The 144,179-nt window shown below is 42.5% G+C and overlaps 1 protein-coding gene across 1 annotated transcript; it reads right to left on the bottom strand.

Annotated features, from left to right (window-relative positions):
• Window positions 1–14,398: 14,398 nt before the first annotated feature.
• RBM20 (RNA binding motif protein 20) lies at window positions 14,399–116,532 on the bottom strand. The gene is made up of 14 exons (XM_086466945.1): window positions 116,375–116,532; window positions 37,410–38,601; window positions 35,704–35,765; window positions 35,455–35,546; window positions 35,009–35,100; window positions 30,514–30,657; window positions 29,010–29,141; window positions 27,068–27,147; window positions 25,563–26,250; window positions 23,581–23,679; window positions 21,449–22,118; window positions 19,021–19,140; window positions 18,127–18,248; window positions 14,399–14,509 (listed from the first exon to the last, which is right to left on the bottom strand). The coding sequence occupies exons 1-14, from the start codon at window positions 116,515–116,517 to the stop codon at window positions 14,399–14,401; spliced, it is 3,747 nt and encodes a 1,248-aa protein (XP_086323071.1). The 5' UTR covers window positions 116,518–116,532.
• Between the last annotated feature and the right edge of the window lie 27,647 nt (window positions 116,533–144,179).

Consider the following 144,179-nt stretch of genomic DNA (forward strand, 5'->3'; position numbering starts at 1 on the left):
AGCCGGGGGGACTCCCGTCGGCCGAGCCGGCCGACCTCCAGCACCCGAGCGAGCGGTGGAGGGCAGAGAGAAGCGGCGTTGGGCTAGAAACCTCGCAGAGCGCTCTCGTTGCGCTCCCCGCTGCGGGTTTTTCAAAGTTTTTACTTTCTGTTTTAAATATTTTCGATAGGCAGCATCTGTGCTCCTGACACCTCGGCAGTGTTGTTTGATTACAACCAAGTCTGTGACTGCGTCACTTGGAATCTAAATTTCCACACATAATGCAGACAGCAAAAATGTATCGTGTCTGTTAAATCAATCTGCTCTGTTCAGTTGCCTGTCTCTTGGCCTTCTGCTTTCTGTTCCTTCAGCCTACTTTTATTTTTGCATCTTCTGCAAAGGTGCCTTCATAAAATGAACTGCAAGCACAGCAATCCCGTTCTTCATCGGGCAGCGTCAGCTCCAGGTTGAAAGGATACTAAAACACACCTTTGCTTTTTTTTTTAATGCTCAGTAATTAAACTTGCTTTTGAACATCCTCCCTCTGTGAGCTGGGAACGGGGCTGCGCTGCAGACCTGGGTGTGCAGCGCCTGCTGAGGCTGGGCACCCGTGGGAGGTGGAGGGGGATCGGCTCACGCTTGCCCCAGCGTGGACACTGAAGTGTCACCCGCTGCGGTGGCTTTGGACAAACGCCTTCCCAAACCGCAGCTTGCCCATCTCTATCGTGGCTTTCTGGGACTGGCCCCTCACGCTGCACAGAAAGCCTTCCCTCTTCACCTTTCTCAGTACACCCTCCTGGCAGAAGCCTTAGAATTGGGTCTGCTGTGTAAAACTGTTCCAGGCATGTCTCCTCTGTGCTGCGTTTGTCATCTGTTCACTCTTGCCTTAACAAAGGGCAATCACGCACCTGAAAAGACGTGCTACTGGAAAGGGTTGAACTTGTGTAATGTGCAGAAAAAATGGGAGTGCTTGATTTTAAGAGTTACAGACAGTGAGTTTATTTGAAAGCTAACGACCAGAAACATGAAATACCTCCTTTACCTCGGAATAATTGTCCTTTTTTACTGGTTTACTGTGGGAGAAAATCTTAGGGAGCCATTTATTAAAACGAGGTGTGTAATTATTATTTGACAAGCTGAGGTCTTGTGATTAATAAATCATGTGCCTGCTTTTTGTGCGTGTATAATCACATGCTCCATATTTATATTGACAGAGGGTTACAGAATATTTACCTTTGTGCATAGGACTGGCAGGAACTTCTGTGCTACCAGGTCTCCTGTCACGGGCACCATGTGATATGATTCTTTTCATAAACTTATCAAACTCCGTCCTCAAAGCATTTTAATATTTTGCAGAACCACATTGTCAAATGGTTAGTAACGATCTTCTAACCAACATGTCCGATGCCTCTTTTTGATCATTTATTCTGTACCAGCACTGGCCCTTAGCACCATCAGCTCTTCCCTTTCCCTTTCTGGGAGTATTTATGCAGAGAAATCCTCCAGCTCTCGGCATTTGCTTTGCAAAATGAAGTGAGAGAAGCTCTCCTCAAGCACACTCCAGCCTTTGCTGCAGCCCGGGCTGCACCTTTCTTGCTGCCTTCCAGGACTGCATTTCTCCCTTCGTGTTTCCACTGCGTTGGCAAGTCAGTTATTCAGTGATCAAAGTGTGAGCTGCCAGCTAGCTTGTAGGAAAGGGTTTGGTCATTGGTGCCTATGACCGCCACTTTCTGCTGCTGACTGCTTTTTTTCTGTGTAATAGCTCAAGCCTTCTTTGTCATGAAGTTGCTTCCTATTTTCTGTCATCAGCAATTCCACCGGTTCTCCACTAACATTAGTGCCAAGCTCATCTACAAAAGCACTTTGCCAGATCTCCAGGAGTGATGTTTAACACTCCCCTGGTAACTGCCCTCCAGCTTGACAGCCATGCGCAGCTCTCACAGCAGGTCTTCAAGGGGTTTTTACCTTGTGCTGAATCAGTTCTCCTTTTTCTTAAGAACTTTCCACATGTCACCGTATGAAATGTGCAATTTAAGTCCAGATAGGCGAGATTCACCCCATTTCCTTCACTAAGCAAATGGCTTGCAGCTTGCCTTACCCAAGAAAGATGAATGGGTTTGATAAACCCATTTAATCTCATGCCATTTACCTCCCTCTTTTGCTAGCCTTTCCTTCACCATTTTTCCTGAAGCTTTCCATATACTATTAAGCCAAAACCTTCATGCCTGTTCTTGTCAAGATCAGTTCACCTCTTCCGTACAGGCTCACTGCGCTCCTGTCCCTGACTGAAGGACCTGTTAAAGACATCGGGCCAGTTCTTCCAGAGTTCTGGCATGCGGATTAGCCCGTTCCTCTGCCTTCAGTGCAGGAAGAAGCCCTGAGATTTGCTTCTGTCCTGGCCATGAACATTTCCATACCCCCATCCCATTATTCTTCTCATCTGCAGCTACATGATTAACATCGTCAGTGAAAGTTAAGGCAAAGGATGATTTTGGGTTTTGCACATACCTAATACACATTAACCTCTATCCCATGTAATCTCTCTTTTTCCTTCCCTGTTTTCTTCAGCCATATGCAACCAGGGAATACATTTTCCTGTTTTTGTTAATATCCTTTAAAAGACAAAACTCCGACTCACTTTTGAGACTTCGGTTTTATACTTGATCGGTTATTTTGCTTTTTAAAATGATTCCTTGTAATGACTGCTCATTCTTAGTATCATTTCTGAGGTTGAAATTCATTCAGCTGCAGTCTCTGTCTTCAAGTTTTTCCCTTTGCCTGGCTTTTATCCCCAGTGCAGTTATGCTTAATTAACTAGAGTTTTATCCCCAGTCCCGGAGTCTCCTCCCAGTAAAGTTTAGACATGTAAATCCCCAAGCTCCTAAGGAAAGCTGACTACATGGATTAGTTCCTGTTACTTATTTACATACGCCCCTTGGAAGTCTGAAGCTGTATCAGTCACGCCTGCCTTGATCACAGGAATATAATATTTTAAGCGAGGTACTGTTTATCATTAGAAAACCTGAAGCATCTCAAGTCTCCCAGAAAAAAACTTGACCAAAGTGGATTTTCCTGATATTTCTAGGGTAAAATAAGCAATACAGTGGAAAAGCAGAAGTAGATTAGTTGCTCTTTTTAGAAATAACTTTTTTACCTTAAAAATATAACTGCAAGTCACCTTTTGTGGTAAACACCAAAAAGGTGTTTTACCTCAGCTGGACCAGGAGACTCAGCCAAGGCCTTCTCCTGCCCAGTGAGGTCTAGAGGTCTGCCTGCCTTTCTTCAGCCTGTTTCACATCTGCTTTTTTCTCTGTTTCTGTCCTCTCACTCTTCAGTCCCTCCTTCTGGCTTTCCTCCCTGCTGACACACTGTCCCAAAGTCCCAGCGCTGGACGGCAGTCAGAGAAGTGTCGGTGTACAAGGGCTTGACGTTTTCAGCTCTCCTGCTGCGAGGCACGCAGGTTTGGCACCCAGTGCATCCCGCAGCACAGCTGTCTGAGCCAGCCAAAGAGCGTTAACATCTTAGAAATGTGTTTCAGATCTCCTGGCAGGTGTCTGCACATATATCGAGGCTCCTTGGCAGGCTTGGACCACCTCGTCTGGAGGGAGTCGGTCAGTGCTGCCGCACCTTCACTGTAGCCAGGGCTTGGCGAGTAGGAGAGTAGCAGCCTGGCTGCAGTGCTGATATAAGCAAAACCGCCTCTGGCCCTCACCAGTTCCTGCACAGCGTGTTCTGGGGTATCAAGGTTGAACTGTCTTTAGAGATGTCCCCTGTCAAGGAAGGTCCCTGTAGTCTTCCCCCGTGCATACAGCCAGCAGGCTGGAGGGAGAGGGCCGGAGATGGGGGCTGCAGTGGCGATGCTCGGCCCAGGGGCACCCCACGCCACACCTTGCTCTCCAGGCCCTCCAGGTCACTGTGGACTTGGCCACACTGTGCCGTGGCAAGCTAGACTGCAGCCTCAGGCACAGCAGATCCCACAACAGCCCCTCGGCGGTGTGCACAGGGCTCCAGGGGGGAAGGAGCAGGGCTTGGGGACGGCGGGTGCTGCCTCCTGAGCGCTGCCCGGGCTGGGCTGACCCTCCGGGTGGACCGAGGGCTTCCCTCATCTCTGCACCCCGCAAGGAGCTGGCCTGGCACAGGAGAAGGCAAGGTGTGTCCGTGGAGGCATGAGCCATGGAGTCAGCACTTTGGGGCCCAGTTCCCACCTCTGACGCCGACTTACTGCATGACCTAAGGCGAGTCACTTAGCTGCTTTCCTGCGTTTCCTGACTCTGCTAAACGCAGGGGATAATAAGTAACTTTATGTGAGTGCTACAAAGCTTTGAAATCTTTAGATGAAAAGGTGCTGTATAATTGCAAAGCATTTTTAATAATGCTAATCATTCGCTTTGCTCCGCATTGCCCGTGAGTCTCAGGCTGGAGCGCTGCAGCAGCCACCAGCATGCAGTCAGCGAGCATCAGTCTTTGCTGAAGTGGAGGATTTTCCTGAGTTCGTTTCCATTTTGACCTCATGCTGGTCCAAACAGGAATCTGAGCTCAGCCCAGGGCCTGACAAAAAGCCACAAGCTCAGAACAGCGCCTGGCCCTTGCAGGCAGGAGCTTTCTGGAAAGCAGGGGTATTTGGGGGAAGGGATTTAAACAGCTGTGTTGACAACACAGACAATAGGGAGCTGATTCAAGCTGAGGGGGGCTACGTGAAAGGCGGCACGAAGCTGAAATTAAAGCAACAGTGAAGAACAAGAGGGAAGAAAGGAAGATCACTTGGGCTGAAATGCTCCTGGTTTGGAAGCAGCCGCAGCCGGGTGTCCCAGGAGGTGCCTGGCTGGCCCCAGCCTCCTCTGCATCCCATAGACGGCTTTATACTTTTAAATGCACTCTGCCAGGGGTGCAAGGGAATTCTGGGGCAGAGAGCTTGAATGTGAACATTGATCTGGGGGACTGCAAAGGCTGTGCTTTGGCGGAGCACTGCAGCTAGAAGGAGACGAGGTTATCTTCTTCAGTTAGGCCTGCAGAGCTGATGTTTAACCACAATGTTATTTTTATTTGACTCACTAACACGACAGTAGCTAGTGATGCCTGCAGCTCGCTGCAGTCCAATGCCTCCCTCTTCCAAACAGAGGAGACTCTGTGCACTGCTGGCATCTCCTGTGATTTTATCACAACTTTTATGCTTTGGGGAATATATCCTAAAATCCGAGCTCCTTGAAAAAAGGGAATTGTATTTTTCATTTATAAACAAAGTATGTCCCTAGCCCTCAAAGTTGTGGATGAAAGATTTGAAAACATGAAACTAGCGCAACCTAAATGCTCAAAAAACTGGGAGGTGAATAAAGAGATCCCAGAGTTTGTGGGCTAATAATAATAAAAAATTTAGGAAAAGAAATAGTTGGCAAACAACTTCTTGGGAAACAGGGCAGGGCTTTGGCTGACTCCTGGATTTTGGGGACTTGGGGTTGCCAGTATGCCTTTGAACTTTGCAGCCATTCATAAATCCTTACATAACAACAGCAGCTGCAATGCACTGGAGCTCCAGAAATGCTGACATGAGGAAAGCAGTGGGAAAAGATTATTTTAGCAACTTATGACAACTCACCTTGAAGCATTAATCTTTAAAGATGGAAGATGTGGAGCCTCAACAACACATAGCTCCTTAGAAAGTAGCATCTTTTTGCTCCAGGAACTCATTTGGCACTGTAGTAAACCTCTTGTAGGTAAAGAGGAATTCAAAGGCTCCACAAGATCACAGAAGGGCATTGAAAGAGGTTGAATATGTGTCTTGGTCCCTTGCATTTCAGGAAAATGATTCTTCTTCGTTTCAGTGGGTGGTCTTTGCTTAAAGCCTCCAGGACCAAATAAGAGCAGATGTGAGCTTCAAAAGCCTCATAAGCACTGCTCTGCTTTGTACCATCTGCATCTTCAGGCATGTTCACGCAATGCCAAGCAATCAAGATACCACAGCAGTGCTAGTTATCGTGTATCAGCTGACCCACACGAACTCCTGGTGCACACACCTCCCCTGCTCCCTCAGAGTTAACATCCACTCGCTTAGACCACCTGCATGGTGGTTTAAGCAAACATAATTTACTTCCCACTTTGTTTGTCTGGCAAGAAATAATTAATGAAAGTGAGTTCATGCTGTTCCTTGCCATGGTGGGAACATATCCTGAGTGCAGAGAGATGGAGCAGGGGGATTCCTAGGGGGAATGTACCCAAACTGTATTTCTTTCGCTTCAGGTTTTTTTCTCATTTCACTGGGCCGGCAGACCCCAGTGCTTTCTCACACTGCTAGGCACTGCTTGCATCTGATGCTGTTTTAAACAGGTACTTAACTTACGTTACGGCTCAAGTAGCCCTAGATTCAACCAGGCTCTCACCGCTGTTTTGGGATCAGACCCGACGGAGGGAGTTTGGAAGAGACATGCCGCTGGCTGAACAGCAGCAGCTCGTGAATCAGCATCTGCCTCTGCAGGAGAAGAAAAGCAGAGGAGCAGGTAACGCACAGCCTACGAACGTGGGGTCACAGGGACGTCAGCGTGCTGGTGAAATACCCATGAACACAGCCCCACCAATTTATTTCAGACCTCTCGGGTCCATTTCATACACAGCCTGGCATCAGCCACACAAGGCACTGCCAGGTCTCTGTGTGCCCCTGCGGCAGCTGGGCTTTTCTGTGCCTGGCACAGGAGGGGAACGTCCAATGGCAAATCCTTACCTTACCTCACTAAAACACGTCTTGTCCCCCACCCTCACACCCAACCAGGATAATTTGTGAGAGAAAAGGAAGGAGAAGGCTTCTGGGATCATTTAGAGCATTCTGGCTGCCTTGCTGATGATCTCTTGGCAGACTACCTAGCATATCCTGCCTAACTGAGTTAATCTTTCCCAATTGCAATCAGATGGACATGGGCACTGGAACAGCCCAGCTGGAGAGGTGCTGATCCCCATTAGCATCAGGACAGACCTGGGCTGCCCTTCCTGTTGGTCTCAGGGTACTTTGTTTTTACTTGGCCAGATCTGCTATGAGCACGCCTGTTCATGGCCTGCCTTGTTTCCAAAGACCCTGCACTTTGTGACAAGAGCACCTCGGGGAGCACGGATACCAATCCCTGGGTATGTCTCAGTGCAGCCAGTGGCTCAGCCAGCTCGCCACCACAGCTCACGCCTACAGATGGAGTGTTATGGGAAGTAATAGAGAACGGGGTAAATAAGGAGGTTAGAAACTCAACTTGGGCGCGCACCAAAACAGTATTACTTGTGATTGTAATGTTGGCGGAGTACATCCGATTGCCAGCTGCTAATGCCAAAGTCCGTGCAAGGCAGAGCAAGTCTCGCTCATGCACACACATGCACGCACGCACGCTGCCCTCCAACATGTCCTCCTCCCATGTCTTGGGAGCTGGGACCTCTACAAAGCGCTAACAGCGCTGCTGTGAAACTGGTTTTAACATCTCGGCAGTGATACAAACAGGCAGATTTCTCCCTAGTTCCCCACCACAGGTGTGCAAAACATCGTGTGGCTACGCCCCCTGAGCTCAAGGTGAAAGTTTGCTGCCAAGAACACGTTGCTCTGCCAAAGATAAACTAGCTGCAATGCAAACACAGCCCAGCCAGAGAAGAAAGCCACAAACAAAACAGGCTTCCTGTGTCCTCTAAAGACATCAAGATGGTGTTTAAGGAAGGTGGAACTATATGCATATCGTCAAACAAGGCTCAGGAATAAGGGGAGGACAGCTTATAAACAGGAACCTTCGTTTCTAAGGCACTAGGAAGAAATCAGGCTGGAAAAGCTGCCTCCTGACCCAGGGCTGTGCTGCTAGTACTTACCGTCTTACCTTGAGGAATATTGGCTGAGACTCTGCCTGGCAATTATTTAAATGTTTAATAGGCTGGATTCAGCCTGCCCTACGCAGCTTTCTAGCTCACAAAATGCTTTTGGACATGCCCACTCATTCAGATCTGACGCAGTTAATTAAAAATTGACGTGTGCTCGTATTTTAGTTTAAATGAAGCTACTTCAGGTAGCTGAAAGCTGCTCCCGACAGATGGCCCTTTAACCAGTATAAGCCTGTTGTGAACTGGGAGAGCTCACTAGATTTAAGCACCTTGTGTATCTGATTAGATAGCTCACCCTGCAGTAGGCTGAGCCCTAAGAAAACCATCTTCATGGTGTGGAAGATGGAACCTGGTGGCCCCACCACTCCCATGCCCGCTCCCAAGCTGCCAGGATGCTCAGCAGGGCCCTCCTGAGCCTCACGTTGGCAGTAAAAAGGGACAGCCAGGAAGGAAGAGATGGAAACGACTTCTGCTTCTTTCACTTCAGCATCTGGGGAGTTGTGTTTCCATGGTGCTGTGAATATATTAGGTCAGTACGAGGCAGTGTGTTTCATAAAGATTGGGGCCAGATTACCAACACACCATAGCTCCGCTGAAGGCAAGCAAAGGGGAGGTGTGACACGACAGGGGAGGTGGAGAGGATTCCTGGCCACCAGGTCAGTAAGGCCCGCTCAGGCCCTGCAATGAGAAGGCTGATCCTTATGGATATTTCTTCTGTGCAAGGGAAAAGGAGATTTTTTTTTGTTTCACCACTGCATTACCCAGCTCCACTAACACATTGTAGGGAGAATCCCTGGTCTTTATCCAGCCCCCCTCTTCTCCACAACGGAGGGAAATTTTCCTCCACGAATACATACCGCATACTCCCATGGCTTCATGTTGCACCAGGCAAGCCAAGCACACGAGGAGTGCTCAACATACTGATATAGATAAGTGGAACATACTGATACAGATAAGTGGAAACAGGCAGAGTTGGATGTAGAAAAGTAAGCAAAGGCAAACCTGTTCTCTCGGGCTGCCCTCGCTGCCACCTGCACAAACACGGCGGAGTCCCAGGCTGCACCCGCGCCGAAAAGCAGGCGGCGGGAGGCTGCTTCGTGCGATGCCGGCGTGCGCTGCAGCAAGCTGCCGATCAGCCCGGCCGCGCTTGCATCAGGGCAGCGTGTCCACCGGCTGAGCCCCACAGCGGCCTCATCCAGAGCAGGCAGCACCGTCCCCACGCACCCCTGCCCTCCCTCCCGGTCAGCTTTCCAGGGAGGGCTTCTGTTTTCAAACAGCCTTGACCTGGGTTGCTCCCGGGTCAGGCAGGACGGCTGGGTTACAGGCTGGCTGTCCAAGTGAGGTCCATCACAGCCTTGTGTCAAAAGGCCAAGCTGGTGTGCACTTGTGAATTCTTTCACACCTGAGTTCCCTTTTCCACCAAGAAAATGAAGTGTGACTAAATCTGGACTGGAAACTCATTACAGTTTGAACACCATAATTGGTGTTTTTTTTGTTATGGATATATGATGCCAAGTTAACACTTAAAAAATTGATTTGCCTGACTTCTAGAGCGAGACAGATTCATAGCTGTGATAAGATGGTATCAAAATCACACGTATGAAGGTTTCAGTACATCTAGGACAGAAGAACTGAAACCATTTGTGCTTAAAATACATCATATGTGCACCTCAGCTGCAAAACAGTTACTTAAAAGACACTAAAGCACTGATTTAATGAACTGAGGAGTCAGAAACACCCAAGTGCCAGTCTTTTTGCCTGTGACCCATTTCCTCAGCCATTCAGTGGGACAGACAGACCCATTTCCCTCCCTCAGCAGGTGGTGAGAGGCATAGCTTGTGCCACGAGGTGCCCTGCCCTGCCTTGCACATGAACTGCACGTTGCCTTGTCTCAGTTTTCCTCCTAGTGTTTTCCGCTGAGTGAATTCATCAAAGCTGGAGGTGAAGTTTCCCCTTGGCTTTTGTCCTCATTGCATTCTTTACATATTTAGTAAAAGCATGTCTTTACGTCACCCTGACTGAGGTTGAGTATTTCCTCCCAGGAGCTCCGGTTGCTGGTGACGGAGGTGAGCCAGAAGGCTGGGGAGTGGGAAAAGTCCCTGTGCTGCTGGGAGGGCACTGGGGAGGATAGTCTGCTGAAAAGAAGAAAAATCAGCAAAGGCAGAGGGAGAGCCCAAGGGAAACGGGGTAAACAGACAAACAGGGGGACTTAGGCTGAGATGAGGTGGAGAAGGTGCCTGGCTGGGGATGATTTTATATGGTGCTTTCAGAAGGATGAGACAGAGAAAAGCCAGTGGGGACAGATAGCTTGCCCAGTTCATTCAGAAATAAAGAGAAAAAAGGAACTGAGGACATATCTAGAGGGATAATAACAATTAATAATAATTACAGAGTGAACTGCGGAGCTGTGTTCACTTCAACTTCAGCACCAGACGGTGGCAATCACTCACAATTGTACAGCAGGAGCTACCTGGTAAGAATCACAACTTCTAGAAATAATAATGAAAAGCAAACATTTTGGCCTCCTGCTTCCTTTTTACCCCCCAAACTATCTTTTATTCATTTTGATTTTTAATAGATCCCCTGGGAAGCTAGAAGCATGTTGTTGCTGGGACAATTGCCCACCAATGTATATGCTTTGTAATTCTCTTTATTAAAATCTTTCTTTTTAAGAAACACAAATTGAAACACTTTGCAATCAGTTACACAGATCTGTTAATACTGGTGACAGTTCCTACATAATTAAACAAGTACTAACAAATTCCAACTGTTTACAAGCCAAAACTTAAATTAACAAGATTATATAAGCTCAATAAATAGTACATCTGGTCCAGTTCAAGTATAATTCAACAAATCACAGCCTTAATCCTTAGAGAATAGAAAAACCCTGAATATAACCAGCCTAACACTAATTTAGTGTTAAAGCCAATATGAAACTAGACTAGACTACAAAAGTCTACTCTTATGGGGCAAATGTTTAATTCTTTTATTTTTTACTTCAAAGAAAGTAACTTGCAGATTGACATTAAAGACTATTTGAGATCAAGACAGATTTCACAAAGATGAAAAACATAGTCGCTATTAAAAAAGTGCAATCTTTGGTTGAGATGTGTTGAAATGGTTTGTATATATTAAGGAAGCTCCTTTTTAAATATCAGTATTTGTTTGGCTAGACCTGAGCCTGCTTTGTGCTATATATATATATGTATATATATGTATTAATAAACAGCGTGGATTATAGTGATGATGAATTACACCAACTAAAAAAAAGTCAAGACTTTAAATCTAATAAACCAAAAGAAACAACACTTTTTTACACAAGCTGAGAAAGGTAAGCAGCTGCCTACAGTGGCCTTCTTCCTCAGCAGGATAGGTAGTAGAGAGACGTTGAGGAGTCGAGTGCCTGTCAGCATTGCATGACGGCCTGTTGGAGAGGGAAGGAGATTATCTCCGAGTTCCCAAAGTGCATCAGGCTGAAACCTGATCATAGGGATCATTAGGAGCTAGTTGAGATTTAGGATTGCTTTTAACTGCTTTCAAACGTTGAGGTTTAGGGGGAGAAAGGACCTTCTCAGAAGGGGAATTGCCCGTTTGGCCATACCCAGGATTTTGCAAATCGCTGTTGTGTCAGGACAGAGCCCAAAGGGACGGGGCATCCAAACCACCTCTACAAATGTCCGGGTCTGATCCCATCTGCGGGGCTGGGCACTGCGCCTGCATCACCCACCTGAGTCATCTGCCTCCAGAAGAGGAAACTCCACAGGGCAGAGCTGCCATCTGAAGCCTCCTCCTTCCTCAATGGCAAGCGAGGGCCTGTACCCGTGACCCAAACTAGGTATCTGGAGCCAGGACAGGTCCTGGTCAGCCTCGGTCAAGACTCCAGGTTTTGGAGCCCTGGATGGAGACTGAAACTTCTGCCATCAGGGACTGAAGGATACCAAGGCCCACTCTCTCAAGGGGAGATTTTGCGTGTCTAATGCAGCTGGCCAGGAAAAAAAAAAAAAAAAAAGTTTAAATAGGCAAGCTGTGAATAATGGGAGTGAACCTGGTTCAGAATCAGAGGAGGGGGAAAAGTAGTTTGAATCACCTCCCGTAAATCCAAAAATAAGCCCCTGGGTGAACACTCATTTTAATTATTCTTCTGCTGCCAGTTAAAATCTCATGGTTACCTACTGCTTTCCCTGCTTGCCTGTATCCACCTGTTGTCTGTTTTCAGAAAGTCTGATTTAAAGCTCTTTGGCCTGGGAAAGTCTTTGTTGTGGATTTGTGCTGTGCCTGTAATAAAGGCAGTGGACCTGTAGCTTCTACTGCAATACAAATAAAGAATAATAACAGTGATACTTTTCTCATTTGAGGTTACCTGGGGATAAAGTTGCTGGAGGCATATGACTTTGATATGGAGTCAGCTATGTCTCACATCCAATTAAGCTTAACCACATGGTCTAACAAGCTCCCATTAGGCCAGTGAGAGCCCCAGTTTGATAGCAGGGTTAGCTTCAAAGATCTGATGCTTGCATTTGTAGTGATTTCCTTCCCTTATGCTCACATTGTGCTGAAGGGCATGAAGGGAACTTCATATTCAGATGATACATGACCAGCTTGAGAACTGTGCTTTAGAAGACAGTTGCACAATCTTTACTGCCATTTTCGTAATCTCACAGCTTGCAATACAAGCTCTTGCCCTAATAGCCCTGTGCTCAAATTTCACTGCAATGTGAAAAACAGTCAAGGAAAAACCCAACCCTTGAAGGAAAAATACCTGGTTTGCAATATTATTTTTTTTTAATCGGGAAAAACAACAAGAAAAAAAAAGCTGTTTTAAATGACAGATGGACCCAAGTCTTAACATACTTCAAGTCTGGACAAAGGAGGATTTAGGCTGTAATGTTTTTCATTTCCCCTTGTCTTTTGGATAGGCCATGTCTGAATCCGGGATGCAAAGAATCCCTCGACTTGTGAGAAGCAGGAATTCCAAATATGAAATCTGAACCCATCTCTGGCAAAAACGAGTGGAAAGCCCAGGCCATGAAATGGAACACACTGCCTGGCTACAGGGTACTTCAGAGAACGAGCATGGCTGCTGGCACAAGACATAATGGAACGAATACTTTGGTGGAAGCAGTTTGGCAATGTAGCCACTTTGCAGTATTTTTGCGACATCCATGTCATTCTTACGGATGGCTAGAACCTTCTGGGAAACTATTTCCTCTGCACAACATCTAAACAGGACATCCAGCACCAGCAATTTTTGCAGAACATACTGTGATGAATATTGGAATCAGGCAAAGAATGGAAATAGGTCTGCAAATCCCCATCTGTCTAAATTGCGTGGGGCGTTTTATAAAAGCATAACTCCGGGATCAATTCTGGCAATGGTTTGCATACGTATTCACTTTACTACACAAAGCCCTATTGAAATGAACCAGAAACTTGTACAGTGCATTTCAAAGTGACTTTGCAAAATACTAAGCAACAACTGTGCAGAAACAATAGCTCATAATAATGCCAGAGCTGCTGGTGCATCCTGTGTTCTCAGCGCGGCACTCTGCGAGCCATCAGTTGTTGTATTCGCCTTAAAAAATTCAGGGAAATAAAATACAAAAACAATATTAAAAGTCTGGCATCTTTCCATGAAAACCAGGAAAATTCAACATTGCCAAGCTGAGGAAAAAGCAAGCTTGGGAGAAAACAAAAAGACCCCAAAAGCAAGGATCTTGAATAAAATGTCTAAAAGAGACATGGTCCGAACATGTGGCACTTTAAAAAGCCTCTCGTGAGAGTTTCAAGTCTGTAAGACTCAAAGTTGGCACCCTTTAGAATGATCAAAAAGACGTTTCAAACACAGCGGTACCTGGAGAGCATCCTGGCCACACCATGGAAAACGCTGGAAACCAGAGCAGGTTAGCTCTCAGCACGGGCATTCGAACTGCTCTCGCTGGGCCGGGCGCAGGCTGTAAGGTCCCTGGGACAGACTGTGGCTCCCTCTGCATTCGTATGACACAGTCAGTGGACAGTCAGTGCTTTACAACACAAACATTTTATCATCTCACCAAGCTCTAAGACACATGGAGGTGGATGCTGATGGGGTTTATATTATACCATCTACTGACTAGATTTCGCACAATGGCTTTAGATGTCCTATGCAAATCCTACTTCTCACTGGGGCAATGAGTGAAATGGCTGAAGATATTTTAAGCAACATTAAAGCCTATTTATAGTCACATCTTTCCTTCCAGCGTCCACTGGAGGATGCTGAATGCTTCTAAATACTCTGCCTGACCTGATGTGTCACATCAGAATTAAAACTTTAAGAATCCCTGAGAATTCTGATTTAATCTAGGAAACCACTCCCAGCACACAGAGTGTGAGAAAGAATTGCTCCACTTCTTACAGATATGCCAGCATTGCTTCACCGTGGGAAACAGTTTCAGGCATTTTGGTTTTTAATGGCACTCTGGGCATAGATGCATGGAACATGCTCTTTATTTCCCCTCCTCTGTACAGTGCAAATTGACAGTTATATCATAGAAATTAAAAAAATAAAGTATCAGCATTCACTCATTATAGCTCTTCCAGTTCATCCGCATCATAGTTTTTTCTTTGCAAAGTGAGGAACAATGCCAGTGTCGTCCTGAGGCAGATGGCTGCCTTCTTCTTTCATTTTCAGGCTCTCTTCTGCAAGCTGGGATAGATACTTCTGCAATCACATCAAAAGCAAAGCATCGTTACCAAAACTGAAAATATTCAACATGGGATGCTTTATGCCTTTTCAGAGCTCTCACACTCTCTCCCAGCACCTCAAAAGGGAAGAAAGCACACAGAAACCCCATTTTGGTGAAAATTCAAGCCAGGAAATACAGCTGTGTCGGGCAAACTACCTGAATACATGGACAGAATACTCAGAAGTTCAGTGATTTACTCTGTGCCACGAGGGGAACTGGTGGCAGAACCAGGAGGACCATGACTCCCCATCAGTCTGTACAACTAGACCTCACCTCTTCTTGCAAACTCTCTACTCCCACATGCTGTAGGGCCGGAAGCAACTCCACTGAGCTGGCTGAATTAAGCTAGCATAAAACTGGTGTGTCAGAAAACAGATGCAGTTTTTGAGCTACAATTGAAAGTGTATCTATTACATTTTCAGCACGTCCAGTTCAGAGGTATACCTTTCGGACAAGAACATTTGTTTTAAGGGAATAATCAAACTCAGTAATAATTAACACAATTCACCACTCTGGCTAGAGTATTTACATATATTGTGTTTCTCTAAGATAAAGCTGTTCAGTGCTTTAAGTACTCAGTGTGATTTACAAATACATGGCCAGTGAGGTTTTCGGCCTTTTGGCAGCGCTCGTAGTTCGCAGACCTGCATTCAAAACGGACCATGAACTGGTTTGGGTCTGAAAATGGTGCTCAAAATATCCAGTCAAGGTCAACAGACCTAGAAATGGATGGAAAGAAGCTTCTTCAGCAGCAGCTAGTGTAAAGGGACACATGGGAAATTCCCACATCATAATGTAGAGATGTGTAATGACTTATATATATATCCCATATATATATATGTATATACATGTATATATGTATAATGGCGTATACATATACCACATGCAAGAATAACTGATGTGCACATTATTAGGATCACAAAACTCTCTTTTCCAGCTAATTTTTCATTCTGATTTGTTTTGAAGAGACCGTCTCACATCACTGCAAAATTTTATCTACTTCCCCCAGAGTACGGTTTACTCTTTGGCATCCGTGGGGAAGAGGTGAAATGAGAAATGGGCGTGAAAAACTTCAGGGCTGTGTTAGGGCTGCCAGGTTGTCTCACGTAAAGACAAGTTTTGGATGTAAGAGGTACATCTGAAAGGCACTCAGTAATGGTACTGAGTGGGCAGTGACCCATGACAAAATGACAACGCCACCCTTGTTACTCTGAATATAGAGATTTGGCTGTGGGGTTGCACAACTCTCAGTCTTGATCTCTGGGTACAAAATTCCATGTGGCAGAAAGCCAGAGTAAACGTTACAGTAGTATACAGGGATATAGGGTCCATAAAGGCTGGGAGAAGTGATCTATACACCATGAACTGTAATTACTCACTAATGCTTGCCCATGCATTTTGGGGTTTTAATGGTTACTCACCAAAATAAGACTGAGGTTTATCCACCACCTTTAGCTGACATATTGTCAGCTACCATGCGTACCACAAACACCAGATTTGAAGTTCACAGACCAGACATTCAGATTAATTTAAAGCAAAATGACAGTCAAGGAAAAAAAATTTTTTCATTTAAATACAAGTTTTGATGAATACTGCAAAATATCCCTGGAAAACAGGATAAAATGCTGCACTGAGTTGCCAAGGTAGCTTACACCAGATGAATCCGACACCTTTTTGTGGTAGTGATGGGAGGGATGGCCAAATGATGGATTTTTTGGACATGGAAAGTGCAGTGGATCTGTAAATATAAATACCACCTGGGGAAATAATTTATTAAGCTGAAGAGAGTGGAAAATTACAAAAAGCCTGCAAGGCTGACAGAGAAACAGTTGATTTTTTTTCAGTGATTGCTGTTCTTCAAGGAGCATCATACTTAGATGAAGTTGACTATTTTACTTCAAGACAAAATCATCATCATCTAAGCAAGGCTTTTGGAAGAAAACTGGTAAGCAAACTGTCTAGTTTTTGCATTCCAATCCAAACACTGAACATATATTTTGGATGTGGCTCCAAGGAGATCACATGAAAGACAGGTAGCAAATCGACTATAAAAGACTCACAGCCATGAGAGCATTTGTGACAGTGTCATTGTCACTGGACAATGGTATTTGTCAGGTCGGCAAGACAACAGAAAGACAATCTGCAGCAGCAGTCCCATAGCTCAGACTCTGAGTAAAAGTCAGAGTCTGTAGTTCCCGTGTTGGTGGATACACTCATTAAACTGCATCCTCATAGAAGACTGACATTTTTTGCAGAGTGCATAAATAAACATTACTGCAATTAAAAGGGTTCTAGTAATACAGATCAATCATTTAAAATTTGCTGAGTTTCCACTTGAGTCGGCAAAAGTTGGATGAGACATTGACTTCCTCCATTTAGTAAGATAAGAAGCACAGCTCCACAGAACAGTCTGTTTTCATTACCATATTTGACAGATTTAATTTTAACAGCTTTTGTGGTCTTTGTTCTTTTATCTCAAGTCAGTGTTAGATATCTATCTACCACAGCGGTCATGGAGAGTGTCTTAACGGGGAGAAACTTTTTTTTTTTCACCTTGACTCTGTTTTAGTTGGACCTTTTTTTCTATGCCTTTAACAACATAACCTAGAAACTGAAAAAAATCCCTCTTCTTCGCAGGGGACCAGTTGCCACAGGCAGTGGCTGGAGTCACAATCTTTGCTTTAGCACGAGTTTCTTTGGGACAGACTTGCATGGGATACGCAGTCTGCACTGAGTGGTGCCACCTCTGGTGAATCCCTCCGGATTTTTTTGTACGAAGCCAGAAAAGGCATGCAAACTGGGCACCTGTTTTTCAAGCTTACACTTGGAGGCTCCATTATTAGCAAGCATCACAGCTCTGCAGCACAGACCTTGAAAGCCAGAGGCCTTTGTATGATTACAGCTACGTAACTTCAGTAAAGTCAAGAAAATTCTCCCACAGAAATTATTTGACTCTGAGTGTCACTAGAAAAGCCAATGCCTACTAGCCGGCTAGTATATGGTATGTTCTTATGGAACCCATACAAGTAATCACATGCTTCTGCATACCCCTATAGAAATTATTCAGTAGTGGTGTTCTGCGTGGCTGAACCGCCGCGCTGTTCTGTAGCACAGGGAGGTGATTTCAGCAGGTCACAGGAAACGCCTCGGAGAGCCTGGGCGTCACCAAGTACTGCGTGCTCAAACACGCTGCAGAAATTCACGCTGATGCAAAAATAAGTCTGGCAACGTTACTGAACAAGTGGCACGTTTAACACTCCTGAAATTAAGAAATAAGAAGGGCTGCTGCTGGGCTTACTCCCAGTGATAGAAACGTCTGGGACCCTCAAGAACAGAGAATGCGGGTGAGAAGATCAAATTATCCCCTGGCCCCATTTTATTTATGATCCAGGATTTTATTTCAAGGATCTGGGAGTTAGAAATTAGTGTGCTAACATTTGGAACTACTGAAAAGTTTTGCTTATCTAAATTTCTCTTCATCTGAATTCTGTCCACAGAATAAAAATAATAATATTTTTTTTGTAGCATCATCTGTCTTACGCACAATCCCCGCCATGAGCTAGCTGTTAGCTAGCTTCAAGTGTATTTTTACCTGAAGATTTTTGTAGTGAACAGTACTTCTGCAGTGACTTGTCTTTGCTGTCTCTTCATTTGTGTAGAAGAGTCCACAGAGCTTGCAGTAAAACCCCGTTCTAGGCACCACAAATTCCACACCTATTCAGAAATTCTGAATTACATTAAAATGTCAGTTGAAACCCTTCCCCTCCACAATAAACTCGTTTTCAAAGAAAAAAGCTGTTTAGTTAAATGATACAGATATGAAGACTGAATCCTGGATTAATTTCTCTGATTTCCTTAATTTTGCAATACTGAACTGCGGTTTAAAATCCTGTGCATTGCAAACACACCTTCCACTTCTCTCTCACATATTATAGATATTTAAAAATGTACCTTCTCGTACATAACATTGACTGGAAGCTTCACTGTGTAACCTCCAGGGCTAGAATCGCAGTAGTACTTATTAGCAGTAAATTCATGCTTAAGTTACACAGATTGCTCTTTAGATTGTACTTCTTCCAGGTCACAGTCAGTATTTACACAGTAAACCCAATATTTTTGCTTATACTGAAAGTATAATCAATCCTTTTATGACAAAGACTTTTAAATTACTAAGTCTTTTTCATGTGTGTTTCCTGTATAGTCCAAGGGAACTAACTTCATCTCATCAGCAACACTAACAGCTATCTTTCGCCATTCATCGGAATGAAATTCGCAATGATCTATAATCAAAAGCCCATTTCTTTCAACAGCTACCCCTGTCATATACCCTGTTCCTTCACTCTCCTCACATCTGTTCAGAAAAATAAATATAGCAAGTAGCCTTAAAGTGACATCTTGTTGTAAGCTCTAGGTATTGCAGTGGGCGGCATCGCAGGCTGAGGCGGCCTGGGCGTCGGAGCGTACCCAGGGGAATGCTGGAACGTACCCAGGGGAATGCTGAGCTCGGTGAAGACGTCCTCTTGTTCCCAGCCTGGCGGAGAGTGCCTTCTTTTAGACTCTACCTCCGGGTATTCCAGAGATCTCATTTCCAGGTACCTAGAATTTGCTTAACAAATGAATAAATGTATTGAATGAAAACAGTTTATTAGTTGAAAGAGACATTTGTAAACTTCTTGGGAACACTTTCTGGGCGGATCTATAAATGAAGTAAAATCTGGAAAAAATGCTTTTCCATTCAAATCGAAGGCCTACTCAGTGCCACTCCAACAGCTGTACTACACTGTGCAGTCACCCCTATTTCTCCCAGTAGACCATTTTTCTATTTCTAATTTCACATTCATTATGTTTTTTCTTTTCATATTTTAATCTCTAAATAGATCTTTAACAGGACACATGCCTCTGGCACAAGCATGGTCAGACTGCAGCTCCATAACCACGTATGGTACCGAGCGATGGAGCTGGGCTATCACGGGGGCTGCTGAGAAAGGGGGTGCCAGCAGGACCTGCTGAGAGCAAATCCCCAGACTGCCTAAGGAGCTGCATGGGCAGAGCAAACCTTCCTCCTGTAGGACCCCTGCAGCATCACTGGCAACTGGAGCCACTCTTCTCCCACCCTCAGCTCTCCAAGGGATAGCTTCTGCTTTATGGCTCTTGGCCACTTGAAGATTTTGGTTCCTGGACAGCAGGGATGGGATGGTTGGTCCCTACTGACCGACATTAATGGACACAGGCAGAAGACTCAAGGTGTGGAAAACAGTGGATTGATTTGCTGAGGCAGATAAAGCCAGTCAAAAGAACAGATGCTCTCCCTTCCCAACATGTGAATCGCTTTTATTTAAAAAAAAAAAAAAAAAGAAAAAAAAAAAGAGAAATTTGTTATCAGAGAGCAACAGAATTAAAGATAAACTAGTCTGATTCCTGTTCTTCAGTTCTTACATCAAAGAACTAGTTCCCTTACCCTGACAAAATTTCTATTGCATTGCAAATTTCACCTAGATAAGGGATATATTTTCTCATAAAACAAATATATTTTTGCCCAGACCAAACCCTTCCTGCCTTTCAAGTCTGTAGTTCAAAGATCTGCAATTTCTGGCTACAAGAATGAATTTTTCTTCATTGTTTTAAATATGTCTATTATGTAATTTAAAAGAAAATAATATAAAATCCTGACTGGTCGGCTTTCCAGTTAACTTTAAGGCTATCCTAGGTTTCCAAATCCGGAGCAGAGATCCTGGAAAACCTGCGAGCTTCAGTTAGCTCTTCTTAAGACACCCAGGGCCTTCCAGGCTCCCTGCTGGCAAGCTGGAAGCTGAGATGCTGAAAACACTGAAGTACCTATGCTCTTGGGATACCCGACTCTGTCACCAGCTGGCTGTCCGTGAAGCGGGCAGCCCAGGGGAGCCAACCTTGCCATCCCCAGTCCCAGGGAGTCTGCACGGCAGTGTTATCTCCAAATACACAAAGCCTGGCAAGGTGTCTTCAGGCCAAGCCGGTAAGTATTGGAAACTAAGCGAGTTTCAAAGCTGTCCCGGAGGAAGAAGTTAGATCAAAATCAGAGATTCACATTAAATGTTCCAGCATTTTCTGGTGGAAAATTGCACCCTCAAAAATCTTCCATCAGCTCCTGTTCACAAACCCACCACACGGACTCTGGTAGCAACACAAGAGCCCATTCCTGGCCAACATGCTCTATGCTGTTTTCCACTTCCCCTCATTATGCACAGCCCATTTGCTCAAGTTTCATTTGAAAGTGTGATGAGGAACTTAAGTCACTTTCAGACACTCAAGATCTTTTTTTACCAGACAGCTGAAATATTAATAGGCAGCTATGATTACATTTATTGGCACTATCTCACAGCATGTCCTATCAGTTATATTAAAGGCAGCATGTGGTAGATAACAGGAGATGATAAGGCAAGTGCTGACAAAAGGCCTGTATTTGTGTGGACAGGGACTGAGAAGTAACAATCTACGGATGATTTCCATGTTAGTAACGCTTCAGTACAGTGTGTAAGAATACCCACCTTGTCCAGGAGCCAGCCAGACATTACAGATACTTTTCTGTTGACCTTCAGAGACTGTCACTCATTTCATTGACAATTCAAAATAAATTTAGCAGGGCACTGAAAGAGTTCAGCTAAACTCATGTGAACCTTGACATGACAATTATAGCAGCTTATGCCTTTCAGAAAGCTTGCAAGCTGCTTATCATATTTCCTTTACACTATTCAGCTAAGAGCCTCTAATGGTTTAGCTTGGCGAAAGGCACTGGGGGTTCTTTTACTGAGCTGCTCCAAGGACAAGTCTTGATACTATTAGCAACATTTATTCTTGTTAGCAATAAATTTCAGTCTACTGTCAGAGAAAACATGCAAGGCTCTCTGTGGGCTGAAAAGAAAAAAAACAGTAGTTACCCTTGGCCTCTGGACACTCTTGGCTTCCGTGTTTTGTTTCTTCACTAGCGTTTTTAACAAGCATTTCCATAACTTCTCTGCTCTCAGCTCCTTGTGATCCCATCTGTTTGTAATCATCTATAAATGTATCAGGGAGCTGGAGAGTCTCTTCTTTCAGATGAACAGAAGGTATATGGTGATCTTCGGGCTCTAAACGAGTGTCAGAGCTCTTATCAATTTTTCCTTCCTTCTGCTGGGGATCAGACTCTTTAGCAGATTGGTCTCCTTGCACTTCCTCTGGCTTCTGCTCCGGGTCCAGATTTAGGCTTGATGCTTCAGTTACAGCATCATCATTATCAACATCCTCCTCATCGTCCTGACAGCTGCTAGAAGCTACACTGCCCTTTGCTGATCTGAAGTTTGTTTCTAAAGCTTTATGGGCAAATTTGTCTTCGCTTCTGGTTAAGTGGCTGTGATCGTTTTTCAGTTCTAGCATGGTTGACATACAGGGACACATTTCTGAAGCGGTTTTATTTTTTTGATCAACTGGTACTATTTCTTCAAGCTCAGTTATATCAGGCTCCATAATTAAATCATCCTCTCCCACTTCATCTACTGTCACTAATTCCTCCATGTTAGCAGGATACCAGGTCTCGCCTTCTATCTCACTTCCACTCTCCCAGTCTCGGTCCTGTCACAAAGATGTAAAACATTTGAGACATCAGTGATTACAGATCATCACTGTTAAAAAGTGGGCTCTGAACATCAGTAACCATAAAGAACTTTGATCTGGCCATGCCTAACCCCTCTTGTATTTTAGTTTCAAAGAACGATATGCCTTGGTGCTGTGATTTTAAACCTTATGCACAAAGACAAGCAATCTCTTTTTAGTTATCACATAAACTTCACTTTGTGGAGATTCTGTAACTGCCTTGGGGATTACAGTTCCTTCAGTTTCCTGCTTCTTACTTTTCTGCAAGCAGCAGAGCAAGGGACAACCTGTTATACTTTATTATGCAACTGATGCTAGTCTGTGGCTCCCAAGGAAATGAACCTCTCCCCTTCCTCTATCTCCATCCCAGGGTGGGGAGAAACAGGCAGCACAATGAGAATATACTGAACCCCAGTCTAGCCACTGTAGCTTTCACTTTGCTGAACTAGGTCCTTTAAATTCCTACGGTGACTGAGAAAATGTGGCTACCTTCTGCAGTCATTTCCTTCCACCAGCAAGAGCCCTCTGCCAGGGACTGTGTTGGTAGAGATTGGCCTAGACCTTAAGAAAAATCAGTTTTACAGTTATACTCCAAGGTACATAATCTGAAATACCTCATACATGCAGTTACAGACTTATAGGACTCAGACACTAATACTGGACTTCAGAAGTATTAGAATTATAAGGTATTAGTTACTTTTAAGACACAGTTGCAGCTTAGATTTCAACTCCCAGACTCATCGTGTACACATAATCTATTAATAATCTGTATTCTCCTCCTGTTTGGCCATTCCCACGCTTCCCCTCCTAGAATCCTAAAACAGCATGAAAACTCTGGGAGTTGACACCGTTCTTGCCAGGAGATCAGTTTTCTACAGCAACAGATATCAACAGCTTCCATAGCTGACCATCAACCCATGACCCTACAGATATGAAGCTGGAGGAATTCCAAGGACATTGCTGTCCCTGACTGTGATGCTGCAGTAGGGGTGCTGTAAAGACATTATTTAATTAAAACCAGAAACAATCAGAAGGGGCTGCTATCTCTAGTCCATCTAAGGCCAATGTTCTGAAAAGTTTTTATCATCAGTCCCCTCCTTCTCCACTAACTGACCGCATCTCCTATTTTTGGGCACAGTTCACAAAGTTACATAGTTCACTTGGGCATATGTTACTCAGAGTTGCCAGTGCCAAGGGCTGTGCATGTGAAGCAATGTACATGGGCAAAGAGCAACTAAAAAAAGAGTTCTGGAGACTTCAGGAAAAGCTATCCCTTAAAGCAGAGGTCAAGATAAGGCAAGTTAATTTAGTCAACCCCCTTCTACAACCCCTTTACAAGCCTTTCCGTGTGGGTTTAATATTTCAGTTGGGAGAATGTGCTACCAAACCTGGGGTTTCACGCATTTTGTCGTGGAAGCTGCACTAACAATGTGTCACCAACCTTCTCTTTTCTTGTGTGTTCCAGAATCTCTCCAGATTCTTTTCCTTGTTTATTAGCTGAAGGTGAGCTCTTCTCTGGAACTTGCTCCTCTTTTCCAAGCTAAAATAAATACAACATATACACGTATAGCAACACACAGTGGTGCTCTAGTATGTTTCTATTCTGGGTTTAGGGAAGCAAAGTCACTCACAAGGTCACATTCTTTATTTCTAAAGTTTATGCAAGTCAACTAGGCTGTGGGAAAAGACCAACAATTGGATTCCATTTGCAAAGCTGCACAAATAAGAATTAAGAAAAAGAAATTTCAACAAAATTAGAGAGATGAAATTTATGTCATAGAATTGGCTAGAAGACAGGTGGGGGAGAATGTGAATTTGTTAAAATTTCCAGCCTCCACTCCTCTGTTCTCTACCCACACCTGTTATGTCAGCTCAGACGTGGCAAGGAGACCAGCAGTGTTAAAACTCTGTAAAAGACCTCAACTGTTTTGTTTATTGATGTAGAATCAGTTGAGAATGCAACTGCTTGCATAGTTCACACCTTGAAAGAACAAAACCACAGTAGTACCTGGCACTTGGTAAAAGAGGGGTGAAGCAAGAGTGTGAGTTCAAACCTATTTCTTCCTTTAAAAATAAATTATTAGCAGTGGTCCCTGGAGAGGTATGCCTTTAACAAAGCCACTTTAAAATAACTTGAAAAACATGCAGAGGAGTGTGCAACACTGGTGATTTAGGATGCTGTCTGACATTTCCCTCTGACATCTCCTCCCAAGGAACCATCCATCACAGTGAAATACCAGCCAAAGGAGAAAGATGACAAAAGGTGGTACAGGCACACATATCTGCAGCATGAGGTAGTGCTGCTGCCTGTTACAGAGACTAGCTGAGTTACAAGGTCTAGAGATTTCCACCAACCTTGACCCCATACGAGAACAACAAACGCAAGCTCAACTGAAAACAATCGAAGGTGGCCCTGGCAGCACAAAGTCACAAGCTAGAGATGGACTCCAGGTCAGCAAAGCAGCTCTGCAGCCTCCTGCGCCAGCACCCCTGCGGGTGGATGGCGGCGGCGTATCCCCAGGGGGGACTGGGGGAGGCAAGGTGGCCAAAAGCCAGTAACGAGATCCCCGTAGGGTGGCCATATGAGCATGGGCTGTACTGGGAGCGAGTGGATGCGGCATATTGATCTGTTCCCTCTCCACTTTTTCCTAGTGAAGAATCAAACACACAAACCCTGCTGCTTTACTGACTGGGAGTATTTTTCCAGAGATCCCATAATTTTACAGGTAAGCTGATTCAGTGGTTCTGCCATGGGAAGAGATTCCTGCCAGCACATTGAACAGAGGTGTGTGAATTTTCCCTGCCACAGCTGAGGGTAGGGATATATGATTAACAGAAACCAATTTCTCTGCTGAGTTGACCAAAAAGAAAATGTTCCTCATTAAAAGTTCATTCCCCATTTTAGCAATATAACAACCAGCTCCCTGTATTGTCCTACAAATATTGCACATCCCTGTAAAATACCACTTAATTCCCACATAACTCAATCCACATCACAGGTAGGTGGTGATGGATGCAGAGAGAGCAGCTATGAGATATTCTGCACAGACTTAGAAGAGACAGCAGTAGGGCAATTGCCTCTGCACACACAACCTGCATGCGAACAGCAGATTGTCACTCAGTTTTGTTGTGAGTTGTCTGTCCCCTTCCCCTTAGTGGTTACTCAAGACGTTTTGTGCTTGACAGAGAAAGACAATGTCCACATAGCCAACACCACAATGGTGTAATACATCTGCATGATGTGGGCAAAGATGTAGACAAGATGATCTCCCAAGGTCTCTTCTAGGTCTATACTCCCTGATTTTACCACGTCAAAACATTGCATGTCACTGGCACCACACCCACAACTGATCTAAAATATTTCAGAAAATATATTACTCCAGCATTTACCTTCTTCTTACACAGTTTGAGACCTCTATTTACCTCATTTTCAGGAGGTTTGGTTTCCTTCACGTCACTGCCTTCAGCAGCACCATCTTCCTCTTGGTCTTTTTCAGCTTTCTTCACCTTACTCTTATCACTTTGTTTTTGCCTGGAGCCCTCAGACACTTTGCTGTGCTTCTGTTCAGCCGCCTCCTCCCTGGCAGTGTCCTCGCTGTAAGAATGCCTGCGTTCCCTTAACTTTGCCTCTTCCTTTCTCTTAGATCTCCCAGGTAAATCCTGCAGCTGCCTCTGAAACTTGTCAGATTTTGACTTAGAGGATTTTCGGTAATAGTCATCTTCCCTGCTCTTGTAGCCAGATAAAGGGTGAAGTGAGCCAGGGGAACCACTCCTTAAATATTTTTCTCTGTGCCCTCTGCCTCCTTCAATCCGTTCATCCAAATCAAACTTGTCCAGCTGTCGGGAATAATGTTTCCTCTCGTGTACCCACGTGTCAGTCCTGTCCCTCTTCTCATCTCCATTCTCTCGCCATTCTCTGCTGTCTCTTTCCTCTTCCCGTCGAGAATACGGGGACTGATCCCACGACTCTCTCCCATTTCCCCAGTCGGTCCTGCTGGTCCCCATCGGGCTGTGGGGTGAACTGCAGGAAGTAAAGCTGGGAGTGTGGGATCGGGGTGACAGGGAGCGGCTTATGGGGCTGCGAGAGCGGGGCCTCTCCGTGCCGTACCTGCTGCAGAGAGAAAAGGCAGCTGTAACTGGCTGACCCACTGTGGTCTACCAAGTTCTTGTACACTGGGAACACATGGGGACTGCCCTGGGGACCGCGAACCTGAGACCCCAGGCCTTTCACAGACAGGCACTGCACAGCTGCAAACACAGTGAACAGGAGAAAACGCAGTGACATATCCACAGAGCTTAACTAAATCCCCGAAGATCTGTCAAGAATATATTCATTCAATCTTAAAAGCATCTCACAGGGGTTTAGCATTAAAAGCTTATAATATGTTAGTACCTCCACAATGACCCTAACGTCTGTACCCTTAATACTCACTTATCTAGGTCACTTCTGAGATGAAAGTGACAAAGGTCATCTGTTTAAAAGAGATGTTTTAGGACTGGGATTCCTCTCCATTTTTGCCCAGAAGCCAGGCAGATCAGAAATATACCCAAATACATGGTAATGTGAACTGGCTCCTTCCCTCTAGGTCTCACAGCACTCCCAGCCTTCACACTCTTCATTCAGCGGGGAGAAGAGGGGAATGCCTTCATTTGCGTGTTCTTCACGTGCCAGGTGTATTTTATGAGTCATCATCATCAGTAGGAAATAGTTCATTTATTTTCATAACATGAACAGTTTCAATCTGATCTCATGATATAGGCCCTGCACCTGCTACTGTATCCACTTATATTTTTACAGTGATTTGAAGTGAAATCCCAACTAAGAAAGCAAATGAGAGAAGAGAGGGAAGCACGCAGATAACGCCTTTTTTACCTGCAGGTTTACAGACTTATCCAGGTCCCAGTTCCAAACTATGGAGAAAATTTACCTGTCCACTTCACGCAGCAGGTCCCTCTCCCTCTGCGAGTGGATGTCCTGGATGATAGCAGCCACGTTCTTACCTGGTTTCTAAATCAGACAAAGACACTGTTTAGCATGCTGCACTACTCTCCAAGCTAATACAGGTGTTTTGTCCTTCAAGAAACAGCATCCATGCATCATTCGGTTATGCTACTACTGAGAAACAACTTGGTTTCAGTGTTGTGGTTACAGTCTTTTCTGCAGCTGGTATCTCAATAACATGATCAAAGCCGTAAAGTGATACAAATGGAAAATTCACTCTGTTCCCTTGTAGCACTGCCTCCTCATACTTGGCTGCTGTAACAGGCTTCGAAAATTAGCTTGTCCTTCCCCGTTGCACATTCCCTACAGAGTATTTTCTAGGAATTGGATGCAAGAGGAAACAAACCAGACAATTTTTCTAATATCTGAATTAAATATGTATAGCAGCCTATCTCTGATCCTCTAGTAATGAACTGCCTTCTCTTCATCTCAGAGTTCAGCTCATTCTGGAGTACAGCTCTAAGAGACTATGTTTGGACACAAGAGCTTCAGAAAAGCTAAGTGCAAGAAAGATGTGTGCTGGAAGTGTTGATTACTTGGGATTCAAGATAATTTATAAAAGATACTCTACTCCAGGCTGGAGTGCATGCAATTCATCAAACACTTGGCGCATGCTCAGCTGAGCAACATAATCATGCAGGAACTCAGAGCAGTTTACAGTGGTAAATAGCTCAGCATATTCCCCCTTCCATGTCGCACTTTTGTTTGTTTTTAACAAAGAGAAAGGGCTTTTGTTCATGCAAAGAAAAACAATTCTATGACCTGAAGAACTGCCATTGGAAAGGCTGAAAAAATCTTCCCGAAATCTAGGCAAGCTACCACACTCTCCTGGGTAATTCCTGTTCAACCTCTATGTCATGATACGCAGTCTCTGCCATCTTAACATTTGAACTCCTCACCGTACCACGCTAAGAAAGACTGCCCTGGTTTATAAACTTTTGGCAACTCCTTAAAAATCCTTTAAGTCTCCTTAAACTATTATACATGTACAGGAGAGAAACAGACTTTTCTGACGGACAAACCAAACTACCCAAATTACTTGGTTTTCCTCAAGGCTCATAAAAGGCCTCTTAACCTCTGAACTTGGAACATTAGAGAGTTATTTTATAAAATAACTTTGTGCTGTGTTAGATAATACAATATGAAGCTTTTCAGCTCTGCATTGCCAGTTCCAGTCCAAGTCTTCATAAAAAAAACGAACCCTCATAGCATTACACATGGCAGTACATAAACTTCCATAAATATGTTCACAAGAGCATGATTTTTGGAGATCACTCAGGTGTCCACATCAGAAGTGTCACACACTCTAGACCACTGCTCTGTTCTGACTCTATGTTAAAAAAAAAATAAAAAAATCTTGCTTTTAAATTTAGGTCATTTATAAGAAAGAAAGAAAAAGAAACCAGTGTGATGTTTAGCCCTGCCATCACTGCATGGTATAGAGATGGTGGCTCAAGCATGCAAGCACTCAAAAGCATTGCTTCAGGCTTAATGCCTGCCTAAAAGGATAGGACCGTCTCAGTTTTGCTGACATGTTGTATCTTACACATGGCTGTGCTTTAGACCTTTGTTAGACCAAGCAATGTGGGGAGCCTGCTCAGAAGGAAGCTCAGAAGGGATTTTTGAAATAATGGTATGAGAGGACCAGAGAAAATGGGATCTCTTTCTAGAGTTAAAATTTAGAACAAGAGTGAGTAGCTAAGTATAAAAGATCATTAACATACATTCATTAATTTATCTTTCTTAATTTCTTTTTCCATAATATTAAAGCATTAATTAGAAATCAGTAACCAGCAAAGATTTTTAGATGTATTCTCCAGGATGTGCCATGGAAACTCAGGAAGTCTGATCAGGAATGACTGTCTTACCTTCAGCTGCAATTCCTTGTATCTTTTAGACATCCTAATAAGTAACTTGTCATCATTTATCATAGCAGGTTTTTCTTTGTAGTACTGCACCATGGCTTGTGCTGCTTCACTGTAAGCCATTTCCAGAAAAGCCTAGCACAAATGGGGAGAGCTTTAAAATCTACTACATAATTAAAAATACAGAGTATAAGAGACAAAAGGCAGCACAATGACTTTTGTTTGGATTCTTCTCATGCAAAATGTCTTGCTAGTACAGAATTGGGTAGCTTTCCAGCCCTGGAGTGAAAACAGAAACACCTGGTCCATTGCTCAGCCTCCTTTTAACTGCAAAGAATGGTTTCTACCTAGCTATTGAAGCCGATATGCAACTTTAGAAGACAGTTTAGTTAAAAACTAAACGACTGGAATCTAGTCTTTCTCAATATATGAAAACATCACCTTTCCCTCACTTCCTCACTGGTGCTTCTACACTGTGGTCAGCTGCTGACAGGATGCAGAACTGCAACGCTGCAGCCCACACTGCTCCCGAGATTGTCAGCTGTGTCTTGCAGAATTGCAAGGGATTCAGATAAAAGCATGAGCAGCCAGAACAAACCCAAAAAAAGTTTAAAAAAACTGAACGATGTTGACTAGCACTTATATTTACACGAAGATTGCATTTGATGTGCTGCAGTTTAACTGGTCAAGGAATATACTCACAGCTGTGTAATGACTTCATTTTGAAACACTACGATCTCAAGCATTGCCCACTGGCATGGATTCTCCATCCATCTGTACCGTCTGCTGCAGGTACATCTGTGACAGAAGATTTTCTAGCCTTCCCAGCCTACCACCACTGGTAGACTTAAGCTACTTAAGGTAGACTTAAGCTACCTTAAAGCAAGAGCTCTACTACAATCCAGTGCAGATTAAAAGGGAGCGAGTGAGGTGTCAGTGCCCCCTGTGAGGGCACAGCCTTCCTTTAGCGTGTGTGTGCCAGATCACCCAGCGCAGCCATGGCTGGGGGCTCTGCCTGTAACTGTAACGACACCACTGCGGGATCTGCTTCTGCTGTAATGACAGTCCAGCAAACAGTGTAGGACAGCCAGACCAGGTAGAGTGCAAGTCATTCTTCAGTGCCCAGTTCAGCTCTACAACTATGGGTAAGAAAGTAACAAAAACCTCCCAAACAGAACAAGAGGAGTCTGAAAGTAACCCTAACAAATGGCTGAGAGAAGGACAAGTTATTAACTTTTAAAAACTTATTATTATTATTAAAAGTACAGTTTTACACTTCGTCATTGAGATTTCTGGCGGTTTTTAACGAGAACCGAGGCAGTGGTCATGTTTACGCCATCATCTCATTCTGCGAACTCCAATTATTTTTTTTTTACTCTAAGAGTAGGCTTCATATATTTAAATTTCTATTACAAAAAAAAGAGATTTTCCCCAAAGACTCTGTCTTCACGTCAGTATGTCTTTATGCCAATAGACATCAACACTGGTGACCCCAAATGCCCAGTACCTGATTAGTGGATTTCATGAGGATATAGTTGGTGACCTTCCCAAATGGGAGGCCCAGGTTAATGACATCATTCTCTGTGCAGCTTCCCTCGGGTAGGTTGCAGATGTGAACAACTCGACCCAGTGTAGATTTCCTCTGGGGAAACTGGAGAAAAAAACAACTCAAAACGATGTTTTTATCTTAGATATTCCAGCCAATAGATAAGACCTTCTATTTCTGCAAAAAACGAAATGTTTTGTCCTGCGTACCTGTAATTAAGGACAAATATCCTTCTTTAAAACACTTCCCTTCTTACTTGTATTTCTAAACCAGGATGTTAAAATATCCTGGTTTAGAAATACAAGTAAGGAAGGAAGTGTTTAACTGCAGTGCAGCTTGCAATGGAGTCCCCATCCCTGGACATTACAAAGTCCAGAGAGGATTTCTAGAAGAGACACTTTCGTGCAAACAGGATCACTGCTACTGCTGCAAAAGTGAACTTGCCCCTCAAACCTTATGGACTCCAGGGCTCCAGCTCCCTGGCATGTCACACCAGAGGGCTGGGCTGCCACGGGCACAGGCCACTGCCCTGTACTCAGGCCCAGTGAGAGTTCAGAGGTTCCTTGGTGTTTGGAGACGGAAGGTGCCCCCGCCATGGGGATGTCTCAGCTCCCCTGACGAGCTCCCTGCAGGGCTGATACCCAACTGGTACACCAGCACAACCCCTACGGCTCCTCTGCCAAGTCAGACAGCCTTCCCCAGCCCATCTGCATCTACCTGTTGGTCCCACTGGAGGCTCTGTGCCTTCCCTGCACACGAAGGCACCACACACTGTTGCCGAGTAAAAAGCCCTTAGCCAGTAATTTGCAAGCAATGCACAAAAAAAAAGAGTGTTTTCAAGTATTCCATAAAGGCCCATTTATGTGGTGTTGGTGGTGCCTGGAGATTGAAACAGATGCTCCCTGAAGTCCCTGCTGAATTTATGGATGTTAGAAATCAGTTGAGGTGACTACAGAGGTGTTCAGGATAGCAGGGGCTGAATTTAAATCTTCCTTCTACCCCGGTGGAACAGATGGGGCCAGGGGTAAAACTGACCCCATTTAACTTGTGAGAGGACACACAGCTGTATCTCAGGTTGGAAAACCTACTACTTTCCCCTCTCATTGCAACAACACACAGTAGAAGGGACTTCTCCCCAGGGGGCACAGTGACCACTGGACATGCAGAGAGGCAGAGCTCCCGAATCAGGCTGGCACAGGCACATGGTGTCGGTGCAGTAATCACTTCTCAAGGGTGGAAGTCTATTTTGGAGTGCTGGGGCAGTTCCCAAAGAGCTGCCCATCTCTCTGACATGGAGAGCAGGCTCCACACTCCTTGTGCAAAGAGGCATCAGAGCATACTCAGAGAGGAACATAATTTATCCCAGCTAATGACACGCAAAACATAGCTCACACAGGATTAAGTCTTCCCAGACTATTTCCCTGTTTATGACCTCTACTATTAGGATTTTACTAAAGGAATAACTCTTCCTTCAGTTAAAATTGCGTCATTCAAGGGAAAATGCAAATCACGTAATCTTGTGGGATCAAGTTCACCAGAGCCATCACAAATGTTTGGCTTGCCAGCAAGTTCACAAGTTAGAGAGCTAATGTTATCTTATTTACACCTTCATCCCATCACCTTCCCTCCAGGCTTCACCACTTAACCATTTGTGTATCTTTTGCTGCAGCAAGTGCCTGTGTTATACAGTGGTCTACTGTTTAGCTTGCATCTTACAGAGCCTGCCCAAGTGCATAAGGTAAGTCAAAGAAGTGCCAGAGTCCATAAGTAGAATATTTTCTCTAGCAGAAAAATAATAAAGATCTGGTCCTGCAAAAGATGAAGCAACTCAACTCCACTTGAATAGAAAAGCAGGTGATGTCTGCGTGCGTCTGGCAAGGCAGCCTGTCATGCACAGCAGAAGAATACAACTGCAATGAGCAGAGGAAAAGTAAACTCCTGACAGTAAATGCAGTCCCGGTGTAGGAACATGCCAGGTCACCTGGCACCTTCTCTTTGATTTGTTAGAACTGCTAAGAGATGGTACGTTAGAAGTCTATGGGACTCAGAAGACTTAGCTGTTCCCTACGTAGGCTCCAGAGCCCGTGTTCAGACACGCACTCAGCAGTGCATTAAATCAAACAACTGTAAGATGTTACCACCTCCCCACAATTGGCAATGGCTTATATTAAATTGCTATGCCATAAATCTGCTGTAATTCATGATTCAGAAGTGGTCACATACTCATAGCAGAAGTCAATGGGCGGTACCAAGCAATAATCTTGTCAGCTGATTGAAGTTAAATTGGATCCATTCATTAAATAGACCTGCAAATCACAGCCAGAAAAGGAATATACACCTTCCGTACCCCCAGCCAGGAAGTTAGGGGAGCTGTTGCGTGTCAAGTGTTGAACGTGGTTTTCAGTAAGACTCTTAAGTTAACTTTCTTTGCAACCAGTGTCTGCAGAGGTTTACCAATGCAGTTGGACAACTACTACAAAAATAATTTGATGCACAGCAGTGAAATGCACCTCATACCGTTTGCCATATTATTTCACCAATCCAATTTGGTTATTTTTATTACAGCTTTTTTTTTTTCAATTTTTTTATTTCTGGCTTTTCAAATTCTTTATCCCTTTCTCGAGCTTCACATGAATCTTTTCTAAAGATAATAAGAAACTGACAGTCCCATCCCTCTAGTGCTAACGGCTCTCCATGCCTGAGTGAAGACTTGTACCACTGTATTTGCCTTTTGAAGAGGGATAGAGTTATTTGCAGATGGATAACACAGAGCAAGCCCTTCCAGAAACCTGAACACTTTGTTTATGATTACATGCAGGGTCAAGTATAATCTCCCACTGCTCAGTTAAATGGCAGCAGCTTAGCTGAAAGTGAATACTACCGTGCAAAGGTGTAATAAATTATAAGCCACCTGGGTTGTGGAGTGAATGACAGCTGGCAAACTCAATCTTAACACCTCTAATATAGCTCCCTGTCCACCCAATGAGCTTCTTAAGAAAAAGAGGATTTACAGTGTCCAGGAAAATCAAAGTTATTGTTTCTTTTATCTCTCACAGTACTGCAGGTCATTCAGAAGAAGGACTTCTGCAGGCAGCTTAAATGATAAATAGTGACAGATTCTAAGGAGAAATGATACTGGTATTAGCAGTAATTTCATTTGTTGCAAGGTTGACAGACATGATGAAAAGGAACATTCCTCTGCACCCGCTGCTACTCCACCTCTGACCTTGGAGGCAGCTGTCATGAGCAGCTCTGCTCTTTGCTCCCCTGCACACACAGTGTCTGTGACAGGCAGAAGCTAAACCCCCTTCAAACAACCTCTTGCACAACAAAACCACACAGTAGAAAATTGCTTGGATTAAACAAATCTGGGCGACGTTTCTGTAAGCAATGCCTGAGTGGCATAGGGACACAACTCAGCCTGGCTTTCCAGAGTGTCTGAGACCGCATCAGGGTGTACACACAAAAGCTAACAATGTGAAAACTTGAACCCCTGGATTACTGCTGCTATTCCATGAATGCCCTAACATGAGTCCTGGATGTCTCCAGCTTTAATCGTAGCTTTCCAATATATGTTGAGCTTCATTTTAACCCTAAAAAGTTTGTATTTCCGTTATGTATAAGATTTGGTTTTATTTGCCTTTTATTTTCTTGTATTTTTTTTTCCCTTTTAAAATCTTTTTGCTTTGTCAGTGTAAGAACCACTGTCAATGTTAACCTTTTTTTCTGGCATTTTTTGATTATTAGGGTAGAAATTCAAGTGCGCATTAGAGCAATATAACTGGGGACCTGTGTTGAATGGGGGGGGGTAATGAACCTAAACCATGAAGGCTGTACACCAAAGCAAACTTGCTGAAAAGCGACCAGTGCCAGGAGATTATATAAATGGTACACTAAAAAAAATTAAGAAAAAGTTAGTCCAGTATAATGAATTGTTCTGTGACCTCCAGGTGAGTAACAGTAAGAATTAGCGAAGCTGCAGCCACTATCTTTGGCACTACTGCTACCTGGGAGAAGGACCCCAGCATGGGGGAGGCAGAGAGTGACTGCTGCACATAAATAACTGGAGAGATGGATGGCTGCTTGCTGGGATCGATACTCAGAGTAAGTAAAAACTAATCCAAATCTTCATTCCAAGCTGAAGCTGACCTTCCTGGGTTGAAAAGACTCAGAAGATGGGGGGAAAAAGTCAATGGGATACACAGAAAATCATTTATCCCCCTTCCCCAAATCTAACAAGCAAACAACTTTTAGCACTAGGAAAAAAACCCTACAATCAAGTTCTGATTCGGCCAAAATCAAAAGCATAAAAAAGCTGCAGCAAAGTTGAAATAACAGGCTGAGTATTCAGGTTATTGTCTAAAGGAAGCCTTCGTGGTTTTTATTCCAGTAAGTAGAAGTGGCTTCTACAAGAATCTCAACATGGACATCACTTTGCTTAGGTACTCACTCTTACCCCTGATGGAGGAGAAGAAAATGTAGGACCTGGCTGGCCAAAGGATCTTGCTGACGTAGTGATAAAAGATGCGCCGACATTTGGTGGATAATCTAAATAATGGATTACACACATTTCATGAAAATCTTGACTCATATTAATTGCCTTAGTGTGCTCAGTAAGCAATGCCCCATTTACATAGTAATTAATTTCATAGTCTCTACACCAAATTATACACTGTTTCATTGTACTGTGAAAACAAGTCATTGTTTGAAAGGAAAATAATTCATACTTTGAAAGGCACAGTATTGGCTTTTAGCCTTTCTGTGCACAACCTCTAAAAGGTTTTCTTTGGAAACTTTTATCACATTTCATTTAAAATGTTCACTTTTCTCCAGAGACTGACTTCCCTTTCAATTAAAAAAAAAAAAAAAGTGTTTTTAACTCTTGCACATATAACCATTCACCTTCGATACTAGATGGATTGAAAACTGCTGCATTATTTGGTGATAAATGCAATGTTCCATCTGCTGAGCTTAACACACACCGGATACCAGTGCTGGAAAAAGAAAGAAAAGAACTTTAGGACCATGCACAATGTGCCATAAATATTAAAGCATAATTACTAGACAGTAAGTTCCCGGTGTAAAGCCACTGAAGTAAGGGATGCTCTGTTAGAAATTCAGTTGGAAGAGTGTCTCTAAAATAATACTTACTTATCTGAAAAAGCCATACATTTTTGGATGTGAAGACTTCCCTTAATGTGCTGATCCCAGTCCTACGTTGAAACAAAGAGATGATGAGCATAGGGAAAATCCTGAGACAAATCTACAAGAGACTGCTTCTCCATTCAGTTTACCTTATTCTAAAAACAATACAGGTACGGTGAAGATCAAACTGTGTGATGCTGGAGCCAAGCTCACCCTCATCCAATGCACTTAGTGATTCATTATTTGTAAGTTAAATTATCAGTTACTTTACAAAAGGAGAGGTTCTCTGTATTAGTTTTTTAAATCCAGTTTATTTCTATTAATTCAGTTACTTCACTCTAGCTGAAGAGCTCGCCCTGCAAAGCACTGAACACCCTCAGCTCCTGCAATGTCCCTAAGGAAGGTGCTCAGCGCACAGGGCAGCCAGGACAAAGCTTATTCTTTTCAACAGATTTGCAAAATTTGTCCAAGTACTTTTAGCTATTTACACTTCTGTGATCCAGATGAGGCAGTGTATCAGACACCAACAAACAGATCAACCGAAACTCACTGTAACGACATTTCCCCTGCCCTTTTTAAATGTTTAACGACAAAAAGAAATGCCCAGCATGCCCTAGACAGGGGCTACTTCAGACCAGCCCTGTAGCTGCAGTAACTACAGCAAACCCTTTGGCAAGCAGCTGCTCAAAGAGCAAAAGGGAACCATGTAAGAGCAAATATATTCAAATATCCCAAAGCCTTGGTGTGTGTAAGCATCAGGTACTATTTCATTTGCTGGCCAATCCTCCTTCCTATATAAACACTGTTGTAATGTTTTTGCCAGGCCACCATCAGCGTGAAAACACGTGCTTTTGCAGTTAGCTGCCAGTCCTGCGATGCGATGGAAAAGGTCATGAGGACTTGTTGAGCAGGGCTCACAAGGAGGCCAGAACAACCCCAGGCAGAGCCCACAAATGGCTGTGGGGCTCAGAAAGCCATGTAAGTGGCCATCTTGAGACCTGACCTACATAATGTGACCTAGCACACCGGCCCTCTGAGCAACCGGGGAAGCTGCTTCTCGAGGGCGAGGTTGAATTGGGAGCTCCCTTGGCAGTATGAACAGAGAAGGGGGAGCGTGGTCTGCACCACACATGCTGAGTAGCTTCTTGCTTCCAGGCCAAAGTTGCTGGGGACCCCGAGTCCTAAATTTCCCTTAGAGGTACTAGAAGGAAGAAGAGAACCAAATAGAGGAATTATTGAAATAATTTTATCAAAATGCACTGCTTTGTTTAAGCAAGCTGCTTCCACAAGGCTGTTAGGGGGAAGCCTTTGGGACCATAAATGCAAAGAGAAAGGGAGAGGCAGATGAAACTGCAGATATGTGGTTACAATACCGGCTTGAGAAGCGGGGATCAGCTTCAAGCTCCTCCTCCCCTCGCTTTGGGCCCACAAGATGGGCTGTGACCCCAGTCTGGACCTCGTGTTTCTCATACCAGCGCTGTAATCTCACCGCCTTTCACAGTGAGATGTGGAACAAAACCAGATCTTGAAACCCCGGTAATTGCCATGAAACAGATGTACGACACCCTAAGCGAAACTATGGCCCTTTGTTTCCACTTCTTTCAGGGCACCTCCGCGGCAATGGGGTGGCAGGAGCCAGTGGCCAGATCAATCACCAGGCTGCCTGTTCGAGGGTCCGAACCATGTCCCCGCGGCACCATAAAACCACTCACCTTCAGATCGAAGATCTTCTTGTCGCACAGGGCGCAGACGTGGGGGAAGTGGAGGGGGACCGTGCCACGGAGGTCGCCCAGCTGGTGCGGTGGCAGGGAGCGGGCGGGCAGGTCGGGCGCGCCGCCGCTCCGCTCCTCCTTCTGCCTCATGCGAGGGCTGCCGAAGCTCTGCTTGCTGTGGTTGAGGCGGCCGAAGGCGGGGGGTGCGGCCGCGCTGAACTTTGTGTCAGGTGTCGGCTCTTCGGGGTTGTACAGCTCGTTTCTTATTTCATACTGCTGCTGACTCGCTGACGGCCACAGGCTGTCGCCGGGCACGAGGTCAGGCTTGTTTTGGCCGGGGAAATTAGGGATGTTTTCCCACTGGTTGCTTGTACCGCTGCCATGCAAGACAGGGCCGGGATCTCCTGTCGGATGGGAGCCTGTGTGCGGGTCGCTGGGGAAGGCCCGTGCAGCCCCATGCTGTGCTGCCGCCGCCCCGTAGGCCTCCTTGGGAAAGGCCGCCGCCGCCTCATGCTGCAGCTGGCTGGGAGCCCCGAAGTGACCCTCGTAGTGTGGCCCCGCTGCCGAGGAGGCTGCGTGGGCCCCAGTGGCGAGGAAGCCATGCTGGCTGGGCTGGTCCCCCTCCGAGGCGTACGCCTGGGGGGCCGCAGTGGTGGCGTTTTGCTTGTTGTACTCATAAAAGCTCCCCGCAGCGGCCGCAGCAGCGGAGGTGGAGGCACCCGCCTTGTTGAGACCCACCACCACGGGTTGCTGGCCGGAGGTTGGAGCCATGACGCCTCCAAAGGGACTCATGACGATGGTGTTGGGGGTCTGGGCCTGGACGGGCCCCAGGCTGCCCCCCGGCGCAGCTAAGGTCGGGCTCTGGGCAGGAAAGGCAATGCCGCCGGAGGGGAACCTCGCGCCGGCGATGCCAGGCCCCTGCGGCGGCCCTGTGGCGTGGCCCTGCGGGGCGTTCATGACGGTGGGGTGCCTCAGCTGGTTGAAGAGTGGCTGGGACATGGCCACTTTGGAGAGCACCTGGTTGAGGACGGTGGCGGCGGCTGGGTTGTTGGTGACGGCAGTCTGAGCCAACTTCAGCCTGTGGAGCGTGAGCTGCGCCTGGAGCTGCGCCAGCTGCAGGCTCGCCGGCGAGGGGAGCAGGGGGCTTGGGGCGCCGACGGCAAAAGGACTCTTCTCCAGGAGCTTGGCAGCACTGCAAAGGATCAGGATTTGGGTTAGCTGAATTTGCCCGACGTCTACCTGCACTCGCCTCCCGCTAAAGCCTGGCATGGGATACGCAGCCACTTCTGGAGATCTGGCTTATCTAAGCCCCGTGAAAGCAAAGTGGCGATTAACAATGTAGCCATAACTTGTCATCTTCCCTTCAACATCTGCTGCCGCGTCCCTTTCAATCAAAAAGTTACTAGGGAGACAACTATGCCAAAGATCTCCCTCTAAAATTCCCATTGCATCCCTCTAGACTAGACCACAGCTCGTTTTAAGTGCCCTTGGGACTCACACCTCTAATGCAGACCAGGAAGAGTGGCAACACGAGCCCCACATCTATGTATTTTCTCTCTTTTCTGCATTTTATGCAACCTCCTGCCTCCCTGCTGAGACATCACTGCTCCTGACTGGTTCTGTAATGCTACCATTACTCTCTTTTCCCACAGAGCAGAAAAAGACATCAAATGGGACTGTAAAACCAGCCCTGCAGGTACTTTGCACCTAGCACATCTGGCTGCATAAAGCAAGATGAAATACACCACATGTATTTATTTTAATTGTTTACAGTTCTCATTTAATTAATCTGCATGGCAGTCTGTTCTGTAACAAAGTATACAGTTTCCCTGTTGTGCAGATGCAAATATAGAGGAAGAAAAAAAGCAAATAATTTGCCAGAAGCTGGAGCAACTACGAACAAACTGTCCTGAAGAGATTCCCCAGTTCAGCTGGAATGTAAGGCAAAATTTCTGCAGTGCCAGCTGGTACAAATCAAGGTCTTTATACTTTCTAGAAATTAGAGGTGCATTGAGTATTCTCCTTCAAGTTTTGTACATGGAATGAATAAATGATGACTAAATTGCCTGCTTGAATTCCAGAGCTGGGAAAATAGGAGATGATGCTTTCAGACATATGGTGGTTCCCGGCTTTGGGAAGCACCTCTGGGACACCTCACCAGTTCACAGCACCACCACCAACCCTTCCCTCCTCTGCCCCATCAAACCCTGCAAACATAAAACAGGAAAAAATAAACCAAAATGAGTAAAGTATGGCAAAGTTAAAAGCAAGAGAAAAGTTATAATGGAAAATATTAGGCAGCACTAGCTTCCAGGCAGTGGCACCCACTCTGCTTTTAGTGACACCCCCCCCCCGCACCCTTCCAGACCCTTCCAGGATGCCTCCCTGCATCATCTGTGGCAAAGCCAGCCGGGTCTGCATGTATGTGCGCCACACTCCCTCCGTATGTCATGCTGCCTACGCTTGGATACCATCAGCCGTTTCATACCGCTACCAGAAAAACGTTAGCCATCACTTTTTCCACCACCGGGAGCCTCTGCTCACAGACAACGCAGCTACTCAACACATTAAAAGTGGCTGTTCATTCTGAAAACGAGAGCAGAGAGCACTGGAATAAAAGGGATGTGGTCCAAGCTCAATTAATTTATATTGTAAAAATGTATCGAGTTTCAATTTAGGCCTTTCAAAGCAGCAGGAGCTATGCATCAACCGCCACACAACCCTCACTGTTAATAATTGGCCAATTTGCTAAACTGCATGGATGAAGCTGTAGTTAATGATAAATGTCTTGTCAGCATGCTACATTTGAAAACCACAAATTAGGAAAACATCTGCTTAAATCCAAAGTATGACTAAGAGAAAATGAATGGGTTTCATATTTAACGTTTAACTTCCACTAGCAACTGCAAGGCACATCTGTCTCCCAAAATACAAAATGCCGTTTGGATCAGTGCATCGTTATGTAATGACGAGACTCCCTGCCAGCACAAGCTGACACCAGTGTGCTTCAGAGCTGAGGTGCCCTTTGTTTTCCCGTGTGGTTTCCAGCGCTCACTCTCTGACCCGCGCTTACCGCACGGTTTGCTGTAAAGTTGAATACGGATGAGAGTCAGGGTGTAAGTACAGTCAAACAACAAGGAGGCTCTCCAAAATCTCAGCCTGTGAGATGCTGAGGACCCACAAAAGTTACCGAGGATCCCCATGGGGTGTGAGGGGCTGAGCAAGCAGAGGATTCCATGCTGGCACGCACGCTGTCGTCACTGCTGGGGGACGGGGCATGACCCTGTGCCCGGGCTGTACTGTGCCACCAGCATCTGGAGTGTCTTGGCTTATGATGTGCTGCGTGGCACTTGCCACAGTCCTGACAATTGTTTCATTTTACAGCCGGTTATACCTTTTGTACCATAAGTAAGCTGTAAAACTCTTTTTAAAAGTTTTATAGAGCATGCCACTAAGAACTGCCTGGTGATCTTAAATAACAAGAAAAGCCAGCAGTCAGCATATGATGTTTTCAGGCTCAGGAGCCACAGATGACTCCTGTTCCCAGCAATCTAATTCCACCCTGCTCAAGCCTACGCAGCAGCGTGCCTATCCTGACAGCTGCAGCCGCTTCCCAACTCTGGCAGCTACCTGCTGGACGCCGGCATGGCCTCCCTTCTCTCCACTGAAACCATCTCACTTGACGCTGCCGCAAGCCCTGAAGCTCCCTCAGCCACCTCCTGTTTTGACCAACTTTGGAGCACTGTCTCTAAGAAACCCCCCAGCACCCAAGTAGTGCCCTGCCAAGAGCTCCCCACGGCTGGGCACGCCTGGGGCGCCTGCTGCTCCCCAGCTCTGCCGTCATTTCTGGCCTCTGCAGCTGGGCGTGGGGAAGGCAAGGGCAGGAGTGCCCTGCGCAGCGGCGTGGTGGGCTGCCTCCGGCCAGCTCCAGCCAACGGCTTTTGGGCCCTGCTGCAGAGCAGGGCAGCACCCTGCGCCTGCCGGCTTCAATCCTGGATTGCAAGCCAGCAGCAGGGAGGGCTCGGGGGCTGCAGGGAGCCTTACCTGCAGAAAAACCAACGCCGTAAGGAGAAGGGGCAGCTTCCAAGCCACTCGCGGAGGGTCGGAATTAGTAAGGAAGTTCGCTCCCATGCACTGATAAGTTTGGGAAAGGCCACAGCTTCAAAATCCAGCTGTCTGTTATGAATTTCTAGATTTCAGGGTGTTTTGGGTTGCACACTCTATCCTCCCGCAGCAGAAACAGACTATTTTATCATCTAATCACAGGCCAAGAAGGAAGGGCATGTTCATGGGTCACTGGGAAACGCAGATAAGGAGATAAGAGGCTGATAGAAGAGATGTGTATAAAGCATCTTTTAGAGTGACACTCAAATTTGAGGATTTCTGTTCTGTTGTGAAATACAGGACCTAAGAGACACATGGAACTGGCATGCACAGCTTTGAAAATTTCTTTCCCTCTTTCTGTTCTACAATCATAATATTTATGTACTTGATAACATAATTTTGCAAATAACCCTGCTACAGATCTACTAACCTATTGGAAGCTGCAAACACGAAGTGAACTCAGTGGCGGCATTTTGTGGGGGCTGTTCACCACTCGTACACACACACCTCCCACCCCAGCTCATCCTCAGGTTACCAAAACGCAGCCCCCGCCTGCTCGTGGGGGGTCTCTGCTGCAAGATGATTCGAAGCAGCTGAATGAAGCTCTCATTCTCCATCAAGCACCCAGGGAATTAGCTTGCGTCAACCGAAGTTAGCTCTATCCTGTGCAAAACATTCCCGATTATGAGGTCAGCAATGTAAAAGGTAAACAGAAGTTGTCCTCTTCATTTATGTGTTTAACATGAGCTGTACAGCTGGGCTATACCCATGTCTCTTCGCACAACTAGGAAAGCCAGAAATGGTCTTTCTTTAGCGAAATAAGGACAGGCAGGAGCGCTGCCATATAGTTTCCACGAAGAAAGCCAGAAACCAGACAAGTTTTCGCACAGCTCAAAGACAGGAGTTGAAGATACGCATCAACTGTTGCAATACTCGCAATGGGATTGCAACCACTGGCAAGGCTACATTGCTATAAATCAGTTCAGCCCATCTGCTGCCCCTGTAATCCTTACTATGCTTTTAGCATCCAAGAACAGCGAGCAACACACGGTGTCGGAGGTGAAATACCTAGATGTCTGGATTATTTGAGCAATCCTGTCTACGAGAGCGATGAAAAGGCTGAACACAAAACATATCTATTAAAACAGACTGACAACCTGGAGCTTGATTTTCAAATGATAAAATTAAGGATTTTAAAGTGCTGCCCAGCGCTTTTCAAAATTAAGAAATAAATTTTTAAAATCTGAAGTAATCAAGTTATGATTTTAGCTGCAACTATTTATTTAGGAAATATTTATACTCATAAATATTTGAAATGCTGTATAGGGTGTGAATTCAAATACTTAAAAAAAAAAAAAAAAGACTAATTCACGGCAGTGTAGAATTTCTTTTTTTCTTTTCTTGCATTTTCCACAAATCTTGCATGTCTTCTAAGACTTTTTCATTCCTGCCCCACGACACATTTGCCTTTAGATATAATTACATCTACTTGTCAAAATCTTTAGAAGATAAATATTTAACATCTTTTGTTCCAAAATGTGCACATTTTCCCAAGCTTTCTGTATTACCGTGTTGATTTCCAAATTTAAATGGCCAAGGATATTGAGATACCCAAGTATCAGCAAGCAGTAGATGTACGACTACTCTGCTTTAGCACAGTATTAGATTTGAGACCATATTTGCAACATCATACTGGTTTTTCATCCATTAAAGCTCTTCTGAATCAATTTTTCTAACAGTTAGCAAACTTTAAATTTTTAATTCAGGACTCTTGAATCATCAGAGAACCATTTCCTAATTATCCAAGCACAAAATCAGTTATATTCTGTTATGCAGAAGTGTGGACATCCCTTCCCTATAATGTATCATTTATTCAAAACACAAGGGGCTGCCTTCTCTAAACTCATCCAAAACAATTGCCGCTATACTAAAAAAGCAAAATAAAAAAACTTTAAAATAAAAAAATCAGTTGTTATATAGATGAAGTCGAGAAGATGTTAAGGGGAAACCTAGTCTTCAAATAAAAACGCAGCATTTGACAGTACTTTGGTGAGATCACATGTTGGTATGTAAGGACAGGATCCGGCCTCTTGAATTCAAGGGAACTGCAAAGCCACATTTCAAACACTGGTAGAAGCAAAGACAAAGTTCAGCCATCTCAACAGCATATATTAATTATGATAATCATAAATTATTATAATGATATTTTATGTTACAGTGTTTTGCTGATCCCATTAAGAATACAGGGGTTACATTCATTTTTGCATTGAATAAACCCAGCACTTGCGTCAATAAAGACTAGAGCATTGGTTAAGAAATGGACACAGGAACTTTTTCCTATACTCCAGACTGCATCTGGCTGATGTTAAATGACCGTTTTCTTTCCCTTCAGCTCCACAAGAAGTATTTTCTTTGGGTTTTAGTAAAATGACTTTCTTGGTCAGAAAACCTTGGAAAGTCTGCTGAAAGGAGAAAAGTCCTCTACCTTTATAATTTAAGCTCTAAAATCATCTGCTGCCGGACTTGTTTTTTGCTGAGTTCTGGTTAGAAATGATAAAAAAAGAGATCACATTTCACAGTAAGTTCAGCTAATGATGGGGAGCACTAAAAGCCTTAAGCTACTTTAATACGTTTATAAGCTGCAAGTAAAACCCTTCTTATCCCAAGTAACGATTTCTAAAGCCCTCCATTATACTACTGAGGGAGTAAAATAAAACATCAGCCAAGGTATACATGTGCTTTGCCAAGTGAGGTTTGCATATGTTTGGCAATGGTGAACTCTATTATCTGGACAATCATCCAGCCTAACAGTTAGCTGGAAGATGCAATGTAAAATGTTATCACAGAGCTGCTAAACTAGAGGTTTACAGAACTAACAGGAGTTAAGCGCCTCCTGCCTACCGAAAGTCCTTTTTGCTCATTTGAAATTTTCAGCCAAAATGTTCTCTGCCTTTGTTTATATGCAGAGAGAAGTCAGGCAATTTCCCCTGGGGAAAGGACAAGATAAAGGGGCAAACACAGTGGTTATATCTTGGATAACAGTTGTGATCACAGAAATAAAAGTGGAAGCGATCTTAAGAGCACGGTTAGACCAGCTCCTGAGGTGGGATCAAGCTGAACTCAATCACCCTTGACATATTTAATCTGCTTTTAGGAACCTTCTTTGGCAGGCATTTCATGACCTCCAGGGACAATTAATTGCTCCACTCCTCCTTAGTCTTATAAAGCTCCTCTTAAAGCCTGTGGTGGCTCTCTGCTGACAGCATAAACCAGTCTTCCCATGCACATCGAGAAGGGCTTCTCTTACCTTTCTGCAGCTGCTACCAAATCTTCTCTACAACCATCCCAGCTCCTTTCTCTGCACATTTTGTGCGTTGCATTTGTTCGTAATGCCCAGTATGACTGCTTTTCTTCGTAACAGCACAGCTCCATGGTCCACTGTTACACCCAGCCCCTCTCCTGAAGAGCTGCTGCCCAGAGACATTGGTTGGGAGGGATCTCTGGAGCTCAGCTGGTCTGACTTCCCGTACAGGAAAGGCTAGCTCAGTCCTTTTGCCTTTTGGCTGTCCAACGGATTTATCGTATCACCATTTCATATTGTCCTCATCAATACTGCATCCAGGTTGTCAGATCCGGTTTGTCGGGATTACTCTGGATTCCCGTGCTGCCTCCAGATCACTTGTAAATCCTCTCCTCTTGGCACTAGCTGCTGATTTAATGGATACTTTGTGCACCCAATTCATCACTGAAAGCTTCAAATAAGACTGACGGCTGTTCCCAAGAAAGGAACTGTGATGCACCTTTCCATTTTCTCTCCAAACACCAGTAATTCAAGGACATGTTACCCACCTTGCAGCTCTGCTTTGCATGCTGAAGAGACCATGCTCTTTCCTCCCTGACAGTCACTTTGCTAAAAAAAGAGCAACTGTCCTATTTGCAGTTGCAAGAACAGAAGGGTGGATCATCTCTGGTGAGACTGATTTCTTATTAACAACTCTTGCTCTATAGTTCTGGATAAGTTGTTTTGGATTGTTGTTTAAAACCAACTATACGTTCTGGTTTCTTTACAGCAACGTGGCTTCTATTTGATTTGGCTGCTTTCAAATGCTAAATCCAGTGCCACAGATGACAGTCTGCACTCACAGTGCAAGAACAACAAAAACAGCTACCACCGAAGCCTGCACTGGCCATCGCACTTCCTCCCCCTGTTATTCAGTACACATTTAACCCTGGAAATCTGTTCCTTATACTGTGTGGAACTCCAGATTGTATACTGGGTTTAGTTCTGCTTTCCTTCATGCAACGCATCTCTCCATAAATATTTAATTAGGTGAAGTTCAACTCCTTTCACATAAGGGATGTAGTCTAGTGAATGTACCACCTAAAACCAAGGTTATAGGTAACGATTTTCACAAGCTGGTAAAGTTACCATTTTGTTTTGTGACATTAACGTACTGTTTGGTTGTGCCGCAGTATGTCAAGGACGTCTCTGAGGATTTGTATGCATGCAGGAACACTAGTCTACATTTTAAATTACAATATGCACCCATACAAATTCCTTTAGCTGTACGGCAACCACCTATCTGCAACTGCTTCCCAAGGAAACATAATGCCTTATTTACTGAAGGTTAAAGAAAGAAATGTATTTTTAAAACTGTACTTTAAATGCATGCTAAAAAGCGTCAGAAATAGTTATAGCACCAGATCAGCGCTTTCCATTGCTAAGATTTAAATCAGCAGAGAAATCGTGCAACACTTTTATGGAGCTTTCAGGGCGTGCTGTGACAGCCTGGCAGTGCCACGCTGCCCGTGCCTGCCTCCCCAGCACCCTTCCTGCAAGAGCTCTTATCACCTGGGCTTCACATGCCCTTTACGGTGCAAAGTCACCTGGCCAGATTATCCCTGCCAACCAGCACCCCAGCAGGGCTCCTATAAGAAGGGCTGTCGGGGGTCACCCTGACAGCCGCAGACCCCGTGCAGACGATGGTGCCGGGGTGCTGCGCGGCCGTGCCACCTCCTGCCCCAGGCGGTGGACAGCACAGCCCCGGGGGCTCGCCTGGAGGCTGAGGGGCACAGGAGGCCTTTTGGGAGGGGAAAAGCAAGAGAAAAGGTGCTATGGACAGAAACGTAAACCCATAGGCTGAGCAAAGCGGCCAGACAGGGGTTAGCGTTGGCAGAGCTAGGTAACCCCGGCGGGAGTGGGATGAGCAGCTCCTGCAAATGCACCCCTGCTTCACGGACTGTGTCTGCTGCATGGCCCGGTGCTCGCTGCACTGCTCCCAGCCTCCCCTCAAACATAAAAGAAATCTGAGGAGAAATGATCTGGAAAGCTTATTATAACTTAAAGAAAAAAAAAAGAAAATGCAGCCTTTAAAAAAAAAACCAGTCAGAAACCCTTCAAAGGCTTTTTACGTGAGCACATAGACAAACGCCCAACTGAAAAATAATTCTCGGCATATAGTACTTACTAGAAAAGATATTACAGTAATATCTCACCGCACCTTCTGCCAATGTGTTTTCTGCATGGTATTGTTAAACCACTACAAAACCAATAAGTTTGAGCATATCAATATCTCGCACTGCCCGGAGGCACAGCCGTTTTCATTCGTGTGTTGAAAGTAGGAAGCATAATGTGGTAGGCAGATAATTCCTCATTTGAATAAACCACTTCTATTTCACAGCAATGTAAGGCAATATAAAAGCCCTTTTACAAAGGTAATATCTTCAGTTTGTAGACAGGAAAATGACATAACTGTGGAAAGGGTAAAGTACTAAAAAGGATTTGTATTTCTAAGTAGCTTCATTTGTGCTCAAAGAAAGGATTGCCATTTGTGGAAAAAAATGAAAAATATTAAACTCACCTTTTTTTATCCTTTAATTTTAAAATATTAGTCCCAGTGGTATATTTGTAAAGTTTAATGAAAAAGCATATTAGTAAATTAAGTCTCTAGAACACTAGCCAGCATTCATAATGGTAACGGCACAGGCTACAGAAATCGCATGCAAACCTAAGCTCTTCTGTTTGTACCCTAGGCAAGCCAAAAAGCAACAGCTTGTGACTAAAAGTCACCCAGGAGCATCACAATCATTTCATAATTAATCTAGTATCACCACTGCCTCTAAAAGCTGTTTAAATGCCATGTGTTACGAACCACCATAGCACAAGAGTGCACGAGGAGAAACGCTGGAATAGCTCCTGTCTAAAGTGGCCAATACGATTTACTTTTTCTTTACTGCTAATATCTAAAAGTAGGCAATTTAAAGTAATACATTTAAAAAGAAAAAAAAGCTTCACTAGCTTCACTTACTTTTTAATCAGATTTCTGATTAGAAAACCAGAACCTCTTCGGATTTCCTAACATACATATTACATAACTATATACTTAGGCCTGTTTTTCAGTTTTCCTTTTATGTATATTTTAAAAGCACATAACTGTTATAAATTCTTATTGTTTACATACCCACACATATTACTGGTATACATAAATTATACATGAATCTTATGAAGCCTAGATCTAATTCAGCTGTTACTGAAGTGTGCTACAAAGCCTTTCCTGATTTCTCTGTAGCAAGAGCAATGCTCCTGTATCCCTTTACGGTTATATTTAATTTAAACATAAAACATCAAAGAAGATTACTCTCTTTTCATGATCTCTTTGAAATCAGCCTTTAATACTAGGTCATAATATTCATACTGTTGCATGGAAGTAATACACAGTGTGTTTTAGCCTACAAACTTTCATTATCTATTTTGCAATGAATGTTGCTCACTTTTTTTCTTTAATGCATCCCAATTTCTATGCTAAAGAAATTTTAATGTGAATCTTGAAAGATATATAGACGGTTTTATTTATTTTTTTTATGTTAAAGGGCAACAGTTTGTATGAATCAGACCTGAGCGTGTCCCTTCTGGCAGAAAACAGCCTATGCCAGAACTGCTGGAACTCTTTGGCTTTGAGCAGTTTAATTTATTGTCTTGAATAATAAACTGTCATTCAATCAACCTTGTGAAACAAAACGTAAAACAGGCCAGTGCTTAAATCTTGAACAGGGACCAAAAGAGTTTTCGACAAGGGAAACAAAATTGGGAGAGGCATTTTATATTAAATAACGTCAATTATTTTGTTCTCCCTTTTTGTCTGCCTTCAGCATTAATTAGGAGTAACTGACAGTTAATATGCGCCAAGCTCTGCATGGTAAAATTGATTAGTAGACTAAGATGGAAAATAAGAATCAGTTTTTGATGAAAAATATCAGGTTTCAGAGCACTGCATTTGGCAGCTGTGAGGAAGGCAAAAGTGTGAAGATATTAACCCATCCACGACACTCAGCTGGGCATTTGCCCAGTCCTGCTGACAAAACTGCCAATGCAGACGCCGGCCACTGCTTTCTGGTTAAGCAGTGCATTATTGCCTCTCGATTTCTGCTTGCTGGTTTTGGCCCTTTTTACTATAATTCACGTGCTTTGCTCAGTAGCTGTAGTCTATATGTCTAAGTAGCTTATACAACTGAAAAACAGGTTTGAATTAGTTCTGCTGCCCTGCCTAGTAGATATTACACCTTGTGTTACTGAGGTATCTTTTAATCGCAAAACACTCTGGGACTCAGATTCAGTTATCTGTATGAAAAGATGTCTAAGAAGGTTGTGACTGCTATTGGGGTTTTTTAAAATATATAATTATTTTCTTTTAAATTATCTTATTTATTTCCCAGGCTTTACTTCTGAAAATAAAAAGCTGTCTTGAAGTATAAAGTATCAGTTATTAAAAAAAAAAACCAAAAAACAACAAAAAACCAACCAACCAAAAAAAGACAAACAAAAAACTCAATAATGTTGCTCTGACTCTTTCCTCTTTTTTGTTCCAAGGAACTCTATTTGTAGTCTAACGACAGCATTTCCAAATTCAACCACCTTTGAAATATTTTGGTATTTTGACTTCTTTCACGTTTTGCAAATAATTCTTTGCCCACTGGTTCTAAACGACTAATATAATTCTGCTTTGTGTCTACTCACACAGACTATGAAGCTTATTATAGGGTGGTTAACCATGGCAAATCAATAGGATACAATTTGGTGTGGAATGTCTTTTAAAGTATAAAAGCCCTGGTATTACAAAAAGCTAAGCACTATAAGAAGCTACTGCACAAACCAGATCGTATCGTTAATTTGAAATCCCAGTTAGCTGTTGCCGCCAGAGCTGCACATGCCTGCCTTTTCCCTTCGCTACAGAAAGAGCTGTACTTTGAAATTAAATTTTAAAGATCGCCAAGATAGTCGGCTTGGCAGATTAGCGTCCCTCCTTGCTGGAGATGGGGGAGACGGGCGTTTCGGCGCAGCGGCAGGAGGACGCGGGTGATACGACGTGCTCTTACCTTCTTGCAACATATAGGGCTGCTGGGAGCAGCGAGCTGGTGCGGAGGAAGCGCGGCCAGGAGCCGATGTCAGCGTTGCGCACATGCCGCCCAGTAACATCCCACTGACATTCTACCTGCTCTCTGCACCCCGACTATTTACAAGCTTCTTTCCAGAAAGTCACAACTTTAGGAATGAAAAAAAAAAACACCCCACCCCACCCAACTGGAGGACTGGAAGGCGGATCACGTGGCTGCCAGGAGCCGGTCTTGTTGCATTACACACAGCAAGTGCGGATGGCAAACAATATCGGTTGATGTTTATGCCATATGTTCTCGGTCTTTTCATGTATCAGCACCGAAATCCCGTTTCTGTGCAGTGTAACGCCATGGGATCCTATCGGGGAGAGGGTCACAGTCTAATTAGGCGAACTGTGGAAAAAACACGGCACGCTAATGAAGACCGAGAGGGACTGACTTTTACAAAGCGAGCCCTTGTTCTGGAAGGCGACAAGCATTACCCAGCTAAAGATTTAACAATTTCTTAATACATCGTGTTTTAGCCCCTGAGCAATTTGTCCATGTTCATACTGGCTGCCTCCTAAGGACAACAGAGGTTTTGAGGAAAGACTGTTGTTATTTGGGATAATATTGCTCAAGTCAGCTATCTGTCTGCTCAGAAACACTCAACAGAAGGGAAATGCATCATCCAGCGCTGATCCACTGCCCCAAACGCATATGAGCACTGACCTGTGCCACAGGCTCTGCTGGGACTCTCAAGTAAGGGCAAGAGGCAACGTAAAACCTGTACATCCTTAATGCCGTATTTGACGAGTTATCCCAGCAGGTCTGTTCTCGTTGCTGATCCATCCTTGTCAAACCAAAGCTTTTCAAGAACAAGTTTCGCACCTTTCTAAACCAAAGTATTTTATGCTTTACACCTGGGTGGCAAAAATATTGATCTTTCGAATATTTCACATTACTCAAAAATTAACATAGACAAAAAAATGCTATTTTCATGTTCCTGCTTCTAACATATTACAGTATATTTGTCAATTAAGAAATAAATGAGCTGTTCTTCCATATCCAAAGATCAAAATAACCCAAATATTCCTGTTTTCACATAGGGTACATTAGCCCCTTCACCCTATCAGACCACTCTCCTTGCAGGTGTTTAGTGGGCCAATCTACAAACCTCCCGAGACATAGCAAAAGCTTCTTAAACTTCCTTTTTGCAATTAACATTGGTCTGGAAACGTTTCGCAGTAGCAGTGCCATTCCATATGTGACACGATCCTTCTATGGAAGATGCCGTTTCCAAAATTACTTTGCAGTAAGACAAACTAAATTGGCCTCTGAATACTCACTCACCTCTTACCTTTAAAAAAAAAAAAAAAAAATTTCTGCGATATTTCACACTCGCTCAAAGTGCAGCCCAGAGGGGTCTCCATCCGTGTTTTCTAATTTCTTTCTTGCTTGCTTTCTTCCTTCCCGTGTCACGCCAGAAAGCCCTCCCCACCTCTCCAAAGGAGAAAACTACTGTTCAAGTTTCTGGCTTTTCTCCAAACAAAAAAGCCCTATCCTTAAGAGATGACAAAGACTGTGACTGAAAGGTGAAAGGCACCTAACAGGTGGTCCAAGGGTTTTCCTTCACACACGCAACTCCCATCAGGAAACAGCAGAAAATTCAGGGGAAAAAGAAGGAATTAGTAAAACCTGCGGGGCTTTTCTACAGCCTGTACAGTCGCATCTCCCCCAGCGCGCTCCCCTCTGCATCTGCATTACATTACACAGGATGAAGAAACACAAACCAACTTGCACTCAAATCTGAACTCTCCATTTCATGTCACCCTCAGGACAATCACGTGAAACACATATGGCGAGTTCAGCCTGGGAACCGCGTTGGGACCCTTCCGGCCAGGAGCAGAGCTAATCCTCGCCGCTGCCCGCATATGGCTTGTGGCTGAACGCTGCAGGTTCCTCCCTGCCTGCAGCTGCCGGCCCAACCAGCGGCACGGGCAGGGCCGGCCAACTGGGCTGTGTCAGCAGAGGGACTTGCATTTTTTCCACCGAGTCAGAGCAGGCCAATGGCGGAGGAAAGCAAGGCGAGTGTCACGGGAGATTTGATTTCAGAAAACGCTACCTAGCACACAGGCTGCACACTCTGGAAAGGGAAAAGATTCACTCTCTCAGCTCTATGATTTTCCCTAACCTGAATTTTCATCTGCCATCAGATACTTGTGTTTTGCTTCACACCCAGGGAAAAAACTTGCCCCAAACCAACAGCGTCCCAGGCAATCTGGCAAATCTCATCCCTATGGCATGTCCTCGCCCCATCTATCTGCTGAGCTGGGGGGAAAAAAAAAAAAGAAGAGGGAACAAAAGAAAGAGGGAACAAAAGAAAGGGAGCAAAAAGAAAGAGAAAAAAGAAAGGGAGAAAAAAACAGAGAAAAAAGAAATAGGGAAATAAGAAAGAGAGAGAAAAAGAAAGAAAAAAAAAAAAGAAAGAAAAAGAAAAAAAAAGAAAAAAAGGGAAGAAACCAACATCTAGTCCTTTCCCCTCCCTGCCCAAGGAAAGTCCTGCCATTCAGAACAGATCAGTTAACATTTGCCATAATACACTTTTCCAGTCTTTTTTGCTACATTAAAAGTGATCAAAAATAAATGTTACTTTTAATGTTACTCTTGAAAGTGAATCCACTTCAGAGAGAGACGATGCAGCCACTCAACAGGTTAAATTTCAGCTGGGAGCCTCTTCATTGTTTTCAGACAGAACGATGTGCTAGTCTCAATACCCACTTTGTAGGCACATGCAAGTTCTCCCAACCACCTGACACCCTCTGCTAAGGTAATATGATGCTTCCAGGGGCTGGTGAGACCAGAACTGGCAGTCTTTGAGTATTAGTGGGGGTGAGGGGAAAAAAAAAATAATTCAGACCACTTGTATCACCAAAAAAAAAAAAAAAAAGCAGAGCTGAAGTAATGCAGCTGAGAACAAATCTAACTGAGCAGTTGGCACACATGGAGAGAAAGCATTGATTCAAAGACAGTAATACATCTGATGAGGAGCTGCAAGTTCTGTGGCGCAGCTTTTCAGGAAATTTTGCTCTCTCACTCTACTTGGGGATTGTTCAGGCATGACTTTCTAATTCAGAGGTCAACCTTTTCGCATAAATTGCGTAGCATAATCTCTGGATTCTGATACCTCTTAATGCATTTAAAAATCTCTTTTTATTATAGCAAGTACAAAAAATTTCAGATTCTGCCCCTATCTCTGGAACTTCTGGATCATAGTACCACTGTCACAAAAAAACATCAGTACGTCATTTGGAAAACATCCTGAAAAGTCAGATGCATTAATGCAAGCCAAGCAGGGATGTGACGGATCAATTTGAATATTTAAACAGCAGAATTAAAAAAAAAAAATGGACAGAGAAGTCCAGATACGGAAGCAGCCCCACTCAGAGATGATTATTGAATAAACGGCACATCCTTATGTCTGGATGGAACATGAACTTGAAAATTTTCTGACATAAAACACGACCTACAGGGTGGGGGTTAGAAGCAGCTTATCTCCATATTCCACAAAAATGAGCTTTATAGTCATTCTTTCTATAATACCCTAAGAAATGAGACACTGGCAGACAGACAGAATTGCGTTTAGATCTGCTGTAAGAATTCCCATATTTCTATAACAATCAAATCAGTTCTTTTAAAGGAGTTTGATACATCTATCTCAACTTCTATAATGACATACGCACTAAAATGGAGCAGTGTTTTCTTCCCTCAAGAAAGAGATGAAGTTGTCTTCACAGTTTATGCACAAAACTTCACACATATTGTTTCTTTCACTCAGAGCCAATCACTCCTCCTGAGCTCTCATCCTGCTCTGTATAGTAATATTCAAACAAACAAAAAAAAATCACCTACAATTCTTTTTGCAGCCAGTATTACAGCCTGATTTGGCCAGGACAGCAAACCAGCTTCCTTGCTGGGACTGGCATCAGACACCTTCATCAGCAGCTTCTTCATGACAGTCAGGAAAACTGAACATCTGTCTTACATGTCTATATCTCAACCAATAAATTAAAGATCAGAAATACTCCACAGAACTGTGATCCAAAAATTTTTGGGTGCCTGAACATCCACATTTTTGGAGGACCACTAGCAAACCCATTCAAAGTTTGAAAATACTTTTTAACATGACATGAAGAAACAGTGACAAACCTTAGCATAGCCTTGTAGGATTATGGGTGCAACTGCTGCTGTTAGGTATTAAAATAGGCCCATATCAACATTTCTAACTTTTTTTTTAGTTGCTGAAGTGTCTGCAGAGAGTAAGGCTTCAGAGATTGGCAGCGTCAAATCTAACTGACAAAATAAACTACCCAGGTCACAGTGTAGCGCTGCTGCCAGGGTCATGGTCACTCCTGCTCCCTGACACCAGACCTGCTGGGATGAGCTGTAAAACCTGGTTTGGGGAGGGTCAAAGCACCCTCTGAGTGTCAAGGAACGAGCCATCTGTGTTACACCTAAGGTCAGACTCGACTGTTCAATGGTCCTTTCTAGTCAGGGAAACCTCTGCCCAGCTGAGATGACAAGCAAGCAGAAACCTCCGGATGCCCAGAAGGAAGTGTGCAGGATCTGCTCGTGTGTTCACCATCCACACTTGTTCTGCAGCTGGTTCAACTACTGCGCTAATCAAATACTTTAACACAAGTATTTCAACTCCACAGAAAATATGATTTAGCAGAGAAAATAGTTAAACAGGACCAGTAAATCCGCAGTCACCCATGTGTGCAACGTGGGCTGAAGACCCTTCAGTGCAGAGAAACGCTAGCCTTCCACACTACTGCTGGCAGGTTCCCATCTACAGAGGACAGTTACCTGCTTTAATGATGTTTTTCCACAGTGAATGCAGTGGTTCATTATCACATAGGGAAACAACCTGGTGGCTGGGACAGCAGCTGAAGGTAGTCTAAGAGTTAAGCACAATTATAAAGAGATTTTGAGCAGTTTCCACAGGTGCCTTGGTTTTGAATTACCTAATTTGATTAACTAAAATCCTCCAGCACAACAGATCAGTCTTGAAGTCTCTCTCTTTCTGTCTCATCAGATTTAGTAAGCCTTCAGTCAGGTCTTCTGGCTGTGATCTGGCCTGTGGTCTCCATGTCAGTAACACATCCAGATGCTTCCCCCCCCAGTTTGTCTACTGAAGGCAAAGCCTCCATTCATCATTGGAGTTTGAAAGAGAATAATGCACACAATAAGCCCTGCTGCCCACTCCAACGCTAGCAGGTGGATAACTTCAAGAGGGCTACCTAGATGTCATTGATGAAAACTCAGTAACAAAGCATTTAGCTGGGTTTTGTCCCATTTTCCCCTTTGGCCCTACATCTGGAAAAGGAGGACACGGTCAGCTAGGCTTTCACCAATACAGGATGATGTTTACTGCAAGACTTCTTGTCCTGCTTAGCTGTTTTCCCCTAACACAATGCACAGATTTTTTACAAATTAAAAGTATTGCAGAGAGCTGCCATTATTTTGCAGCACCCAAAAGATTCATTAATTTTCTCCTCTAGGAATGAGTGTGGCTCAATACACAGGGCTCCCACAGCCCAGCTCTTCAGTAGCTTTATCAGGAGCATGCAGAGTTGCACAAAAAAGCTCTTTCCCTGTCTTATATGTCAGTCTTGGAGGGTGTGATGGAGACAGCCAGTCCCAAGTGCCATCTGCCACGCTACATGTGAGCATCACACTCTGCTGCCCCTTTGCATGCCTGGCTGGACTAGCCGATGTCAACAAGACAGTTACACCCTTCCCTATATGGGCACATGCAGGGTGTCCAACTCCATATACGCCAGTGGGGAGGGACTGAGGGGATGGGACGGACAACGTATACTCTCGAGGCATTGGGAAGTAACGCCAATCAATTTCTGATGCCTGAAACAGGCTCCGAGTCCCTGGGAACAGAGCCAGCACCTTCTCCTGGGGCAGTTGGACACGCTGAGCAGATTTTGTCCTGAATAAAATTCTCCCAATAGCAAGGTGTGAGACAGCCCAATGCTTCAGTGCTGTCAGCCTTTTTGGTTCTTCATCTCTCATGCTCTCAAGGGTTTGCACAGCTGGCACAGTGAGTACAGTGGCACTTGAGCATCCACAAGTGATGCTGAGGAGGAAAGGCTCAATGATCTGCTCAGTTTGGAGTATCTCCAGGTTCTGTGTGTGGTGCATTTATCACCAGCACCACGAAGGCAGGAGATAGTAGGGAACAAAGCCAGATTGTATTGGGTGCTTCCCTTGTCCATCGCATGCTGTGTTTGCTCTGGAGAAGGCTGCTGACCCAGAGCATGAGAGAGGACGTGTCAACAGCCCTCTTGGCCTCCTGATGTCCAAGGAAGGAAGAAGGAGGTCAAGCAACACCAGGTCTATAAACAGATAATGCAGCGGAAAGGATAGAGGTCTTTGAAATTAAGCTCAAGGCAGGCTCAAAGCAGCCCTAAGGTGGTAAGTCTGAGGGCTGAGCAGAAAATGAAAATGTCAACAAGAACACAAGCAGGGTGGTTAGTTAGAATGTATGTTCTTCCATCTGATACATACACCTTAAGAAAAGAAAGATATGAAAATATTTTTGCATAAAGCAGCTGAATGTAAACGTGAAATCCTGCATGAAAATCACAGGAATAAACCTGAGATTTAAATACCAATACGAACATATAGGATGAGCCATTTTAGTAATCTCCCCACTCTGCTTCTCCCCAGGAAAACATGCTGATACGGGCTGGGAAATCTGAGGAGCAGCTCATGTGATGCAGGCTTCTGACATTCCCCCTGACATGACTAAGCTGAAACAAGTGGCATTATCTGGTGCATTTCAAAGCAAGATGTGAACAACATGATCATGGGGCTTTTTTTGGTACCACACAAAATGTTCCCATTTGGATGGGGTTTGTGAAGTGAAGGATATTATGAACAAGCCTGAACTTAGAAGTGCTGAGAGTTAACAACATGAATGTAAAGAACAGCAGTTCTGTGAAAATGCCTATGCTGACACCATGTACCAGAACAAAAATAACTATGATTCCTATTACAGAAAACACAACCTTATCTAGAAATAGAGCCTAAAGCGGGCACACTTAGTTTTGCAAGTTTTACATCATTACAAATACATTGATATTTAAAGTCTGCTGTTTCCAAATGCAGAATTAGTGCGTCATCACAAATACTATTTTCCAGTCGTGAAGCTGAACACACAAGTGAGCTTTGTATTAACAGAAAAGTGAATAAAAGGAAAATGAAAACAAATGCATGATGTGAAGCCCAGATGCTGTAACCCTGATGTGTGTGCACAGCTTGGGAACACCAAGCTCAAACAGCACCTAAGCCCACCTAAAGGCTCACGGTGCATTGCCCACAGCTCCTGCATGGCAGTTTCTCTTATCCTTAGCATGTCATCAATTTTGTCCTACATTCACAGGGACTTAAAAAATTTTTTTTTAAAAAATTCTTACGATTACAAATTCAGACTTCTGCTTTATGAATAAATTAGAGCAAAAAGGTCACCATCCTGGTTAAAAATAGAAGGCCAGGTCTGAGCTCTGCGCATCAGAACAATTCCTTTAACAATAACACAGCAATGGCACCAGCTGAGTCTTCGTAGTCCTTCAAAAAACCTCACCTGTCTTGGTAGCAATTGCAGAGGTAGTAACTACCTTCCTAAATCAAGTATAATCAAAAAGTTCATTATTTTCTTATTGGTGGTTTTTTTCTTTGCTGTGGTTTGTTGTTTGTTTTTTGGTTTGGTTTGGTTTGGTTTTGGCATTTCACTGCATTTAGACCATAAAATCAGAGGGAACCCTCTCACTTTCTGGTTGAACTTCTGCACAAGAAAGAACTTCGGGTTCAAAAGCCTTACCTGCCACTGTTGTAATGCATTATGTCTTTTCATTAGTTATAACTGTTTGTAAAAAGATTTCCAAAACATATATGGTGTGGAGTTAAACACAGCCTCTTCAAATGCAAACCACTGTATCTTTTCCACGAAATTTGGCGTTTTCTTCCTACCTAGACTTTTGCATTTAGCTCAGCAACTGACTGCGATGCTCGCTGGCTGACACTGCCACCCAATGGCTTTTTAGTCATTAACAACTTAAAAGAAAAAAAAAATAAAAGCAGATGTAATGTGGAACCAGTTCTGCTTCTGCTATGGGAACAGAAAGTGCCTGGGTAGGACACTTCCACTAAATAGATCTTATGAAAAACGACTATATAAAATACACGTTAAAAATACTCATTTGAGAAAGGCGGAAATGAAGCAAGTTCTCAGAATTTCAGCCGAATAGTCTAATCATCATCTCCAGCAATAACATGGGTAAGCGACTCAGCTTGCATGGACACCAGCTCCTGCATCCAGTACTCAGCCAGGCACTTCCGAAGATGTTCCCCCACGGCAGAAAGGATAAACAGCCGCTTTCTCCTTCCCCTTGCACCCCAGTCCCTGATCAGTAACAGAAGCTGCCTTCGGGCAATTTTTTTTCCCCAGACATTTAAGAACCAACCCAGATTTTCAGAGGGAGAAACTCAGTGCTTAGCTTACACAGCAAGAAAATACTTATCCCCAGGTGCTGACAGGCGCTGGGTACTGCAGGGGAGAAGCTGTGTGGATAGCACCCCCTGAAAACTCTGCAGGCAGCTCTGATCCAGGCTACACTTCAGCCCTACCAGCTATAAAGCAAATACCAAGTGGCCCTTGAGAGTTTTTAATTCAGGGGAGGAAGAAAGATCCAACAAGTTGTCTTGTGATCTCTGAATATATGTCTATGTAAAGAAAGCAAAAGGGCCTTCAAGAAGAGAAGCAAAAGGAATTAAAAGGCCAAGATGAGGAGAAAGAGAGAACTCTGGCTCCATTCCTGCAGTCAAGTCCATGAGAGATTTCTTTGGCGGGGACCTCAAGGTGGAGAAAGCACGACAAAGCTTCCTGCGAGGAAAGAGCCGGGTGTTTGTCATCACCAACGTGGTGCACACCTTGAGTTTGCCTTTGCTTAGCAGGGGGGTTCCCCTTCTCTCCAGCCCCAAGCAGTCCTAAATATGTCTCCCCATCTTAAATCGTGACATCCTGACGACGTTTGTCGGCACTATTTCCCCCACAGCCAGAGAGGGCCATAAGGCTGCACTACAGCCCTCACCAGAGCAAACCTCAGACAAACACCAGCCTTGAACTGCTCCTGACTCACCACCAAACACCAATGCCCATCACCAACGTGGGACAAAACCCAGCGTGTTATGGTGAATCCTGTAGGGAGTGGGACTCCGACAACAGAAACAAGGGATTATGTTTTTCTCTGAAAGGCCACAAGGGGCTTCATGCAGCAGAAATATGATTCTGCATTATTATACATGCTACAAAGTCCCAATGATCTTACTTTAATGTAATAATTTAAATTCACAAAGTACTGCCTAGTAACCAATTCCTTTTGCCATTTTTTATAACCACGATCCTGCTTTGTTTTCTCACTCTACATATGGTTATGATGACAAACATTTTCATGTGCACTTGCTGTGTCAGAAGCTGTAGTAAAATATTTCCCTTCAATCCAGCAGCAAATTATTGTCCATGTGTAAATTATAAGTAGTAAAAAAATTTTTTTTTGAAAAAATTTGTAACTACTTTATTCTGTACTCACAGCAGTTTAAGACATCCACAAGGAAAACACTGAGATAACATGGAAAGTACAACTGGTCTTACTGCTGTGTAAGTGTGTGTGCGTGCAAGGCATCCTTGTCCCCAGACTGGTACTGGGTCAGTGAAGGCGGAACAACCGCTAGATGGGGATGTCTGGCTTCAGCAGGTAACAAACCCAAGAGGAGCCTCGGTCACCCTCTGCAATAAAGCTTTTCCACAGTGTGGGGGAGGAGGGGGAGGAGCCCACGCACTTGCCTTTCTCTAAATTTGAGTGAAAGATCAATGAATTGATTCATATTGTGCAAGTGATAGATAAACAGCATGAGAGAAAACAGGTAGAAATCGGTATCAGGTCAATGTGCACATTTCCAAACTCATCTGAATACAGTTTCAATAAATATCCAGACAAGACAAAACTGATGTTGCATCTCCGCTGACCTCCTGGCAGGTTCTCATACTTCAAACCATCTCTCTTCACTGACAAGGTATCTTTTGTGGCTTCACCTGCTCTTGGTCCTCCTCTTGTCTGCTTGTCCTCTTTTCCACCCTGCTAACCATATGGGTCCTCTCTTTTCCCCTCCAGCATCTGGTGGTCAAATTTTGCTGCTTCTCTATCCACGTCTTTTTCCTTTTGGGTTACAGCTAGAACTTCAACATGCATCTCCTGTCTCAGTTAATGGGACACTGACCCCTTCACTGCATTTGCATGGCCCCCACCTCTTCAACCCATGACGGAGCTCCTGCATGTAGGTTCCCCCTCTTCAAACAGTTGTGTAGGTCCCGGGGCATGAAGGCTATGTTCTCAGTCCTCACCTTCAAATTCTTCACAGCATTGGCAATGCTCTTTTCCTTCCCACTTTATCAGCTTTGGGGCCCACTTGCTCACTTGTCCCTCTTCCTCCTGAGTGCAACGCACTCTGCATTGAAATCTAAGGCCCCTGTTTAATATTTCCCTTCTTATCAGTGCCTAAAAGCAAGTGGCCAAATAATCAGAGAAGTAGAGCAATGGGGAACTACTCAAAGATACTTAAAATTTTTATTTCCTATGTCACTTTAAAAATCTAGTAAACGTCAAGAGAAGGATGCACACTGGAGTCAGACTCCTGTGTGCTCACTTTTACATATTGTTGGTCTCAGCTTGTAATTTCAAGAGATGCAGACAATCATATGCAGGAACAATACCTATCTAAACATACTTACTTTGAGAAAGCACATGATAAGTTCACAACAGATTTTCATATGTTTAAGAACAAAACCCCAGAAGACACCTGGGGAACAAAATACAGACAGATTTGGGAGTATTTCAAACAAACTCAATCTTCTTTTTTTTTTTTTTGTTTTCAGCTGAAAACTATTCACTCACATAAAAACTTTCTAACTGATATTTGTACACACTAAAAAAAGACATCAAATCTTTTGAACTTTTCGTTGATTGTTTTTCTTTGCCCCAAGGTAAAAGACTGCAAACAAAACACCACTGTTTATCGCTTTGAAAGTAGCTGGGCATCTCCTCTTAAAATACCATTGTGTAAGGGTGAAAAATGATGAAAACTAAGAAAAATGGTTATAAAAAAAAGTTTCACTCAAAGTAATGTATACAAAATCTTTGATTTATTTCTAAAGCCGCTTTTCAGAGATGACACATATTTGGTCAGGTTTTCAAACTCTGAGAAAACAAAAAAAAAAAAGATATAGTAAATGTCCAACGTGTTTTGTTATGGCTTTCAAATGACCGGAAAGTGAAGGTAAATATAGAAAGCACTGCCAGCTGTATTCTTGATCTACCATTCCTCTTGGCCAAAGATAAAATATTTATTGATCTCAGCAGTACAGACTCAGCCTCAACCAGGAATTTGCTGTAACGTATTTGAGATCTGAGAAGATGCTGTTAATGTCCACATCGGAGCCTCAGTGCATTCACAAGACAAGATTTAGTCCAAAATCTGCACATCAACATGTCGCACTGCAGTGATGCAACAAAATTTTTCAATATAATTAAAAGCACATTTACATAAAGAAAGACCTCATTTGAATGCACTTCTCAAACACATAATCAAAATAAACTGCAAGACAAAGTCACTGTATAAACTGATCAAGACCCAGCTGGGATGCCTTAACTGGCTCCCCTAGCTTGTTTTCAACTACAGGCAGTAGCTGCGATGCCAAAACTTCCCTACATTCGCACTGGTAAACACTCAGACAGGCTCCTTGCAGGCTCTCCCGCGCTGCGGATCTGGCCGTGAGGCGGCATTTCGCCATTTGCAGGGCGCAGCGTTGCCCTGCGCTCTGGTCCTGCTCAGTGCTCTGTGCAGCCAATTACGCTGTGGAATTCCCTCCCATCAGGCATGAAGAAAATAATTCAGCACGTTATGCTTGAGCATACCAGTGTCTGGGTGGGCGCTCTGACTGACTAAAAAGAATAACTGTATGTGAGCATCGGAAAAGACTTGAACTACAGCTCCATGAAAGATCCTGTGCAGAGATCTCTTGAGGAGCTGTGGACAATACTCCCAAAAGGAAACCTGAGACCATCCTCGGAATTACGACATCATCCACTACAGCAAGGAAGCATAAAACAGCTCATTAGCAGCCCTATCAAGTGACAGACCTAAAGCCAGCTCCAAAGTTGCCCACACCTGTCTGCCTATAGCGCCTGCCAAAAAGCCAAAGTCCACTGGGGAAAGAACCCTTGTCCCTCTTCTACATCAGGATCTTGCAACCCTAATATGCTCCAGGGAACCACAGGTTTTAGAGCAGCAGGGCGCACAGCTAGGGAGAAAAGGTGAGCAGATGCTGTAAGATCCCTCCCCCCAAATGAATGAATTCCGCACTACTGTGTTGCAAATGTGAAAACTCCAAATGCCATTAAAAATACCCATCGATTTTAAGTAGCACAATTTTAAGCAGTCCAGCAAAAATTATACAGTGGTATTTCTAGTACATCTTGTTCGCTTATACTCTGAACATGCATGAGCCCTACTATTATCTTAGTAAGGCATTTACAGTAGGGACCCTGAGATTTTCCTTTAACGGATGAGGAGCAAACTGTATTAACATAATAGTTACTGTATAGTTTCACACTGAACTCCAATACCACAGTGAAAAGCCTTAAATATGACAAAGCTGAGCAGAACACTGAAAAGTAAGCCAGAAAATCTCTTTCCACATCATCCTTCGTGACAGTCTGAATACTTCATTAGTCTCCCAGGCTCTGTTTTCTAGAAACAGTGGGATATTTTTAACATGCTTTATATAATACAGGCCTCAGGAGCGATCTATCAAGAAATTTAATAATGAATTAGCCTAAATTAAACTAACAACTGACATGCACACACAAGTACCCATCAGAGTTTCAGTGACTGATTTTTCCTAGACAACAGAAAGCACACCCACATCACACGACACTCTATAGAAGTTGGGAACAGCCTCCGTTAGAAATCAGACATTTTTATCCTTGTGGAAATCTTCTCCAATTGTAGCAAACTGTGTGATAAAGGCTGATAAAGAGATGATTACACAACATCGTAGAAAGGTTAAGAGGAGAGAGAAGCAATTTTTTTCAGACAATTTAATAAGAAATTCCACCTCTGTAATGGTTCCTTAGAAGTCTGAAAAAGGACTCCACTCTAGAGCCAGCACTGCTTGTTTTCCTTCCTGATATAGTTAGCATTATTACTATCAGAATTTACTGCACCTTTACAGTAAAAGACATAAAACTAGATGCAACAGAGCTGCTGTAGTAGTGTAGGGCTGTAATAAGACCTGCACCACAGATCCTATACAGCAGAAGAATATTAAGCAACAGAAAATTAAAACTCCTTACTGACAAAACGCTGCGAGGCACCACATTGAGTCATTTGCAAGCCTACGTATAAGCATTTGTCAGAAGAAATTACAATCTTGCAAGAGGCAAAAGGTAGAGGATCCCTTCCTGATTCTTCCCTAAAAGATTCTCACCCTTCCACCACAAGAATATAAACCTATAGGGTTTTTTATCTATGTATTAAACTAGGTTTTAAGATTTGATCCCAAATAACATTGCACTTAAATAGGTGAAGACATGTGAAGAGAAGCCTGGAGGCTTCTGTGTTCGGGAAGGAAAAGGACTTCCTAACAGCCTGACTGCCTTGATCATTTCACTGCAACTTCCCCATTTCCTAGAATTGCTTTAAAGCCAATTCTAGGCTTAATGAATTCTTAAAAGAAATGCATGGTTTTGATGTAAAGAAAAGATGCATTAATACTGGAGGACCACTTTGTCTCTCTCTTAGATTACAAAGTCCTATCTATCAGAAGTTTGAAGCACAACAAAGATCCCAAAAGGAAAGTCTGAAGGCAGCACCCGCATCCGAACAACTGTTTGCTCCTCTCCGCCGGCAGCGAGCTGGTACGGCTTCGGCAGTCGGCACTGGCACCCTAACCCGCCGCTGCATCTTCCAAATTTTGGAACAAGCCTGCATTGACATGAGGCCAGGCAGAGCCAGAAGCAGGTTTAAGGAGGGAGGCAGCTGGCCTGGGAGCAGCACAGGAATTCGGTAATCCGAAGGGGTGTTCCTGGCCCGCGTGAAGGGACCTGTGCCCCTGTTGGAGGATGCAAGTGCTCAGAAGCCTGTTCAGTTATGTACTAAGTAGAGATTTATGTTGCAGTAATGAGCCACATATCGTGGCAAAACGTGTGTGAGAGGAGTTCAAAAGGCTCCTCGTTACATGTAGGAGGGCAGTAACCAACAAGAATCTACTTTCTAGGTTTGCCATCCCTGCCACGGCATTGAGACACTTCTTAACTATTTCCCAGTCAGTGTTTTGCCTTTTGCCTTAACAAATCTGCAGGAATTTTAAGGAATCCCCACCTCTGGGGAAGAGTCTATTCAGTAACAAATCTGCTAAGAGACACCACCCGCAGTAGGTTTTTTTTAAGATTCCCTGCCTTCTGAAGATAATAAAAGCCAGATCCATTACAAACAGCTGCAGGTTCTTCTAGCACTTGAAGGATGACACTTTAAAGAAACCTCTGGCATCTGTAGCTGTAACCCCATGTGGGAGAGCCTGGGGTTGTACCCAGCCGCTTGGTCACACACAGGGTCTGAAAGTTAATGCACTGGCTTCTGCCCTATGCCATCGCCCTGCCATTGCCGAAGCAGAGCTTCAAAGCCCACTGCCTGTTTGGGATAATAACTCAGATCCTTAACCCTATCCCCCTTCAACACAACAGACACTAACCCAATTTAATTATTTGTTTTTTAAATGTGCTATGCATAACCAGTGTTCAGCTGCACGGTAGATGGCAGTAAATCTTCACTTGTCACATTAGAGACCCTCCGGCCTCCCTCCAGAACTGAAAGAATTTGTGAATACATTTATGGCATTTTTCAACATGCTGTAGGAGTAAACTCCTGCTCAGCTACACTTGTCTTCAGCTTTCTCATCAACCTTGTCCCTAGGTGTGCACACATGTGATTCTGTTGTTTCACACACGGTTCATTCTCAGAGCGCTTTTATTATGGAAAAGCAATGGGATGTACATGCAGTTTAGCACTAACAGATGAAGACTGGCTTATTTCAGTGTAATACAATCCAAAAACGTATGAAACGTAAAACAGGATTCTTAATCACAGCTGTAAATGTGTTGACATATACAGGGTGAGGAAGGGAAAAAACATACTTGGTGTTGCTGACAGTATGTCAAACAGCATTACCAGAAAGAGAAGCAAGCTGCAGCATGTGATTTGGACAACACTTTGGGACACAGAATTTTATCTTGATTTAGATTTTCTGCCACAGAAAAGCACACTCTCTTCCTGCCAAGCCTTTGCAAAGCTCTGGATCTCACTTGTTCTCAAATGCTCATCATTTAACCTCTTCTACCAAGGATGCTGCTTCAAACTTTAAAACGCTCCATGTCCCAGTTCTCAAATGGTACATTTGCTAAATCATTTTACACCTATTGATGTCAGCTCCTGATAATTTACAGGACACATGAAGCCATAAAAATTGAGCTAAGAAAATGGTTATCATAGAGGATTTAACCCAGAACACCAGTTGGTAGAAGTACTTCCAGTTCCCTGGCTGGTCCTTGGATCAGGCCCCAAATGAATGAAGGTTTGCTAGACCAGCTTTTTCATCAGGTCTACCGTCAGTTAAGTGGCCATAATTCCAGTGAAATAGTACCATTCATGCCGGTGAGGAAGGTAGTCCTTTAAATACCTTCTCTTCACACACTAACCTGTGTACGAATGAAACTCATCTCCACACGTACTGTGATGCTTTCTTGTGTTTCAGAGACTTTCATAAAGAGCAGTGAGAAACCACACACAATCGCTCTTTGCATTGGATGATACTAATTAAACCAGATTAATATTGTACTAACTTGTAACAGCACATAGAAATCTGTTTTATATCAGATCTTTCTGACGGACTGCATTCCAAAATAATTTTGGTGCCAGCTCTCACATTCACAAAAGTGCCTTAAAAACCACCTTGCAACCATCTGTAGAAGTCTCATAACTTGCATCCAGCACTTGAGCACTGGCCCTCTGGGAATTCTGGGCTAGCATTCAAGATCAGTACCCTGGCATCTGCACAGGGCAGTGCAAAGTGTGAAATCATGAGGACTCAAAACCCCACAGAAATGTCTTCTGACCACGCTTCGTTTATACGAAAGTCAGTCAAATCACTACTGCAGTTCTGTTTCTCATGAGCAGCCGCTGAATTGCTTGCAAAAAGTAAATTTGCCTGCAGCATTGCAATTGCCTCTGCATTGCTCCAGGGTGTTGGGGCAGCAAGGACAGAGATTTATGCCAGGGCTTGCAAACAATAGTGCCCTTGTGCCCTGTTCCAGCGTGGGACTTGCATGCAGCAAGTGAAAGTGCTTACAAACAATACAACTTCTCTTCAACTGAGTAATGTTGTAGATTCAATTTCTCTTGTAATTTTGAAGTACTCTGTACACATATTTGACCTTTTCTACTTTTTAAAAGACCCAACAGGGAGGCCTAGCAGCCATTTATTGCAGAGACAGAAGGGAAAGAGAAATCTGTCTATTAACATGAGAATATTAGTTGCCAAGCAGATGAGCTGGATACAATGTAGTACCTGGACAAGCTTGATTCGCTTGAACCCAGGAAAAAAAGTTGAGAGGGATAAACTGTGCATTTTGACAAAACATCCCCACCCCGACCCTCCTCCTCCCCGATATCAGCCGGGGCAACAACTGCTGAAGTTCTCACAACAAGAAGTTTATCTTTGGAGCAGTGAAAGGGCTGAGCCCACTTAAAGTTGATAGCGGTAGTATGCGTGCAGATAAAAGTGAACTCTAGAAATGTTCTATACAGAGTTTTAAACACTGGAAGCTATTTTAAGAGTCTTGTTTTTCTTAATACTTTTCAATGTACACAAACACGAGCAACTGAAATTAGGACAAATACCTCTTAGAAACTGTAGAAATGGAATAGAAATGAAAAGTCTCTGTGGTGAAATAAGCACATATACATGGATGTCTTTATGTAAATATAAACAACTACAGATATAATACACACATTAAGAGACAAAATACATTACAAAGACTATTCTCAAAATTATTTTTATGACCTGGTGTAGCTGCAGACCACATAGTACTGGCTACCTTGGTCCTCCTAGATAGCTTCACCCATTTTGAGGGATAATGCTTTGTAAAACTCTGATGTTCTCTGGAAGTCAGGGGACTTGCACCTTCACCATCTAAGCCTGCCCAAATTACAGTCTAAACCACTCATTAGCACTGTGGTAGACACCCATCCTTTTTTTCCTTCCTTCAGATGTTCATAACATTGTCAAAACAAGAAAGAGGCAGAGCTTGCTTGAAGCCTACAAGTGAAGTTGTTCTTAGTAAGTGGGGTGTGCAAAAGATCTCAGTGTTTTCGAGAAGTCTAACAAGAACATGGAGGTTTTACCTGTGAAAGGTCTCAGAGCTCTGAATTAAAACTTACCTGTTCGGTCTACCAATAGCAAATGCTTCACCTCCTGGCCCCTGGGCAAAGCCCACTGGCTTCACACTGCTTCACCACATCCACATCCTCAAGAAAAGCACAGGGTCCTCTACACAACTGGAGCAATATCAGTCCAAGATTCCTATTCAGCTCAAGGTAATTTGCTTTAGGTGAAGCACAGAGGAACTTTGATAATCGTGATCTGATGTTTCACAGCTTACAAACACCTATCTCCTTTCCCAAATGCTGAATTGAACATCCTAATATATTTAAGATTTCCTTGTCAAACTTTTATAAAATCCTCTCACAAGACATTCCAGTATCTTCAAAGTGGCATTACCACCCATGGTGAGAGCTGAAAACTTGCCAAATAAAAAGCTGTAATACACTTTATTTGAAAAAAAAAAAAAAAAAAAAAAAAAAATGCGGTTATTTGCTTACCCATTAATGCTTCCACACCACTGAAGCATGTGTTCAACATTCAGTGGCATTCAGTGGGCTACTGATGGTTTTAAGTCAGTGGAATAACTTAGATAACCACTCCTGTTGCTTCCAGTATAAGCAATATTAAATTCTTTGGTGGATTTAGGCCCTGATCACTACAAGTCAATGAAGCTCTGTCGTATGGTATTATATTTACACATTTACTCCAGAGAAGCATTTGCTCCACCCTTACTGTAGGATAAAGTGTTCAGGAAAAGAAAGCAAAAATCCTAGCGGTGACATGTACGCACTCTCACTTTAGAGGAGCTAATCTTTCAGTATGAGCAAAATGAGCTAGATAAGCATCTCTTCACACTCCATTAAGTTATGAGCCTCCTCCATATCAAAGACAACATACCACAGCTGAGTCATATATAGTATTTATGTTACATCCACTTGTCCAATACGAATGCCCTTAAAGAACCTAAAGATCTTTGGCCCGAGAGGAAAGTATAGACAAGTCTCCAATACTGTAACGGTGAACACACAAGATCCAGACAGACTCACAGACTTGTGACCTTTATAATTACACCCCACCGCAGGCAGCTCACTAGCGTGTGGACAACCCTATTTATGGCAACAGCAAATCACTGCAAGTTAGCCCCTGTCTGAGAGCCTGGAGACCGGCATACCTGAACCATCAAATATCTCAGCATTCCTCACCCAGTGCTTGCTTTGCTCTAGCAAGACAGACAAATTGGTTTCGTCCCCAACCTGTCTTGGTTTTAGTTCTGACATGGGTGTGGGCAACACAAAAGGATATGATGCCACGGCATGAGGAGCCAGTGCTGACTACTGGTGCTCAAGCCGTCCCGTGACTCTAAAAGGAACGGAAATAGGATTTTAGCAAAAATCTTTGCTCATAAGCCAGAAATCAAAGTAGAGGAGGGAGCAAAGCAGGTGGGGATGATAAGAGAGTTATACCACTTTTTACCACGTCTCACTTTCTAAACCTTCCACTGCCTCCCTGCTGGAAAACGCAATTCCAGTTTCCCATCTTCACCTGGAAATCACTTGTTCAAGCTTTTCCTTCTTTTGCAAACTTTGGTTCAACCCTAACCCTCTGCCCCATCTGCCTTTTTCACTCCTCCTCTCATAACGCTGCACAAAAATCACAGGTTTTGTCTGTCATCACACTGCGTGCCACAGCCTGGGATGCTTCACCCAGTTATCCCAGTAAGATGAATCTGCGTGAAAGAAAGAATTCCTGCAAAACAAAAAGTAGTAACTTTGGATTTGGCATTAAAAGGTGTTGTGTCAACAAGGGCCCGACTTGCTACACAAACTGAGGTTACAGTGCTATTGTTATTTAAAACTGCAATGATGTTTATTCCTCCAGTGATCAGCATCTAGGTTTACTCCAAACTGTCAGAGAAAACGCTGACTAAGACTGTTTCCAAGTCTCTATGGTATCACACTGAAATGATCCCTATTTGAAGGAAATTCATGACTGCCAATGGTTCTCAGACATTTCTTTAAGTTTTGGGGTTTTTAATCCAGTTAGAAGTTGCTGTAGTGATAATGTTTTTTTTTTCTTCCTAAAAAATCAAAAGACTGGAAAGTATGAAACAAAATACCTTGAAAACATGAAATCTTGTTATCTATTTATCTAGCTCTATCAAACAAAACTAAAAATTTTAAAGAAAAAATATTCAGCAAACTTCTTCTAACAGAATATTATGCTGACTGAAATAATTATACTTCTACCCTCTAAACTTTTGCTGTTTTACTCTTTGTCAATTGCATTCACCTTAAAAATTCCTGTAATATTGTCCCTTCCTTATATCAGACTAACCACACTACAGCTACACAGACTGCCCCAGTCATCATTTGCCAATAGTTAGCCCTTCTTCATCAGTCTGCATCTATTCTCATATTCCATGATTTTTTAAAACTCTCAGGATAAAAATTTTATGGAACTTCTGGATCCAATCCTTGGGATTCTTTGTTGCAGCTAACCAGACAGGTTAAATTTTAGTGCAGTTCTACCAGGATAAACATTACCATATCCTCATTAAATATTGACTTCAGAGTACTGTATCAGCCTTATTTGATATAACTGGGTTATCCTGCTCCTTTCCAAACAAACAAAAAAATATTTATTAGAAAGTGAGATACTTATTGAACAGTTCTGCCTTTTTTTGCATCAGTTCTAGCCCCTTTACAGTCCTTCTCTGGTCCTGGGTTTCCCACCTTTCTAGCATCATTCTTCTGAAACATTTAAATTCTTCCACCAACCATGGATTTTATTCTTTTAACTTCCCAGCCAGAACGCCCCTGTTGGTTTTTCGGTTATAGAGTGGGAGGAGTGAAGCAGGTATTTTGCAAGTGCTTCTTAACAAAATCCCAATTTAATTTATCCATTTCTCATTTTTTCTTCTCAATCAACTTTGCCCTAAGATTTTCCCCAGTGATGAAATTCAGCCTTCCCGAAACACCAAATCAGCATGTTACCCATATAGACCAGCATACGCCTCTTCATTGGGAAGTAGGTCATGCGCGCTGGTCCCTAGGCAACCACCAAATCTCACTCCCTTGATCAACTCATCTGCAATCCTGTTCATGACGTCTGAAATGGATTCAGCTGGTATTGCACACTGGTTGTTTTGCATTAAAAGATTATTATCTGTTTTTAGCAGTGCTAAGTGTGCTACTATTGGCTGCATCACATCTCTGGTATATTGAATGGCCCATTTTTAAATATTACACATTCGTTTTCCTTCTCCTCCCACACATTGCCACAGAACAGACTAGTTCCCACTGGTCTCTGGTTTTATTTAATGGATCTTCTCCAGAACTTGGTTATCAAATTAATCCAAAACTCAGGGGATATGAGTTACTCATCAGTTCTTTAATACTGCTTACAGCATCACTTCTTTTTTTATGCTCGCGCTTTCTAAGGGTATGGATGACCACATGAGTAGAGAGGGACATTACAGAGTATAAACAATCAGCGCATTTGATAGTATGAGAAATACATGGGCACTGTATAGCAAGGAAAGGACCAGAAAGCTTGATGACAGAGCCCTAGCTTAGGCAGATGTAAATTTGCTTCCACTGGGGCTGGGTGAGCTTCCTTGCAAGAGTTGCATCTAGTGCTCAAAGCCACTGTTCAGTCAAGATAACCTGACTTGGCACTGGTTCAACCACTGAAGTATCCCATGAGTTTTATGACCTTACTCATGCAAACAGTTTCCAAAGGTTTCAGCAATACACATTTCTTAAAATCACGGAGAATATCAGTTCGCTCCTGCTGGTCATCCACAGCCCATCAGTGCTATGTGAGCAATTTCTCTCTCATGTATTTTGCAATAGGGGATCAATTTGTTCACAGCAAGCTAAGCTCCATTTGTACATCTGACTTAGCAATAGCACACGATCTTGTAAATCAAATGTTAATTCAATGCCTTCATATTTGCTTCTTATAAGGTCCAGACAGGCTTTGCCTTCCAATTTCTGAGGTACAGGCTGCCGCATGCAGAGAGCTCTGCAGCTCCCTGGAATGTCTCCCAAAGTTGTGCTTGGGCTCTACTATCAGGATGAATTTTGTTGGCTTACAAGGAAACAGTTTATAAGCTGCTGCAGATTTTTCTTCCTTTCTCCTGGCAATTATCTTTCGGTTATAGATGAAAACTAAGAACAGCAGGATTTTTTTCTTAGCTACACCTAGAGACATCTTGTGCAGATAAGAGTAGAGAGCTAAGAAGGTCCCATCTGCAAATCTAAAATTAGGTGACGATGGAGAGACTAAAGCCAGCTACCAGAACTAAGGGATGGATATGGATGTGTAAAGATAGATAACTTAATTGTGTCACACTGACACATACTTAGAGTTATTGCAACTGTATGTTGAAAAAAGGAGGCAAACAAAGAAATTAAACATATATTTTCCTATTGACATGGGCCATAATTTGATTTAAATTAGTGGAAAGGAAAAATTGAACAAAATATGTGAAATGTAAAGGAAAATGAGAATAATGTATTTTTTTAAAATGTTCTTGCAGGTGAGAGATTTTTCCTATTGGCTAGGAAAAAAGTGTTGCTTCTGGTTATCTGTCTTAAAACACACAGAGAAATGAGGGAACCTTTCTTCATATTGATTAAAACTGGCACTCAGGTCCCAGTGCCTCAGAAGAAACAAGCATGATACACCACCAAATACAACCACTAACCCCAGCCCAGCTCACGGGAGGAGGTAACAGTCATTCCAGACAAGAAATGTCAAGTGACAGCAATTTTTCCTGACATGTACTCAGCAAATGCATCAACAACAGAAGTGAAGTAGATGTAGGTTAGATCTTCACTGAGGAAAGAATTTTGCTCCACACCTCAATGTGATTGCTGCACTAATTGTGGCTTGTCTTAATATCAGCATCCCCAGAGCAGCAAGCCAAGAAGCATAACAATAAAAGGCATTTAGGGAAAGCTGTTTTCATTCCTCCATATCCCACCGGTTCCAGGGACCAGGGGTTTGGGGCCTTGACTTCGCTGTGTGACTGGTGTTCACATAGCTGCAGCCTTAAAACCTGCTGGGCATGACCGCCTGCAGACACAGCAGATTTCCATCTGTCTTCATCATCAAGCTGTGGCTGTCAATCCCACCAGCTTCACGGGAAACCCTGGTGTTACCAATCAGCTTAGCCTACTGTGCACACGCCACACAGCTATAAACCATAAAATTACTGTTTTTACAAGGGCAGTGGATTTAAAATTGCCTGACCCCGCCATTCACAAAATGCAAGGCGACTGGACCGAGAGAAATACATACATAAACAGATAAAACTATGCGCACCAGTGCCTTGGGATATATCCGAATCTTGAACCTACTATACATAAATAAGCACAAACACAAAAAGGTATTTTGTATTTCTTACAGCATGATCTATACCAGAACTGTCCTTGGAGGAGCAGTTCACCACATGATCTCTAAAGCCAGCAATGGCAGCAGCATCGTCTATGGGTATAGAGAGACAACAGGTGGGAGAAGCAGACGAGACAAGTATTCTTTTAGGTGTATGAAGTTTGTATTTCATTCATGCTATTTGTGAAATGGAATAACATCAGCAAGTAGTCATGAGGCCGCAAGTTAGGAAATTACATCATATATTTGGCAATAACTGCAGGATATAAATAACCTGGAACATCAAACCTTTCACAGAAACAGATGCAAAAAAGGGATTCACTTGCCCCTGGGCAATTTGCAGTGTGTAACATTTACGTGTGGATGGGCAAGCTGTTTTTAGCTTCCCAGGAGTCAAGACAGACCTAGCAGAACTGGATTGCACATTCCCACAAGAAGGGCAGCAGGTGATTGTTACAAGCTGCAGAGCATAGCAAAGAAGTTAATTTGGTACACTGAAAAAGCATAAATCCAAGAAAGAATCTAAGGAACCTTTTTCTTTGTCTCCATTCCCCTATTCAAAGTAGTTATAGGAAGAGAAATTATTATGAGCACCATAATTCAGTATAAGTAACCCTTACCAAAAATTGTCTGCAGCCAACCTTACAATAGAAACAGTATACCTCCCTTCTTCCCTTTGGGTTATTTTAAACTCATTTGTGAGTAGTTCAACACCTAGAGCCTGATCCTGCAGAGATAAAAGCAGAGGAATAATTTTATTCCCCCAACCTGTCTTACAGGTCCTTGTTGGAGCAGATATGCATACACGCTTTCAGAACAGGGCATAGTGAAGCATATGCGACCCAAATTAAACTAAATTAAATTAAATTAACTCTATACAAACTAACATTTATTGGGTCTTCTGCTTTTCTAATACAACGACTTAGCTCTGTGGATAAAGGCAGGCATGGATTATTGAGATCCACAGGGCACTGGACCACACATCCGTCAGCAACTACTGGCATCCTATACTGTTTGTTAAAAAGGAACGGCACAGACACACTTCTCCTGGGCACTGGAATGAACACAGTTTCCATCTAGCAGCTACAGTTTTCAGAATGAGGAATTGCAAGTAGACAAACCTGTCTCAGGCCAAATACTTGGGTAAATTTTAATTAATAATAGAGAATGCAAAGGAAGCAAAAACACTGTTTTGAAATACTCTCAGCACTTCTCCACACTGAGTTTTAGAAACTTTCCTTCTTCCTTCCCACTCCCACCAGGGGATAAGCAACAGCCTCAGGGCGTTGCTCAAGAAAGATGCAACTGAATCCCACCCCTTCTGCAAACATGCTTGCTTGCATGGGGGTAGTACTTTCCAGTGAAATATTAAAACAGATTCCAGGCAAAATATTCCATTCTGCCTTAGTGCCTAGCAGTCACGGCAAGGTGCTATGCAAACATACACAGAACTAATTCTTGCTGCCCTGCTCCTTTCTGTATTGCAACTTCTTATGAGGTTGTGTAATCCAGATTAAACACATTAAAGATTTATATTGCTGCTCTTCCTTCCCCAAAATTAACCTTTGGCGTTTCAATTGTCTGCAAAGTCTTTTCTTTATTCAAGAACTCCAAGGTACTTTAGTATTTTTGCTTAATTATGCTTCACATTTTTGGACTGGATCATCGACTATTGAGCATAATGTCTTTTTACAGGTAAGCAAAGAGCTGGAAGGCAAGGAAATCAAGCAAATCCACCATAAGCAGGACCACGACACTGGCATTTTCTTAAACAAACCGGGTTAGCACGCATGCTTAACTAGTAGGAGGCGTACCCACACGACTTCAGTAAGGCTTCCACAAGTTAAATAAATAGTGCTCTGAAGCAAAGGTGTCATTGCTTATTTAAGCTTATCTAGATACTGATTGAAACAATGTAGGAGGCAAATAGCTGCAACTTCTAGAAACATCCCAGGAAATGAGAGCTGCTTGTCTACTCTAAGACTTGTGGCATTTCTTTGTCTTGCAGCTACAATTAATAACCCTATGCAGAAGTTCTAAGATTTCTAATAGTTAATTGGAATCATGATCACATATAAATAACTATCCTGCAGCATAAAAGTAATCTAAACACTGAGAAACAATTTAAAGCAAATGGCAGTCTTGCTGATTGAGATTTTACAGATGTTGCAGGGAAATTGCTTCCTTGCTTCTAGTGCTGCCATAATTTTAAGATACAAATATAAACAAATCTTTACAGCGTTACCCATCAGCTGTCACACATGGCTGCTGTAATCATTCCTCTCCTAGTCTTTTCTTATTTTCCATAATGATTTTACCTATTTTGATCTTCCCCTCTTACTCATTCTCTCTTGCAGTGCAGACAGTAAAACACAAATGTTATTTAAGTACAGAAATCCTTAAAGTAGATTTCAGTGGGGTTAGGGGCTATTTTTAGCCCAGCTAGCACAGAGATGCACTGGAGTGTTTACTAGCTTGAACATAGGTCATAAAGTCTGCGTTTGTCATTACCAAAGACCACCTGCAGTTTAAATAATTTATTATCAGTGACAACTGTTTATTACTCTCCAATGGGCAAATAAATTTAACTCTTCTCTATCAGTCATAAAGCTCTTGAGCAAACACTACAGCAGTGACCTCTGTGGTGTCTCTCAAGTGTGTCTTTTAATCCTTGTGCCTACAGAAACATCCAGAGGAATTGCTGACCTCAGAGGTACAAGCTTTCCATGCTGCTCAAGTCTTCAAGTGGGAAGTGCCAATTAGACATGTAGAGCCAAAACCCCCCAGGAAACCTCCCAGAGACAGCAGATAAATTATCTGGAAAACAAAACAAGCCCATCTGCAGAAGACAGTGGAAAGAAGTCAAGAACCCAGACCTGAGAACTGGATTCATTATTGAATTTTCACCGCTTCAACATTTTATCAATTTCAATATTATTGCACCTCAAATTAACCCTGCAGGTAATTGTAAATCCCCATGAAATATTCAGATATGAAATGCAAAGCCATTTAATTTGCACAGTATTTTTAAATATCTCCTCTACTGCCTTCATTACCTATTTTGTTTGTATTAGCTTCCTGTTGTCTGTCATCATCTATGTCCCTACTGCAAACACATTAAGAACTTCCTAAAGAAGTCTCCTGGCCCACGTCTCACTCACTGCTTTGGGTAGAAGGCTGAGGGAAGCTATAAAAGGCAACAAGATCTTACCAGGTTTGAGAAAAAAAAAAAAAATTTGATGATAGGCAGTGATTTACAGGATCAAGACGCAGTTGCTCTGTGGTGAGTCTTTTCTGCTCTATCAAACAGTGACTGCATTTCAGCCCTGAAAAGCTGCTCTACAGTTCAATCTAGTAACATACAAAGGATGGAGGAAAAAATTGCACGTTTTTTCAAATCAAGGCAATTCTCCCTGGGAATACTGCATTATTCTATTTGCCCACCACACTTCTAATATGATAAGCATAGATTCATAGTCACCCTTGGTTTCCTTTACAGTCAATAGATAAAGTTGATGGTCAACAAATAGAGACACATGCAGGTTATAATTTGGATTTTGGATTGCCTAGATTAGGAACAACGTAACATTTCTCTATGGCTAATCACCACAAGAAATAAAAACAAGTTCGGTCTTTTCTTTATAAGTCTAATGAACAGAATTTGAGTTTCTGAAGACAAAACAGATTCCTGTTTTTCTTCTCTTCATAATGAATTAGTGTTAACTAAAGGAGACAACATCTTGTGTCTAAACCAGGTACACAGCCTCACCTGGAATCCATTCTCTAAGCACAGAAAACAAATCTGAAACCTGGCACCCAAAACAGAACGATCAACTTGTTCCTCACCAACTCCAGTTCACCATATAAATTGTTCTTGAATTCTTGTTATTTGGGTGGACACAATTCTTCAGCAGTTAATGTCTGGAGAACCCAAGATTACTCTGTATCACTTGTCATGCTCAGATGAATACTAACATAAATGATTTTATGCAGTGAATTAATATCTACTATGTAAATAATTACTGTGACCTCACCTTCATTCCTTATGATACTCAAGGCAATTAAAAACAACTATCTTGATGTTATTCCAAAACTTGCTGAAGCCAAGAGAAAGATTTCTATTTATTTCCACGGAAAATAATCGATTCTTTTAATCATACACTCATGCCTTTAGAAGTGTTGTGTCTGACCTCTGAGTCCTTAATTCATTTACAATCAAAATATTCTGTAGAAAAGCACTGGGCATGACAACTCCGGCAGGTCTCCTTGGGTTTCCTGCCAGACTGCTACAGTCTGCAGTCTCCAAGGTTAGCTTCTGGTTCTCTACCACCGAGCAGCAAACCTGGCAAGCCCTGCGAGAGCTGGCTGCAGACAGGGCTGTCGGGGCTGGTCTGCTGAGTCTTCAGCAAATTGCTGGGCAACGCACGGTTGAGTCTCACGTTTGTGGAGGTGGGAACCTGAAGCACTGCCTGCAGCCAAGGCTCAGCTCCTAGCTCTGCGGCCAGAGGCCAGATGCCCTGGGAACCCAGGGATATGCTGCTGAAGCCATCAGGAACTGCAGCATCTCTGCAGAGAGCTCCTCCACCCTCAGCCTCTTGAGCCAACGGGCTGAAGCAATTCAAAAAGATCTCGGCTGCAACACAGCGACAGACGCAGAGGCAGTGCCTCTCTCAAGTAGGGAGCTCCTGCTCGGATCATTCAAGAGGAAAAAATGACCAGTCAGAAATGTTATATCTTAAATGCTTGCAAGAAAGAGCCCATTAGTTCAAACCACACAGTACGGGCTGCATTTTTTCACAGAGGGACACTGCTTTAAAAAGCAAGCTGACACATTCTGCACTGGCTTTATCTTCTAAATGGTTTCACGTTCCATGCCAAATCCAGCACATTACAATGATCTTGCCCTGGAATGGAATGTGGGAGAAATTACTTATTACATATACTCACATATGTGTGTACCTCTCAAAATAATCTGATGTTTGCACATACTAGTAGCTGGGACAATAAATACATTAACAGCTTACTGTCTCCCTCTTCTGTGAAGATTATAGTTCTCTGCTCCTTGGCAAGCACTTTGGATTGTGCAGAAACATAATTATGCATCATTCTCACATACTTTTGTGCTACGGAGGTCTTCTGCCAGTTGTCAAGTCTGTTAAAAAAATCTGTTAAGTGAATCAAGTTTAGCCTGTTGCATTCAATCGCTTTTGACAATATCTTAAAAATCCATGTTCCTGTCAACCCGGCTTGAACTGAAGAAGATTCTGAAAAATAAGATTCATTCATTATTCTAGAATTAACTTACACTATTGAGCCACGTGGAGACCAAACTTCAGCCTGGTTGCACAAGTGATTTAGTGAAATACATGTAATTGAAATGAAGGATGCCAGATTTACTGCTGGGACACGCTGCTGCATTTCCACTGATCTCCATAGCATTAGTTAAGAGCGAAGGTCACTTTGCATTCCACCACGCTTCAACAACCGGCTGAAGAGCAACGCCACAGGATCTGGAGACTTCTGAACACTAACAGAGCACTGGAGAGGTGAACAAGGGCAAGATGTCACTGACGCCTTGAGGCACGTCTTTACAAAAAAAGCAGGGTTACTCATAAGAGAGATTGAGTGCTAACACGCTTTCAGAGATATGATTCATCAAGAGAAAAAATAGGGCACTTGGTGCTAATTTTGTTAGAATTTACTAACTGCTGCAACTACAATTTAATCACCATAACTAATTTCATTCATTACAATGAATATTCACTTACTGATGAACAAACCTTCTGTCATATTTGTCAACAACAGTCAGTTCTTCAGAGGAAGGCTAAAAGCCTCACAGTCCTCTGATGAACATGCTAAAACACATCAAGACAACCAGCAGTAAGTAACTGAAATTGGCCGGTTAAAAACTATGTTCAACTGGCTGCTGTACATCTCCTCAGACTATCCAGCTTTCATGACATCTGAGAGACTAAAAGCCCTTTTGGCAGTATGATCTTCGCACGTGTAAGGTAATCTGTATCTCCTGCACATCAGATTCCTGCCTCTATTGTCCGCCAAACTCAATTTCAAGCTTTCAGTTTTGCTCTGCTAAAGATGAAGGGGGTCCCATGCTACATAGGTGAACACACAGAGCTCCCGGGTGTGATCAGAACAACAGTGCTATTCTCACATGTTCATATAAAAAAAGCGCCGTAAAATCTCCTGAAAGAAAAGCTTCCATGGTGGAGGGATGCTGTATTTTGGGAAACACAACAGAAGAAGATCCCCAACGTAGGAGGTTTATTTTATGTCATGCAATAAGGCCCTGAACTTCAGGACAGCCCAAGAAAAGCTACTGATTTAAGAGCCCTCAGAAAACTGAACACCCAGCAGTACGGAGTTCTACAGCTCAAGTGCAGCGGAGGGCTCTGATATAATATACAGGGATTAAGTAGTGGGCTTACAATACTCTTTCTGAAGATTAGTATAAGATTTTCTTCTTAGAGATGTCATCATGTCATGAGTCAGTCCCATTTCTTCTAGTCATCAGTATCTTTCTGCACTGACATTAATATATTCCTAATTTTCTGATTCCTAGGGAAGACATCCATTAGCTTTTGGTGTAACACCTTTTTCCCACACAGGCTTCTTGTATAACATTCTGGCTAACGCATCCACCAGGGAACGAAACACAGAATTTATTTGACGTTCCTACGTTACTGCCCCGGAGCAGATGCTCCAGCACAGAAGATTTTCAGATTATCAAGAGGGGGTAAGAGGAATGTCACAGCCTCTGCTAGTCAGTGTAGGGACATTCATCAAAAAGACAGCTGGTATGAAAGATTGCTATGTTCTCTTCCCCTGATGCAACTAAAGGTAGTTTAAAAATGTTTTTAAGTAATCAAGTTGAAGCTTATTTTGCAAAATACAACAGAACAAGGATTTCATTCTCCCAGATGACGAATTTGTTTCCTTGATGCTGAAATAGCCTCAGAAACACAGCACTAATCCTTCTTCTCAGTCTCCACATACGCCAGCAGATATTTCCATTAGGTACACTGCTCACAGAGCACTCGAACTAAGACGCCAGAATCATGGTTTACTGCCCCAACAAAACATTAGGTTGTTTCTTTAGAGAAACAGGAGTCTGTTTTCTTGAGGTCAAGGAAACTTCTCTCCTACTCTGGTAGGGAGGGAACCTCTGGGGTATCTCACTGACGAGGAACAGAACAATTAAACACTTAAGAAGAAAAGTAACCCATCAGCTTGCAAAGTAGAAAACATTCACATTTTGTATCTCAAAATGCAACAGGGGCAGAAGGTTGCACAAACATTAACAAAACTTCAGACTGCAGTCCCTTGGTTGTGAACAAGAAATTGCACCTTTTATCTAACAACAAAAAAATACAACTCATGCAAGAAAAAGGAATAAAATGTACAAGAGAAAATAAGCACCAGGGGAAATTAGTCTGTAAAAGCTTCATTCCTAAGATACTTATGTATCTGGCACGGGTCAAGCACCAGAAAAGATGCATGAAGGAGAAAGGTTGCGATGGGCATCCATGTCGCCACAGCTCTGGAATGCTGCAGTGTATGTTTAAGAAAGCCCCTCTGAGAATTGCAGGATCCACATGGCACGGTGCACACATGGTGCACAGTACAGCATTATCTGAGGAGCGGATCTGAACAAGGAAACCATCTGCATCTCCTCCTGTTTACATGGCTACAATTTCTCCTTCATGAGGGAATTAGGTGCCCCATCGTGTTAGAGCCAGTGCTAGCCAGTGCACAGTTTTCCTCTGGAAAGGATTTTTCCCTAAGGACAAAAGCTGTGTTGAGAGTTGAACTTGAAGCTATTCTGCTCACAACATAATTCAGTGATGTTAAAAAAAAAAAAAAAAAGAAAAAAGAAAAAAAGTCAGCTCTGCTAGTTTTCCTGCATGTTAGCTTATTAACATAATATTTATACTTTTCCAATGTGTTTTCAATGTTGGAAAGCCACCAGAAGGTGAAAAAAACCTGATCATGCATATATAAGTACCATGACAGACCTGACAAAAATAACATGTGACCAATGAGCAGGCACCCGCAGGACAAATGCATGTGGGTTTACCCATTTCGCTGTGCATGACTTGGCTGTGTAATACATATTTTGCATCAGCTTCTGCTCTGACTTTATTCACATCAAACCCTTGTAAGAAGATCAACAAGCTCTTAGGAGGATATGAAATTACTGACACAAAAGAACCCACATAAGCCATGACTTAATTCAGCCAAGTGTCCTTAGCTGGCCACCTTTTCCTAGAGTATTTCTAGCTTCCACAAAATTTCTGGAAAGCAAGAGACAAATATTTAAGAGTCAGCAACAGTTTAGCTAGAGTTTTGCACTATTTACTTCTAGTTATCTTTTTTCCCCTGTAAGGTTTCCATGTGACAGAGGAGTAATCTGCAGCTGATACCACTGAAATACATTACTTTGCATACATTACTCACTATGGTGCAACACAGAGATATCTCAAGCTAGCTTAAAATAAACTGGCTTGAGCACAAGAAGAGGGTCTAGATGTAACAACACGGAACTCTGCCATGGCTTCATCTATCCCAACAAGGACCAAAAGCAACTGGCACAGCTTGCAGATACGTTAAGCTTGGATCAGTGCCCACCTCTGAGCTCAGCTTTGTGTGCAGGCTCTGTTGCTCCTACCCCATCTTTGTGCAGGTGTTTTATCCAATTTTAACAGCACTTCTGCAGAGAAAGTTTAGACTCCTGCTACCCACGTCCTCAGTGCGCGCCCACTTGTCAACAGCCCTTGCAGCAACGCCCACATCAACATCAAACAAGCAAATTAGCTGTGCTACACACTGCAACAGCAGCTGCGGCATCCGCAGAGGGCAGGAGCCTAAACCCCTCCCTCGTAACCCTACGGAGACACCACAGAGCTGTATGGAGACACTGCACTGGAACAGCAGGCATCCTGCATCGCTGCCATGCTGCGCTGGGGTCACGGTATTTTTGAAAGTAAGGAATAAAGTTTTCATGCACATCAAAGGTGATTTACAACTAAGTGAGAAGGGAAAAATACATTTTTCTCCCCATCTGTATGGCACAGGAAATCACCTTCTTAGGATAGCTGGTCCTTCTAGGACATAAAAAATGTAACAACTGGAAAAACAGTAAAATGATGACATAAGAATCAAAATTAAAATTAGGCATCTTAGAAACAAAAGGATTTTCAAGATTATACTGATACATTAAAAAACATTTTGTAAATTATTCAACATCCTCTCCTTTTTGTCCAGAGTTAATACACACTAAATGTTCTTAAAACATCAAAAATCAAAGAAAGACGATCAAATATGAAATTCCTGATTATGTAGGAAGAAAGTATCTAAAACCCAGAGAGTTAAAAGACCAAACGTTTAGTATATACTTTCAAAGAGCAAGCCCATACTCAAACATTCATCAAGTTTAGCTCTTCCCAGATCCAGGGAACCATTTTTTTCTGGCTTTTAAAGCACTTCCTAAACATCGCCTCCACAACACCACCTGAACAAACGATGCACTCGTATGCATAGTGCATATTTTATGATCTGCTAGACCAGGATTTCCTGAAGCATGTGCACGAAAGAGACCATATGGAAGAGGATTTCTTTCCACATGCACAACCTAATTTAATTTTCAGTTGCTTCTGTATTTTAATATTTTTTTATGCTTCAGTTCAATTTCTATTCCTCTCCTCCCCCACTCAAGAAAGGAATCTAGAAATATAAAGGGCAAGTCCAGGAAAAACTCACAATTTAATACAGAGGCTTACTTAAAAGAAAAAACAGCCGCAATGGATTAATGTATTTCCTTTCCCACAGCTTTTTCACTTAAACCATAACTGTGCATATTTACTGCAACTCTTCCATCTGCCAGTAGCATTGTGCTGACACATCCAGCGCACGGCTGTGGGGACTGACAGTGAGGAGATGGGTCCCACCACTGCTCTCAAACCTTGTGATTAATACGGCATGAAGCCTGGTGGAAAGTCACACTTAGAGACCTTGCTGACTATCAACAGTGACCCAAATCCATGTTATTCCAGCTGTTTATCCTAATCATGAGTCAACTCTTTAACAACAGAAAATGTTTACCAAAAAAACCCAAAACAGATTGTTGTCAAAAGCTTAAGTCAAAGGCTATAATCAGATTTGCTCCTTTTTCTGCACAGTCCTGCAGAGCCTGTGCAGTGGAAGAAGAAACTGCTAATGTAGGCGTTTGCTTTTACTTTTATGAACAGCAGTACAATCAAGGAGGAGGTACTTACCTTTTTACAAGGTCAAATTGAGTCCACATCACTGTCAGAGTTTATCCTTTGAACCTGATCCTTTCAGCAGGCATATATATAAACACAAACACATTTGACAATATGGGAAGTGTTACTGATAGATAAGTTACGTAAATGATACAACATACTATAATCACCTTTAAACTTATTCTTGGAGTCCAGAGGTTTCTGGAAGATATCAACCAGCCACATTGTCACTCCAGTGCCCCAAAGTGACAAACCCACTAACGGCGGCGATGTCACAGTAATTCTCCCAACAGCTTGGTGACCTCTTTGCAAACCTCTCTCCAGCCTGACGCTGGCCTGAATAAAGCTAGCTCCTCCCCAAAGTGAAAAAAGTATGTAAAAGCCTGTAACTTGCTTCCACATAGTGAACTCCCAGAAAAGGTGATGTTTCTACATTTCTCTTCTTGTCTGGGTCTAGTTTTTTTGTGGGTGGTTTTTTTTTTTTTGGGGGGGGGGGGGTGCAGGGGGCAGGGAGGTGTGTGTGTATTTCTCAAATGTCACTCTTAATTACTAATAAGCCAGTTGATTGCCATTCTGACACTGACTTCAGAAGCACACTGGTTTCAAGTCTTTCATATTTTCTTTCTCTCTAACATTTCCTACATGAGTTATGGAGAACCCCCAGTTGCAGCTGGTCGAGACGGGTAACCTCAGAACAAAACACAGCTATTTTAGCATCTTGAGAAAGCAACTGAAACCCACATGTAAATCCTGGTTCTCTAGAAAGCTGAAACAGAGAGGTCCTCAGTCTACTAGGAAATATAGCCAGGCTGGCCATCAGGCACCAGGATCCTACAGATGTATCAAACAGCAGCAACACAGCCAGGAATGGATCAAGTAAACCCAAGTAGCTCCCACACAACACAGAACCTTCTAGAGGTTAAAGTAACGTAGTCTCCTTTTGCCGAGACCAATAACCAGGCTTTGTGATACAGATGCTTATTCACTAGGAATCCAAATCAGACCAACCAGTTTGCTGTGCAGAAGTCACCAAAAACGCCCAGTCTCTGACACTTCCAAGCAGGCTTTACACTCAAAACCATGGCCTGAACACAGACAGCCCTTTCTATCCCCATGAAGCATCCAGGCAGGCGCCTTTTCCTTAGAGTTAACTATTACCAATAATGATCCACATCAATGCTCTTCATGCTCATTTTAAAAGCAAAAAAGTGCAAGCTTTCTTAACTCTCTGCCTTAAAATTCACTCATTTTCATCTTAGCACAAAGAAGATTCCCATGTGCATTGCACTAGTCTCATCTATCCTCAAACTGAAAAAAAAAAGTCGACTGATCATGACAGGCTAGGAGGTAAGAAAATTACTTTTGGTCAAGAGTGTCAGATGATATGGCAATCTCATCAAGGAATCTCATAAGAACTATCAGCCATTGCTGTTCGTAAACACAAGCCTGGTTTGGCTATATTCAATTACAAGCAAAGAAGGATAATTAAGCAGTTCATGATATGGAATGGCTAAAGCATGTGCAATCTTATTTATGTTCTCTGCACCTGTGTTTTCTATGGTTTAAATTCTAATACTGATCCTTTAAACTGCACTCAGGGAGTATCCCAGTTCGTTCACATGAGAGAGAGTAATATGTTCTATTTTTAATCAATATGTAAACGAAAAAGGATGCAAGATATTGTAGAGCCTTACCAGCAGCCAAATACATATTGGCAAATTACTATGAAATTGTTTGCTATTGTCTTGAAGGCAACCCAAGTACTCCCAGAAGTAGTCTGTGTGCCCAGCTCACGTGGCAGTGTTATTCCTCTCCTTTGCTCTCTTCATGTTTATGATCTTCCCTGTTGTGCTTCAACTCGCATTATTTAATTCACAGTATCATGGGAATCTCCTGTAGCTCATCTCTCATCTTTCAAACCTGACTGTAACCACCACCCGCAGAAGCCACAACTGCATTTTCCAATGCTTGGAGCAATGAAACTGCACAACCCTCACTAAAGCCCTCTAATCCTTAACAAAGTCTTTGAGGTAGAGGCAACCACTCCTGTTTGATGTGCACAGCGCCTACGGGAATGGCACCGAGACCTCTCAGCCCCCGTGCAACCCAAGCCGTAGCGATACCGAGGGCGAGAGCTCTGCCTGCGCGGCTGTCGGCGCAGCCCCGTGCTGTGGGATGCCTGCCCGCCCTGCCGGCACCTCACGAGCGATGCCACCGCGGAGCGAGGGGCGAGCAGTCCTTATGCCTGGAGCCCCCGCCACACGTCTCTGGCCAGGTGGGTAATACGGCAGGTTTACTGCCACTGCCAACTCTCTGCCTCGCACCGACAGGCTGTTCCTGCCCTAAATATCGTGGGAAAGATAATGTCCTCACGCTTTTACTTAGTTATTACATTTTTAATTAGTTATTGCAGTATAACGGCAGATTATTGCACTGTCTGTAATTTCATCCTCTCTATAGTCCAGTCATTACTCTTCACAGATCTTATAGGAGTTACCAGATATTTCCCAGGTATTTTTGTTTTGCATATCCCTTAAAAGTCCTTGAAAAGAATGCATTGATAATCAGTTTGGATATAAAAATCAAAAGGAATCTAATACGAACTCTGTTTTTCAAAATAGCCAGCTAGGTTCAAGCCTCCTAAACCCATCTGAAAAAAAAAAAAAAAAAAAAAATCAACATATACAGAAGAAAGAAGAGATTGTACAACATGTGTGTGTGCCTAGACAGAGAATTCCTTATATTATGCGATGGCTCCGTATTTCCATTCTGGTTTAAAGGGTAGGGGTAACACACTACAGTATTTTCGTACGGCGAACACTTCCGCCTAAGTTAGAGGACCAAAACTGTCTCCATAAAGGAAAAGTACAGCTATATACAACTGAGAGAAAATTAAACTCCTTTCAAGATACTTAAACGCGTGCAAAGGAAAACAAAGTTTCCGTCCTTTACAATTTTGAAGTGCAACATTAAAAACACTGTAACAGCTAAACATAATCATTAGTTTACTCCTGTATTATAATATGTGGATTAATGGTAATTAATAATATTTATGTAATATACTTTTTATATATCCCCCCCAAAACCTAATGGCTAACATATCAAAGAATTCTCTAACATGAAACGCTCATATTGTTCACCCATTGTAGTACACTGACATTTAATTATAACATCAAAATGCTTTTGCATTCGTCCCCTGTACCCTCTGGACAGCACAGAACACTACTCACTGAGCTCAGTGAGGATTTCAAGAAAATTGACATCATTGCCAACATTAATATGAATATATTAACTTCAAAGAAACATAAATTATGTGACATTTTAACTACTCTCACACATTGATTAAATGCCTCGTTCAAGAGATTCATTGTTTTCCCTTACCACCACGCAATGGTTCCTCATCTTTGCTATACTTTCATTATACTCTCAGAAATATATAAAAACCTACTTACAATTACTAAAAAAAATGACTTTGAAAATATTTGACTGAAAAGGATAGAAAATGTCAATTCAAGCCAGGTGTTACTATTTTTTCAAAACAAGTTTCCAACATAAATAATCTACTTCTAGAGCCTTCATAAAGAATGAGATGGCTTTTAAATAAGATGTTTCTACTATAACATCCAACGTCAAGGGAAATTTTCATTGTACTTTCTTCCAACAAGCCAACAGCATAGCAGCTTCTAGCTGTATGTGCAATTCAAACCCCTCAGAACAGCAATACAGAAATACAAATTTCTTAAGTGTGGAATAGATCGCCAGCCGTACCGTAATGGAAAATTATTCTAAGTTACAGCAACTACGATACTTTCTCCCAAGTGATTAGAAAAACCTCTGTTATTTATAGGGGCTTTTTTTGGTTTTAATTGTTACTCTTCCTGGGCCTCCCCCACCCCCTCCAGCTGATATTTCATTTCACAGACAAAGCAGTGCATACCCAGTTTTAGATTATGGAGGATTACACCGTGTAAACACTGTCACAAGAAAAAGTGAAGGCGAGCTCTGAGCCAAATTAACTCAAATGCTCTGTGTCATCAGCATTTTCCTCCCGCCACCTAATTTCATAGGTTTTTTTCCTTTTAAAATATTCTCTTTAAAGATTTTAAGAAGATAATTATACAAGAGTTTAAATTGAACATTCATTCTTAGTAAGCAAAGCTGACTTCCAAAACAATCAAATTTTAAAACTCTGAGCACATCACTCAGACTTGTACTCGAGAAAAACAGCAGAAACAGCTGACCAAAAAAAGCTGTGAGCATCCTTAACATTCGGGATTTACCACAAAACTGAAACAACAAGAATTAACGCACTCAGTTGTCCCTCAAACTGTACTGCACATCCTCCTGAATAGGCAGGGGTTTTCAATATTAAAAAAATCAAACACAGGCTGATGAAATTGTGCTATCATAGATGATGAGTAGTGAATACAAAAAGTAGTCATTAACATACTTAGCAATTTCAAGAACATATAATTAGAATGATGTTTGTCAATCTTCCCTTTCAGAGCTTTCCTGCAAACTTTAAAATTCCCGAAATAAAGATGACTGTAACCACATTTTTTTATGACCACTTTCTAAAATATATCGTAACGTGTATTCTGAACCAGATTCTTTATTTTTATATTAAGAAATTCTACACTTATTAATATGCAGCTAATTAGGCCACTGGTTTAAATGAACAATCTTTGAAATAGAAAGCAGAGCTTTTACAAGTTGCCCAGACAAGTTTTGTCATTGCTATTCCTGAAATCTAGAAGCATTAGAGCCAGGATGTGGTAGCCCATTATTTGTTTCCCTATGGCAAATAAAACAAACAAAATAATAGAAAGCCAACAAATATTTTTGACATGATACAGAGAGACCTAAGCAGCTTTAATCAAATTAAACATCACTACTTATTTGAAATTGTTGACAAAATTCACCAATAGCATCTTTAGCTGAAAATGGAGACAGATGAATAAGCAACATGAAGTCAGGAAACAATTTTCCTTTCACAAATTGTCCACCAAATTATTTCTCATTCTTTTTACTAGCTAGTCAATTATCTGATAACTGTGGAATTACATTCTGTTAAAAGCTGACTGATAATATGAAGTACTTGGGCCATTTTCACTGCACGTTAATCAGAAGAAACACTTTCAGGCTCTACTGAATATGCACAGGTATTTTTTAATACTCTTTTGAGCACAGAAGGAACCTTCCTTACACAACCTGTTGTGCATTTAATGTTCTCCGCTTTGCTGGACACTCACACAAATGAAATCAACCTAAACAGAAAGCAATTAACAAAAATAAAGGCATACACTTGATGCGTTTGCTTATGAAATTCTGAGTGGATAGTGAAACGCACTAAAAATTACTCAAAGAACCATTTTTGTTGTTATTCTGGTTTTGGGTTTGGTTTTTTTTTTTTTTAATATAAGCTGACAGCAGGCTAAACAGTCTCCCAGAAGTTATTTGTTGAAATTATTTAAAAATTTTCCAACGGAGAACTGGGTTCAGATTTTAGGGTCCCGATCCTCCAGTGGAAAACCTGCCCTAACACTAAGCTCCCACACAACACGGAAACTCGGCCCCTAAAGGCATGGAGTCTATCAGAAACCAGCTCCAGCGATAAGCTTCAAATGCCGGGGCTAGTAATTCCAGGTGTTCCCAAAGCTGTGTTAGCGTGGCAGATGGAGAGGATTTCGACCCTTCCCCACATCCTGTTTTAAAAAGCAGATGTGGGGGCTCCCGGGACCCTGACAGACAACTCTTTGTTCCCACTCGACTGGAGGGCATCCAAGCATTCTCGCTAAAGAAAACGGGGTTTCTGTGTCCCAGTTGTGTTGTGAAGGAAAAAAAGTACTAATTCCATAGGCTTTTTAGGTGGCACTTTTCAATGAGAATGGACAAGGTTACCAACACCTCCACAGGTTCATTGGTTTGTTTATTTCAAGGTCGTTTTTGTTTCATTTTTCTCTCAAGCCCCAAAATATGAATGAACAAATTTCCATGAATGTAACAGCTCTAAGATTTAAGACCCATAGATGAGAATTAATTGGGCTTGGGCTTCAAATTGTCTCACGTCAGTTATTCATAAAGGAGTATTTGAAATCACTAACTGAATGCAATGAGATTATTCTCCTGCTTGACAAAGCCAAGATTCCTATTCTTATTTTAGTCCTTTTATTGAGAAATTCAGTATTTATTCATTCTGTGGGCTGTTTAACAAAGCTTAATACTGAGCATTAACATCTACTTTGCTTAGATACCAGAGAGCAAGTGGATGATTCCCTGGCATGTTTCCTCAAGCAAAGATTCAGAAAAAGAACTGCTAATTCTCAAAAGGCAATTTTCAAGCTCCAGCAGGACTAACAAGTAACAAACAGAAAACCCCAAACCAACTGCTTTTGGAAGCTCTGCATGCAAGTACAATTCTGAGAGAGCTGAACAGGAGCCTCTAAAATATTAATTTTTGGTACAAGCTCACTGTGATATATGATGAAGAGGCAGAAATGAATATAAAATGTATTCACATGTTCCTGGAAAGAAAGAGTTCATGCTCCCTGCTGCTCTTTGGGGGTAGTAAAATGGAATATATTTATTGGTATAATAGGATTTCTAAAATTGCACAATTTGCTCAGTTATATGCCTATAATGTATACTCACTGAGTAAAAAGGTACATCTAATGAATTGTTCCAGGGCTATTCATTCCTAAGGAATACAATTCCTTCCTGATTTTATTAGTGTACCTTAACAATGGCTTCAGAGTATTCTCATGTCCCATCAAGGTGATATTTAATATATTGTGCAAATGAGTAATTTGCAGCTTAAGCTCCTCTGCAGGTTTGCTTACAGTGCTGTATGCAGCAGGTCGCTGCCAGCACTGAGAAGTTTAGCTCATAGTTTAGCAACTCCAGTCTTTGGACATACAATGCTGTATCAGCAACGAGATGATTAGAATTTCTTTGCCACTCCATTTATTGTGAAACATTACACTCAAACCATATTGAAGATCAGCGATAAAATCCACCAAACAGAAACTTCTATAGATTTCACTCCAGCTAAAACGAAAGTAGAAAACACAGGTCACTGCTTTAGAAAACAAACTCCAAGTGAAAGGACAGAAAAGTACCACTGAAGGAATCTATTATGATCACCACAGTTCTAATACTCCGCTGACCTGTATAACCTGTTTGATACATCAAGAGGCTGAAAGCTGAGGTTTGGGAAATTTAAAAAGTCACCATGACAAATTTTAACACAGAAAATACCAATATGTTGCAGATGTTAAGCCGTTTCTACTACCCGAATAGGACATTTTGGCTGTTTAAATCCTTGAAGATAGGCGGCTTAAAGAGGAAATCCCAGCTCTAACTGGAGAGGTAGAGAGGATCTGGCTGGGACCAAAGCAACTCATTCTTTACTATAGTTCTTTTTTCCCCTCTAAGCTTTTTTCTTTTTTTCTGACAGTTTCAAGGCAGATGAATGACACTAAAAAAGATAAACACTTCCATATGGCAAATCTACAGATCTCTAACCAGAAACCACATCCAAATCACTAAAAAACCCAGATTGTACCCTTTTTAACAGGTAAACATTTTCATAAACATAAACAGTCTATGCTGCTACATTTATAATTTTTATAGGAGCATTTAACAAATCTCCATAGCCAGAATTACAGACTCCCAGGACAGCGAGTGATGTAGTTGTGTGATTTGGATTTTTAGTTAACACAACTAGGACTGTATGTAGTTAATACAGGAGTGGCACTCATGGGGATGGCTGCAACAGAAATTATTTATCATAAAAGTAATTAATAAAATACACTGTCGACATTCCCCTAAAGGATATGAAGATCTTTGTCACTACAGGAAAAACAAAGGCATAATTAAGCTAAGATTTATTCTGTGGTTTTAACTTAATTCCTGTTTTTCACCTGAGACTATGACTGAGAAATTATCTATACTGATATAAATGAGAAGTACAATATCAAGGAATATCTGTTCAGCTCTTCTAACGACCTTTTAATCTTACTCAATATCAACACGTAGCACTTGTTTTCATTTGCTACAGAAATATTCTGAGTCAGATTATCCTTAGTCAGATTTCATAAAACTCTTTCCAACCATTTTAAACCAGTTAACATAAAATCCCATGAGACTGACATTGCAGACAAAGAAAATGTAGACATACAGCAGTTTAACACATTGAAGACCTCATAAATGAGCTACTGAACTGTGTGAACTGCCACTGTAATGACCATGTTTTCTTCGATTAAGAATTTATATTGAAAGACGAAATAATTTCAGTTTTCCTTTATTCAAAGCAATATTTCCTCCTCATGCTGAGATTTGCATCTGTTGCCTAATAAGATTATATAGACGCAGGAGTTAAATACTAGCTTCTGCCAGACTTCACTAACACAAGTTCAAACACGTATTTGTCACCTTAATTTCATTTTTCGGGTATAATTCACCACTATTGCTCGTTACATAATGATTGTTCATGTCGGCAGGCATGCCAACAAATGGCATAAAAAACACTCAGTAAACACTGAACAAGAAGAAAATTTCATATTTTCCATGTGGAAAATTCCTGTAATATATTTTCCATGGTACAAGTTGGAGAGACAGAGGCAACTCAACGATTATTAATAATCACATTTTTATACAGTCTGAATACACTAAAGAGCATTCCTTTTTCTGTTAACACATAAGTTTGCGCATTTTCACTTCCTTCTTCAAAGTCCTGCTTTCATTTTGAAATTTGTCTTTAGAAAGGGAACAATTTACCAGTTAAATACCCATACTGAATAAATTGTTTCTTCTCTTTCCCTTTGTCCCCCCCCTTCCAGCAAAGGAAGGGTTGTTATGATATGAAAAAGATGGAAAACAGGAGAAACTACCATTTCACCAAACACATCAATATTTATCCATAGTGATTTCCGTAGGTGAACAATAAGAAGCTATGCACAACCTCTTACGAGATTTTTTTCTTTTGAGTTGATACTTGGAATTTCTTCTGGAAAACTGTGGATTATTTTATAGCGCAGATCTCCTAAATTTTCAGTTAGTTTGTTTACATTATGATGCTCTAGTTTTAAATCCCAACATAAATAAAGCCAATTAAAACATACAGGTTCTTAGTTATGCAATTCTTTATTATGAAGTGACAAACAGAGGCAGAGCAGTAACTCTGCAGTTAAACTGCTTTGCTTTCAACACTGCAGGGTCCAAGAATTTGGAGCAGGGGGCAATCAAGCCAAGACACTAAATGGTGAAGTGAAATAATTCATTTAACACAACGTGAGTGAATCTGGCTACTACCAGACTCCAAGGCAGACCAAGCACTCCTTTACTCAATCTAAGGATTTGCACAGAATTTGATGTGCTCCTTCTATTCGCTGTTTCGAAGCGTCCTTCAATTTCTTACCTTTATGAAGGCATATAATTGAGTTTTAGCTGCTTATCTAACGGTAAATGTTGGGAAAAAAGCACATCAAGAACTTTTCCTTAAATAAACCAGTATGTAATTGCAGTGGTCCCTCCTTAAAAACTAACCAAAAAAGGAAACTTTTAATTAAGAATTTCCCAAATGCACCAGAAAAATACACTGTTCCTGGAAGTACACTTACTAAGTAAAAAACAATAAATAAGTAAATAAGTGTATACAATATTTAATACTTGCAAATTATTTATGCTTATGTAACACTAATTTATGTTCTTAATACACCTCGGTTTAACAAAGCACTGTTGAAGGCAGCGTGCTTTTCTATGACTTTCTCCTCTCACTAGCAGTTTTATCCTGTTTTCTCCCTGAGTCTTGTCCCACACCCCTGCAGCTCACTGAGCCTTGCTAGCAACTTTAATAAGCACCCTTAAAAATAGAAAAATAAGTTCGTGACTTCTCCTATCTAGGTGTTTTAAATACCAGCACTATCAAGCAGTCATCCCAGGACCCAGGAAGGATAAGGATACGTTGTCAACAAAGGAAAAAAAAAAAAGAGATAAGGTCTTCAGTGCCCACGCCCTGACCTGACAAAATCCAGGGCTTGATATTGGTCTCCAGGTCAAAAATAGACTGTCTGCATCTGAAAGCAGCAGAGAACATTTCCACAGTTATCTCACCATTAGTTGTTTTGCAAACCACATTAAGCACCTCATATAACAGCATCTGTATCGGGTGTAACTCATCTGGGAACAACTCTGAATCACGTTTAAGAAAAACCGCGTTTGTCAAGGTCAACGGGAACAATTAAGAAAAATAAATCCTACCTTGAAGTCCCTTCTCTTGTGTCTGTGCATTACGCTTTCACTAGAAGGAGATGTCTTCTTTACAAACGCCACCACTGTGCCATTCACAATAAGAATTAAAACCAAAACCCACAGACCCTCATCTGCCTTTGCTAATCAACATAATAATATCACACATTGGAGGCACAATCGTTTCTAACAAAAGATTGAATAGCCACACACAGCAGTAAGATACCCTATGCTCTCTTCCTTTTTACGGACCTTGGAAAGAAATATAATTAACTATTAAACGTTCTTCTATGCAATTACAACAAACCAGTATCATCAAGTTAAAGGAATACACTACCTTTTCTGATTCATTATCTTTGCTTTTGAGCCTTTCCTCTTACTGACAAAAATTCAGTAATTCCCCATGTTCTCGCTGAGCACTCACAGAAATTAGCAAGGTTCAACTGCATGCGCTGTCCAAGCCAGTATAGCTTAAATCTCAGTCAGCCGGGAAGCCAGGCAGATAAGCACTGGCCTGCGGAAAGTTTATCTTTTGAAAGGGAAGAGGGTGCTTGAAACAGAACTTAAGGCCAGGACAGTCTGTAAGAAAATGCTATGTTACAGTTTGTAGATTAACAATCAAGTAAAGGCATCGACAACAAGATCATCTGCCAGGTTCCACTAGATGTTACCAATTACTAATCAATTCATTTGATCGATTTTGAATAGGCAGGTATTGGACCCACACTTTCTCCACCACAGAGTTTTATAATTTCATAACAAAATTAAATAAACCAATTTCTGAGATATGCAATTTAATTAATAAAAAGGTGGTGTGCTTTTTAGCTGAGACATGCAGATTTCTTTGCAAAACGGCAGAAACGAAGCTTTTCCCATTGCAAGGCTGTCTTGCATAAGAAACTTTTTTTTTTTTTTTAAGGAAAATCTATGCTTTTGTTAAAAAATAGTATATTTTAGATTCTATAAACTGAGTACTGCTAGATTTTTTCAAGACTATCCAGTAACACAAACTTCTATAACGTTTTTTAAATTCAAGATCAGAAACCAAGGTTTAAGAACACCTTCCAAAGTTGTAGTACTTTAGGAATTCTGCATCATGACTAGATCACATTGTTGCAAAAAGATATTTTCACTATAAGAAGTATTGAAGAATTATTTTTCAATTCCATTTGCATTTTACTCAGAATTTTTACTAAAAGAAAATTCTACCTATAACTGTGTAATATTTGACTTTCAAAACCTTCAGGTAAGTGGGATTCTAAGGTATTGAATAGTTGCAGAGAGAGTAAAACTTAAATCAAGGGGGAGAATCATCTGTATATAGTAACTGAAAGGACAGGACAAAAATCTCTACTAAACCAGATTAAATTAGCACTATTCCATGAAATTTGTTCCGGAATGTGCATTCTCTCTTATTTAAAAGATTAGTATTCACAAATTTAAATAAATGAGTTATTGCCAAGCCTATTTTAAAAAAGAAAAATTAAAATCATTGAATGTAAAAAAAATTTCAAGGTTTTTTCCTATATGTGCTCTGAAAAATAATTCAAAATAGCACCATGGAGATTCAGACATGTCTAAATAGCTTTCACATTATATATGTTTAATTTAGAAGTGATAAAGACTTTGACCTTACAGTCTCCAACCTGGGATTCTAACTCCAAAGGGACTTCCTTTGCCAGAAAAATAAACTCCTGCTTTTGGAAGAAGGCTTTTCAATGCCACACAATCCCTTTGATGGGATACAGATGAAAACATGTATTTTCCTTCTGCACTACATATAGCCATTCGCAACATCAAAGAAAAAAAAAAACAAAAAAACCCCACAAGCTTACTTGTATCTGAGTAATTTTTTTAACCTATTGCTGCTAAAATGATCTTGTACTACTCCTGCAACTGAAAAGTTACATGAAAGCATTCCAACCATATTATGTATAAATAATTTACTTCTAGACAGACAGCTTTTACACTTACAAATAACTTTTTTCTCTCAAAATTAGAAGATGACTGTAAATTCACAAAAAGCGTAAGAGGAGTAAAATATTTTAAAAACTTGTATTTCGATCAACTGACTTTCGTGCTGGCAGTACCACTTTAAACTGTGACGGAATTTTAAAAGCTGCCCCAATATATCAAAATCAAACTCAGAATATCTTAACAAATTTCTCAAGTTTCTATGACTAATAGTGTATCACAGAGCTGATAGTTATGGGCCAAATGCAATCCTGACCTTTTGCGCTTACAGCTATGAGACCTGCAGTCTGCACGCTGAGCCAACACAAAATCTACGCTTACAGCAGTGCTCTGCACGCCAAAAATCCTTCGAGGCAGGATTTCGACTTGTTTTATAGTCTCTTTAAAATACAGGAAAGGGCTCCTTACTCCTCCCCAGGAAGGTAAAGTCATTTACAGTCGCTCCCTCCTTCATCAACAAAGTCGAATTTTTTTGGAGTAGAGACCCTACAGTGCTAGAAAGCTGCTGTTAATGGAGCCTTTTCAGGCCTTCAATACATGTTACATTTCCAGAACAAAGTTTTCTCTTTCTATCAGCTCTGAAGATCTCTGGCCTCTCTCAGACAAACAAATGCTGAATTCCCAATTTCGTCTTAAACCAAGACAGTGGGCTGGATTTCTGAGCAAAAGTCTTTCCAGATGTCAAACCTGCTGTGATTCTCTATGGCATTTCCTGCAAACAGGAAAAAGCAATGGATTACTTCTTCTTTGTGCTTGATACACAAGGTTTAGCTGTTGAGGGAGAAGCAGCCAATTCTTACATAAAAAAGTTGAAAACAAAGAAGGTTTGGTAGAGGAGAACTAGGGATCTGGCAAATCAGGACATGACAGGGCATCAGGAAGAGTAGAAAGAGTCTGTGTGGGAGAAAACCTAAAGAAAATGTTTCTGAGGAGTAGGGGAGGAAAGAGAAGGGCTGCGGAAGAAGGCCATGAAAATGCCATCCTTTCAGGGCTCTTTCCACTCCTCCGTCCCCTCTCCCAGCCCTTATTTCACTGGTGAGCCCATTTTCCACATGCTTTTTGCAAAAGATGTGGAGAAAGAGGCAAAGAGGCTGTGTAAAAGTGAGCATCACAGCCCTTCCCCTGGACTTGGAGGAATATTTGACGCAAAATGTAATTAGCTCTCGGCTACTCTCCAAGTTCCAAAACCCACTGTCATTAATTTTGTTTCACACGACAAGCTGTATAAATCGGAACGGCAAAGTGCATTAATCACCAGCAATACTGCAGGGAGCAAAGACAGCTTGAGTCAATAAATGAGGCCAGACTGAGTGACTATGAACAACAAATGCTCCTTACAAGCAGCCAAACTGAACATCATCAGAAAACTGTAAAATGAGACATGTGCATCATGTACACCTCTCCTCTTTCCCTCCTCCCCTACGAGGGGATATTTTGACACTGAACTGTGGAATTCCCCAGAGACGTGATAAAGGAAAAACAAAACCAGCTACCAGCCCCACGATGCCATGCATGATAAAAACCAGACGAGGAAGCCATCGGGTGAAACAGCAACACAAGCAAACACGGCACAACCATCAAAACGACAATTGTGTTGGAAACTCCTCTTCTTGCCAGTGTTCCTCAGCTCCTGTTCCAACCCTCCCTGCCCAAATGCATACAGACAGGGCAGAAAGTGCCATGCCAGATCAGCACAACCAGCTCAGCAAGCTATGTCCTACCAATGGCAACCTACAGACAGCTGCTCCATGGATGACGAGACAATCACAAGATACTAAACCCACTTCAGGAAATTTTCTTCTCCTTTCCAGAAGCTAGTTAATACCATATAGTTATGTCTTTTTTGTTATTCTTCTCTTCATCCCATTTTTCTGGGCTTAACCAAAGAGTAGGATAGTCTAAAGAAGCACCTACAAAATCCACTCTACAGGATAACTACCAGTAGCTTGAAACCACCTGCCCTAGCCCTAATCTCCCTTGAAGACTTCTTGGATGTGGGTTCAAGTGAGAAACCCTACACAGCTGGATGTCAGGATGCACAGGGAGCTTTCGTTCCCCACGTACTCCTCAAATCCTGCCTCTGCACAGCAAGACTGCACCTGTCCCAACACAGTACCCCTGGCGCCTTCAACTAACGCTGAGAAAATCCTGAGCTAAGTGCCTACTTAAATTTGATGGGTTTGCCATTCAAATCATGGTCTGTCAGCCTAATAAAAGCACTGGTTAGTAAACAACATTATTGCATGAACACTGGCAGAATTATGAGCAACTGCAAGCTGCAATTAATTTGACCTTAGCCACCACGCCCACACAACCAGGGATGCTAGTGCTGTGGGTTGATTTCAGATCAATGCAAATAACAACAAATAAAGAGTCCCACCACTTCTCCAAAGAGGAGGAACCAAAATTACCCAGTGCTGCTAGAGAAATTTACAATTGAACAGATGTAAACTACTTCATAGCCCTGAGGAAAATGGAATTCATTCACCGAAGTGTAGCCTGAGCTAAGCTAATCCGAGTTGCATATCTAGTTCTCGCAGAGCTTTGAGTAGCAATCAATCTTCCTGCATTCACCACAAGTGATTTGTTAATCTGCAGTTTTCATAACATAATAAAGAACATTTGGATTAACCAGCTATCGTCATAACAGCCTGATGAGCTTCTTAAAGTCTCCTGGTTACTTATTGGGTATGACAGAGTATACAGTGCAGTGAAACAAACTGGGCAGTATGGATTACATCATGCTCTGCCATCTGGAAAACATTACAAGATAATCACTAATACTGTGAAACCTCCTGAATCTGTTCTTCATTTATAACATAACTGTTTGAACTCCAGAAAGAGCATCTCAAGAGCGATTTGTAAGATATGTTACTGAAAACCTAAGTAGGATCTTGTTTTCAGTAAAAACCATATCCGAGTACAAATTTGAATTTCAGCTTATATCCTTAACCAATTACATACCGATTCAAATCTCCAATGATAAATTGTCTTGCTAAATCCATTCCTGTGTTGGATTAGTTAGCTCAGAGGAACCATACTGGGACACAGCTCTCTAGGACCAGCAAGGTGATTTGAAGATTCCCCAGTGACTGGTCAGCAGCTTCTATTAGGTATGCAGCAAGATTCAAAACTGTGATGGCATTTGTTAACAACACAGAAATTTAAGGTCACTGCCCCAAACAGCTCAGTGAGTGGGTGGGACAGGCTGGCAGCAGACAGGGCCACTGCAGTCACAGGGGCTATACGTTATTCCTGTGCTATACGTTATTCCTGTGCTGGTAGGGGCAGAAAAAACTGCTCGTGGTCAGCTCCTGAAGAGAAATGCTGCCCAAAGAACGCACCGAAGAGGAACTCAGCAGCCAAACATTGTGTTTTGTATAGTCGCAGTTGCCTTTAGCATCACCCACTTTCCCCACCAGCAATGCCCAGCATCCTATGTCATTTCTGGCCCACGATGCGCGTGCCGCGGGGCTTGTTCTCACTGCAAGAGAAGCTGGACCATGCAGCAGTTTAGTTTCACAGCAGACCCCCTTTACAGATAACCCTGGGCTGACACATCCCACTGTGCTCCTCAAGGTATTTTTTTCCAGGAAGGCAAAGCCAAGCCCTTGACAGGGCAACCTGCGGAGAGCTCAGCAAACAAAACCTCTGGATTGGCTTTCCCAGGCAGCCATTCCGATTTTACTTTCAAGACTTCAGTATCCCCAAGGGTTATCCACAGCTCGAGAAAACATATTTATGTACGTGTATATATACACAAATATGTACAAATACATAAACACATGCACTCTCTATACAAAGCCATGCTCATACATTCTCAACACTTTCACAATCCCCAACCCTCCAAACAATCAGGTCAAGCTAACCTCATCACGAATTTATTACAAATGTGGTAAAACCTATAGAAGGAGACTTATAGAAGTTGCTGTAAGAGTTAGGTCGTGCCACAGGCCATGCAATAATCTGAAATCTCAACTGACAGAAAATGCAAAGCATTGAGGGGCATTCGAAACAGTTCCGCTCTGTTTGGTTTTAAAATCATGCCCTGAAAATATAGACAGTTTCCATCCTATCAGTGCTTTGATCCAAACTGCCCCAGAAATGTGGTAAGAAGCCAACGGGCCTTTTGGACAATATAGTTTATCATAGACATCACCATCCCAACACTGTTTTTACACAATTCCCTGGTCAAAGGAGCGCAGGTCTTTTTGGAGGACACAACAGCTGTGTGGGAAACCACAATGGAGTATATATATGTTGGGAAAGGTTAGCAATATTAATATTAATAGCTAAAATTGTGAATGATCTCTAAAATAGGAGTTCCTTAAATAAATAAAACTGTATATAAGTGCACAAACACACACACAAAAAACACACGCACACATAAAAATATTATACATATTACATACATCTTTATTACTAATGTTGAGATAGACGTTTTCTATTCCACCTGCATGATACGCTACACAAGAAAGTTATTTCTTCTGGTTTTGTTATCAGATCACATGACAGGAGTCTTCGTATTATTTTTGTACGTTTTAGAGAACACTGCTTTACAACCTGGCTCTTTATTACCCACTTAAATAAACACATTTCATGTACCATTTTTGGAAATAAAACCAAGATGCTTCAAATTCTTCAAATAAAGTCTACTATTAAAACTATTTAAAGCTGCAATATGAAGGAAACATAAGAATTTTTATAGTCTAGTTTTAAAACCATATGTTTAGCTCAGCTAATAAATCTGTTCATGTAAACTCTGCAGCATTCAAACAAAAGTATAAACGCTCAAGCTGCTAAAAACCAGATACAGTTTCTAGTACTCCAGTTATTTAATCCAACTTATTGAGAAGAACAGAGAATTCAAAGTGTCTGCTTTTAAATGAGATAAAGCTGGTAAGAAATTTTTGAACAGGCATAGCAATTACAAAATAGTTCCTTTGGCCACCTTGAGAAATACACTTTTAAGATTATCTAGAAGCACAATTAGCAATTCTACTACATTTGCGTCATACCCATAAAATTCTCCTTTCCCTTTCAGTACTCTTCAATCAATTTTAAGAGTAACTGCTGTGCTGATCTCCAGTTTATATTCAACAGATGAGCACCAGTAAATCAAAAGCTGTCCAAATCTCCTACTGTGGATTAACATATACATAATGGCTGCTTGCCCATGACTGGAAATCCTTCTGATAGCTTAACGCTGTCAGGTGCTTCACTTCCAGTGGCCAAAATATAATGTAAGATTCCAGAGGACAAATTCTTCAGGCCCCATTTCAAGCACAGAAATATGTGCACAACATTAAAACCCACTGATTTTGTCAAGATGCTTTTGTCAAGCATGCATTTCACTAATGCACAATAATGATGCTCATTTACAAACACAAACATAGAAAACCAAGCAGTTTTGAAAACTAAACAGCAGCAGAAGATGAAGACAAAGATGACAGCAGCAGAAGTTCTGTGGGTACTGTTAATGTAGCATTTCTAATACTGGACTACAGTCTCTAGTTGGAGAAAAGAAAATCTAAGAATATAATTAGCCTTATAAAACCCCCATCATCTAGGTGAATATCATGTCTGTATTTAAGTATTAAAATGCAACTTCTCATTTCTGAAAGAATAAGAGGTCTGTATATTTCTTTATGAGATGTAAAATGGTCACATAAATCTCTGTGCTGACAAATTTTCAATCTGAAGTCAAAAATGGGCAATAGGATAGGACAGCATGAGCAGAGGGGCAGTGGCCAGCTGAGGCAGGAGGATTTACAGAAGAGATGGTTTGCCAAGGGTTTTCTGGAGAGGGCAGGGAGAGGGGGCGGAAGCTTGGAACAAATTAATGGGCAAACTGTTCCACGCACCAAGACTGGCACGGGAAGACATGTCCAAAAGACTGTGGCTCCAGGTTTGTGTTACTTAACATCACTGTCTAGCTATCTAACTATACTGCCACGGAACACCATGAATAGCAATGTGTTTCTCACCAGCAATACAAAAGCGCTGTCATCTAACACCCAAGCCTATGAAATCTCCAGTATCTCTGGTAAGCAGGAGAGGGAGGTATGTGGAAGTATACCGGTCAGATCAACAGCACATGGGATTTGCCTGGGGAGATGTAACCGCACTTACTGTGGTCCCCAGGTATCAGCCACCCTACAGGCAGTTTGCAGCAGGCAGTTTACTCATTCACCTGTCAAAGGCAGGACTACATACAGACTCCCATATGCATGCTCCAGGAGTATGTGGACACTGAACGTAATGCCTTCCAAAACTTGCCACCTCACCCAGCTTCAGGTACCTGACCAAACACAAACGACCCAGCACAGTGGAGCCTGATCACTGCTTGACCAGACACGGGAAACTGCAGGCAAGACTCTCCCAAGATCGCCGACACCACGGCTGCTCCCACCGACAAAAGAAAAGGAACCAGGAAACCACTGAGGAGGAAAGAAGACCATTTTGTACTATGTTTAGGATCAATAGCCAGTCCTGAAAGAGGATGCGAAGAAACACTGTGTTCTCTCAGGAGTGTCCTTTTCGCTGCGAAAGGGGTCAGTTGGGAAGAAGTCCCACAGCCTGTGCTTCGAACAGCTGATCGTCAAAGAAACCGAGGGACAGATGTCACAGGGGACAGGGACAGACAGCCGCCCTTTTCCCTTCGTACCTCTGGGTGCACTGCCGGGTTCCCAGCGCAGTATGGACTGGACGGTGTGTTACAGGCACTGCGCTGGGGGATGATGGTTTGAAGGAGGAAAGCACACCCTCTGCAGGCTGAAACTAAGAGACCGGGAAACATTATTCCTCTGTGCAAGCAAAGAGGACTCAATTTAATTTCAAAGGTGGTTGAAGGGATTTTTCATAGATTCACTGATATGCGGGAAGAATAATTCGGTATATCCAAATCAGCAGAAAAAGGGGATAAATCTACTGCAACCACTGTACATCCTGTGTTGGGGCCACATATCACCCCTACCACCAAAACAAAAGAAAAAGCAGGTAAACAAAATAAAACACGAAGCAGCTTGCACAGAAAAAAAAATATTCGAAGAAATTAAAGCGTAACAAAACATTTTCAGTTATTAAGTTATTTTCTATTATTAAGGTAAAATGAGAATTATTCATTTGAATTCTTTTTACTGATGTGGGTTTTTTGCTTTTTGTTTGTTTGGTTCGGGTTTTTTTAAGTGGGCTTCCTCATGATATGTTCCAGAATAAAAACATGGAACAGATATACAAAATCATCATCTACTTGCTAATTTTTTAACAGATCAAAATAGATTTTAAACACTTACCATGAGGCTTCCACCACTGTAAATAACTACAGAAGTACAAATTAAGCATAAAACTAATTAAACAAACATTGAATAGCTAAAGTGTGTCCACAGAAAAGATGAATATAATTATAGCTCAGCAATTGGAGAAGAGAATATTTTGAATAAGTAGGTAATTAAGTTAAGAGAGGCCTAAAGAAAGATTTCACACTCACATTCATATGCTGAAGTAGCTTAAAAATAGAAAGCAAGAACCGTCTGACTTCACCTTTTAATTTTAGCTGGGTGATGAGCTGGTCCCAAAGACAGAAAGGCACAGCAGGATTTTTTTCTCAGCAAAGTGCCCTTCGTATTTTTATGTGAAGGAAATGCAGTATGTTCTATTAATATCCTGCTGTAGCCCTAGATAAGTCTAGGCACCCTTTCAATCAGGAAAAGGTTCTGATTTGTTTCTTCAAATCGCTTGTACTCTCAAAGACATATACACAAGGTGAAGAACCTCCCAACTGCCCCAGCCACTTCACAGGTAAATAACATCCACACAGGAACAGACACTTACTCAGTTTTCCCATCAGTCACCTCTTGCAATTACTAAAGCTGTAAGGATGCCACTTTTTCTCTAATGTGGAGGGAAAAACAAACGACTTGAGTTTGCATCTTGAGATAAGTTTAACTTCATTTTCATTTTAATTAATAGCTGGAAAACATTGAGACCAGCTAGACCAAGACTATGCTGCAGAAAGGGGGAAAAAGAAAAAGTTGTTTGACTTAATGCCAGCATAATGCCCAGGGTCTCTCAAAGCAGCTGGGGAGAAGTACCTATGCTTTTTCCCACATAAAGAAAGACTGATTCTTCCTCTGGGTATGGAGCTCTCGCACACTTTGCCTTCCTGACATACCTCTGACTAACCTAACTCAAGCACAAGCTTCCCCATAGCAGGTCTCAGCCCATTCAACACTGTTTTGGTCTTGCAAATTCTCACAGCGGAGCAGGGCTGAAACACTTCCTGGTCAATAGCATCACACGGAGAACTTTTCTGTCCTTCAGGGAATGATGCAAATGGAGCATAACCAGCATGCAGATTATTTTTCCAACAATATTCCAATATTCTTCCCAAGGTGACAGCTATCCAAGCAAAGGTCAGATTCTTGCCAAAATCTTCAAGTGTCTCAAAAGCACCTTCTTAATTAAGACTAATTTTGCTTGACAGATGGTAATGGTTAAAGCCTAGGCAGGAGTCTTAGTTAATCCCAGAGTGAAAACAAGCCTGCTAAACTCTCTCCTCATCTCCCACAGTTGCATTCCCTTGCTTGTATTATAGAGCAACAATCAGCAGTAAGACTCTAGATTCATCCACCCCCTCTTATATTTAGCCTTTAATTATACATTCATCTTAGGCTCCCACCTGTAATCTTCTTCCACGTCTGGTCACTTACATGTCTGGTCACTGATCCACTCCAGCTACTTCTGTGTATAAGCATTTGCAAATTTTATTTGCCAGGGAGATGAAACACAAGTTAGTGGAAGTTTGCATTAACATCCTGCTGGTCAGCAATTACTAAGCGAGGATGCCCTCCCATTCTTAGCTATAGCCCACTATCTTAGTTAACTGTTTGCCCAAAAGCATGGGAGATCCATAGGGTCCTCTTCATGACCTGTTTCCCATCCAGTCAGTTGCTGAGGAAATAAAGCAGCGCGCACAACACTTATGCAGGTGAACCTAGGAAGATGTGTGTAGTTCGCTTACACCCATATTCCTGATATATTTTGTTTTTAATCTCAACACCGTTTTGCATTTTTAATTGCTGTATTTTTTTTCCACAATCCTGCCCCAATCCCAGTTCATGTTAGAAGCTCCACGTTCTGAAAATGTTTTTCCATTATGATATACAGACGAAGGGCATCATCTTGGTTTCCAGCTGAAGCATGTTCTGCATTTCATTTGTACACATGTAATTAGCTCATTTACTCTTATCACTCCTAGCATTTCTAGTTTAACTGTCTGAGACCAAAACTGGCCCAGGCATCAAGAGCTTTCTATTCCCACCACAGGAATGACATCTTCCACTTGACTTCTTGTATCAAATGAAGTTAAAGCACCTGAAACTAAGGATTGAAGAGATGATCAATTCCATTTCTTTTACTGAAGATCCCTCTATTTTAATCAGAGATGCCTCCTCGCAAGAAGGTTGTCAGCTGATATTTTTACCTTCTCCTGCTTAAGTTCAACACAAAGTTTGTCGGGTGAGATCATCACTCACTGTATCACTATTTATAGTTACTTACTCTATCCTTATCCTAACAAGGCCCTAATCAACAACAAAGCTTCTGATCCTCCTAAATTAAAATTTTAACATGAAGGAATTTTTGTTTGAAGGAGCTTTTAATACTTTGTTTAAACTAAAACTTGATTAGAAGACCACCACCAATTCTTCTTCCTTTTCTTTTCATAAATAGTTCAGATAATGCTTCTCTATCACTCTCCTGTGTAAAAAAATCATTCATGGGTCACAGGTATGAGAGACTGGTTTTATGTAGCACTGGATAAAGAGATTCAATTTATCTTCCCCTCTTCTAGAAAGAGAAAAAACATCCCTTCAGAGGAGTTTACCATGCAGACACACCCCTTGCTTCTACACAGTCCCCTTGTTCCTTCAGCAAGGCAATACACCAGACTCCACCAAGTGGCAAGTACATCCTTGGCAAAGCAGTTTAGGTTTCTGAAGGAAACGTACAAAATATTTATTAATTGCTCAAGCAAGCAGCCAAATCTGAGTTTGCTCCCAAATGCCATTCAGCAGGATCTAAATCCAGAGGAACTATAGGAACCTCTCCTCTGGCTTTATTAGGCTGCCCGGTGGGGCCCTAGTATACAAGAAGCATTCTCCAGGGCTTATCAACGATGCAATATAGTCACTGCAGCACTGATTTTATTGCATGTATAGAGAGCAACCAGCTTAAAGGGGATGCGGTCCCAAAGCCAGGCTTCCAGCTGCTCCAGCAGCATCATTACCATCAATCCTTGGCACCTGAAAGAAATGCCTGCTACTCTCACCGCCGCCACCCATGCACTTCTGTTCTTAGCATAGTGGTCACTCCTAAAAGCTGGTCACTCTGACAGCTTTGCTCCAGATAAATAAGTACAATTACCTCAGGGAATTTAAATTAAGAGCTGCCTCTGTCTCACAGAGTTATAGTCTGTCATGTTTAAGCTTGAAGAAGCATTTTTTTCTGCCTCCCTTCATGATTCTATTATTTCTTAAGAGCAGGGGCTGGAGGTAGGGGGCAAAAATTATGCACTTCAAGTCTCCTCGAATTACTGAAATGTCTAACCCCAGATCTGGGGTCCACTTGTCACAAGTCACACCCTTGGATGGTCTCTGCCTTGTCCACTGGGAGTCAAGCAGCAAGCCCTCCTCCCACGCTATGGTAATTGTACAAACTGTCAACTTGGAGGAGAAAGTAGATACAGAGCTGGTTTGCTTCTAGTGAGGTCCCCCTGGCATCCAGCTAAGAGGTGAGAAAACTAAATATAACAAACTTAAAACTACAATTATTGTAGGGGAGCTTGCCAGAGCCGCTCTGAAGCTCCTAATGGTCTGTCGGGGATTTATGGATCAGCTGTGAAAATTTACTCACAGCTAAAACTTGCCAATCAAGTCCTCGGCTTTGGAACACTGCTACTAACTTTCACATAATACAGCCTCAAATTATAGAAGCTCCAAAGCAATACGGTAGTTTTTAATGCTTCAAAGACGAGCACGCAGAAGAAAAATCTATCATATCAAGCAGATCAGTAAGAGATCTGTGGGGATTCTCTCTTCTGTGTGTTTGTATCTTTGTGTAAAAGGATCTTATATTCTACAGAGCAGGAGGAAATTACAAACAGCAGTGCCATGTACTGCCAAAATGCACAATAAGGGACAGTATGTTGTACAGAAAAGGCTACAAATGGCTGTGTTGCAGTTTAGAGCAGATTCCCCCTGTAAATTATGCCAGCAATCCAGAAAGTAATCTTAGTTGCTGATATTTTATGGCCTTGCCATATGGATTAGGATAAAATGGGATCTTCATAAAATTTATAAAAGCTCCTTTGAATAGCTTTTGCATCTGTTATTTCATGTTATTCCATTAAAACCCACAGCAAACATAACAAAAAATAAAAAATCCTGAGAACTTACATGGAAAACAAAACAAGCAGCCAACTTAGGCAAGAGATGCAAGACCGTGCCTTTTTTTCTCCCAAATGCTCAGCACAAATTGGAAGACAGCAGCGATGGCCACCTGGAAGTGCAGCACTGTGCAGAGGAGCTGACAGGCTCCTTGTAAACCCCTCTCTACCTCCGACTACAAATCCCTATAGCTAGTGAGGCTTTAACACTCCAGAGTATTGGTTTTAAAACATGTCAGACCATTAATGTGTTATTAAGAAGCACAAAGGAGCATGGATCCATCCTCCTCCCTGCACGGCTCCATGCTCTCTTTTTTTAAAAGAGAAGTTTCAATGCTGGAACACAAGGTAACTTCCTATTATCTTCTTTGGCTTCTACTGTATTAGGTCTCTCCTATCAGCAATTACTGTTCTTAACATTCCTGTGCAGGATTCCTAGTGACTTGGCAAACAAAAAAAAACCCAAGCAGTAAATAGTCATGAAGCCTTGCAGGCTTAGATGACAGGACCTGATCCTCTAAACCTTTCAGACACAAATAATCCTCGTGTGTATGAATAAGGCTTTGCAAGATCAGTCTCATAGTATATATACTATATCCAAAGAGGAATTTAAGTCTTATTTACCACTGACAAGCAAACTGTCTTGGCCACCTAACACCTTGGCGTTGCTTTACTCTGCACAGATATACTTTAATCAGCTAAACAAAATTACCAAATCACTTCTAGCCCTCGCAAATTCCATTTCACTCCTTCTCATTTTTCGAAGGAAATTCAATCCTTTAATACTTCAATACTTTTTAATACTTTGCAACGCAGAAAACCTACACAACTTAGGTTGAACAGTAATGATCCCTTGTCTTTTAAAAGTCTCATCTACCAAAGATACACTAATATGTGATTAGCTTAGATTTTATTGTCAAAGTTGAAGTATTTTAATTCTCCAGGAGCTGGAAAAGAGAAGGTATGTTCAAGTAACATCCAAAACAGTGCAAAAAAACCAAGAGTTTACCTGGATTCAAGTACCACAGAACTTTTATTCTTTTATTTACACCACTTTACCCATGAACCTGTTTGCCTGTGCTGCCAACAGAGGCATCTATAAACACCATCCCAGTCAACCACTATTCTTCTGTATTACTTTCAAACATGTTCACATCTAGACACATCAATGACACTTTCCTATGTGCAATGCACGTCAGAGTAACCTGAGGTAAACCTCTTGCGCCATCTCAAAGACAGTCCACAGAGAGACGCCAGCAAAAGGGTAAGCCCTGCCCGTTGTACCATGAGGAGAAGGTGCTGCCACAGGATAGAATAGTGACCTTGAATGAAGTGGTAAATAAAGAAAAGAGCCCAGTGTTTGGTCGGCAGTTGGCAGGACGGTGGAAAGCAGTAGGTGACCTTACAAGAATGTGCCACGAGCGGGGCACAAATGGATGGCACAGAGCATATGGATAGCTGAGGTGTGAATGTTAAGATGTGTTAATGGAAGAGTTTGGAAGATAAGAGGAGCCCAGGGCTGAAAAAAAAAATCTCACCCTAGTTTGCTCATATTTCTCTCTATGGTTTCAGAAGACAAAAGTCATCTTTTCTCCAGATCCCATCCTTAGTCTGAATCATGCATAATCTTTGACAAAGAATTTTATGTGGTAGAGCAGAATAAATCTCTGACCATCTCTGGAGTGGCATCCAGACTGAAACACACACAGCTATGCACAGCTCTGTAGGGACTGGAGCAAACTTCTCTGTAACAGAAGTTAATCTCCTCTCACTCTAGTTCCAGGCAGAGCAGAAGGCAGGGTGAAAAAGACATTATTAAAGCATTATACAGCAGTTTGTTCTCAATAAGTATGTTGCGATTTTAGTTTACAGTTTTTTAAAAAAAAACTGAGGCCAAAAAGAGAATAATAAAAGTTTGTCAGTGTCATGAACTGTACGTGTCATCAACCTAATAAAATTACTTAGCACATCTTCCCCTAAGAGGAGAAGATGTTAATCAGCAGGGACAGAAATAATATTTCTTACTGCAGAAACAGACTGTGGTCAAGCTACTGCTGCCTTTCAACTATACAATATGCAAAAGCCCACAGAAGAGTATTTGTTATCTCAGTCAAGGAAACATCAGCCATCAAGACACATGTTGCAGAGGTACTTAAAGTCTGTTTCTTAAAACAAAGATTCAAATGTAAGTAAAAATGCAAGAGCAACTCCTGCACATTTCCAAAGTCGCCCTAGCTCACAGACACCATCAGCTCACACATTCGCCTCCCCTCCAGGAAAAAAAAACCACGACGCATAAAACTGTAGATTTTGGCACTACCAAATTCAAGGCATTTTACATTGCCTGAATTCTAATACTCCGCAGCCTGCTGTACAGAAAATCACAAGCTTTTTGCCAAGTCGAGGAAAGCTAAGACTAGGTAACATCAGACGCTTCTGGTATCTCAAAAGCCAGGGAAGGGACCAGGTAATCAGAAAGCAGCCGGGGAGCTTCCTCATAACCTGCCCACAATACCATCTTCTCTGTCCATCCTGGCCAGCAGAAGACATTACTCACAGGAACAGGAGTTAAACACTTCCTTTTCCTGCCCCCATCTTTTCCTAGTAAGAAATACATCCAGAAGTGATGAAGGAGAATATTCTCCCATCCCTCTTAAAGCAATCGCCATCATTAACATTTCATGTAAAACAGGCTTTAAGAGTTAAAACCACGTAGGAGATGGACTACACAACCAGTATAGCTAAAGATTCGTATCACCCACAAAGTCAGGTAGGGCTCCTGACATCTTTGGAGCATTCTGCAAAGGCTGGTGAGCCACCTGCGTGTCTCTAAACAATGGAGAAGATGGAGGACAAATCTGAACAATTCATTTAGTACAACAGCGCAACTCCACCCCGGTGCCTCTCACTCACTCCCTGTTCAGCTCATCTCCCAACCCAGACATGCAGCAAACTAAAACCAAATCCATCTTCTTTCTAGTTCCTCAGATGCACGAGATACTAATTATACCACAAGCTGCGTATGTATCAGTTAAACTCACATTCCACAAGTTTACATACGCACATGTACAAAAATGCAGTAAGCCTGCAACAAAATAATTGCCTGTGCACTCACAAATACTGATCCCTTAAGAAAGCAAGCCTTTGCCCCCTTCCTGCAACGGAATACGCGGTGCTTTTATTTGGTATTTTTTCTAAATGGGCAAGAGGCATTTGTAAAACGGGCTAGGCTTGAGTTGTCAGAACAGGGCAGACATTAAACGTTTCTAAAACCCAAAGGGGCAGGTTTTCTGGTTTCACCCCGTGTGTCAAGTGACAGCTTCACTGTGATGGGTCATTAGCGTGACAAAGAGAAAGCAGCTGGACAAGCTGGACATAGAGGGGCAGAGGCTAACAGAGTGATTACACCCTTAAATCAACTACAAAATGTTACAAAGGATGAAGAGGGGGAAAAAAGGGGGGAGTGTATTCAGGGAAATAAAGTCAGTCTGATAAAGTGTCTAGCTGCAAATCAGATAAAAGGACATCGTTTAAAAAAAAATAAACAAGACAGTTTACTCTTCAGAAAGTAGATTCTATTTGAAGGATTATTTTAAAGTAATTGAAGTTATTATTGCATGCAAACAATCCATTTTTTACCCTTCTAAATAAATTTCTGTAGTCCTCTGTGAAGTATAAAAACATCTTTGAAGATCTAGTTCCTCGCATTTTGACAGTCCCCAGGAAGGATCAGAACTAAAAGGTATTGAAGTTTTTACCCATCTTCATTTTTTTTTCCTCCAAATCAAGTCAGAAAGATTTTAGCATCATGACCACAGCGCAGCAGTGGCTCAGCAGGTCACCGTTAAGTGCACGCAGCTTTGAATGGACAAGGGCTGAATTAAGAGGAAAAGCAAAAGAACATATTTTCCAGTCTTCCCATTAATGGCAACAGTAGTATTACATTCCCAATAAAAAAAGCAACATCCAGGCAACTCAGTTTCAATAAAGAGGGCTCCATTGCCATGTGTTGTGGTCCAAAATGCACTTACTATATTGCTTGTTATAAAGTACATATTATTTAACTTTTCACTAAAGTTGGTATCACTGCTGTTATCTCTCTCTCCACTAAAAATGCAAAAGAATTCTGACACTTCTGGGCAACTACAAATTGATCGATAACTGATAATACAAGCCAGATTACATGGAGATGTTTGCATGCAAGGCATTCCTTCTAATTTTTTTTTTCTAACCCCTTTCCATTTTGTACCTCTGTGCTCTCTCTTCAAGCCTTAAATTCAATTTTATTGTGCTTTTCTCCCAATAAGCTGTTGGGTTATAAACAAGAGTTTAAAAAAAATAAAAAAACCACAACCCAAACCCCAAACCCAAACCAATACAGAAAAAAACCCAAACACAAAAGACTTCCAAAGAAACCCCCGCTTTCATTTTTGTTTAAAACAGTGAGCATCCATAAGATTAATTCACCTTTAAGCTTTGGGTCACACCTGATATACAGAAAGGGTCACTGGTTTCCACCAAAAAAGAAAATAAAAAATAAATTTTTTAAAGTATTTTCTATAGTAATGTTAAGAAAAGGGAATGTTAAGAGAAAAGAAACATCTTCATTACCTGACTTGAAGGTAATTACCATCCCTGATGCTACTTTTTGCAAGCAACTAAACTTAAAACAGGCACCCCAAGGTGTCCCTGTCCCTGTGCCCCCCCCCATGCACGCACACACAGATTTTAAGTCCTGATTTTAATGTCAGGTGAGGTCTAAGCACAGTCTTAATAATTACACAGCAAGGAGCCAGACAATTCCAAGAAAACTGGAGTTCCCTTGCTGTGTGTTTCATAACATACAGAGACGATGAATGGGAAACACAAGCAGGAGTTTAATAACAGGGGTTTAGTTCCCAATTCTCTGGCAAGTCCCGCACCAGGCAGCCTGCTTTTTCAGCTCCTGCCCCTTGTTTTGGTAGAGCTTCTCAGCTAAGATAGCTACAGCACTTTCTGGTTTGTTTTCATCTCCATTTAGGGCCGTTACAGCATGAGTTTTCAGGGCTCTGTCGGGTAGGGAAGCAGCTCAGATTTTGGAGGTGTACTTTAAAAGGCAAATAAATATGGAAAGCCTGGATCAGTAACAGTAAGAAGTGAAACAGTAAAACCAGTGTTTCTCCTAATGTCCCCTTGTTAAGTATCAGTTTAACCTTTGCCATATATGCCAAACTATTTGCCATGACTAATGTATATAACGGGAGTACATTTCATATTTTATCTCTCCTGAGAGACCTTGAGTTGGGGAAAAAAAAAAAAGGAAGAAAAAGAAAATCCCACACTTTACACAAAATAAACACACAAGGAAGCAAATCAAAAAGCACACGCTTAACGTAACGGGTTTAAGTTTAAAAAAAAAAAAATAAAAATTGGAGGTTACTTTTCCCAACAAATTTCTTCCTCGCTGCTATAGGAAATAAAGGACTCAAAGTATTCAGCACCAGCCTGCTTACTCCTGCCTGCCCCCAGAACTGGCACAAACTGATGACGACTCGGGCGCAGATGTTGGAAATTCCATCTTCCTTCCAGAGGAGCTCAAAATCTCCAGGGCACAACCCCTTAGAAAAAAAGATAGTAACTTTGGTTTTCCCCCCCATTGTTTTAAGATGTCTTTATTGTAAAACAAACGTATACTCCTGTATCAACACAGGAAGTTAAAAACTGCTCTGTTTCCACTGGACAGCTATTATCCATGACAAATCCTTAGAACTGAAAGCATGCAACCAGCCATTAAAACATACAACGAGATTGCATTTCAATACAATGAGGTCTCCTACAATTATGGAGTTTACTTGCGGCATGTTTTAAGGAAGAACTCTCCCAGAAAGCACTCTTCATGCAACATCTTTACAGTTAGCCCACAGCCGCCACTCAGTCCTTTCTCTCAGTTATTTCCAGCTAGTTGCTCCATCAGACTGCAATGAATCACACACCTGGAATTATTAATAGGAGTCTCCGCTCCCTCATGCTGCTTAGGTACTCCAGTCAATCTAACAGCAGGTGCTAAAATTTGTCACACACTGAGCTGTCACCTAAAAGGCACATTTTGCAATGTAATTGCAAATTATAAACAAACCCTCCAAATTATAAACAAAAATTTTCTCATCTTACCGACAAAGGGAAAAAGAAACCCAAACCAGCAGTTCCAAAAATGCATTAAAACCTTTCTGTGCAGAACAGGTATTTGAGGTCTTTTCAGAGATCTCCCACACGTGTTTCACTTGCTGGTACTACAGACCCTACCCTGCATTTCCACTCCTTCCACACGACTGCAGCAGAAACCAGTTGCGAACCCTAACCAACACCATTACAACTGTCCTCCTTCTTCTCAGTCTTCAGCTTTATTTCACAAGCAAGCGAATGCTTTTGTAAGTCATCCTCCACACTGTGTAAATGAGGGTTTCCCTTCCCCACTAGCTCTTCATTCTCAGCTCTACAACTCAAGGGCTTTGACTGCAATAAGGCTTTTACTTTTGGAAAATAAGAGGTATTTTCCCATCAAACATCACAACAGCCTGCATAGATAGAAAGCTTTAACTGCTCTGTAAATCTTACGATTGGACCTTTATTATCAACTGAAATGACGTTGTCACTCAGGGGAAAAATACAACATGCAGACAGCAAATTTCAATGTATATCTTACTGCATTTGGGTGCTATCAGCAAGGAATTTCAAACTAGGGATTCGGTTATATTTTAATATTAAAAATACATTATAAATGTTAAAGCAGAGAGGTATTTAAAGAACATGGTGCATTCTACCTGTGCAGCATGAGTTCAGTCAATGTAGCTGCTACCAAAACCATTTCAGATCTCCAGTTTCACTACATTTTAATCCTTGTTCAATGCTCAGTGTTCACAGTGAAAGTTTACCGCCTGGCCATGTAGGAAGTCATTTTCTAAAATTATACTGGTCTTCGCCTAACATCTGTAAAAATTTCTGACAAAAGCACTGGGGGGAAGAAAGGAGGAGACTAGACAGCTTTTTAAGTTTAAATGGTATAACGAAAAATAGAAGCGTTCAAACAGGGAGATCCAGTTAAACGCCACAGAATATTCTGACCTACACAGCTCTGAATTAGCATTCTGCGACTGCACGCTTGTTTACTGCGGCTCGCAAAGCAAAAAGACGGCAACTGTTAAAAAAAAGAAGACAAGAAAATCAAACTACTCTGGAAAAAGAGGTCAATGTTTTCTTTCCTAGTAATGAAACCGTGACTTCATTCTGTAGAAGAATCACTGCTTTCCTTTCCATCCTGTTTTGCCAGTCATAATACCTGTTCTACCATATTAGAAACAAATTAAGAATTTAAGATATTCCCTAACACCTCCCTTCCTAACAACCAATGAACATCCAATTCAGATTATAAAACGCCAAGTTATTATCAGTAAAGCAAAATACAATTTGCCTCAGTTTCCAATTAAATGCAGGGTGGAGATTTATTAATTACCAGGTAAACACAGAGGCGCTCACTGAATCATGCCGCGCGGTTACAAAACCACACGATCAAGTTGCAGGACCTTAGATGGAGACATTCGACATTTGCCACTCTGTGTCACGTTACCGTGACAAAGAACAGTCAGAACATGGCACCTCTCTCAAATCTTTCCATTAAAGATAGGGTCGAAAGGAAACCATTTCAAGTTTTCCTACCTGTAACTTGCTAGCAGGCACGACCGGCAAAAACACAATGCCTTTGTATGTAACATGCGCCGCATAAGAAATACCATCATGAAGCAGTCTCGACAGCTTCACCTATCAGACTTGCAACACACATCCGCATAAAGTCTTGATAAACGTGAAAAAAATAAGGGCCATCTTTAGAGACTGTAGTTTAAAATTTAAGACTGATTTTGAGCAAGTGTAAATTACCTTCTGGTTGCACAATAATTCACATGCAGCACTGCAGCTGCAGAGCGGACTTAGGGAGCGACCATTAACGTTTCAGTTTCAATGCGAACTCCCAAGTCTATACTTCAAGTTAGGAATAAAGATGTGGGCAACAACCGTTAATGTTTTCACGATTAAGTTACAAAGTGCGATTTAAAAGCAAACAGACAAAAAGCAAACCAAGGATCAAGAAATTTGTGGGCCACACTCCACAGCCACTTTAAAAGTCCCATTTCATACATGTTTATAAAAGATAACACGATTCCCAACTTAAAACAACGTTCATATTCCAAGTTTGCTGTAACGTTAATGCACATATACGCATATATATATATATTTATATATATGTACATATATATTTTGCAAGCACAAGCGAGAGGATTGAGGTAATTTCTTCCGTTAGTGACATTGCTGGGTTTCGTTGACAAACTGATACAGCAGATAACCAAGCCAGCACCATTCCTACTGGGGCTGCTGCAGGGAAGCAGCGCAAGCCCAGCGGCGAGGCCGCTGCAGCTCAACAGTGCTTTGTCATACTCGCGCTTTGCTGGTCGGCCGCACGCAGGCTCCGTCCAGTTGGTGGCCTGGGACATAGCGTCAAAAGCGCTTCTCAACCTACGCCGCTGCGCACTGCCCAGCGTCCTGCTCGCCAACCCAAGTGGCAAATCTTGAAGTAATAGGCGATAGTAACGGCTCCGTAACTGGGTATTTGTTAGTAAATCTGCTGCTCTGTTCGAGCCCCTACACCTCTTCTAACAAGTTACGACTCAGGGAAAAATCAGATACAGTGCGTGCGACCATCCTGAACTAGCACAGCTCAACTTCTGTGCGGCTCATGCTTCACGTACTAACTATGGAGCGTTCGGTTTGTCTTCAAGCTTCTCATTTAGCCAAAAAAGTATCGCTCGCAGCACCGCATCCGTGTGGCAAAAGTTACTTTTCCCCCTCTCTTTCCGGATGGAAAACAAAACGGCAAACGCCCCTGGCATCGCTGCCCTCGTTAACAAGCCTTCCAGGCGTGCACAGGTCACTTTTTCTGCCGCCGTGGTGCAGAGATGCGATGGCCGCTGGCACAACCGGGCCGCCTCGCTCCAGGCCTGACGAGGGGAAGCCCCGGCCAGTGAGCGGGGCACGGCGAAGCGGCTGCGGGGCACGGCGGAGCGGCTGCGGGGCACGGCGGAGCGGCTGCGGGGCACGGCGGGCGGGCGGCACCCACCGCCCCGCGGCAACGGCCGCTGAAGGGCGAAGAAGACTTTCCCCACCGAACTCCCGGGCGGCGCAGATCCCCGCCCGGAGGAGATGCGGTGCCGGGACGAGCCCTCGGAAAAACCTTTTCGGGTAGAAAATGTGTGCTGGGAAGCGGGACCGGTGCCGGTCGTTCGAGGGATACGTGCCCCGCATCAGCGGGGACGGCCCCGGCGCCCCCCGCTGCACCGGGCGGCGGGGGCTCGGCTCGGCCCCACGGGGCAGCGCTCGGCCGGAGCCGGTGCCGGGCCGACCCTCCGCCCGCCCGGCTGTCAGTCTGGGCGCGGGGGAGGGAGGGGGGGAGGGAGGGAAGGAAGGGGGGCACCGCCGCCGGGGAGGGAGAGCCACCCGCGCCCGCCCGCCCTCCCGGCCCGGCGGAACGCGGGGCGGCTCTTACTTGTGGAGGAGCTGGGGCAGGCTGGGCGGCGGCGGCATCCCTCGGCCGGGGCCCCGGCTGGGGGCCCCGCTGCGGGCATCGCTCTCCGGCGGGTCAGCGCCGCGGGGGGCCGGGGCCTGGCTCATGGCAGCGGCGGGGACCATGCGGGGAGGCCCCTGCGGCGGGAGGCGCGGGTGGCCGCGCAGCCCTCCTCCGCCGCGGCGGCCGGAGGGAGGGAAGGAGGGGGCAGAGGACCGGCCCTCGAGGCAACCGCGCTGCCCCCCCGCCCCGCGCCGCGCCGGGCTGGCGACGGCGGGACAGGCAGCCCCCTGCGGCTGAGCCCGCCCTGCGGGAGGGCTGCCGCTACCGGCCGGGGGCGGCCGGCGCCGCGACCGAGCCTCAGCGGCGCTGGCGGGGCCGGAGGGGCGGGCGGCGCCCCCAGCCCGGCCCCCGCCCCCCCCGCCCCCCGTCGGCCGCGCCCGCTGCCGCCGGCCCCACCTGGGCGCCGGGCCCGCTCCCTCCCTCCCTCCGCCGGCACCTGCCCGGCGGGGGGAGCCCCCGGCCCGGGGCAGCGGCAGCCCCGGGGCCGGCACAAGCAGGGTCGCGCCGTGTCGCCGCCGGGCGGGCGGTGCGGAGCGGAGCGGAGCGGAGCGGTGCGGTGCGGTGCGGTGCGGAGCGGGCGGCGCCGGCCTGGGCAACGCTCGGGCGGTGGTTTGCAAACATCAAGTTTTTCCCCTTTCCGTGGGCAGCGGGAAAAAGTGCGCGTATTATTTTAATCCCTCGCCAGTAACACCTCTGCAGAAACGTTACTTGTCATTTATCAGACATAGGCTCTGTCAGCTGATACAAAGCGGGAGAGGAGGGTATGCCCCAGCCGGCGATGTAAACCTTCTCGAGTAACAGCCACCCCCAAAGCAGATCCCCAGTCTGGGCCCAAGCAAAGAACCTGCTTTTACTAAAGGCTCGTCAGCCTTGCCTCCCCCTTCCAAATACACACACTAGCGGGACCAAGACCTACCCAGCAAGGCTTCACCCACTGCGGCAATAACACCGGATTAAGGAACTGCCACACGTTGACACGGCGTGACAAGGAGCTTTTACCTGCACGTATTTGGGGGGGACTTTTCAGATAAGCGATGGAGCAGAAATCACGTTACTGGAACCAAACAAGTAACACTGAAAACATTTGTTCCAGGTCTTCTTCCTGCCTTTGTGACAGTCTCTGTCTACCAGAGAGAGCTGAGTCAAAGACCATTTCAATACTTGCTCCTGCACTGCCACTGTATGCCATGCACCCTTCCCCCAACACGCACACTCTCAGTTACACAGGCACAGAGGAAAGCAGAAACATCCTGGCTTCTTTGAAAAATTAATCCTAATTCAGGGGAAAGATTAATTTTGAAGGGGTCAGGTTCTCCTCCTCTCTGCACCTGGCATAGTCATTTACAAGTATGTGGCCTTGTAAATGGGTACAAAATACTACCACCAGTGACTGGAAAATTTAAAGTTATTTGCATTTATCACGTACTTTGCCCTTTGCAGATGGAAAGCACTAACCAGGTGCGGGGCAGTGGAGAATCAGCCTGTATTTCAGTCACACAGTTGCTTAGCAGTAACGTAACACTGAATGCACCTTCTAAAGAGGAATGGCAATCAGTACTTGTTTAGACACATCAACTTATACACACTCTATATTGAGAAAATATAAACAAAAGAAAATTTTGCAATATTATTTTTTTCTGCTTCAGCAAGGGCCAAGGGGTGGGCAGCACTATGTAGCTAAGAGATGGCTGACCTTCCAGCAAAGGAAAGGCAAGAGCTGGCAGACAGGTGAGGCAATGCATGGAGACAAAAATTTCGGCATGCGGTGCTCTCTTTGCCTGAAGTTTAAAGCGAGTCTCAGGTGTCCACTGATCATCCACAGAAAAAGTGGGTTTATGTGAATTTCCTTCTTATGCAGCAGAGAAAGCCCTCAAGAGACCAAGCGACAGCCACTTTCTGCTGCCGGTAATTATTTGAGGAAGTGAAAGATGGTGACTCATGGCTCAGAGGGCAGCAAGAGCACAGCTATGACACTAACGCATGGCCCTGGATTAGAAGGTGGATAGTCACAAGAACGTGTTACTTTGCACAGACAGTTATATTACATCACATGTAAAAATGGATCAAGTGTGTTTTACTAGGCACTACTATTTCTGCACTTAATACGTACAGTGTACAACTTGGCATTCACACTCAGCATGGGGTCTTAAAACTCTGCGAAGATTTTCTCTAGTTGCTCTCTTTAAAGCCACAGTCCTCATCCCCACGTCTGCTTTTTGTCAAGTTTTTTTTTCTCTTTTTCTGTCATACCGCAGTGTTTGGCTTGACATGACCCGGTGTGGCAGGAGCACTGCCCCCTCACCCCCAGCCAGTCCCTGCCTTACCAGAACGCACCAGTACAAGGCTCATTCAGGTGCGGAGCATTTCACTGGTTGTCCTCCATGGCAGTAAATGGGTGGGTGTGTTACTGCTTGTGAACAAGCACAGACTGACTAAGCGTCACGGACTCTCTTATTCAAGAAATCAACATAAACAGTTTTCTGTCCAAGCCTTACAGTATTTCTGGAGGGCTGCCATAAGACGGGAAGAACAGTAGCTGGGCCAGACAACATAGTCTTAGGGTCTGGATTTTGCAGTAGAACTGAGCAAGTGCAAACCCCTATACAAGTTCCTGTTCTCCTAATATGGAGCGTGGTTACTTACGCACATGGGAAAATCGTACCTATAGGGTTTTTCCCTCAGCTAGAGTGGATTGTTCTGTTAGTGTGACTGTCAGCTAATGGCAATTTTGGCAATGCTTGGCAAAACACTGACTTTCCTGTTGCTGATGTCCAATGTATTAAATGTTCATGATTTTACATTAAAACTGATTATTTTTTTCCAAATATCTATGCTACAGGTGTAAATAAGCACTTGTGCAAAACCCAATCCTAGTTGATAATTTCAGCTGAGATTAATATGCTTACCGCATCTCCAAATGTGAGTAAAAACAACTCCCATCTGTTACAATGACTTTTTTGGTTTTCCAGGTACAGGAGTCTGCATGCTAAAGCTGGAATCCTGATCTAACTGCTGTTCTAAATCACACAAGTATAAATAACGCAAGAAGCAGTTCTCTGGTATATATGAACTCAAAGCCAGAATATCTAATTTTTAGGAGGATAGATCAACAAAGGCACAGGCAGAACCCAGAGGGGGAAAAAAAAAAAAAAAAAAGACCGTAAAGTAGAAAAGTGATGTAGCCAGGCACACAGATACTGTGTCCCCAAATAGTTCAGCATCAAATAACAAAAATAGCCATAACTTCATTGCCTTAAGAGCTCAATTAACCATAGAGTTACATAGTAGCAAGGAAACGCATCTAAGAATAAAAGATTATATCAAGTCAATACACCTGCTGGTCCGACTAAGACCTTTCTTTGGTTCGTGTCTGAACCTCTCTGTTTCTCTGTGACCTGAAATTTAATCTTTTGTGAATTCAATACCCTAAATGTAATACTCTGTGAAATTAATGTATAATCAACCCTCCATTATCAGGGAAAACAGAGGTCTGAAAAAACTGAAAGACAGAAAGCCTAGATAATACAAGTACTTCTGGGCTAGGGTTCATAAGTGTTGTGCCTTGGCGTAAACATCCTGCTCAGTTAAGCTGCAAAATGCAGAACCAGTTTAGGTACCATTGCGTGTGTAACATGGCTTATTCCCAAACTGGGTAAGGCACCCAGAGATAACGGAGAATAAACTCTGTTTTTTACTGTTAGTACAGCGCACAGGAATTTTAATTCATGTTTGTATAAAGTCTGATCTAGACAGTGTTGTGACGGTTCTGCAAGCAGCAATAACAATAGTCATTAAAATACAAAAATGATTTCATGAAGAATAAGATGTCAGCTCTTAAATAGGATTGAAGTAACATAAGTATCCAGTTGCAGGAATAAAAGACTTCATCTAGGAAGAATGGCAACATCGTACTCCTTAACACACTGTGGAGGGAGGCAGGAAAGCACTCTCTTACTCGACTTCCAAAACTAAGGAAGGAAAAAAATTCCAGAAAAGGATGAAACATGCTTCAGGCCTGGCAGATTATGATTATTAACAGGTTAACTTTTCCCAAGTTACTCTGAACCCTGTTTCTGGAGCTTGCTGTGCATGTTTGCTTGTTGTTCTCTCCAATCGTTTTTTGGATAGAGAAGCTGAAGACCGAAGCAGAGATTTCCAGTGCCTGCATATATGAAATCTGCCTTCTGGGTAAGTCTCTGTTTGCTTCTATGAGCTTTTGCTATCAGCCTCTCCTGAAAAATATTTCAGTCAGAATGCCTTTTCACTTGTTCCTTTTTGGTAATTTTCTTTTCACTGGATGTAAATGGAAATAGGTGGCCACAACTGGTAGGTTCTTTTGAGGTTACTCTTGCTTTGCTTTCTCCTGCACCTGTGCGGGCTCCACTGCCCATGACTGCATGTCTGTGGAATGGTGATGTTCAGAAATACTCAGGGTACATTTACAAAGGACCAGGTAAAATTTAGCTCAAGGCTACAGGTTGCTTTATAAGTAAACGAAAAAGATTGTCTGACATTTGAGAGAACCATAAAGTTTCCTTATGGTTTGAAAAGGAAATAGAGGGGAGATCTAGTGCTTTAAAAGTATTTGGCTAGAAGGCTGATGTTTTTATAGGGGAGCAGCATCATCTGAAGAATTTGACTAAGCACATTAGTTTGGAAGCAGAATAATCACCCGATGAACTGTCAGAAAATGAAGATTATGAATAATGCACCAAGACAGACAGCCTTGTTCCAGATCTGCAAAAGGAGAAAGACAAAACTCAGGAGCTGGACTGGCCACTGCAGTGATGATCGCATGCCTTCAACTTTCAAGCAGCTCAAGGTGCAAAAAGATAACCTTTGCAGACAAGCTAGTAGACACTCAACCACGGGTAGCTGAGACTTTCAAATATGCCAGGGCAGCCAGCTAATGAAAGGCAAATGCTGCAGAATTTTAGTCCTGATGCAGAACATTGTGGAATAAATTAATATTGTTTTTTTGCATTTACTATGAAAAGCTGTACACCCCCTCAGCACCTCAAGCCGGTGACAGTATAATCCTCAATTCACATATTGTAAATTTAGAAAAGATTGGAATGTGCAACTGATCATACCTAGGATGTTTACACATGCTGTTTGATCCCAAAATACTGGCTTATGTCATTAATGGCTTGTGTCATGCTCCTTTCTAGCTTCAGAAATGGCAGATGTTTACCATTTTAATCACATTAGCCAACTGCTTAAAGAAAAGCAAAAAGGAATCAAAGAAAGTATAATGAGCACAGTAAAAAAATGAATGCTAAATTACTCTGAGGAACAACTGTGCTTTTAAAAAAATCCTTGATGTTAATTTCGGCTTTTGAGATAACAAAAACATGCATGTTAATAACCCAACCTATCTTTCCATGCCTTCACTATTGCATACCTCAATTCATATCATCGCATAACTGGTCTGTTTCCAGTCATCCTCACTTCTGGTTCTCATCCTTCATGACCTCAGAAGCACAAGAGAATTTATAATAATTGCTTATTCACTTGTTCCCCTCACCCCTTTCTAATGCATATGTGCCTATATCGGGAACTTTTTCCTCTCAGCCCCAAAGTTGTGGATAATAACTAGTATCCCTTTTCTATTACTGAATATAGCCATAATTAATACATTTAGTACAGATTTTATTCCAGTAATATTTAATTTTTAAGCATATTATATTAGAAATATCCTGTCCTTAAAAAGCTTAATGTTCAAGCCTTTAAATACTAATTCTTCTTTATGTGCTGCAAGTATATGGATATATGCGTAGCTGGAGGCAAAGTTTAAACCATGGAAAAACATGATTTTTGCGAAACAGCTGAGTACCATTTGATAGGGATGAATACTACTGACGCTAAAGGACAAATCGAACATCATTTAGAAAGAAAAGCAGGGCCTTTTTAAGCTTTATATGAGACAATTGATTTCTAAAAGTATGCCTACGTAGAATAGTACCAAAGACTGCACATCTCACGCGCCTGTAACTGATGTTTGGCTGTGGTGATTTTATCATCTTGTAGAGTTTGGCGTTATTAACCAAGCATTGAAAAAGCATTTTTCATTGAAAGCTCTTTCATTGAGAAAATCCTGCATGATTCTGCTACAAGTCATTTTAGTATCCAACCACACCCCTCTTCACTTAGAGATGCACTTGATTATTGATAGTTCTCTTAACACTGCTACTGATGCTGAACACCAGCAGGGACTAAGCTGAGCATTTAAAGCATCTGGGTTCTAAAACAAGAAAGAAGACTGGGTAGATATTGAGAATTTCCTTAAGAAGTACAGTCCATGAGGGCTTTGTGCTCGGCATGCTGTCTCCAGATTTATTTTTTAATTTTTTTTTTTCTGATTAATATTTTCTCAGATCCACGTATTGGAAACACCTGACGACCAATGGAGTTACCATACCTAAGCCCTTCTTTGAGAGCCCAGCATGTGACGGGCAATAGGAAAAGATAAATGTCACTGACAGTAGCCAGGGATGAGAGACCTGTCCCTGTCAGGAAGGCTGGTCTGGACTGAAATGATTGACACACACTGATCTAGTCTATGGCAAACAGATCTATTCCCGGGACCTCTCACTTGCGAAAGATGTTCTGCAGGACTGAATTTTTGACAGGCCACTTGTCCGAGGCCCGTCTGCTGGTGTGACCTGCCTCTATGCCCCAACTTCGGGAAGGTGCAAAGCTCATGCAGTGTGAACGCCAGAGCTGCACTGCCTCCTGACGGACCGAGGGAGAGCTCCTTCCCCCTTGTCTGCTGACAAATTGCACAGCTGTGGTGTTACATGTCAGCACTTGCATTTCGGATCTCCAGAGACAAACCAGGAATGTTCTGCATGCCAGACAGTGGCGCTGAGCCATTACATTGAGGCAACCTTCTTGAGGGAACCGTGGGCTCTGAGTGAGCAAGAAGAGTGGGGTGTCCACTGACGTTCCGACCTGCAGCTGTGCAAGGAGAGGCAGCCTACTGCAGTGAGGCCAGCTCAACAGTTGAAAGAGAAGATGCCTTGCAAAAACGTGTTAAATCCATGCAGCATTTGCTGCACAGATATTACACTAATTTCAAATAACTTGCATGGCATTTAGAAAAGGTAGGTGAGACTATATGCCCCTGAAGTCTGAGGTATGCTTTCATCAACATTCATGGTGAGCCTGAAGTTATTTGATGATGTTTATCATCATCTGGAATGCTTCCAGTGGAAAACATGATCTTGCAGACCTGGCATCTAGCTCAGCTCCTGCAATCTATATATTCAGATTAAGAGTCAACAAACAAATTCACATCAACATTTAATGCAGAGAAGCAAAGGACTCTGAAGTTACCTGAAATAATCTGCTCACCTGTTGAGGTCTTCTTCTGAAATTAGCCTTTCTGTTCAGAACCTGCAGCTCCTGCTTGTTTCACTGAACTACCACAGCTGCTAACCTTTCACCAGGTCCTCCCCCTTCAGAAAAGATAAAAGGGCTTTTAAAGTCATATTCCTACTGGGAATCTGAAGAATATCCATTGGATTGTAGAAATAGATTTTGTAAATAATTACCATAGGGACTGAAAAAGAACAAAACAGTTTTGAGAGAGAGACCATTATGGAGGGGGAAAAAACCCAAAACATTATTGTAATCAAGGGGGAAAAAAGTAACCATTATTATCTGTGATGACAGATTATAGAAACATCTGACATCTAGGATACAGAAATAATAAGAGCTTAAAAAAAACCCTTTTACTTGAACTCTGGAGGGCTTCTACTTAATTATTTCCCGCTTCAGTAGCAAGTTTACCTCTTTCCTTATCAGCATCTTGTGAGAAAGGGCATAGAAAAGGAACAGCAAGGACAAATATTGGGATAAAAAGAAAGATGAATTGGAGCGGAATAACTCATGGTCACAGGTAACACAGCAAAAGCTTCACCATCTCAGAAAATATTATTAAAAGAAAACCAATGACACACTGTAGATGATGCTACAAGAAGACAGATGCATAGCTTCTTGGAAAATCTTACTCACAGCTGGTGTGAGTAGTTTGCTGTCAAACTAGAAAGGTGTATTGTCTGGGAATCTGTAAGACTTAAGTCCTTTTCCTATGTTGTTATTCGACAGTCTGGGTAACAGACTAAGGTGCTGTAGGCAAACTGGAGCAGAGAAAGAGTTCAGAATGATTTGGAGGGATCAGAGAAACAGTCTGGAAAAACCACAGGATTCAACTGAGCAAGGACAGGTACTAAGTCCTGTACTTAGGAAAGGAAAATATTGTCTGGGCAAGTACAGGACAGGGAATGACTAGACAGATAACAGTTGTTCTGAATAGAACTTGGGGAGTATTACAGAGGATCAGAGCTGAACATGAGTCAACAATATCACAAAGAAGGCGTCCATCAACATGAGCTGTATAAATAGGAGTTCTGTCTGACGTAATTCCCTTGTTTTTCTTGCTGGTGGTAAGGCCTCAGTAAGAACACTGCATCCAGTCTGGCAGTTGGACTTTAAGTAGGAAGTGGATTGAGCAATTCAAGAGAAAGGACAGGACTAATCAAAAGCTTACAAAAGGAGAGCCACAAAAAAAAAGGATGATGTTCAGCCTAGAAAGGAGAAGACTGAAGGCAGAAAACAACCCTTAAAGAAGAATAGAATAAATTGGTTTTGATAGCCAAGGTGAAGGAGATGGAAGAAAGCAGACTGTAATCACAGCAGCAGTGAGAGTATGCCCAATTTTGAAACCTCTGGCACTAGCAGTTTTAAAAATAGGTTACATGAAACATCTGTCAGGAATGATTTAAACATGATCCACCTTTAGGACAGGAGGAGGGATTAGATCACTCGTAGGTGTCCCATCTTGCATGATTACAGGAGTGAGCAGGCTCTGCGATAGCAATGAAACACACAAAACCCTTCAGAAAGCAAGAAGGGCAAAAGTTGATATAACTTGTGCAGTTTATGGGCTCCAGCAGTTCTTCACAGTCCTTACAAGTCCACGGTTCAGGAAGTTCTAAGATGGCCAACAGTTTATGTTAATAAATGGTACGACCATGCACCTAAAGAGTGTCTTGAAAGTGATGCATAGGTACAGTCAAAGTAGAGAAGAAGAAAAGGTAATTTCATTAGGGAGAGGGACAGAAGAAGAGATCACATAAACATTTTAAATATTTCTATTTGTACCTTGTGAGAAGGTAAGTCACGGAGCCTGTCTAAGAAATGCATCCCTCTCCCAGACACAGAAGCCATTGCAGGCACACGCCCTCAACAAACAGCAAGATTTCACATGTGGAATATATCCTAAATTCAGCTGCATCCAGGAAGCCCTGAACCAGAGTCTAAAAAAAGCTTAGTTTAACTGACACTTGTTTAAGATCAAATTATTAAATATTTTCGCTAATAGACAGTATCTGTTTAGGCAAGAGCCCTGAAGCAGCCATGTCTCCACATATAAAATAGAAAATAAATACCATCATGTCAGGATACTCTGCACTTAAAAAAGAACCCTGGCTGAACGGAGTCAGATGCTTTAATCCGCTCATAAACCCAGCCCCTTCTCCCTACATTTTTAAAAAAAGATCTGTGGTGAGAATGTGCCTGATAATCCCAGGGTGAAAGAAGTGGCATAAAACCCACCCATCAGTCACAGTCCACAAAGTTTTTACTTGGACTGCCTTTGGCTGTGATAACACATCGTTACTAATCTCCCAAACATTACACACACACAATCTGGAATGCAAGAACTATCATACAGTTCATAAACAGATTGAAGCAAAGCCTTTGGATTAGTTCAGTCTCATGATTCAAGGAAAAACAAAAACACCCTTCAGTCAGGGAAAGGCCTTACCTGAAATCACTTAGGAAATTAACTCCAATTTCCAGAAATGTTGAGTCATAAAACTGGGAAAATTCACAGTAGTCTCCTTGAACCAGACAACACACAATCCATTTCAGGCACTGAAATCTCCCTTAGCTTTAGTAGTTTACAAGGACATTGATCAGGTTGTAGTTACAGACTTTTCCATAGTTTTTTTTCTTTAACTGGGCACCTGCAGGACAAAAATCTATAAAAAAGAAAAAGCAGCTTTTAAAATTGTGCCTTTCCTCATCTTTTTTTTTTTTTCACCATTTCCACTTGTTTTTTCGTAGAAAACTTGAGATTTCACACAGTTTTTTCCAGTAAGCAGATCAACCGCCAAAAAAATGCAGCCTCAGGCAAACTTATGCTGAACTCAGCCCATGAGAAAGGTAACACTCCCGAAAGAATGATACCGTTTATCTTCGTTTTTATCACAGTCACAGTTGTGTCCTTACCCTCTCCGCTTCAAAAGAGACACTAAAACTGGAAGCATCGTCACAGACATTACAAGTGAGGTCACAGGCTCGAGAGAAGCAAGGAAACTTCTCAGGACCCCTGTGACATAAACAAAAGCCCAGTGATAAGGACAGACAGAGGGAAGGTAAGACAGACCCCAAAGGAAAAAAATAATCCAAATAGTTCCAGTTTGATAAAATTGTAAGAAACTAAAACCAGGTTCTTAGTAAAGAGAAATGTCAGGAAAGTTCAAACTCCTCCTCTGCCTTTTCAGAGCATGAATTTGAACTGCAGGTTGCCATCTCTCCTCACATACTTTAACTACCAGTCTCCCGAGTTTCTGGGACTGGTCTCTTATTTTTTTTGTAGTGAAGCTACTCTAGCTAATATAAACAAGCAAAAGGCAAAGCATCAGGAATTCAATTCATATGCATGTCACCTCTCCCTAGGTCTGACTTCTGGTGAAGCTTCCACAAGATCAGAGATTATTTTTCTTTCTCTTTGTTTTGGAATGAACATGTAAGTGTAAAACAACTTCCTTCAGGTCTCAAAATATTCTCATGAAAGTTGTTTTTTGGGTCAAGCTGAAACAAAATGGAGTTTGGCCAATAACCAAAAGCAGTTCTTTGGCTGCAGTATTTGCTTCCAGCTGACCTTTTTGAAGATCTCCAGCTAAAATGTCTGTCCTTTCCTGGGACATGATTACAGGATAAGGTATTTGGTTCACATTGCAAAAAGCAACTTTCCAAACTCTTCATCAAGAAATTCAGCAGCTCCACGCTGAGGAGAAGAGACATGAAGAAGGCAGGTAGAGATCCAGCTGCTCTTCTTATATTTGCTTTTTCAGGGCATGTTATGGAGTAGGAGAAGCAATGTGGAAGAAAAGAGTTTGTCAGTATGGAACCAAGCGTGCAGCCCTCTTCAGTAAACATGGGTGACAGGAGTTTGCTCAGCATGGCTTGTATTATACACCTTATCTGCCTCGGCATCAACACCAAGCAGACAAGTCAGCCATGGACCCTTCCTCCCTTCCTAGAAGTCCCTAAGCACAAAAGGCATATGGGATTTGTAGGCAGCAGGAACTAGGGCTGCTCATCTCACACTGCCTGCAGCACACAAAGCCGCACCTGGTATCCCAGGGAGCTAGGAATGAGGTATGGTGATACACTCTTAATCTTTTTCCTGGCCCAGCTACCTGAGGTTCAGTGGAGTCATCATTAGAGGCTTGTCAGAGTTAGGCAATGAGCTCCCTAGAAATTCTGCTTTGCTGGCACAGATGGTGATGCTCAAACTGTCTGAAACATTGCGGTCTGATAGCATACACTTATCCTTTCCTCCTCAACTGTATTTTCCAAGAAACCTCTTCTGCTCTAATCTTGATGTAGGCAGGAAAAGACAAAAGCCGTAATTAACTTCCAATTGATCTTTCATTAACTTAAATATGTAGGGCTTGCAGCCATTATCACAGCCTGGAAGACAACATTTATTAGATATTTTAAAATAAGCTGTCACTGGCCTCACTAGATAGCCTCAGGCAACCCAGGAAAATGTCAGTAAATTTTTTCCTAGCAACAAAATCCTCTCTCAAGAGGAGATCCAGAATTTTTCAGAAATTGGTGGTGCCTGCTCCCTGTCCTCTGTGACTGAAAGATTGGACAAAATTGCGATCTCTGTGTTGCATTTCCTTAAATTCCATCTTTTTTCCTGGTGACTCTTCTGGCTTACTAGTGCTGTGTAAAAAAAGCTTTTCTGAGTCATCTGAACAATCTCCTGCTTTTTTCACATAGGACTTGGCTGAGCCAGCAGTGACAGCGCTCGCCCCCGAGGGCCCTGGCCTTAGCAGTGATGAAGCACTGCAGCAGAAACACCACCCTGGGTCTGGGATTCAGCACAAACAGGCAATTCCGACAAAAGACCCCAGAGAGCCATAGGGATGTGTATACGTGCTTTTTAAACCAGAACAGGTGCTAAGGCTCCATCCCACAAGGCACTGCCCAGCTCCTGTATCTTGCAGAGCCTTCTTGACGGCATTGAAATCACTCCTAGAGCTTATGAGAGGTTACAGCAGCCAGAAGGACCCAGCCCAGTGGGTCTGAGGGTACAGCACTCATCAGGACCCTCCATCACCTCAAGAACTGGGCCCAGTTACATGAGTTACAGACAGCTCTGCCATTCCCCAGGCAGTGAGAACAGACCCTCTTTCCAAGGGAGCATCCACGTAAAGGTATGGCTGTGTGACAGCACATAGCAAATGACACTGTAAATTGCTTAACAGTAACGCATTGTTCCACTGAGGTATCTGCTTCGTTATTCCAGCTGGTGGTGAGTTTATGCTCTGAAACATGAGGATTTGTGGCCCCTGACATTTTATCCAAGCTAATCTGACTACAGATGCTCCTCTTACAATCCCAAATGCCTAATCCTCACTTTCAAAATGTTTTTAAATTGTCTTGACAGCATCTTACAACCCTAAGCACCACAGGTTACATAGAAATTATTATTTGTTTTACATTAGCAGCTCATAACCCACTTCTGAAAAGAGCCCTGATGTGTGAGGCTGTGTGGAGAACCTTTCACACTCTCCCCACTCCAAGCAACCCCATGACAATATCTGGCCCCCATTCTGGATATGACTGTGGGTGGATTGTCCTGAGCCATTCAAGAAATTTGTGGTAAACCTGGGTATTGAAACTAGCTCTCCCAAGGGCTCATCCAGAGCTTATGTAAGTCAACAGAAGTCTTTCCAATTGATTTCAATTAACTTTTGAGCAGGTTTCGAGTCTGCCCTTGGTGTGACAGCGTGCTTTTTATACTGCTTGTTTTATACACCTATCAGATTTCTTCCAACAATTCTTTCCAAATTAAATTGCCTCAGGGTGTAAGGGAACATTTCAGAGAGATGAGGGACTGTAAGCTATCCTATTCTCATTGAAAATCAATGTGACTTGGATACCTATCTGCAATTTGTGCCACTTTGAACTTTCCCCTTAGTCAAGCCAGACCTTTCTGCAATACCTTTCCCAATTTTTATCTCTTCTGTGGATCACTTTTGCTGTCTTTTCTGATCCATAATAGGACAACAACAGGAGATCCTAGCACAGCTGGACACTGGACATCACTGAGAGACTGATGCACAAGAAATCTGTCTCAGAGAGTAGAGTCCTGAGAGTACGTTTTACTAAAAATAGATTAAATTGGTTATTAGCTTAGTTGAGATGTGCTCCTCCAGTTTTATCCTCTGATTCCAGTAGTACATAAAAAAAGTTGGAGTGCTGCCATGACAAAATAGACCTATCATCTTCCAGTGGCTTTATGGGTCAAAACATTTAATCAGCCAATATTAATTTATTTTAGTCTTCCCTGGGGAAACCCAGAGTAACTTTAACATAGAGCTCCTTCTAGCTATTTAGACAAAGAAGAAATGGAAGGACATCCGCTGTGATTTATTTTCTCTGGATGATCAGTGGAGAAATTGGATACGCATGACACACATTCATTTAGTCCTCACTTCCCTTTGATGATTAGAGCTGAATTTTCATTCTGGTGTATGGGGATTTGTGTGTGTCACTCCAAACAACAAGTGTCATACATCTAAGTCCAAATGTAACTTTCCAAGAGTGAAATTCAGAGGCACAAAACTCCAGTGTAAGTGGCCAAAATAGAATATTATGATTGCATGCAAGCAATATTTATGCTCTGAATTTGAAGCTTGAGCCTCACAGAGGCTTGACTGAATTTGTAATCAAGATCCTTTCACTAGCTTTGGTAAAAAAAGCACATTGGAAAGATGTGCAGGCTTCAACTTAATTAAATCTATAACTATTGATTAGCCATTTCAAAACATCTGTTACTTGGGCCTTTGTACACTATTGCGAGTAACCTCAATAATGAGGTGTGACCAACAGTTTTATTGCGTGAGCATTGCAGCCTCAGCAGAGGAAGGCTCAAGGGGCATAGCTGTAGCTCAGACTGGTTGCAGTGAAATGCTAGGTGTGTGTAGCCAAGCAATGGAATTTAACTTGCTTATAACAGTAATTTCTTTGTCAATATAACATTTTTCAAGAGCATGAGAATCAGACAGAAATGTGAGCAACAGTTTTTCAGAAACAGTCCCTTTACCCTTCAGGACTACCTGACATTCACTAGAAGAAAGGAGTTCTCCAAACAAAAGTGAATGGAAGGATGAAAAAAAAAAAAAGTTATAAAGCTTTGTAATTGCTGCTGGCAAACCCAGAGGTGATTTGAAAGGCTACTACTACGGTGTAATATTTTCCAGTTTTCATGCAGTCCCAATGTCAAGTGATACAAGCAACAAAGCTCTCCCTTCCCTTGCCCTGTAAGACTATTCCATACATCACATTGTGAGCAAGTTTTATTTTTGGACTGTGATGAACACCTCACAGGACCAGGCCAGTAGCAAGGCATCAAGCACGTGGTAGTGATATATCACATGGATTCAAAACCAACTGCCTTCCACCGCTGGGTGCACTCATTGTGGAATGACCACAGAATTAAAGATACAGCACAATTGCACTGCTATTTAAAACCCAAAGGAATATAATCTTGACTAAATAATCACACTGCACTCGGATACTAAACATCTGGTGGATCTGTTTTAAGACTAGATGCGTGCCGCCCCCTGGACAGGTCTCAGCACTGGAGTAGGGATTCGATCCCAAGGAATCAGATGCGAGCACTCACACTCACGCTCGCGCGCTGCGAGAATGGGAAAGGCTGACCTTGAACGTGCCAAGCTGTACCCAGCAAGAGACAGGTGGCAACAGCAAGCAACTGAAGCTCTACTTCGAGGAGGCAGCAGCCGCAAAGCTGCCTCTGCTTCACTTGCGGATAACCAACCTTGACCCAGCTCAGGAAAGGGTGCTAATACGCTCAGTATCTGAAATACTTCGGTCTTGTGTGTGCATGTATTTTATGTGTAAATCTGGAAAACGCAGGGGGAAAGCAATAAAAATACAACTTTTTGGTATCCAAGGTTTATGTCTGGCTGTTTAAGAAAACAGAGCACTGAAGCTAGAACAATGCTACGGCTCTGTTTCAACTGGGAAGCTTAAAACAAATTGCTTGAGGGAAGTGAGAGAAGGGCAAAGGTTTTTAACAGGCATTGTCATGCAGAAGAAGAAAACATTCTCTCCTGTTTTTCCTCAGCAGAGTTCAGATTTCCTGATTTCAGGCATTATTGTTTCAGAACCTTTGCAGTGGAAGCTCCAGAGGACTCCTGTGCCAGCAGGAGGCCCGGGCTGCAGTACAGTGAGAAAACTTAAGTCCGATAATCCTCACACAAAATTTCCGTGCTGGAGCATTTAATACTGTAATTTCCAGCACACATGGATAAACCCCTGCTGGAAGGATAACAGAAAACAAACCCATTCCCACTGGACGGGCTGTTTCAGCTCTGATTCCACATAATAGATTGCACAATACACTCAGGGAAGCTGTTTTTTTCAGCATCTTTGCTGAATATTCCAGAAGCATTTCAGTGGAAAGTGTAACACCAACATCCTATGCACAAACGTAAGGGATGGACAGGCCTACAAATTCGTGACAAAGATGCTGTCCAGCTGGAAGTCTTCCCTCAGGCTGTTCTCAAGCCATATGTGCCCTCCCATCTTCCAGATAGTTTTCCTGACAGTCTAGGCAGCAGGTGAGTGATCTTTTCCTCTGCCACCATCCCAGCTCAAGGACTACAAGACAGGAGTTCAGTTGCTATAAATGGGACTCCTTTAAATGGACAATAAATGACTAGTCTTAAAACTTTTTTTTGAATCATTAGGGCACAGTTCGTGGTCCTGTTATAAGCGTGTCAGTTTTGGTGGAAAGAAAGTTAAAACAAAGAGAACACCCAAGTCCCAAACACATAAGCCATCAGACAAACTTCAACAGGGATCCCACCAACAAACGTGATTTACGGACCATGGATACTGTTAAAGTCTTAACATAGAGAACTGTTAACCCACATGAGTTTTATTTGGCTTTAAAAGTGTTTTTTAAGGAGCTGGTCTTTTAGGTCGTAGAGCGTGTGTGAAAACTTGGAAACAATTTAACCTTTCAGACCAGTTGTTGATACACCCCGCACTGTTTCGGTGTTGATTTCTTACTCTCTTTCTTGACAAATTGAACAATTAGATGGGTAAGATGGCACATTTTGTATGGATTATTGCACTGATAGGGGTTGAAAGCAGTTGGCCTACAGCCTTGTGCCTCACTGCATGCCCAAGGCCTCTGATAATCCTTCAGAAATACACTGTGCATCGAATCTTGTTTCTTCATTAGAGACATGCTTTCTCAGTCTGCTTTCCAAAAATCCCTCAAGGCATCCAGTAGTTGTGTGGTAAGCCACTCAAATCATAGGTGGCGAAGGACCGATAAGCCAGACTGAAGTAGACTTTTTTAGCCAAACTCATGCACGTTTGCCTGCAGCTGATTTTTTACTGCAACTACTCTTCCTCTTTGGGGTTCCTTCCATAAAAACCTATGACCAAGACCAACATGTAGAAATTATAGAAGGGTTGAGCTTCGCATGCAACATTCAGACACTTCCACAGTGTTTACTCTGTGCTCCTTCATCTTGTGTCCATTTGTGATTCTGTGGATTTCTTTTACCTTCTTAAAAATATTTAAGTAATTGCTGAAATACTATCACACCATTTTTCTACAACTGTAGATCAAATCTGCAAAGGATATGTAATTGATATGATGAATATAGTAAAAAAAAGTTTTCCACACACCAGCGTGTGTAGAAAACTACAGCTAAGTATCCTGGAGAATTTAACTCAAAATTGACTGCTATGAAACATTTCAATTTCTTACAAAAGCCACCTATCACCACTCTTTACACATCAAGCTGACTGAAAGATGAGACAAGCTGAAGGATCAGCTCATGCAGCAGAGTGAACCCACCATTACAAAGGTCTTTGGAAACGGGTAAGTTTTAGCAATCTCTCACCCAACTTGCAGTTAGGTCTCTCACTTCTGAATGAGCACCTGCAGAATTGTCTTTCCCACTTCTGTTCTCAAAAAAGGGTTGTATTTTTCCTAAACCTCAGGTTTGCACAGAGAAAACTCAAATTGAATAGAGGTATTTTCAAGGTCTTATAAAAAGAAATATGAAAACCAGGTATTTTTCCAACTCTTTGTTAGGACAGGGTTTTTATTTGCATATCTCATCTGAATGTTTTTTTAAGTAAGATTATTTATTTTATTTCAATAATGCATTTAATTCATTGTAACAGTACTACTATTAAAAAAAAACCAACAAAAACAAACTCCTGCACTTTTGAGCCCTTAACACGTGTAGTACAGACAGCAGAATTAACTGACTGTGTATCCCAGAAAGTTCAACTTATGTCTCTATCACAGTTCACAGCTTCAGCTTTTATACCCTTATCCAGGCATAATGCCGCTCTCTTTTGCAGTGAAGTGACATGAAAGCAGCTGTTAGTATTACAACCACATGTGACAATTTCCAATAAACTTCAAAATTAAATAAGTCCCTTTCCACTGGTTCTTTGATGTCATCTAATTTTCTGCCAGTTGGTCAAGTCGGAGAGACAGAAGTCTCAAAGTAATCTGAATTTTATGGTTCCAAGTTTTCCTTCCCTACAAGGAGCAAACCATTTTCTGCTTCAGTCTTTGAGGGATTATTAAGACAGAGGAACTATTATAACAACAATGAAGGGAATGTTTGATTTTCATACCAACTCATAAACCCATCTCTGTCCTTGAAACTGAGATCCCTTATGCTGTGGTATACACTGAGAACTGATCAAAAGCTGCCCAATCTCAAAGGCTCATTAACACTTCAAGACTAATAAAAGCATCAGGAAAACAGTTGCATTAAACTTTTTATTAGTCACTGCACCACCAAACCCCCCTTTCCTCACACTGAGTTTAGGTGCTATCTATTTTCCCTTCCTCTAGGTCACTCCATATTAAGAAGGTCCCAATAAAGTCATAAAGAGAGAGGCTGAAGGATTTTTTAAGCTAAATCCCAGCAGGAAAAACTGAGGCTATGTCTGTGCTGCCTCTGAGGGGAGGGCCAAGGGTCCCTCATGGCAGGTGTACTCTTTCTCTTTACTTTTACTTTACTAGAATTACCCTAGGAAATTGAGGACTGAGACATCGTGGTCTCAGCAGTGAAGGTCACAGACCCAGGCTCCAGACCTTGACCGTGGCTGACTTGGTCCCGCAAGTGCCAAAGCAGGCAAGCACGGGGCCTCACGTATCTGTGACCGCTCTAAGAGCGACCTTTTGGTGCAGCGTAGGCAGGGCCTCATCTCAGAGCAGCAATCCCATCTGTTAATAGACAACCACAGTTGAGTCTAGACAGGCTCTCATCTTTAAAAGAGGCTGGACTCTCCTCAAGGGGTGACCGCAGCTATTTGTATTTGCAGTTATCACCCTTCAGCATCAACCTCTTCAGCTGCTTCATGTCCAGACAGGACTGCTTCAATCCACAAGACAAACCTCTGAACACTGCAGCCAAAACAGGTGCAAAAACATGTACTTGAAATTAGCCAAGTGAAAAAAAAAAGAGCTGAAAACTGACAACCCCTTGGAGTTGTTGAGCTAAATAATATTGTGCGTAGAATTTGCATAGCACTACTCATAATTTTTCCTTGTCAGAGGCAATCCCGATCTAGAATCACTAGAGTTATTCTTTTCCAGGCATGCTACATTTGACCTGCCATCAGATGTTGTGTTTTGATTACTTTCCATGTGCAGGCGTTTCCCCTTCTTTCTCATTGCTGGTCAACTCCATTAAATCTCATTCCATCATTCCCTCCACTAGCTCATTATCACCTCTTACGAAATGTTAATGCAAATCTTATGATACTCTGTACCATCTTTTAGCTCTATGTGATGGAGTCATATCACGGCACGGGAATTTCACGTTTCAATTAAGAAGTTGTTCCTGGCCTTCCTGGGTACGCACAACTGCTTTGAAGTAAGGTTTGCAAGCACCTCTAAAGGCCAAAAGAGAAGCATCAAAAAGAACCTACTGCCTTCTATTTAAAAACAAAGCCCTACAATTTCCATACGCTTTCTCTTTTTTTTTTTTTTATATACCTGACTCATCGTTTTGTACCACCACTGGCAATACTGCAAAAGTCCCTCCCCTGCGGAGCTGCACAGGCGCTCTGTTATCCCTGCGATGACTGCCAACAGCAGTAAATAAGCCTTCCAGTCTTACACTCATGCTAAAGATGTAGCTGTTTACAGAATAGCTTCCCAAAAATTCCCCAAGTGCTTGCAGAAACCTTTACCACTGTAAGCTGTTACATAATGTCTTGTGTATCCATGCACTTAATCCAAAGCCCCATAAACTCCGTAGAAATATTCCCACTAATCTCCGAAATCTTTGGACCAAGTTCTACAGTTACTAACACTACCTTGGTTTATAGGGTTAAACCTCCATATCTGTTTAGCTGCTGATATTTACGTCACTATCATATATTTTTATTTCAGGCAAGGAGCAAAATGGAATGAGCCAAGACAAATTCACTTGGCTTTCTATTTCTGTTTCGTCAAAGCTCCCATCTGTCTCAGTGATGTCTAAGTGCATCTGCATTTAACGTTTTCAGACCAGTGTTCTATTAATTTGATTTCAAGTGTCCTCTGCCTTTTTTTGTGCAAATCAGGAATTATCCCATTTATGTTTTGAAAAACTAGCCCACTCATTAACTTTAGGCCTAAATAAAGTACTCTTCAAGTATTAGCTACGCGCGTGAAGGAAGTTCCTATTATCGCATTCTTAATGTTACTGTAAACGGATCCCTCCTCCTTGCATGGCATCTCAGACCTGTGGGTGAATAACATACTGGAGAATTACCCTAGGAAATTGAGGACTGAGACATCATGGTCTCAGCAGTGAAGGTCACAGACCCAGGCTCCAGACCTTGACCGTGGCTGACTGTGTGACAGTGCCAACATACCAGGAAAGAGAAGAGTGGGGGGAAGGGTCAGCAGACATTGGAGACAGATGGCCTAATTCATCATCCACCAGAAATAAAAAAAAAAAAAAAAAGCTGTTCCAAGCATTACACACAGAGCGACGATTGTAAATTCCACAACTGTGGAGACCTGCCAAGCCATTATACACACACCCATACTGCATTCACTGTGCACGGCTCCTGAAAGGTGAAGTCAGGAGAAACTACAAAGCATAAAGGGTGCTCAGCTCTCAGGAAATTGTTTCATAAAATGATTATCCAGGCCCTGGTGGAACGAAAAGCATGTGGAAGTTAGGGACTGATCGGATATTACAGTTTATTCATAAATGATGCATTTATGCAATGCATAACTAAGTTATCCATGGATGTGATTCTAGATATTATGTACCTAATTAGCTTCTTTCAACACCTTTTTTTTTTTAATTTATTTTGCTCTTAATAGTTTCCCAATTGGAGCTGCTTGATTGTGTGTCCTGCTAAATAAAGTTCTCTAATCACCAAGCAAAGTATGTCATCAGAACTGGCAATGCTGCTGATGCTGCTCAGGAGGGCTGGCATGCAGACCAAAGGGAGGTTTCCCCACACTGTGTTCTTTGGTTTCTCTGCGAAGAGAATGAAGGAACATCCTGGCTCCTGCCTTGGATTTTTTGGCACCTAGAAATTTGCAGAAAGCAAGGAAACAGAGCAGCATCAGTAATGCTGTTTGTAGCACAGGCTGAGTGCTCCAAGTGGTTTTGTGAACACAGCTTTCCTACAGACAAAGACAACAGCAGCCATTGAGTTGCTGAATGTCATAAAGCAAGTGCCAGAGAGCTTGATCTTGGCCTTTGTCCAGCCCTTTAGCTCTCTTTCTACAAAGGCCAGTATCTATGCACTATACAACAAAGAGTTATTAATACAACCTCCACAATCAGCCAGTGTAAAAACCCACACGTGGATCCCAGGGCTCCATTCAGGGGTTCCTTAGGAGCTTGTGGTATGAGTGACTCTGCAAATTCTGGTCACCAGTCTGAAACTGCAACCCACTGAGCAGCCCTTCCTTTTGTTGCCAGGTGGCCTCGGAAGGATCAGACAGGAGAAAGGACTTGTTCTGTGCAAGTAGGTTCAATAAGCAAACATACTTGACAATCCAAGAGTCCTTATCTGACTGCCAGTCTCCAAGCCCGTGATTCTGGGTTGCTCTCCTAGAAGCCGGTGGTACATCAGAGAACCAGCACAACACACCCTTCTGCTACCTCAGAGCTCCCATGGGCTCCCACAGCGAAGCCACTTCTCTTGAACTCTTACATAGCCAAGATAAAAACAACACCCTGAAAGCCTGGCTGTCCTGGGAACCTCCTCTCCAGTTTTATCACGCCAGCTGTATCCATCCATGCTTTCCCCTCGTCTCGCTGCACATTCCAGAAATCAGCCCAAGCCGCCTCACTCAGCAACTCAAAAACAAGGAGGAATTAGACAACAAGGCAGAAGTGTACTGTGCTGAATATTGCTAGCCAATCCCTGTTCTGACAGGGAACATTTTACTCACTGTTTGAAGAACTACTCTACATCCAGAGAGGCCTCAGCCTCCTGAGGAAGGCGGAGAAGAGGAAGAACTAAAAAGCAGAAAGCAAGAAAGCATTCTCCAGTTTTCCCTTCTTACTCCAGCTGTCCACCAGACTATCACTTCATGAAAACAAAGTTGTCCTCCTCCATCCAGTTTGTGGTCCCCCTGCTTTACCTTTACACTAGACACCGAGGGAATATTTACATTACCTTGAGCACCTAATGTAGGTGTGATTCTCTTACAGCTTGGACCCATGATGTCTTATCTAGCAGACAGAGATGTCTCCCCAGAAGATGACTCTAAATGGTCCTTAGGGGTTCAGGTGACTCACACTAGTACAACCCGTTATTTTACTTCCCCACTTCTTTTGAATGAGCACAACTGTGTGGGTTCTCCTGTCTTATTTACCCTGAGAGACCTTTTACAGACTTGATCTAGATACACAGACCACTGTGCATGAAAGCTTTTACATATATTCTGTAAGTACAGCTGTGAATGCACCTTTTAGTGTCGCTTATTAAACCAGAGATTTGAATGTTGCCATGCTTCCAAGTTGTACATCCACCGATCTACCCAGGCTCCCATCTGAATCTCTTTCTTTAGCATCAGAGCCATTAAGCTTCAGCATAAGTATCTTTGTGGAGCAAGAGAGGATTCATGAAGCCAAAGAGAGGCATGGTGATTTGAAACTTGGGGCTCAGGAGCACTGCCTGGCCCACCAGAGCATTTTTCTCTTGGAAGTTCATTCTCTGAATGAACCAGAGAACAAACCCACTAATGCCCAGGATCCGGCACCAATCAAGGAAGGTCAGCTGGAACCTCATTCTCAGTCTGCGTCACCTCTGGTAAGGCTCACGGAAGTTCCTGGGGGCCAAAAATACAGGGGCACTGACTGAAAAGTTGTCAAAGAATTGTCATGCATAAAACAAGGAGGCTTGGCAAAAGACTGTTTTTTTGGTTTTGTTTTTTTGTTTGTTTTTTTTTTTTCCAAAGGGGCTGTAACCATAACAGTGATGAGTTACTCTCTATCTTTTCAAGATAAATAATCAACACCAAAAAATACTCCAAAACAGTTATCCAGCAGCAAATCTACATGATAGTATTGTAGGCAAGTGCAACTGGAAAAAAAATGTTAGGACTCCAGAACTGTCCCTGCCCACGTGTGTTGAGTCTTTAAAAAAAAAAAAAAAAAAAAAAAAAAAAAAGAAGTGTATTTTAGAAGAGGTATTAGATACCACCACTGTGCATTGTAAGAACCGTGTTTAAATACCTCTTCTATATTACAGTGCTTGCTTTTATCATCTAAGCAAGAAAAACTGTGCTGTTCAGCCCCAATTCAGATAAAATGTTGAATATAGCACTAGGCTAAAGTAGAAAAGAATATTTCCTTGATGTATTGTATTATATATTCTAAACATATTTATATGTATTGTGTATTTTTAATACTATATTGTAATACATGATTTATACCATATATAATACACATCTATATTCTAAAATGTGTAAGTTCCCCTTAGCTGTTATGGTAGCTACATAGAGGAACTCCAGTACAGTTTTGGTTTCTGCAGTATCTGTCAGTCTTTAGGTATTTACAAAGCAGTGGGAAGGCGATTTATTCCCAAGTAGCCAGTGTTGTGAACTACAGCTGCACTTGAGAGATTCCAGCTACTCACTATTTAAGTTCTAAAACTGACCAGAAATTCATTTACAAGCTCAGACTTCCCCACAGTTTAAGCAAGGGCGTGAAGTGCTTTCCTCTGCCCTACGAGGGCCTGCATCCAGCTGGCTGGATGCTGTTCGGGTGATCTGCACACTGAAGCTCATGGATGCACTTTTATCCTTAAAGTAGGAAAACCTGACCTGTGCTCAGAGACCCAGCAGCATCTCCATACAACCTTTAGCGATACCAACAGCAATTAGACGTTGTACTACTGACTCAAACACATGCTCTGTCTGGAATGCCTCCTATTTAAAGCATAGTATACACAGATGCTGTATCATGGGGGTCCTGTAACCCAACAAACATCTTACTGATACATCCTCTCGGGCATAGCTGCCAAAGTGCATTCTAAATGTTGATCCTACCTGATGTAAGTCTCATTTCTAGATTGGCGGGAACTGTCAGGCATCAGAACCTGAGAACGTGCATGTCATTTCTCATCTGTACATTTCCACGCAGAGGAATAAAGCTATCCCAAAGGCAAGCCATGACCATAATAAGAAATTACAAGTTCTTTGCATTAGCAAATAGAAGTTTCGAGGTGTTTCAGAGGAGTAATGTAATTCTTCTAGAAGTGAAGTGAAAACTGAACCTGCTGCTGATTCAGTAGCACTGAAAACTGATGCTGGGCTCAGCGTTGTTACAAAAACTCTTAGGCTAAATGTACACTCTTTGACCATAGCTCACACCTAGCTCAAACTGCAGCACCAGGAATCTGAGGACTACTAACAATGATTTGGTCAATCACTGTTGCTGCATTATGTAAGAAGCGTTTGTCTGAGACAACCTACACGGGCAGAAAACAAAAATTAAAAAGCTGAACTTGAGGCAATCGAGGTTGACAAAAACAAGAGATGCCCCCTCGTGGTTACAGTCAAAGGAGAAACGGAAGACAAACGGAGCAAAAAGACTGAAAACTACACTAAAGGAAGAGCAAGGCAGAATAACTGGAAATAAGGACCTCGGCCTAACTGACTTCTCTGTGCTCTTCAGCTGACTGTAAGAGGGAGAAGACACACTTCATGTCAGGACCAAGGTGAAAAACGCCAATTAAAACAATCCCCAAATAGGCTTATAATTGCACTAAAAGGTTTTACAGAAAAGCAAATATATGACATTTCCAAATCCGCTCTTTTATAACCCTCTTTGAGAAATAAACAGTATCACCAGTGAAATGAACTGAAATGCACACGTGAGAAGATTTAGTTTTTGTTACTGGGAACGCTTTTATTGACTATTAGGGAGATAGTAAAAGCATCCCTTGTGTCTAAAGAGGAACTAAAGCAGATGCTGGAAGTAAAGGCCTTCCAGGGTCTAAGGTTACCTTTCCCTAGGAAAATATTTTGAAACACTAGCTGAAGACTCCCACTTGTGAAATCAGCAGGGCTCCACTAAGAGTCAATAAAAAAATTGCCATTCTCCCCCCGGTGAAGAGGTGTTACCCAAGGGAACCTGGTGCTCCCAGGGCAGAGCAGCGCTTCTTCAGAATGCTCTCGTGGGCCTGTGGGCGCCTGCACTCAGCCGGGAGCAGCCGGGAGGATCCCAGCAGTCACCAGCTTCAGCAGTCAGGGTAACTCACTTCATCCTCCAATTTCAGGGAAGGATTTTACCACAAGCAGCTTGTCCCCTCTGTTCATCCCTGCCTTAGGAATCATCACCTCCCCCGCCCACAGGTTCAGCTGTAAGGAGAGAACGATGACTTCATCTACTACAAAGAATTACTAGTCATTTCTCACAGAGGAACAAGAATCTTACATTTTTGTGACAATTTTTCAAATTATTATTTTTTTTTTACTGTAGTGTTTATTTTTACATAAACGTATGCACACATTTTTTCTGAAATGGCACAGTTCTACCCAATAGGAACATTTTAGAAAATCATTAAGATCTTACGGGCTTTTATAATTTTTAAGCAAAGTGTGATTTATTCCCGTTTACTTGCCCATGTAAAACTATTTATGATTCGTATTTCTCTATCTGTTCAGGATCCTCGTGACCACGGTAACAGCCTCTGGAATTCCAAAAACCTTATAGAAAAGCTTTGATTTTACCCTCAACCTTAACAATAAAGCAAACTTCCTTTTTGCATTTAGTTCAGTTTGGCTCCATCTCATGCCCGAAGTTACAAACTGCACCTTGTAACATTTACGGAAGATTAAAAATATGAAACTCAAAGGCGTTGATCTTACAAAGTACTTGAGGAATGTTTGCTAGAGATGCAAACTGTCATAAGATATCGGAAATGATCAGCTGGTACGTTTCACATATTGGTAATGAAGAAAATGAACACCCATACTGGAGACATTCAGCAGTTACCGTCCATCGGTTTTTCCCCGGTGACTTTCAAGCTCACAGCAGGAAACATGGTGGGCATCCAGAAAACAACAGTTCTGTTTTACTGGAAGGACAAGTAACATTCTCAAGTTTCATGCTTCTGGATCACACCACCAGTGATTTTTTCCCAGGACACCAGGGCAGCAGGAGCAGTACTCCTGATTCTGACCCAGGATACAGCCCCCAGCCCCACGTTGCCATGTCTCTGAGAAGCATCCGACAGAGTCACTAGGCAGATCCTGCAGTCAAAGGGTCTAAGCCCAGGCTCCCTGGGCATAAAGAGCACGTGCGCCCTAGGGCACCCAAGATTTCTATGATTTCTGGGATGTCCTACAGCTCCGAGCAAGCGTACAGTTTCAGAGAACTCTACCTTAAACTTCCAGGTGGGAAAACCAGGACACCTGTGAAAAAACTCGAGGACACACTTGAGGAAACTCTCAACAAAGCTTATTTTTAAGACTCTAGGAAGAACTGAAGGCACCAGCAGACAGAAAAAGCAACTTGTAAACTACAATGTCGAGAGGACCAGGTACGAACGATCACGAACAGGACGCAACAAACACACCTTGGAAACCTAGCGCTCCCATCACCGCATTTTGCAACGGCTGTGTCATGTCTTCAGATTCACACACTAGGCTGAAGCTCATCATTAGGTGACAGAGAGCAAAGAAAAATTTCTGCCACTCTTGACCTTAATCATGGCCAAAACCAGGCTGGGAAAACTGAAATCCTCCTTTAGCTTCCTTGCACTGGCATTTTTTCAGACAATTCTTCCTCCTGTGTACAAGGACTTCCCACAAAACGCACAGCAAGGGATGAGGTTCTGGTTTTCCTACTGGTGCGTACGCAATTTATCTTCCAATATAGCGAGTTGGTGTGGATTTTGCTAAATAACCTGCCTTCCTACATCCCTGTCTGAGGCCCTCTTCAATTCTAACTATAGCTTCTAGCGCAGTAACCCAAGCTCGCTGCAGGGCTCCCACATCGCCACATGAAGGTGCTTTGACACCTGGAAGAGGTGCTCTGTAAGTTATTTCAGCCCTTCCCACCCCAGTCCCATGCACACCAGCATTACTGGTAACAGTGAACCAGATGAAGGAACCGATGCCACTAAGTTTTTTTCACTCTCGCAGTACGTGGCTGCGCAGCAGAGGCATCACAGCTTTGAGAACGAGCACGTGGGAAGGGGTTGCTCACAGGAAAACGAGGCATCAACTAAGAAAGTGGCCTCTCTAGAAACACCATTTTTAAAGGACAGAATAAAGTTTAGCAGCCATTTAGGTTTAAACAACAAAATAACCACCACCTCCCAAACTTACCTTGAAAAGGGATTCTGAAAGTCTTGACAAACCTCCCAAGTTTTGTGCACGTTGTTCTAAACCTTGGTCTTTAGCAGACAAGAAATTCAGTGATAGCTAAATGCTTATCTATTCTTACCCTGCATAGTATCAGCACAGTATTCCATTGGTTTCCGCCAGCTTGCTAGTTACTCGTTTTCCTACTGTGCTTGATAACAAACTTAATGCCAGACACAACCCAGAGGAAAATTCCTAACGCAGTTGAAATGACTCAAGTTATTCATCTCCTTTTAGGCTCTTATGCTGAGCACTGTACAAAAAACCCCAACTAGCCTCTACTCTTCTAATCTACTCCCACTTTCATGAGATTATTTGATAAAATGCACTATCAGTCTGAGATGGATTTAGTATGACACTTATTAACAAGCACAGCAATTAACTTCACGGCCTATGAACCGCTTATGTCTTCCAAAACTCAAACAACTGTCAAGCCACTGCCCTGGTGCTGGCAAGCCTGACGAGCCATCCGAGAGCGCAGCCTGCCATTACCCAGGC

The sequence above is a fragment of the Leptosomus discolor genome, chromosome 6, assembly GCF_034619465.1.
Source record: "Leptosomus discolor isolate bLepDis1 chromosome 6, bLepDis1.hap2, whole genome shotgun sequence".
Lineage (NCBI taxonomy): Eukaryota > Metazoa > Chordata > Aves > Leptosomiformes > Leptosomidae > Leptosomus > Leptosomus discolor.

Excerpts from the sequence above, each read along its gene's own strand:
- RBM20 (XM_086466945.1), bottom strand. The coding sequence starts at position 116,517 with ATGGTCCCCGCCGCTGCCATGAGCCAGGCCCCGGCCCCCCGCGGCGCT. Across the intron at positions 38,602-116,374 it reads CTGCCCCAGCTCCTCCACAA|TGCTGCCAAGCTCCTGGAGA; the intron begins GTAAGAGCCGCC and ends GATCCTTTGCAG. Across the intron at positions 30,658-35,008 it reads TTTCTTCTCCTCCATCAGGG|TTTCCCCAGAGGAAATCTAC; the intron begins GTAAGAGTGAGT and ends TTTTTTCTCCAG.